Source organism: Macrotis lagotis, chromosome X (genome assembly GCF_037893015.1).
Source record: "Macrotis lagotis isolate mMagLag1 chromosome X, bilby.v1.9.chrom.fasta, whole genome shotgun sequence".
Lineage (NCBI taxonomy): Eukaryota > Metazoa > Chordata > Mammalia > Peramelemorphia > Peramelidae > Macrotis > Macrotis lagotis.
This window is the reverse complement of record NC_133666.1, coordinates 637,129,358-637,254,968: the sequence shown is the minus strand read 5'-3', so window position 1 is coordinate 637,254,968 and position 125,611 is coordinate 637,129,358. Positions and strand designations below refer to the sequence as shown.

Genomic DNA, 125,611 nt, shown 5'->3' with positions numbered 1-125,611 from the left:
AAACCACCAATATCAGAGAACATTGAGTCAATCACCTTTCACTTCATCTTCTCTCTGGGGGTTTGTGTATGGAGTGACTTGGAAGAACTGACCTTTCTCCTCTAGAGATTCTGGGAGCTAGGGGACAGCCCTTTTCTAATTCTCTCCCCTCTCAAGCCCTCCTGCCTAAGGTTGAGGGTCTGGATTCCCAAAACAACCATAGACTCTGAGAAACAGTATCTGAAGTCCCACGATAACAAGCTAAAGTTAACAGTGCTAACTTTTATATTATTAGTTGGGAATTCTAGACTTCTCCTGGGTGAGAAAATATTTTCGAGGGTGAAGGTGGGAAGAAACCTATAAATAGAGCTGAACTAAGGTTTGGGTTGACCTTGACAGACCTTTACAGGAAAGTGGTATCCATGATGGCAGCTGGTAAGGGACTAGATTGTGACTTGGATAAACAGAGAATGTAAAACTGAAAAAGCCTTTCAATGTTATCTGTGTCCAACCTCTTATATAACAAATAGGGAAATGGAGGTCCAGGGAGGAGAATGAACTTGCCCAAGGTGTCACAGAGAGAAATTGGCAAATTTTGAAACCCAGATCTTATGACTCTTGGCCCAGTGCTTTTTTTTCTGGAGGAGACTTGGGGGCCCATTGATCTTTCTGGAGATGAATCAAATATTTGGGCAAAAGAGAAGGAAGACAATGATCAAGAGAAGGGAATATGAGGAGCCAGAAGAGAGTAGGTGGGCTCAGCATGTATCCAGATTCAGCTGCAGGCTAGCAGGGCCTCCCTGGGCCAAAAGTGGACTGGACAAAAGGTGGGGTAGATGGAGTTTTCCAGACCAGGAGAAGCAGAGGAACAGTTTCTAAAGTAGGATTCCTCTTTCCTTTGCCTGAGTTTACATTATCTGTAATGTCTTCATGCCATTGTCACCCTTGTAGTAAATTGACTTTTACTGAACAAAGACATTTGACCTGTGTTTTGGGATCATCTCTTAGAAGGGGAGTAAGGCATGTCCCTGGGGAAATTCATACCCTCAAGAATTGAGAGCCAAGGTCAAAAACAACTACAGTTATCTCTTCCATATTGAGAATTTCCCCGTCATGAATTTGATATATCTCAGGTTGTCAAAGGAAATTAAATGGAAATTTTTGGGGAGTTTTACAGAAGTTATAGATAACACATAAAGGCCAGTAGATGACAAAAAACGATTAGAAATTCAGAAATGCATAACATATATATAGAACATTGTATAATGTCAACATATTTTATCTTTTAATACCATTTACCTTCTAATACCTTCCAATAGTTCATACTTCTTCTCTGGTATGGTGGGAAGGTCAAAAAATTTTATGAGAATTTTCTAGATCACAGGGGTACCAGTATGTTAGATGGTAGGAAGTCATGAGAAAGTTTTTTTTCTTCAGCATTATTCATTTCCTATATCTCAGAGCACCTTGAATTACTCCTTAGAACCTTAGGGCCATATAGAATTACTGGGATTTATTTTGAGGAATTTGGGACAGATAGGTGGGTACAGTGAATAAAGTTGCAAATCTGGAGTTAGGAAGACCTATATGAGTAGAAATCCAGTCTCTTACATTTACATTTAGTTATGTGAGTGATCCAGTTAAGTCACTTCACCTCTATTTGTCTCAGTTTCCTCAACTATAAAATGGAGATAATTCTCAGGGTGATTATGAAGATCAAATGTGTCACAGTGACATTGTGAAACATAGAAGGTGCTATATAAAAAATGTTAACTATTATTATTTGAGATTGCATCAAGGGAAAGGAGACAGTTGATTGGTACAGCGTGGCTAGAATATTTCAGACCACTGTCTCTGTGTGTTGGGGCATGGACCCTCAATCTCCAACACTGATCAGATTATGTGACTTCAGATGTGACTTCCCTTCTCTTAGACTCAGTTTCCCTTCTTTAATGTGGGAGAGATGGACTAGATGATATCAGAGATTTCTTCCAAGTCAATAACTATAGGTTTCAGAGGGTCTGGGAGGACCAATATCCCACCAACCCAGCTTGGGTATCAGAGGTAGGGGTCATTGGCTCTGGTTCCTTCATGCCTCCATTCCTGGTATCGGCACTGGAATTTCCAGTGCTGAGCAGGGCTTCTCCCTCACCAAAAGAGTCATTGGATGTATCTCTCAGCTTCATCTGCCCAAGGGCCAGTCTTTAATAGATGGTCCAGTACTACCCATTTGGGTTCACCACTAGCCTGTCCTGAGCATTCTCTGATGAGTCCAGAGGCTGCCTCCTGTTCTTTAACACTCTCCCTTCCATCCTTGGAGTAGGGCCAGTGGGTGCTAAGCCTATCCTTAACCTTGGACAGGCAGCAGCAGAGAGCCTAACACCTTGCCTCTTTTTAAAAATCCCTCCCTGTCCAGACCTCCTCCCGGCATCCACCTACTTTTCCCTATGCGGAGTTGTACCCGGCCAGTCCCAGTTCTTCTCCATTCCACCCTACCTCTATACACCCCTCCCTCTACAAACACGCCTGTGCCAAGGACTGTGGGGCCCGGCCTCCACCAGACACGTGCCAACTCAGCTCTAGGACCAAGTAGAGGAGCCTGGCAACTTTGTCAGATGGAGGCTTAAAGGTTTCAGCTGTCCTCTTGGCTCTTGGAAAGATGGTAAGTGACCCCCCACTTCCCCACAGTTTCTTGTTACATTCTCTCTTTTTTCTCTGTCTCTCTTCTGTCTCTCTATCTCTAGCCCCCCCTTTCTCTTTTCTCTCTCTCTGATCTTGATCTCTCTTTCTCTCTGCTCTACCTCTCCCCTCCTCCTCTTTTCTCTCTTCTCCCCACTCCCCCCCCCTTCTTCTTACCCTTCTCTGCTTTCTCTCTCTGTCCATTTTCTTTTGTTTCTCTCATTCTCCCTTGGACTTTTCCTAGTCTTTCCTGGTTTCTGTCTCTTCATTTGACACTGTCACTATTTCTGTCTTTCCCTCTTTGTTTTTTTCCCCTTTCTCTATTTCTTTGACTAGCCTGGTCTTTGTCTCTCTGTCTCTTTTGGTATTTATCTCTCTCTGTCTCTGTCTTTCTAAATCTGTCCTACCTGTCTTGGTGCAGTCTCCCAGCCCCTGACAGAATAACCTTGAAATTGGAAATGCGGCATGCTCCTTGCTGGCTCTCTCTCCCTTTCCCTGCAGAGCCTCTGCATCACTGCAGTTTGAGTTTAGCCTTTAGTCTGTCCTGTCCTGGCAGGCCTACCATTTGCCCCTGCTGCCCCACTGGCCCTGTGGTCCCACTGGCTGCCCCCTTCCTGCTGCCTGCCCCTGCTCCCCATTGAATACCCCTGCTCCACTGCTGCCTGTCCCTGAGGCCTTCAGGGCTGGGAACTAGGGATTCTAGGCCAGGAGCAAACATGAGGGGGTCTCTGGGAGAGATATGGAACTAGATTGCTGGCTGGCTAGCTGGTGCACTTTGCTTGGTCTGCAAGAGCCTCTGTGTCTGTCCCTTCCCCCACTGACACCACCACCACCCCCTTCTCCAGCTACATTTAAGCAGCCTTGAGGCTCCTGGAATTTGGGGCAGGGAGCCAAAGACCCTGGAGTCTATATCTGGATCTGATTCCTAAAGGCCTTTGTATCTTCTCCTCTCCACATACCTACAAAGAGGGTCATATTCCACCTCCCACAAAAAGAAGGAGGAGTATTTCTTTTTAAGGAACCTGCATTTTTCTGAAGGACCAGATGAGTCAATGGGAAGAGGAGAGAGAGAGAGAGAGAGAGAGAGAGAGAGAGAGAGAGAGAGAGAGATTTGAGTGAAATCTGCCCCCATAGCAGTGTGCCTGCATGTATGTGAGTTTGTGGGAGAGTAAGTTTGTTGGAGGGGAGTAAGTGTGTGTTATATATGTGTGTGTGTGTGTGTGTGTGTGTGTGAGAGAGAGAGAGAGAGAGAGAGAGAGAGAGAGAGAGAGAGAGAGACAGCATATTCATGAAAGAGAATGGGATTGTGGGGAGATAGTGTGTGTGCTACATATGTCCATGAGATACTCACCTGAGTTCAGAGGAATGCTACTGGGCTCCACATGGAATATGAGGGGAAGAGATCCCAGACTCTAAGGCAGCTGTTGCTACCCCTTCTCCCCACCTCAACTACTACTACTACTACTACTACTACTACTACTACTACTACTACTACTACTACTACCAAGAAGAAGAAATAATTTACATTTTAAGTCTGCACTGAGAGTCAGGGGCTTGAGTTTGATCCCCATCTCTGCTCCTATCTCATGTGTGTCCTTGTCAAGTTATTTCCACTTAGAATATCAACTTTCCAGTTCAGAATATGAAGCTCCTCATGTTCTGACATTGTTTTCTAAGGACACTCCCAGCTCTGATGTTCTACATTCTAAGGACCTTCCCAGCTCTGACATTCTGTATTCTAAGGACTCTCCCAGGCCTGATATTCTGTGTTTTCAGGTCCCTTCCAAATTTGCTGCTCCCCAGCATTAGTAGTCTGGGTTCTCTGGTCTCCCTCATCTCTGTCATTCTATTGTGTTTTATAGTGCCATTTTCATATCATTTATCTCATTTAAGTCTCACATCAGCTATTAAGTGACAGAATGGGGAGGAGAAAGGTGGAGGGATCAAAGCCATGTTCTTTGGCTCCCAGGTCCATTGTTCTTTTCATTTTAGAAAGCTGTACTTTCCTGGCTGTGACTTCTATGACAAGTAAGACCTAAGATATCAAGACTTAGTCCATCATGACTAATAGTCCCTAGATGGACACCATTAGCTCATCTTCCATCTTGGAATGTTATTGGATGGCTAGAGGAGGGAAGAAAAAAGAAATAGAGACACAGGAAAAGAATATCATTATGGGCAGGATGACAAAAATGCCTCTGTTCACAGATATAATCAGGGCTCAGACTTATATGCAAATTACTTAGCCTGGCCTTCAAGGCTTTTCCTAATCCAATCCTAGTCTATCATTCCAGTTTTAGAATTGTGTATTTCTTGGGACTGGAAGGGTTATTTAGTTCCCTTCTTCCTGTTTTATCACTGAGGAAATTGCTGTCTGGAGAAGGGGAAATGACTTGCTCAAGGTCACACAACTAGTTGGTGGCAGAACACAGGTCTCCTCACTTTTGGGCCAAAACTTTTCCCATTACACTACACTGACTAGCCTCTACATGATGCCTCTACACGTCCCCAGTCCTCCAGCTAACCAGCTTCCTTACTGTATCCTGAACCCATTTTATGCCTCTCTACCCCCACTCATCCTCAGGCTTCTCCTTCCCCTAAGAATGTACTTGCTTCTCTTCCTCTCCTTGTCTCCTCCATTTCCCAGTATGTCCCTCGAAATCCTAGTCAAAATCTACTCTCCCTCGGAATCTATACTGGAAATGATTAGAGAAGGGGCATACAGGTATGGAGGATTCTTGGCTAATCTGAGAACTGTGGGTAGAGAGGCCGTAGATGCTTACATAAATCTCTCCCCATTCCCCAGTTCCTATTCCTTAGGGGTTCAGTTCCTACTTGTTAGTTACTCTAGGCACCTCCATTCCCTTAGGGGCCCTCCTGCCAGGCAGTGGGTATCAACATCTGGATCCTCCTGATATTTGCAGCCTCCGCCCTCGGGGGCAGTGACAGGGGCCGGAAGAAGATTGTTCATGTGCTAGGTGAGTTGGGGGCAGGACAGGGTTCTCCTCTAGCATTTCACTTTGACAGGAATAATTTCTATTTTGCGGAATAATCCTCCACGGATAACCCCCCCCACAGATTTAAAGGGACTCATCCATTTCGATGGTCCCTTGTTCACTCCTTGTGACCTCCTATTCCCTTACCGAGTACCTATTTCCCTTACTGACCCTTTCATTCCTATTAAGTTTCAACCTCATAGTGAGGTTTCATCCCCCCCCACTGATCTTTCATTCTTTTTATTGAATCCCATTCCCCTCATTATGCCTATATTCCTTTATTGAAACATCTTTGCCCTCAATGTCCTCCTCAATGAGCTTCCATCCCCTCACTGAACCCTTATATTCCTCATTAAGCTCTCCTCTCCTCACTGAGTCCTCACCTCTTCCCCTCACTGAGCTTTCATTGAGTCCAATTCCCTTCATTAAGCTTTTATCTCCTTCGCTAAACTTCACCCTACCCTTATCTCCTTTTGTCCACTCAATGAGCATTCACCTTCCCTTAGTGAGCCTTTCATTTCCACTGAGCCATCAACATTTCTCTGAACTCCAGAACTGACAGCTGATCTCCTGTGTCCCCCAGGACCCTCCCCAAGCTCTCATTGCCTTCAATGAGCCTCATTCTCCTTCACTGGATCTCTCATCTCATTTCTCTCTACCCTTTTCCTTAGACTCTCATTCTCTCTCACACAGTCCCCATATTTTTCATTCAACCTTCAATCCAGTAGGTTCCTATCCTAATCTATGGGCCCCTGTCACTTCACTGAACCCTCTTTAACAATAGAAAGACATCACATGGGGAGGGAAGGCTAAGGGTACAGAGTGGGAACAAGCTAGAGTCAATCATCAAATACCCCCCCATCTGCATTCCATCCAACATTACCTCTTACCTCTATTCAGATCTTGGCCTAGGAATGAAGAGATTAATATGCCTTTTGTAGTTGACCCTTGACTTCCCATACTCTTCCCCAAGTCCATAATGTCTAAAGAGAAGGGTGACTTGGGGTAGGTGGACAGAGTGACTAGAATGCCTCTGGGTGGTTGCTTCTTCCCTCTGACACTCCCTGCTCTCCAGAGGATGAGTCAGGGGCTGTAGTGGTCCAGACAGCACCAGGAAAGGTGGTGACGCATCGAGGGGGAACCATCGTCCTGCCCTGCCGCTATCACTATGACATCTCAGCCCATGATGAAGATGAAATTCGCCTTAAGTGGACCAAAGTGACTGACCCATTGGCTTTCCGTGATGTCTTCGTGGCTATGGGCAAAGAGAGGCGGGCATTTGGTAGTTACCGGGGTCGGACATCCCTGCAGGAAGATGGCCCTGGAGATGCTTCCTTGATTATCCGAAATGTCACGCTACAGGACTATGGCCGTTATGAATGTGAGGTCACCAATGAACTCGAGGATGATGCTGGCATGGTCAGCTTGGACTTAGAAGGTACCTGAACCAGGGTCAATTCAGGAGACAAGGGAAAGAGCAATGGGATGACCTATGAAGGAATTTTAAGTAAAAGAATAAGGAAGTGGGATGGCGGGGGGGGAGGGGAGAAATCAGGGGGGAGGGGGAAGGAGCATTTCCATTGGACAAATTGGGAAGTATAACAGACATTTTGATTTAGAAATAAGAAAATGAGATATGGTTTTGATTAGGAAAATCAAGAAGTGGAATAGAGTTGTGCTATTGGAAGAAAATAGCACTGATTGTTAAGGCATGTATTTTAATTTAACAAAGCAAAATGTATGGTCTTTTCATTTTAAATTTTTTACTGTGAATTAGAAAATCATGAATATGAGTATTTCACCAAAGAACAGAAAATGATTGTGAAATGACAAAACCCTTACAACTTATTCCTTTTAATATACATTAAATTTAATGTGGTAGTACCATCATTACCTTGTCTGTGTGCTCCTCTCCTGGTGGATCTTTCTATGGAAACTATTATAAACATGGGGTGGCTAGGTGGCGTAGTGGCTAGAGCACCAGCCCTGGAGTCAGGAGTACCTGAATTCAAATCCAGCTTCAGACACTTAATAATTACCTAGCTGTGTGGCCTTGGGCAAGCCACTTAACCCCATTGCCTTGCAAAAAAAAACTATTATAAACACAATAATAACTAGTATTTATACCTCATAATTTTTGCAAAGTGCTTTATTTTATTATCTCATTTTTTATCTTAACAACCCTGGGAGGTAGCTGCTATTATCTTTTTTTTTTGCAACTGTGGCAGATAGAGGTTAAGTGACTTGCTCAGGTTCATATAACTAGTAAATTATCTGAGGTGGGATTTGAACTCTGGTCTATCCTGACTACAAGCCCAATGCTCTATCTACTGAGTCATCCAGCAAAGTGTATATTACGTGTTTGAGAACAAGATAGGATAACATCTTATCAGGTGTGTTGATAATATCATTCTTGTTAGGGACTAAATGTTCTCTGAAGACCTGTCTAGATTTGAGATTCTGTGATTTTCATTGGAAAAAACAAGGACATTAGAGGATGACAGTATCTAGCTGGGAAGTCATAGTGTGAACGCTTTCTCATAACACTGCTTCTACTTCTCTGAAGAGGACTCCCAAAGACAATTCTGGGGGCCATTCCTCACTTTCCCCTGGAGGAGGGGCATGACTTACCAAGGCTGAAAGGGTTCTAGACATTGTCCCTTCTTGGATTCTTTTCTCCTATCCTAACATGAGATCATCTCAAATTACATGCTCACTCTTCAAGCCAGGAGGGATAGCCCTGAATTCTCTCATCCAGCAACCCCTCACCTTGGGGAAGGATAGGACAGCGTTCCAATGAATAATGGCCTTGTTGTGTCAAATCCCTTGAAGGACCAGACTGAGGGGTGCTCCAGGCCTTAGAAAGTCTAAGCCTAAGCATTCTTACTCAACAGTGTTTCTTGGTTCAGTAAAAGTGAATTGAGAAAGTACTATGGTTTTCTGTATTGTCCTGGGATGCCTGTCCTAAAGTCAACTTCAGTGGCCTCACTTTCATCTGGACTTTAGTTAATCTGGAATTGGTGCCTCCTTCTTAGACTCACATTTGTGAGAAAGCCTCTTTTGAGGCTTTGTTTGCTTTGTTTTCACATAAAGGTGATAATAATACAAAAGGGATAATAATTCCTGCCCCAACTCCCCAACAGTTACTTTGTAGATTGTGAAGAGCTTTACAAGTTGAAGTTAAGAGAATGATGCCAATTACTTTGATTGCTGGCCCCTATTCTCTATTGTAGTTTTAGAGGGATGGTTTGTGAACATCAAGAAAAGTAAGTTGTGCTCAACAAAGAATTGGTATGATTTCTTTGAGAATAACTCATGAGGGCGGCTAGGTGGTGTAGTGGATAAAGCACTGGCCTTGGAATCAGGAGTACCTGGGTTCAAATCCGGTCTCAGACACTTAATAATTACCTAGCTGTGTGGCCTTGGGCAAGCCACTTAACCCCATTTGCCTTGCAAAAATCCTAAAAAAAAGAAAAGAGAATGACTCATGGCAGATAATCCAATATCCTTTTTTGGTAGGGTAAATGATTTCTGCCTGGAAGATCAGAGGATGCTATGGATACAGTCTACCTAGATAGCAGCAAGTTATTTGACAAGGTCTCTGCAATTTCCATGGAAGAGATGATAGCTTCCATGGAAAAAATAGTTCAGTTGGGTGGGCTCATAAGTGATTAACTAATTGGACTCAAAAAATTTGAACTTTCTTTTTTTTTTTTGGTAAGGCAATAGGGTTAAGTTACTTGTCCATAGTCACACAGCTAGATAATTATTAAGTGTCTGAGGCTGAATTTGAACTCAGGTTATCCTGACTGGTGTGATGTCATCTTGGAAGGAGTTCTCCAGTAAAGCAGCCCAGAGATTGGTGTTTCTTCCTCTACTATTTAACATTTTTATCAATGACTTAGAGGAAGAAATAAAAGGCATACTTATCAAACATGTAAATGACCAAATCTAGGAGGGATATTTGATACCCCCAATCTGAGGATATGCCCTAAGGTTCTGGCCTGGGCTTATCTTCATGCATTATACCATTTTGCTTGATGATCTCAGCACTCTCATGGGTTCAATTATCATCTTTATGCACATGATTACTAGATCTAAAAATCCAGACTGAACCTCACACATCAACTACTTCTTGGACATCTCAAACTGTATGTTCTACAGACATCCCAAATTGAAGATATCTGTAAACTGAACTAATTATCTTTTATCTCAAACTATTCCCTCTTCCTAATTTTCTTATCACATCAAGGGTACCAGTCATAAAGGCTTAAAACCTTGGTGTCATCTTCAATACTTCTCTTGTACTCATCCCACATATCCAATCAATTGCCAGATCTGTCCCTACAACATTTCTCACATCCATCCCCTTTTTTCTATGCACACAACTATCATCCTATTTCAGACCCTCCTTACCTCACACATTGATGATTGTAATAACCATGTAGTTAATCTCCATGATGCCTTAAGCCTGTCCCTCTAATCCATCTTACAAACAACTGTCAAAATGATTTTCCTAAAGCCCAGGTCTGACCATGTTATTTCCTTCCCTGTGAACACCAATGACTCCCTATTTCCTTCCAGATCAAATAAAAATGACTTTTAAAACCTTTCTTAATCTTTCACAAGCTCCCTTTCCAATTTCGTTCTTCCATCAGTCCTTTTGCATACTCTGAGCTCCAACCAGACTATCTTTTTTGCCATTCTTTACACACTGTACCTCATCATTCATCTCCATCTCAAACCTGTCTTTGTGCTGACTCTTCCCTAGACCTGGAATGCTCTCTCTCATCACCCTTGCCTGATTTCTTTCAAAATTTGTCCAAATGCCACCTCCTATATGAAGCTTTTGCTGATTCTCCCATCCCCACCCCACCCCCAACTGCAAGTGCCCTTCCTACCAAGTTAGTTTGTATCTATTTTATAAATAACAGTAGCTAGTGTTTATATAGTGCTTACTATGTCCTAAGCACTTTAAAAATATCACACTTGATCTTCATAGCCATTAAACATGGGTAGTGTCATATTAGGGTGGGTAGGTGGATAGAGGGCAGGACCAGTCTTAAAGACCTGAGTTCAAATGTGAACCTCAGAAGCTTATTAGCTATGACCCTTGACAAGTCACTTACCTTGCTTGCCTCAGTTTCCTCATCTGTAAAATGAGCTGGAGAAGGAAATGACAAACCACTCCAGTTTCTTTGCCAAGAAAACCCCAAATGAGATCAGGAAGAGACTGAAATGCCTGAACAATAACAGTTATAGTCCCATTTTACAAATGAGGAAACCGAGACAAATACAGGTTAAATGACTTGCCCAAGGCCACATAACTCATAAGTATCTGAGGCTGAATTTGAACTCAGGTCTTCTAGATTTGAGACCCAGCACTCTTATCCACTGCACCACCTAATTGTCTATAGAATAGACATATTTGTCTAGTACTTATTATGTTTCAGACACTGCTAAGTGCTTTACAATAATCTCATTTATCTTCTCAACAATCAACCATAAAAGGTAGCTGCTATAATTATCCCCGTTTTATAGTTGAGGAAACTGAAGCAAAAGGGTTTAAGGGACTTATCCAGGGTCATACAGTTAATGTGTGAGGCCAGGTTTGAAGCCAAGAAGATGAGCCTACCTGACTATAGGTTCAGGGTGCTACTGACAGTGCCACCTAGCTGCCCAAATAGTAAACAGAGAATATTGCCCAAATACTGAATTGTAGTTATGCAAGTTCTATTCCTTGATAGAATATAAGCTCTATATATTTACTTGTCCCTCCACATAGTTTATTCCTTCAGGAGAATGTCAGTTTATGGAGAGAATTGACTGTTCCATTTACATTTTTGTATTCAAAGAACTTACTTAGGACAGCCTCCCACATTTTAGGTGCTTCAGAAATTCTTGTTTTGATGATAGAATCAGGAGTCACAAAAATCTTTAAAAAGAATATTGACCTAAATCTAATAATAAGTCTTTTTTTTTTTTGGGGGGGGTTTTTGCTAGGCAGTGGGGTTAAGTGGCTTGCCCAAGGCCACACAGCTAAGTAATTAAGTGTCTGAGACCGGATTTGAACCCAGGTACTCCTGACTCCAGGGCCAGTGCCAGTGCTTTTATCCACTGCGCCACCTAGCCACCCCTAATAAAAAGAAATCTACTAGGGACAAACGCAGTCTTAAACTTGGTGTTAAATATTGCCCCATCTATTCTAGGGGTTTTAGTGACTAGGATTCAACAGTATAATATGGCAGTCAAGATAGTTCATACCTTCTGAGGCTGCATGAAGTCATGAGGAGGGAAAAGATAGGACTACTGTACACTCCTCTGGATAGGCCAGCTCCAAATGATTATGTTTTGTTCTGGATACCACATTTTTAAAAGACACTAATACGTTGGTGAGTTTCCAGAGGAGTGCAACCAAAATATTGAAGGGCTTTCAAATTATGGTACTTGAGGATTGATTGAAGGAGCTTAGAATTGTAGATTGGAGAATGAAAAACTAGGGGAGATAAGATAGCTGTCTTCAAGTAAAGGACTGTCATGGACAAAAGAGATTTTGTTGTTTGTCCTCCTAGACCTCAAGATACCAAATTGTCTTCCTAGATCTCAAGGTCCCAAATTGGAAACAATGGGCTGAAATCTCAAAGAGAACTAGTTTTGATTTCAGGGAAAAGTTTCCTAATAATTAGAGCTTTCACAAAGTGAGATGGGCTGTGTCCCGAGGAAGTGAGTTCTTATTCCCTTAATGAATGAGTAAATGAGTGAAAAAATATTAACCCCTTCTCTATGTGAAGAACTATACTGGTGAAATAAAACCCAAAGACAACAGTTCTTGCTCTTAAGGAGCTCATGTTCAAAAGAGTTTCTATTGAAGGTCTGGCTCACCCCTTGTCAGGTAGATTGCAGGAGATTTGTTTCCAAGGATAGGTTGGATTAGACAGCTTTCTCACTCAGTTTCAGTGAAAGCCTGGATTTTTATTAGTATTGATTTCAGGATCCAAGAATCACAGCATCTTAGACTCAAAAGATCCTTGAACAACTCAGTTCAATAAAAATGTGTTCAGTACCTATTTCTTGTCTTCAGAGTTGGACAATGGGGGCGAGAGTAGTTTACATGATTGGTCTAAATGACTAAAACATATAACACCACTTGATATTATTAAGATGCAAAAAAAAATGCTATAGTCTGGGGCAGTAGAAGATTTCTGAACTGTAAGAGACCAGGAGAGAACATTTGATGGGGAGACTTGATTTAGGATAAGATGATCTGAATCAGTGGGACTTAGTCAGGTGGGTAGGAATAAGCTGGAGATACCTTTCCCTCTAGCAATCCAGGTTAGGGGGTCTACTTTGGGTTTAAAAGACTCTTAGGACTTGTATCCAAAGAACTTAGGACAGCCTCCCACATTGTAGGTGCTTCAGAAATTCTAGTTTTGATGATAGAATCAAGATTCACAAAAATCTTTAAAAAGATTATTGACCTAAATCTAATAATAAGGCCCTATCCATAGGCAAAAGTAGCTTCCAAGAATAATTTATAATAGTTGTTCCCAAACTTTGAAGTCTTAGGACCTTTTGCAGTCTTAAATTATTGAGGACCCCAAAGGACTTTTGTTGAAGTGGATTAAATTAGAATATTTACTTTTTTAGAAATTAAAATGACTTATTATGAAAGTAATTTTTTTTATCATAAAGAGCCCCTGATCAGGTCTAGGAGACTTCTAGGGTCCCCAGATCACATTCTTTAATAGTAATAATTCACATTCCAATTGTACTTAAATGTTCACATCAATTTCTTCAAAACAATACAGATGAAACATGTTGGGTTGGGTGATTTCCCCAGTGTTCTCACTCAGATCTTCTGGTTTTGAGGCCCATGGATAGAGTGTGGTATTTGAAATAGAAAGATTTAGGTTCAAATCTAACTTCAGACGCTTACTAGCTGTGTGATACTGGGAAAGTCACTTAACTTCTATAATTGGAGATAATAGCAACTATCTCACAGGATGTTAACATATACAAAGCACTTTGTTTTACCTTAAATATTACATGAATACTAGTTATAATCATAATTATTTCCATGGAGCTATACTGCTAGGTTTTTCTAGTTTTAGTAGCATTAAGGAGGGTTGGATTAAGAAGGTTATCCATTAATTCCCAAATGGTTTCAAATTCCTTTCTCTACCTCCCACCAGAATCACTAATAGGTGATCCATGAACACATGTAAGAATGTATTCATGAAATACAGGGCAAGATTATGTAATTCAGGTACTTAGGTTTTCAAAGACAAAACCAAAATAGTCCCTTCCCTCAGAGAGTTTACATTTTCATATATATATATATATATATATATATATATATATATATATATATGTATATATATATATATATAAGATATATACAAAGGAGAAAGTAATTTAAAAATTAAGAGAATCGAGGATATTTTAGGGTATCAGGGAAGACTCTGGGAGGAAGGTGGAAGCTCAGATGACTTGTTAAGGCAGATAAGGATTATAGGAAGCAAAGGTGAGAAGAGAGTGCAGTCCAAGAATAATTAATTCCAGAATGGTTAATAGGGCTGCAGGGAGGGATGAGGGATGTCCCAGTTTGATAAGTCATTAAGTAATCCATTTGGTTAAAATGTAGAAGGCAATCTAGAATAATCTGAAATATTGGAAAGGTAGTTGAAAAGAGATAGTAGGGAGTCAACAGAGTTTTCAGCAGGGGGTTGAAATACTTTGATCTCTGCTTTAGGAAGATTATTTTGACCCTTATATGGAAGAAAAATTGAAGAAAAAGGAGGTTGAGGCATGTGGAGATATAGTGATAGAGTGCTGGACTGGAATCAGGAATATCTGAATTTAAGACTGACCTCAGATTCTTTTTTTTCTCAGATTCTTTTTAGCTTTTTGACTTGGGGCAAGTCATTTTTATTTCAGTCTCAGTTTCCCCAACTGCAAAATGAGGAGTATAATCACCATGGTATTTGCAAAACACTTTGCAAACCTTATAGTACCACATAAATAATCTAGCTACTTGTCAGCAGAGACCAATTAGAAGTCTCTTAAATAATCAAAAGGAGAGGAGATAAAGTCCTGAATTATGGTGATGACTATATGAGCAGAGAAGAGGATTGGATATAATTTTTATGAGTAAAATACACAAGATTTATAGATGTGAAGACAAAACAGTAAACAGTGAAAGATAATTTCAAAGTCATGAATGTGGATATATTGGTAATACCCTCATCAGAAAGGCAAAAGTATGAAGGAGAGGAAGATGATGAGTTCCTTTTTAGACATGTTGAGTTTGTATTATTGATGGGAAGTTGTGGTGGAGATGTTCTGCATAAAGTAGATGATATAGGTTTTAATTTCAATTGGAATAGGATAAGATTAGGGCTAGACATATTTAAGATCCATTTGCATGGAGATAATTAACTGAACCAAAAGGATAACATATAGAAAGATGACCAGGTCAGAGCCTGAAGATAATCAACATGTAAGCAGTAGGTGGTAGGCCTCAATTTCCTCATCAGGAAAATATGTTGGACTGGGTCATCTTGAAGGTGTTTTCATCTCTAATGGGCTAATTTTTTTTGATACTATTTACAGAATGCCTGATCTGAGTTTGAGAAAATAGAAAAATGAATATGGGATGGTTCTTCTGCTTAGGTGGCTTAACCTAATAGATAAAAATGAGTATGCTTCCTACACAAGGCAGGGGCATCCTTAGGCAGAGGTATAGTAGGGAATGGAGAAGGGGAAAGGTTCAGAGAAAGGAAAAAATCACTTCTGCTTTGGTGGAACAGAGAAGGTTGGACCTCAAATAGTAAGACCTGTAGGATTTCGAAGAACAAAAGAATGTTAGAGCTGGAAGAGCCCTTTGGAACAGAGGATCTTGTATAGAAGGTAGAACACAAAGATGGAATTGGAGATGCTGTAGAAATTATCAAATCCATCTCATTTTATAGATGGGGAAACACTAAGGATTTTTTTTTGCAAATACTATTGTGATTACACTCCCCATTTTTCACTTGGGGAAACTGAGGCTGAGAGAAAAATGATTTAACCAAGCCAGAGTCAAGAAGCTAAACCTTAGAGTCTCACAGCAAATTTAGGAGGGGGAAAGGCATTCCAGGCATGAAGAACTGAGTGAGCAAAGGGAAAGAGGTGGATTTTCCAGTTTGGTTAGCCTGGGATGATGGGGAGATAAGACCGTTAAGGTAGGTTGAAGTTTGACAACTCTCAGCCTGAGGGGTGTAGTCATCTCCTGTGGACAAGGAGAGAGAGGCAGAGTTGGGTTTTGGGTGATGAAGCTGGAAAAAAGGGTAGGATGTCTCACTGTAGGCTTTGGGGAGGTGATTGAGCAGGAGGGATGACGGGTGGGCCAGTGGGTCGGATCGAGGTGCCTCTGTGTCTGGGCCTTAAGTCGGGGTTTTCCACTCCTCTCCTCAACCAGGTGTGATCTTTCCCTACCATCCGCGCCTGGGTCGCTACACGCTGACTTTCCCTGAGGCTCAGCGGGCGTGCGCCGAGCAGGATGGCATCCTGGCATCCTATGAGCAGCTGCACGCGGCCTGGCGCGAGGGCCTGGACTGGTGCAACGCGGGCTGGCTGCAGGACGGCTCGGTGCAGTACCCCGTGGGCCAGCCGCGCGAGGAGTGCGGCCGCCGGGAGGCTCCCGTGGGCGTGCGCAACTACGGCTACCGTCACAAGGAGGACGAGCGCTACGATGCCTTCTGTTTCACATCCAACCTCCAGGGTGAGCGTGGGCCCTCCCCGGGCTGCTGGCCCCTTCCTCCTCCCCTCCTCTCCCCTGACCCTCCTTTCGGGTCTCCATTCATCGCAGTCACTACCCTGCCACCTCCTGCCCACCTCATCTTCACCCAACCAACTCTTCACCCTCTCACTGGAGATACTCACTTAGGTCTACAAGTCCTCTCTTAGTTGTGTCCCTTCGCCCCCTACCCTTTCTCCCAGCAGCCACTGCAGGACCCCATCTCCAGGGTAGCCCTTCTAGCCTTCCTAATCCCCAATCCCAATCTCAATTTGGCTCTTCCCTTGCAGTTGGTTCTCTAGTCAACTCCTCTGTACTTCGGATTACCCTCTCCTCACCTCAGTTTTAGAAGACCCCCTTTCTTCCTCCTCTGTTCACTTCTCTGTCCTCCACAGGATTTAGAGATTGTGGTTGCACTAGCCACATCTTCAGCAGGGCCTGGCTCCCTGCAGATAAGATACCCTTTCATTCATACTTCAAAGAGGCTGGTGGGTGTTTTTTCTTTGCTAGTCCACTGGAGGCTACACTTTTGCAGCAGGTGTAGTGGGACCTCATTCATCTCCAGTCCCCCAGAATTGAAACATATTTCTGGGCATTCCTTTACTTGGGTATTAAGGGTGCTTCGAGGGAGACTCCCTTGGTGACTAGAGTTAACTAGAAAGGGGTGGCTAGGTGGTGTAGTGGATAAAGCACCGGCCCTGGAGTCAGGAGTACCTGGGTTCAAATCCGGCTTCAGACACTTAATAACGACCTAGCTGTGTGGCCTTGGGCAAGCCACTTAACCCCATTTGCCTTGCTTAAAAACCTTAAAAAAAAAAGAATAGTAGAGTTAACTAGAGTCAACAACTGTAGCTATGTTCAGACCTTTGGGAAGTGAAGGGCATCTTTCTGAAGGACCAGTAATGGACCCTACTTTGGGGAACACAGTGCCGTGTTCAGTTTGCAACTCTGTGTGGTTTGTGTGACTGTTGGTGTGGGGGGAGAGAACGAGAAAGAGGAGAGAGTTTTGAGATTTTGTATGTGAGGGTGCTAAATGTTTATTTTTTAAATAATTTTTTTTTGTTTTTGCAATGCAATGGGTTTAAATGACTTGCCCAAGGTCACACAGCTAGGTAATTAGGCCAAATTATTGAGGCTGAATTTGAACTCAGGTCCTCCTGACTCCAGGGCCAGTGCTCTATCCACTGAGCAACCTAGCTTCCCCGATGTGTTTTTTTTTTAATTTTGGGAATCCCTATGCAACTTCATGAGATGATACTAGATAACTTTAAATTCATCCTCTCCCAAACCCAGCACCATCTTCTTGGAAATCTGTTCTTTCTGATTTCCCTGATCTAGTCAGTGGTACCCCCATTTTCCCCCTCCCTTACAACCCATCACCAAACTCATACCAAATTTCTAGACTTGAAATCTCAGATTCATTTTGGACTTGACCCTCTCCAAAATCATAGAGTTTGGACTTACTCATTAAATCCAATTTGTACTTCAGCAAGAACAACTCTTCTCCAACACATTGGATAACCGGGCATCCAGCATCCTCTGGGGAAACCTATAAGGAGGAATATCCACCATCTCCTGGGGCAACTAGGTCTACTTTTGGATTGATCTCTCTTCAGAAGTTGGTAGGAAATTGCAAAGTGAGGCCGAGGTGAATGAAATATGCCCAAAGTCTTACAGTTAGTGTCAGAGCTGGAATTTGAACTGATAGAATATTTGACTCCAAATACAGTGATCTAAACCTCCATTGTTCATATACCATCAATGACTTGGTGGCCCTTGAGACAATGTCCAAACAGCCTGGCATTTGGAGACCCCCCCCCATGATTTTTTCAGTCTTCTCTTCAAGGACCAGCTCAGAGGCCATCTCCTCCTGCTCTTCCTCCTCTTCCAAGAAGTCTTAGCTATTTGTCCTCACTTCTTTCCATCCCTTGAGCCCCTTCAGCATTCTTTTTCTCTCTGACCATGGTGTAGTTTGTGTTGTAGATCTGTGGATCTGTGAATGAACCTCCTAACTAGACTTTGACCTTTGGAGGGATGACCCAGAGTAGGCCATTCTCAACATCACAAGGAGAACTCAAGGGTCCCAGCATCAAACAAGTTTCAGTGATAGTTGAATGAATGACTGAATGTTATTGATAACTCATCCATGTGTTCCCGAGGCTATGCTTTTAACTGTGAGTGAGAGAGGTAGCTGTATATAATTGTGTTTTTGACTCAGTATAGCTGAGCTCTTTATTTATTATGTTTTACTAAAGTTGTTTTCTTGAGGAGTAGGAGGTGGTGTGTGTGTAAATGGGATTTTTTGACTTGTAAATTGTATCCCCGAGGAAATGAGTAATGGAGCTCTTTGGGTTGGGTGGGTAGGTGGGTCCTAAAGAGGATGTTGAGGAAGGAGAGAAGTCTCTGAAGATATGAGTTGTTTTTTGTTTTATTTTTTAGTGATGGTGGCGGCAGAGGAGCTCCTATATTCCAGGTGTCCGAGGGCTCCCCAAGGTGTCTCAGGACTCAGTGAAGGCCAAAGGCAGGGCTGAGGGAAAAAGTTTGAGGTTGGGTCTGGATCGGGGTGTCCTCAGCCGTGTCTTTGTCCGCAGGTCAGGTATTCTTCCTGAAACCCTACCGCAAGGTGAGCTTTCCGGAGGCGGTGCGGGCGTGCGCGGGCAGCGGCGCCGCGGTGGCCAAAGTGGGCCAGCTATACGCGGCGTGGAAGCTGCAGCTGCTGGACCGCTGCGAGGCCGGCTGGCTGGGCGACGGCAGCGTGCGCTACCCCATCGTCAACCCCCGGGCTCGCTGCGGAGGCCAGAGGCCGGGTGTGCGCAACCTCGGTTTCCCGGACAAGAAGCATCGCCTCTTCGGCGTCTACTGCTACCGAGCGCCCGGCTCCCGGGACCCAGGGGCCGCGCGCTGGGGCTGGGGCTGGAGGGACCCGAGCGCCTGGAGGCCCCTGCACGTCTAGCTGGGGCCCGGTCCAGGGAGGGGCTCCCCCGGCGGCCACCGAGGGGTTTGGCCTTTGCCACACCCCCGGAGAGGGACTTCTAAATGTTGCTATGGGGACCAGCATCCGTATCTTCCCCTTGAGGGAAGGGGTTTTCTAAGATGTTGCCATGGGGACCAGCATCTGATCGTCCCTCCCCAACCCCGGCCAGAAGGATGTCTGGGTGTCTCCATGGAGACCAACATCCATTCCAATCTCCCCAACGAGGGCTTTTTTAAAGTTGCCATGGGGACCAGCATTTGCCCCGCCCTTAGAGAAGGAATTTCGGCCTCCACCTTTTTTCCCCTGGGAGGGGGGTGTGGCGTGATGTCTCAAGACTTCAACCGGAAGACCAAACTGCCCCTCCCCTTTGTGGAAGGATCCTAGCCAGTCCTGTTCCAATCTCTGGGAAAGGAAGGGGTCCTCTAGCAGTCGCTATGGTGATCAGGAGCCTTTTTGAGGCTCCTTAGAGCTGTTGCTGTGATTGACTTTTGCCCCACCCCCCCGAAGGAATATTTCTGCTGTAGCCATAGAGACTGGCTCCTCCCTACACACTTTGCCACGGTGACTGACCTCTTCCTAGCAGCCCAATCATCCCTGGGGGGCTGCTACCCCAAACTCCAGGTGGCATCTACTGCGCCCGACTCCGCAGGCGGCCTCGGGACGTTTATAATTGGAAAGCAGAAAGCCTGGGTCCCCAGGATCAGAGTTGCTTCCCTCTCCCCTTCTCCTTTTCCCTTGAACCTTCCTACAGGGACAGGACATTGGAATTGCAACAGGAGCACTGAATCTGGAGCAAAGGACTGTGCTCTGCCACTTACTACCTGTGTGACTTTGGGCAAGTCACATGACTTCTCTGGTAACCTCTCAGTTTCTTCATTTGTAAAATGAGGGGTTTGGACTAGATGACCTCTAAGGTCCCTTCCAGGTCCAAATGTATGATCCTATGACTAGGAAGCAAGAGGCTTGCATGCACCAGTCCCTTGTCCCCACCACCCAGGGGTCAGTTGGGGAGGAGAATCTCTACCCCTTCCAGGACCTAAGCCTCTTCCTGCTTGTCTCATCCTCTTGCCCCAAATAAAGTGCAGGTCCAACCCATCTCAGCCTGTGCCTGCTTTATCTGCATGTCCCTTTCAAGGTCTCTTACCTGTCTGGGTTCCCTCTTACCCACAATGAAAAAGAGAGTTGGAGACTAAGTAGGGCTTTAGCACACCTGGGATACCCTCAGGCTAGGTTATCAGGATGCTTCTGCTTGTCAAAATCCCACATATAGAAAGGGGAGCAGCTAGGTAGCAGAGTGGATAGAGCACTGGCCTTGGAGTCAGGAGGATGGGAGTTCAAAACCAACCTCAGATACTTGACACTTACTGTGTGACCTTGGGCAAGTCACTTAACCTTGATTGCCTCACATCCAGGGCCATCTCCAGTCATCCTGATTCATAACTGGTCACTGGATCTGGATGACTCTGGAGGAGAAAGCGAAACTGGTGACTTAGTACAGCACTCCTTCACTCAAATCCAATTCACATGCTTGTCATGGCATCACCTCCTCGATGTCATGATCTTCTTTGAGAACAAAGGGTAGACATCATAGAAAGGGGGCACTGGAGAATATTAGGGGTTCCAACTGTGGTCCCAAAAATATAAAAATGCCCCACTCATATTAATGTTAAATGATGGAATTCCCAACTTGTGGCAGTGTACAAGACTGGGAAGGAATGGAAGAACCTTCTCTGTGATTATTGCCTCCATGTGTTCAACATTGGTGGCCACATGGAGCTGTTGGATTTAGGAGCAAGAGTTCTAATTGATCTTTTAAAACAAAGCCAGGGAATATCACTTATTATCTAGAGTCCAAAGAGGGATAAGATAATTTTTCCCTGAAAGTATCCCTTTCCTGATGACCCCCAGCTGTTATTGTTCTGTCCTCAATTTTTTATGCATATAGTTATCTATACATGTATAACCCTCCAGTAGAATATAAGCTTCTTGAGGACTGGGACTATGTTTCATTTTGTCCTTGTGTCCCCAAGGTCAAACACAGTGCCTTGCAAATAGTAAGTGTCTGTTAAATGCTTGTTGTATAGCATTGGATTTGAGATGGAGGGGTACTTTAGGTGAAGCTAGGGAAGGATGCTTTGACTTTGGACATTCACTGATGTGGGTGGGTAGATCTTTGTTGTGGATGCTGCTAACAGCTGGGCTTCTCTTTTTGGCTCTAAGAGAGCCAGCTTGCACTAATGACTTCCTTTCCTCCCTCCCCATGCTCCAAACACAGCAGATTTTTAATTCAGAGTTGACTTTCTCCTGCCCTTGGTCAGCATGTGTGCAGAGGGCAAGCAGCCCAGCAGCTGTGATCTTTATCTTAATCAGGAAGGCAAAGCCTGTGTCCTGGTGGCAGTCAGGTGGCCTGGTTTTGAGTTCCAGCTCCTGCTCTGATCCATGTGATCTTAGTTTCAAAAGTCACTTCTCTCTGGGACCCAGTTTCTTTCTCTAAAAAATGAGGATAATAATACCTAGTGGGGTTCCCTACTAGATATGTGAGAAAAGCACTCTGTACCAGTCCATATTGCATTTGGTTCAATTCATGGGAGGGAATTCTCATTATTAAGCATCATTTCCAGACTTTTTTCCCTCACTATTCCCCATGGTGCACTCTATATTCCAGCCAAATTGGACTAGTTGCTAATCTCCAGACTTCCTATGCCATCTCTTACTTGTATGTATTCATACAAGCCATCACCAATGCTTAGAACACATTTTCTACTAATTTTGCCCTACTTTTCCTTTATGGTTCACCTTAGCAGTCTCCACTAGGAAGCCTTCATCATTTCTCCAGTTTATTTATGTTTTCTCTTTTTCTGTCTGTCTATTTCTCTCTCTCTCTCTCTCTCTCTCTCTCTTCTCTCTCTTCCCCTTCCTCCTTCCTCTTCTTTCTCCCTCTTTCCTCCCTCCCTTTCCTCTCTTTATCTCTTCCTCACTTCTTTCTCCTCTCTCCCTCTCCTCTCTCTCTCTCTCTCTCTCTCTCTCTCTCTCTCCCCCTCTCTCTTTTTTTCTCCCTCCTTCCCTTCCCTCCTCTTTTTTTTTTAAAGTTTTTGCAAGGCAATGGGGTTAAGTGACTTGCCCAAGGTCAGCCAGCTGGGCAATTATTAAGTATCTAAGGTTGGATTTGAACTCAGGTCTTCCTGACTCTAGGGCTGGTGGTGCTCTATTCACTGTGCCACCTAGCTGCCCCACTCCTCTTTTTCTCTCTTTCCTTTCTTCTTTCTTCTCTCTCTGTCTCTCTCCCCATCCCTCTCCTTTTCTCTCCCTCCTCCCTCTCTCCTTTTCCTTCCCCCATCTTTCTCTCCATACCTTCTTACTTCTGATTCCCTCCTTCCCCTTCTCTCTTTTTCCTTCCTCTCTTTCCCCTTTTCCTCCCTCCCTCCTCTCTCTTTATTGCTCTCTCCTTTCCTTCTTCCCTCCCTCTCTCTGTCTCTTATCTTGTATTTACTTATCTGGGTACTTATCATATCTCTCCAAGAAGAATGTAAGGTTCTTGAGGACCGGGACTATTTTATTTTTGTCTTCTTATTACCAACACAAGTACACAGCTAATGAAAGGTGGCTGAATTGAATTGAAACTTGTGGGCAAAGCAAACAAGATAACTTTTGGTCAGAAATTAGGAGTCTCTTGATAATAGAACCCATCTTTAAAGTGAGATTCCTTTGAATTTAATGCAATTTGAGTGCAATTTACTAAATATACAAATTTACTCAAATATTTAAAGGAACTGAAAGTGAATTCACAGAATTCCCTCTCTAAGAGCTGGAAGGAACTTCAGAGGTTATCTAATACAACTTGGATCTGACCAAGAAGAAAAAGGATTAAGGAAAAGGATTTCCTTAACATGCCCAAGTCTAGTGGCAGCTAGGTGGCGCAGTGGATGGAGTGTCAGCCCTGGAGTCAGAAGAACCTGGGTTCAAATCTGACCTCAGACACTAAATAATTGCCTAGCTGTGTGACCTTGGGCAAGTCATTTAATCCCATCACCTTAAATAAATGATTTTTTTAAAAAAAGGTTAATCTTAAAAAAAATGCCCAAGTCTAGCTTCTGCTTGAAGATACAAAATAAAGGATAATTTACTATCTTTGGAGGCAGCTCATTCTACTGTTTGGATCTAATTGCTAGAAAGTTGGGTTTTTTTTTCTTACTTTGAACACAAATAGAACCAATGAAGTGAATCCAGCAACGGAAAGAAACCTGGGTCTGAAACCCACATCAGACCTACACTAATTGCTCATGTGTATGTCATTTAATCTCTGTCTCAGTTTTTTTATCTGTTAAATGGGGATAAGGATTATTTGTAGTAATACTTTTAACCCACTTCATGGAGTTGATGTGAGGAAAATTATAAGAAACTCTGAAGCAACATATAAAGTAAGTTACTGAGGGGGCAGCTAAGTGGCACAGTGGACAGAGCACTAACCCTGGAGTCATGAGGCCCTCAGTTCAAATCCAGACTCAGACACTTAATATTTGCCTACCTGTGTGACCTTGGGCAAGTCACTTAATCCCATGGCTAGTCTTAAGTAAATTTTTTTTAAACATTAAGTTATGGTATCCAGTCTCAGACACTTCATAATTACCTGGCCGTGTGGCCTTGGGCAAGCCACTTAACCCCATTGCCTTGCAAAAAAAAAAAAACCTAAAAAAAAATTAAGTTATTGTTGTGTTACTAACAATGACAACAATAACAAATAGCTTGTCTCTATCCAGCTTTCATCTGTTATTCCTGGTTCTTCCCTCTGGAACCAAGGAGAACAAATACAGCTTTTTCACCTTCCTCCCCTTGAGTCTCGATAGTTTCTTGCTAAACATGCCTAATTCCTTTGGCAGATATTAATAGTTATAATTTCTATAGCTCTTAAAGATTTTCAAAGAGTTTTACACATGTTATATCATTTGTTTCTCACAAAAACCCTAGGAGGCAGGGGCTATTATTATCTTCTTACAAATGAGGAAACTGAGGCAGGCAGGTTAAGTGGCTTGCCCAGGATCACCCAGCTAGTAACTGACTGAAGCTGAATTTGGGCTCAGGTCTTCCTAACTCCATGCGTAGGTCTCTATTCACCTGGCCACCTTCACATCTGGCATGTTCTCAAATCCTTCTGTTCTAGCCACTTTCTTCTGGACATGATCTATTTTGTCAACATCTTTTCTAAGTATGATGTCCAGACTTGAGCACTATGAGACTTGGCAAGGGTAGAGAAGTGGGGATTCTGACTTCCCTGACCCTGGACATTCTGCCTGTGAAAGCATACCAAAATAATATCTGTTTTTTTTTTTTTGTTTTTTTTTTTGGCTACCATAGCACACAGTTGACCCAGATTGAGCTTGTGGTCCACTGACATTTTCCCATAGAAATTGATGTTAAAGTGTATTCTCTGTTGTTATGGGTTTTTACCGGTCCTGACAACCCTAATTGGACTATGATAGTCTTTGATAGTCATCCTTAGTGACTTGTCTCTATTTCTGTCTTTTAGATGTAAGATCTCTCTTGTCCATTGCAAAGTGGGTGCGGCAGGGCTTTGGTGCCGGTGAGCAGTCAGGGAAAGGTGTACAAACAGAAGTGATGAAATGTGGTGATCAAGGGAGAGGTTCTAGGAACAAGATACAGGACCTAGAGGGAGAGAGGGATGTGAAGAAAAATAACAAGAGTAAGTGGCTAAATAGCACTTTCAAGTTTGCAGAGATTTTATATTCTGTTACCTCATTGCAACTTTGCAACAATCCTGTGAAGTGGGTGCTATTTTCTTTTCTTTTTTTTTTATAGATGAGGAAACTGAGGATAAGAGAGAGAGGTGAAATGACTGACTTAGAGGCTAACATCTAATAGGTGTCTGAGACAGGATTTGAATTCAGGTCTTTAGTACTCTCTCAACAAGTTCCAAGATTAGCCCTCAGTCAACTAAATTCCATACATCTTGACCACTAGAGACTTAAGCCAAAGCCACCAGGATAAGGGAACTACCAGAATTAAATGATAAAAACTCTTCTGTGGTGGGGGCTGCCATGGAACCTCTTCTCTTTATTTCAGAATGGATGAACTGTTGGGGTGAGAAGTGGTCGAAGGGGCACACCAGAGATAGAACACCAAAGGGCAAAGGTGCAGACTTCTGAGCTTCAGTCTACCCCAAGTTCTATACTGGAGCCCTGTACCTTGTCCAGGAATTTGAGACCCAGGTTCTTGTTTTATCTGATGAGCATTCATCCTGAATAGTGGAACTTAAACATCATTTGGGAATATATTGTATTGACTATACTCCTTTGCTTACTCATGGAAGGAGAGGCTGTGGAGAGGCTGAACAAGCTGAAATATACCTTTTCTAGAATTCAGCCTGTGCACTGTCTGGGGTCTGTCTGGGGTTGAGAGAAGTTGTGAAACCAGATCTGCCAGGTAGGCGTTTTATTATATATTATTTATTTCATTGCTGTCATCATTTTAATGCAAATCATAAAGCAAACAGTTAAGAATGTTCTGTCAGTTACTGTGAGGAATGACCTCATTCTACCAAGGTCATTTGACTAGGGCTCAGTGAATTATAGCAGATCCAAGGAGGAGGCAGGGAAGATAATAGCTAATCACTGCACTAATCACTTTAGGAGTCCTTACTTCCATGTCTCCTGGATTCCTTTAGTAGTCTCTCAGGTGAAGCCTTCCAGAATAATGTTTTTAAATGGCAACTAAATGGTGCAGTGGATAGAATGCTGGTCCTGGAATCAGAAAGATATGAGTTCAAATACAGTTTCAGGATTACTTATTAGACAAATTACGTAATCATTGTCTGCCTCAGTTTCCCGAATCGAAAAATGAGGATTATAATAGTACCTACCTTCCAAGGTTATGGTGAAGATTCAATGAGAAAATATTTATAATGTGCTTATTGACATACTACTTATCCAAAATTCATAAAAAAATACACAGGATGACAAAAGAAACCAATTATATTGAAATGGAAGTTATCCAAATGTAAAAAAAAAAAAATCAAAGACCCTCCAAGTCAAGAACTCGTGCTAAAGTGATAAGGGGGCAACACGATTCCAAGAAAGGCAGAGCTGAGAGACAGAAAATTACCCTGACCCTTCCCCAATACATCCACTCATAAGATCATAGGACCCTTTCTCCTAGGGCTTAGAAATCAGAAAATCCAAACCCTTCACTTTTTCAAAGAAGGAAATATAGGCCCAAGGTGAGGAGAGATTTGAAACCTTGATTCCTGAGACTTACCTTACTGTTGAATAGGATTAGGTTAATAGACAGTAGTAGGCAGCTGCTACAGGTGTTACAATACAAGATCCAAATCTTTTTTCATTGTATTCTTTCTGGCTATGTGACTTTAGGCAAGTCACTTAACCTCTTTACTTACCTCACTTCCTTCATCTGTAAAATGGGGATAATACTAATATCTATCTAGCAGGATTGTTAAGAGAATCAAATGAGCTAATGTATGTAAAGCAATTTGCAAACCTTAAAACATTATATGAATGCTAGTTAGAATATGCCACCTGGGAGTTTAACCTCTCTTTAAATTCCCATTTGTTAAGGAGTTCTTTGTGTTTCCAAATTAGACTCTTTAGGCAATATCTTGGTTTTCTACTCACTGAAAATATTTCTGATTCACAATTTCATTCTTGAGAGTGACCCATTCACTCTCAAGTTGAATTTTTCAGCATATTAGACCATTGGATATAACCTATCCTTTCCCTGAACTCTTTGAAATCTGCTCTTTCAAAATCTTGGGAGCATATTAGGCTGAACATATTTAGATTCTCTCTATATTATGAATTCTATGATGGCACTAAATAAACTCAAGTTAGTTGGACTGATTCAATCATGGAATGGTCATTTGCTCCTTAGGTTCTTGTCTTTTTCACTTTGTGAAAACCATTTTCTCTTTGTTGGTCAGAATCCAGTTCATGCTAGAAATTTTCCTTTTCACTTTCTTCAAATACTGAAAAATCACATTTTTTCTAAGGCAAATTACAAATTTATTAACCCTTCTGAAATTGGTAGTGAGAGTGCCAATAGATGCTATTATACCTGGTCAGTACCAGGTTTGTGATATTTTTTTTTTTGAAGGCAGTGGGATTAAGTGACTTGCCCATGGTCACATAGCTAGGTAATAAGTATTTGATAGCACATTTGAACTCAGGTCCTCCTGACTTCAGGGTCGGTGGTTCATCCACTGTGCCACCTAGCTGCCCCTGTGATATCTTTCCTTAAGCTCTTTATCTAATTCCCCACTCTGTTCAGATGGTCTGTAGAATACTTAAAAATCAGCATCACCTCACTTTCCCCTTCTGTTGATCTTTTTTTCCAGATGCTCTCTACTGTTTCTCTTCTAAAGTTCTTAGATCATCTCACATGAATATGTCTTATTAGAAGTTATGAGTTGTAGAATCACATAATTTTAGAGTTGACTATAGTTCAATTCCTACTTGGAAAAGAATCTATTCTATTGTATACTTAGTAAACAATCTTCCATTTGAGCAGAATGCCTCACTACTGTGTGCTGTGAGAAAAACAGAAATGATAAGACATAGTCTCTTCAAGAGTTTTAGAATTTTGGTCAGGAGATTGCATTTTATAATATTTTTATTATTTTATATGTATATTATATATAAACATGCATGTATTTATATAAATATAAACATTTATATTTTTATAATATAATATATACTTATGTGGACTATTTGTGACAACAAATTTTATAATTATGATAATAGTACATGGTTATATTAAATGAAATAAGTGCTAGAGTAGGTTTCAAAAATGAGAATTCACTTTTGCTGGGATTATTGAGGAAAGTTTAAAGTGGAGGTCAGATTTGAGCTGGACCTTAACAGATGGCTAGAATTTAGACAGTCATAGAGGAGGGTAGAAGACATTCTAGGTAAAGAGAACAATTTAATCCAAGATCAGAAGTTCAAAATTTCACAAGGGAGAACATAGACTAGTGTAGACCAGGTTGATTGACGTAGAGTGCTATTACTTCTGCCAATAATAATAATAGTGTTTACTATGTTCTGGACACTATAGTAAGCACTATCTAATTATTATCTCTTTTAATTTTCACAGCATCTCTGCAAGGTAGGTACTATTGTCATTTCTATTATTCAGATGAGAAAATTGAGGCAAACAGAGGTTAAGTGATTTGCTCAGAATTTGAGACTGAATTTGAACTCATGTCTTCCTGCCTTCAGGCCTGGTGCTCTATCTGTTGGACTACCTAGTTGTCTCTTACGATATTGTAGAACTTTGCCCAGCAGAATTCCATAGGAACTTCAGTTTTTCTTTTGTATGGTGGAATTAAGAGCACTGAAATCTCTTGAGACTGCAACTGAGTTCTGGGGTTCCAAACACTGTTCTTTTAATGACAGAACAAATATTGAGTCCTAGGATCCCAACTAAAACTTTAGATGAAGCACTTAAGTCAGTAAAAGACCCTTGGTTGACCTTCCCAGACTCAGTATATCATCAAAGTGCTAATTACATGCCATGAGTTGTCCAAAACCTCCACTGGCAGTCTTGGGCTCCGGCTTGAACAAGAATAGCATTTGAATAGACTTCCGATCTGAGGCAGGGTTGGCTTTAGGTTCTAGGTTTCCTTGGATATAGCCCGTTTCCCAAACTAATGACCTCTTTGAGGTATGGACTAGCTCCAGGAAAAAGGAGGTGCTGAGAAATATTAAAGTAAAGGAAAATTAAACCTGCTTTCATATCTCCCCAATACTATTATAAGTCTTCTTGATAACACATAATTCATTTTTAATATTTTGGAAATGGAAATACTACTAGCTTTAGGCATTTTCTATGAATCTTCCATTTATATTGCTCATAACTCCTGTTCATATTCTTAATATACTGCCCACATGTACCCCTTGGATCTATTCTGACCCAAATTCTTGTCACAAGTCCTATCCCATCTTGTGTCCATGAGGTTAAATTGAATTTCTGTCTTTAGAATCTCTAGTCCATCCTTTTCACTACCCACACTTTGGACATTTACATGTAAATGGAAATTTCATTGCTGCTTCTTTGCTAGGCTATTGTCTCCAATGAATTGCTTATCTTTTTTTTTGCTAGTCTTCCTGCCATGATGTGCATGCTATTCTCTGTCATGCCAGACTTCTTAGATCCATGTTAACAGTTTTCTTCCTCCCTGGTCCCTTTTCAGTTTAAAACCCTTTTGATTAAATTCACAGGACTTTTTTTTACTAGACTTTGTTAGGGACATTTCATCCCTGACTGAGAACTCATTGTTCTTATGTTTTAATTTTTGGCCCAGAAATCCAAAATCCTTCCCTCAGTCAAGATATGCTTAGCCAGTTACTTACTTCCCAAATCTGCCTTACTGTGCTGAATTCTACCTTCCATTGGTTGGTTAGTTTTCAAAGAGGACCAAAATGATATGATTATGTTGGAATCAAGGTACAGTGTATCTGACCATGGCTGATTAAAACAATATGAGCTTAGAAGGTTCTACCACAGGTAGGCATAAATAGTCCACATAAGCATTTGGAGTAAAGGTGTCTCTAAATTTGTATATCTCACATTTCTTTTGAGCTCCTGCAATTCAACTTTGCTGGTAGAACCTGGTGTCTTCTTTGATGTGGGTATGCCATTCTGTGCCAGTATCTCCCATGCTTCACAATCAATTCCAAGGTTCTTCAGAGAGACCTTGAGAGTGTCCTTGTAATGCTTCTCCTACCTCTTTGTGAGTGCTTGTCTTCTGTCAGTTCTCCATAAAATAGTCTTTTTGGCAGTCGTGTGCTTGGCGTTTGAACAATGTAGCCAGCCCAATAGAGTTGAGCTCTCTGCAACAGAATTCAAATGCTTGACAGTTTAACTTGAGAAAAAAATCTCAGTGTCTGATATGTTATATTGCCTAGGTGTGATCTTCAGAATTTTCCTAAGACAATTCAAATAGAAACATAGTGCTGGTATAATGTCTCGGTTACACAGACAAGAGAATTTCTATTCTTTGTCCAGGACTTCATAAGCCTTAGCAAAACTTTCAAGGTCTCTTCTAATGGTATCATTAGTGCCCTTAAGAATCATCCAGGGGTGGCTAGGTGGTACAGTGGATAGAGCACCGTCTCTGGCATCAGGAGTACCTGAGTTCAAATGTGACCTCAGTCACGTAATAATTACCTAGCTGTGTGGCCTCGGGCAAGTCACTTAGCCCCATTTGCAAAAACCTAAAAAAAAATCATCTTAAGCGAAGTGGCTAGTGGTTATTAGGTTAAATAATTAGGGGAAGATCTCTGTTGCATTCTGGAAACATACCACAGAAAGGCAGCAGATCCTTCTATGGTTTATGATTTCAAGGAGATGCTTGGTAATCCCTTATAAGAGATATCAAAAAGGGGATTCCTGATGAAATCTGATATTCTGAAATGGGTCAGCCCTTGGTGCCTAACCTTTGGGTGATGAGTGTCTCCTTCTACTCTTAACTTAGTGTTTGGGCAGGAGACACTGACACTGCCCTTATTTAAGCCCTTTTCAGCTTTGTAGCATCTCTCTGAGACTTTAAGAGGTTAGGATCCCCTCTGCATAAACAATAGCTAGCATTTCTTTAGTTCTTTAAAAGTTTGCTAATGATTGTCTTTAGATCCTTGAGACTGTCTTTTGCCTCTTTTTGTATCTCCAACACTTAACCCTTAATAGGCACTTAATAAATACCGATGGATTGATTGATCATCTCATATGGTACGCAGTAGGTACCAAGTCCATAGCAAGAGTTCTTGATAAAGGACACCCTCTGCTAAGGAAGAACTGTGTCATCTCTGCATGTTATATCTTCTTCTTCTTTTTAATCTTCTTAAAGTTCCCTGGGGCACTGACAGTCACATGGCAGACAGAAGTGGGATTTGAACTTAGGACAGCAGGACTTGAGACTGGCTCTCTGTCTACTATACCAGATGTATAAAACAGTCAGCAGTCTCCTGAGTATGGCCTGAACCCAATGAAAATGTAGATTGGAAAATGTTTAACAAGATAAAAATGCAATCAAATGGTAAATAATAATATTACATTTAAAACTAAGTCATTATGTTGATTCACAAGTATCCTCATGCATGGTTTAGTGACCCCCTTTCTATCTGAGTTAGGCAATAGGGCTAAGCGACTTGCCCGAGGTCACACAGCTAGGTAATTATTAAGTGTCTGGGACCGGATTTGAACCGTGGTATTCCTGACTCCAGGGCCGGTGCTCTATCTACTGCTCACCTAGCCCTGCGCCACTGAGCTGCCCCTCCTCCTATTTTATTAATGAAGAAATTGAAGCTCAGAAATATAATAGATTTGTCCATAATTACAGAGACTAGATATAAATACCAAAATCTTATGCCATAAAACCAGTCTCCAAAAATATATATTAGGGATATTTTAAAAGATTTTTTTCAACCAAAGTTATGCACATATTTAAATGAATAAATCTGGTGTTGATTCTCTAAGGCTTCATTGTTTCACTTGCTTATTATAAATGATTTATTCACTTGCTTAGAGTAGTTTTTATCACAAATCCCTATTTCCTTGAGTGTTCAGCAAATTAATCAATAATAGCTATATTTATAGAGCACTTTAAGATTTGCAAATATTCTCTCAATAACCCTGGAAGGTAAGTGTTATTATTATTTCCTTTCACAGATAAGAAAATTGAGAGAGGGGCAGCTAGGTGGCGTAGTGGATAAAGCACCGGCCTTGGAGTCAGGAGTACCTGGGTTCAAATCCGGTCTCAGACACTTAATAATTACCTAGCTGTGTGGCCTTGGGCAAGTCACTTAACCCCGTTTGCCTTGCAAAAACCTAAAAACAAAAAAAGAAAAGAAAAAAAAGAAAATTGATAGAGACTAGAGAGACTAAGGTTGGGTGACTTGTTTAGAGTCACCCAGTTAGGGGCTGCTAGGTGGCACAGTGGATAAAGCACCGGCCCTGGAGTCAGGAGTACCTGGGTTCAAATCTGGTCTCAGGCACTTAATAATTATCTAGCTGTGTGGCCTTGGGCAAGCCACTTAACCCTGTTTGACTTGCAAAAAAAAAAAGTGAGTAAGAACATGAATCTAGTTGCAATATGGTTTTACATGAGGCGTATTTGGGAAGTAAATCTGGCCTATTCAGACTAATAACATGAAAGTGACTGCTCAGTTTTCTACATAAGGACTGCTTTTATATAGTCTATTTACTATATCTATTTATCCATCACTATATAGTCTATTATATCTATATACTACTATATAATTTATTTAAAGACTATAAAGCCTTTTCCTTACAAACCCCTCTGTCATATAGATATTATCCTATTTTGCAGATTGAATCTCAGAGAAGCAAAATGGTTTTCAAGATCAGTGCAGACTCAGATCTCCCAAGTCCAAATTCAGAACTCTTTCCAGTATGCTATGACTAATTAATACATTGAGTGTTGAAGCAAGCACCTGAGGGATGCCAACCAAGCTAAACTTGAACTACCAGCCCCCAGAAACCTGTAATAGCATGATTGCCACTTCTGATTGCTGAGCCAAGGAGGTGATGACAAGAGGGTTGAACTGTTAAAAAAATTTATTAAAATGTCCAAGAGAGCACACCAATGCACAGTGTCAGATACCACAGGCCTACGGAACACTGTAGTCACAGCAAAACCAGCTGAGTCCAAAGCTTTTCAAACACACACACACACACGGGCACACCCACGCATCCACATACAAAGATAATAAACAACCCCATTGAGGAAAAAAAATGAGAGAAAGAGAAATACTTCCCCCCCCCCAACCTTGCCAGGGAGGGGACCATGAGATGGCAGCAGAAAAACCAGAGGCTGTGGCTAAGAAGAGACCAAAGTTACAGTAAATCTAAAGAGAAAGAGAAGAAGGGAAGGTGGGTAGGTGAACAATCATCAACATCCTTTCCTGGTCTCATTTAAATGTAGAAAAGGCTTTGAATGGAAACTTATAGACTCTCCTGGAAGAAAAGGACAGAACCAGCACCAGACTGTGGCTTGATATGACCACTTTTAAAAACTGAATGACAGCTAATGTCCACAGCAGGAAAAATAAAGAGAAAAGTCCCAAATCAGGGTCCTGTTTGTACATCTATTGTCAAGTAAGTTTCAGAAGGTGGGATACCATGTCTTATTTATTTTTGTTTCCCCTTCAGTGCTAGGTATCATGACCCCTACACCTACCACACACATCCCAGTGTTTTATGATTGCCTCATCTTTCAGGGAGCCTTCTGTGATAAAGGCGATTTTGTTCAAATTTCCACAGTAGGCACCCAGGCTCAGATGACACTTTCCTCCTATTAAAACTTAGGATCAAAGTCTAATCTTAAATTTACAGTTAAAAAAATGATTCTTCTTAGCCAGGAAATATAAACAGAATCCAGAATACTGGATTTGTTCATTGTTCTTACTGGCATAGGGCCATGATCCTACATTTGGTCCTTCAGCCACAATATACCTATATTGACTTGGACAGAGACCCAAGCCGAGGGCTATGCACAGTCTTGTTCTGGACTCAATGAAGACAGTGGCCCAGGCTTTGATACTTGGGTTTGTCATTGCCCTCAATTCCCTTCATATTGGGTATAATTCACTGCTCTGTTCATTATGGTTCTGAGCTAAAAACTGGAATGAAGTTTGGGGGTAAAGAGGGGACTTCTCTGGACAGGGAGAAACGTTCATTCTTTCTCACATCTTTGTTTTAAAAAAACAAACAAAAATTGTTTTTAAAAAAAGCGTGTGTGGGTTTTTTGATTTTTGTTTTCAATACTGCAAACCTTTCTACAATATATGATCACAGGTGGGTGTTGCTACTTTGAGTTTTATGCATTTCTATTCAACCAGCCAGTCGCTGGAAATGGGCGCAAGGTGTGTGTGGGGGATTTGGGGGTGGTGGGGTGGGAAATGGCAGGATGGCTAGAGAGAGAATAAGGAAGGGTCTGGGAGGGGGTGAAGATTCGATCTGGGAGACTATCAATGCCAATTCCATAGGAGGAATGGGGGTAGAGGTGTAGACAAACTTGTCCCCTCCTCAGACTGGCAAGGAGTATCCATGCCTGGCTAGCTGTCCAGATCTTGGACATCTTGAAGATGAAGGAATCAGGGCCCTGCCTATCCAAGCCATCCTGTTGACCTGCCAGGCACAGGGTTTTAAAAGCATAGAATCTTAAAAACTCAGAATCACAGAATCTTAGAATCATATATTCGTAAGACAATATGAATAATAGATCACAGAATCTGGGAATCAAATAAACTCAGAATCATAGCATCGATCCAGGGATTCTCAGAATCATGGAATCTTAATATGTCTTAGAGTTTTAGCCTCTGAGTCTTAAAATAATAGAATCTCAGGGTTGGAAGGGATCTTCTAGAGTTTGTGTATGTACTCCAACCTCCTCCCATCATTTGTCATATTGCTCTGAATATATAGGTCAACCCTGACTATAAATCAATCTCACCCCTATGACATTCTAAAAGTAATGTCCCATTCTAGTTGAAGGTTAGGAGTATTTTGAGTAACCAAGTGAGTATGGATATGTGGATGTGATATACTACAAGAATTGGGAGGTTATGATTAAAAAAATTGTTGAATCTTATATTCAGACCAAAATAGGATGTACAGATGCACAGGTGTGCAGTGCAGATGTGTATCTGTCATGTCATAAAGATATAACATTAGCTAATGTCCATAATGAGGGAGAACAATCAACAAAATTATGTATATATTTCTATTCCTTCTTTTCCCAAGAACAATCATTTTAGGTAAAATTTCAGCTCTGACTAGGGCCATTGGCACATCTGTGTGTTAGCTGTTCTTGGTTTTCCAGTGGGGAAAAGGAATTCATGAAAGTAAATTCAAACATATTTTTGTGTGCCATATTCCCTTACCACAAATAAACAATTAGCCTTGTAAACAGCAGACCAAACCAAAGCATAATACACCCTTCCTGATTGTTCTTCCTTTGATTAAGACATTATACCAGAAGTCTGTTGGGGGCCAGACCATGTTTCAGTTGGATGGGAGAACCTTGTGGGGGTGAAAAACAGGGATGTAGGGCTTTTTACAAAGGAAGTTAGGAAAGAGAAAGGGATCTGTCAGAGTGGGGACCGGGGTTGTGCTTCTTATGCCTTAGCCCATCAGCAGAAATTATCTTCCTCCTCCTTCTCCCAGTCTATCTTGGAGTGTTTCTTGTGTTTTCTCCGCTCCTTGTGGGATTTGTGGTGACGATGCTGGTGGTGATGCTGCTGGTGGTGGTGGTGATGACGTCGTAGGCGGTGTGACCTGCGAGCTATAAGGACAGAGAAACAAATATGGGCAAAACTCTTTACTTCAAACCCTGTGAATTTAGACTTTGATCATTCACATGGGTGCTTAACCTGAAGTTAACTTTTGCTCTGTGGATAAAGAGTTGTTTAGTGTATAAGATAAGCTAAACTCATCTACCTTCCCTTCTGCTCCCTTCTCCCCAATATGATTGAAAAACTATTTAATTAAAGGGGGGGATGATTAGCCTTTGTTGTTTTTATTTAACCATTTTGAGTTGTGTCCAACTCTTTAATACCTGATTTGGGATTTTCTTGGTGAAAGTACTGGAGTGGTTTGCCAGTTCCTTCCCCAGTTCATTTTATAGATGAGGAAACTGAGACAAACAGCATTAAGTGACTGGCCCAGGGTCACACAGCTAATACGTGTCTGAGGCCAGATTTGAACGCAGGAAGATATATTAATGAGAGTCACCCAAATTATTAATCAAGGGAGTGGTTAGATATTGGTGCTTTGGGAATATTATTTTGGCATCTGGTTCATCATGATAACCTCTGTTCTGGGGTGACCTTGATTAGGGATGGAGAAATGAATAAAGTATGAAATGAAGGCTGTGGTAGCAGGAATTAAAAACTGGAATGATTAGATTCTGTATCTCATTCCCATTGTTCCAACACATGAAACTTTTTCCTGCTTCTAGATAATAAAAACAAAAGTCAGAGTTTAGAACAAAGACTGCAAATATCTTTCAAGATCACCCAAGAATGAAAACAGTAATTCACATTTCTAACATGCTTTAAAGTTTGCTAAACACTTCTCGAAACAACTCTGTGAGATAAACAGGGCAAATATTATCATCACTTGACAAATTAGGGAAATGAGACTTATGAATGAAATGATTTGCCCAGTCACACAGTTAGCTAGTAACTGGGATTTGAATCTGACTCTTCTTTTCAGTAAAATAACCTGCCTCACTCTAGTTCAACCACTTTGTTTTTTGACTGGGGAAAATGAGGTTGGAGAAGTCACACAAAATTATTATCAATACTTTGACATTTTGAAGTACTACTGATTTTACAGATCTCTTATCACCATAGATGCTCTCTCTCTCAAGGGATGTAGATTGTACCCGATTCCTGCCTTCTGACCCTGCTCCACTTCTGTTCATGTTGTTGTACAGTCACGTCCAGTTCTTTGAGATCTCATTTGGGATTTTCTTGGCAGAGATACTGGAGTGGTTGGCCATTTTCTTCTTCTGTTTATTTAACAAATAAGGAAACTGAGGCAAACAAAGTGACTTGCTCAAGGCACATAGCTAATAAGCATCTGAGGTCAGATTTGAATTCTGAAAGATGAGTCTTCCTGATTCAGGCCTGGTACACTATCCACTGTGCCATCTAGCTTCCTACTTCCATCTGTATCCACCATTAAATTCTTTATAGAGATCCACCCAACATTCTAGGGGGTGAAGAAGCATTCCTTTGATTCAGTTGAGATCGAGTAGAGCCATTGCTTGCCACCTGATTGTCCCATCTCATTTTCTGGTCATACAATTCTTTTATTTTACTTCTACAATTTTTCATGAGTATTATGTTATAGCTTGCTCTAACCAATCAACTATCTTTTAATTCATTGCCCTTTGAGTGACCTACAATTTTGATTCTTCAGATCCTGTGGTATGGTATTAAATTGGTACAATGAGGGACATGATAGATTTGGAGTCAAAAGACCTGAGTTCAAATTCCCGACTCTGCTATTTCTTGCCTGTGTTGCCTATGGGAGGTCACTGAATCTCTCAGGGTCTTAGTCCATCCCTTTTGCTTTACAGATGAGGAACATGTGGCTTCTAAGTTCTTTTCCAGTTTTAAGTCAATAATCCTATGTGGAATGGGTGTTGAGTCATTAAAAGTGGCTTACAATATCCTCAAAGCAATCCAACTACTTTCCTCTTCTTATTCAATTCTTTTATTTTTAAATTTTATTTATTTAAGGCAATAGGGTTAAGTGACATGCCCAAGATCACACAGCTAGGCAATTATTAAGTGTCTGAGTTCGGATTTGGACTCAAGTTCTCCTGACTCCAGGACTAGTGCTCTACCCACTGTGCCACCTAGCTACCCCTTCCTATTCAATTCTGGGCTCAGTTCACTGCCCATCCTAAAGATATGTCCTGAGGGACCAGCTCAATGGACAAAATTATAGGACAATAATCATTATCCATTCACATTCCCAAGCTTTATATAGTAAATCCAACATCATCTACAAATAGAGACATCTGGAGGACCTTGCCTCTTCCACTTGTACTATGCTGGACATCCTCTATGGCAAAGTTGGCAAATACTCATCAGAAAACATACTTCTTGTTTTAAGTTCTGCTTGAAAGTAATAATCTGAGTGGTCTGTTTTTGCATCTTTCAAGAAATCATGTATGATTTTGCCTTGTTGGGAGAGAATCTTTGAGATTCTATTTCACTCCATTGGGTTAACAAACAACAAATTAATACAGTGAGATATACACCATTCAGTCAACCCTGACTATTCCCTTCTCATAACTTTGCCAAGGATACCTTTGGTATGTATCTAGATTATTCTCAACAGTATTTAGAAATGAGAAAGCAGGCATAAATACGAGTCAATAGTTAGTGGTATCCTCTTGATTATCTTCTGAGGAATTATAATGTCTTTGATTTCTTCCCTCAAGTTCTTAGTATCTTCCTTTCCTTCAGATAGAATAATAACAAAGCTAACATTTATATGGCTCTTAAAGATTTGTAAAGCCATTTACAAATATTAACTCTCTTTGATTTTCATAACAATTTACTGCTAGCTTCTTTTTATAGATGGGAAACAGAGGCTGAGAAGTTTAGTGACTTTCCGAGGTTGGATTTGAACTCAGTTCTTTCTGATGACAGGCCCAGGAAGAGATTAAGTGCTCTATCCACAGAGCTACCTAGCTGCCTTTATGCTTTCTGACAATATTCTCCACATTGCGATGCTTCCAGAATGGACCTTCTCTGTGTATATATAAGATTTAAATTAATTCAACTGCCCTTATTGTTTTTGGAGCAGTTTCTAGTCCTGGAGTAAGAAAGACTTGAGTTCAAATTAGGCCTCAGATACTGATTGTGTGACCCTGGACAAGTCACTGGTTTGCCTCAGTTTCCTCATCTGTAAAATGAGCTGGAACAAGAAATGGCAAACCACTTCAGTATCTCTGCCAAGAAAACTCCAGATAGGGTCATGAAGAATGGGATACAACTAATCAATAACAACAAAAATCTATTTGGGGTTTGTTTTTTCTATGCTACAATGTCTAATTCCACATATAATATGACAGTGACTGTGATATTAGAACCCAAAATGAAGGGGAGATAGATTGTAATGTTATCACTGCTGCTGCTGCTGCTGCTGCTACTATACGATCACCACCACCACTGCCGCTACTATGATGATTATGATGATGATGTCATCTAAAAGATCCCTCAGTGTAGTTTGGATTGACCCTAGGTTCTTGAAGGTTGTCGTCCTCAACAGCGATGATAATAACTGTAATGGTTACGGTGATGAGGACACCAGCAATAGCTATCATCTATACAGAACTTTAAGGCTGATGAAGTTGGCGTGTCCAACCAAACCAGAAAAATGTTGAGTTTGGGTTTAGCGGCAGATGACACATCCATTGTCCAAGGACCAGTCTGGGAAATTGTTGAGAAATTCTTTACCAGGTTGACCAAGCAATGATAAATGTTTTTGGATGTAAGATGTATAAAGCCAGAGAGGGTGTAGAATCTATATTGGTGGAAGGAGCATGCATATGAATGAAATTGGGATCCCTGAAGTACAGAAGCTCTCCTACCCTGTAAACTCTCCCTCCCCTATTCTACCTTTTAGAATCCTGATTTTCTTCCAAGTCTTAGTTCAAAATGCCAGTTTCAAAAGCAGGCTTTTCCTGGGTCCTTCAGCTTCCTTTTTAAGGTTGCCTTCCATCTACTGTAACTTGCATGTGCCTAGATATATGCGTATTGTCTTTCCCCATCAGAATGAAAGCTCCTTGAGGGCAGGGACTATTTTTGCTTTTCCTTATGTTCCCAGAGCTTACTAGAATACTTGTCACATAGTAAGCACTTAAAAAAAGTAAATGTAATTTAAATAATTTAATAATTACATTTGATAATTTGAATTAATTTAATTTAAATGTATTATTTACATTTAATAATTTAAATAATTACAACTTTCATCAAAAAGTGACAAGATAATTCATATCAATGAATATTGACACATATGCTTACTTTCCTATTTCTGCAAATTTTTTAATGGTTAAATTCTAGACATGCTGTGAGAAAGCAGGTATAGAAAGTTTGAGATGAAAGTCTGAGAAGGGAACCTGGTAGGCTTTTGTAAAGGATATTCTACACCCACATCTTTATCATGTCACATTTGATTGAAAGGTGCTGTTCTCCCTGGCCCCATTGTAGACTAGAAAGAAATAGCAGTTGATCCAAGAAGGCAAGTACTCCTCTGAAGGTTTTCTTCCAACAAAGTGTTTCCTGTGCATTTGTCAAAACGATTCGATATTTCTTAAAAGATGTGACAGAGATAACTTTGTTTTATGACTGTTTGATCATCACTTTCATCTGGGATATCACACAGGAAACTGTAGGCTTGTAAAAGGTATTTGTCACCATCCTGGAGAGGGTCCAGGACATGGACCAAATAGGAGAGAAATTTTCTATAGAGGGTGAGATTGACCAAAGACTCCTGTTTCTGGATGATATGATGACAGTACTGGAGAACCTCCACCTGAGATCCAAAATCACTTAAAAGAGGTCAGCTTAATTATCAACACAGAAAAAAAGCAAGTGGATAAAGAATGATTATTGTATGGACACTGGTATAAACTTGGACGCATGATATCCCATTCAGTTGGCACATATAGGATTACAGACCAGAGACCCAGAGGTAGACAGGATTTCACTTTTTAGATATAGACTAGGGAAGTTAAGTAACTTGCTCAAGGTCATATAGGTAGGAGTAAATCAGTCAATAAACATTATTAAATGCCGACTCTATGCTAGGCACTGGACTAAGCCCTGGAAATACGAAGAAAGACAAAAGACAGTCCCTTCAAGACCTATGTAACCTCATTCAAAGCAAAGTGAGCAGAATCAGAAGAACATTGTTCATCATAGCAGCAATATTTTAAGGATGATCAACTGTAAAAGACTTAGCTACTCTGATCAATACAATGATCCAAGATAATTCCAAAGGACCCACAATGAAAAATGCTATTCAACTCAGAGAGAACTGATGAACTTGGAATGTAGATTGAAACATACTTTTAAAAACTTTCTCTTTTTTCTTCTTCCTTCCTTCCTCCCTCTCCTGCCTTCTTTTTTCCTTCCTCTTTCCCTTTCCCTCCCTCCCTTCCCTTCCTTCTTTCCTTCCTTCTTTCCTTCCTTCCTTCTTTCCTTCCTTCCTTCCTTCCTTCCTTCCTTCCTTCCTTCCTTCCTTCCTTCCTTCCTTCCTTCCTTCCTTCCTTCCTTCCTCCCTCTCTCCCTTTCCCTTTTTCTTCTTTTTCAACATGGCTAATATGGAAATATGTTTTGCATGACTTCACATGTATAATTTATATCAAATTGCCTGCCTTCTTAAGCAGGGAAAGGGGCCAGAGGGAGATAATTTGAAACTTAAAATTAAAATAAAAATGAATATTAATATTTTTACATGATCATTGGGAAATATTTAATGAAATAAATTTGAAAAATATATTAAAAAAAGACAATTCCCTACTCTCAAGGGGAGAAAACATGCAAACAGTTATTTATAAGTAAGATATAGATAGGATAAATTGAAAATAATCAGCAAAGGGAAGGTATTAGAATTAAGGAGATCGGGAAAGTCTTCTCGGAGGTAGAATTTTAGCTGGGACATGAAAGAAGCAAGGAGAGGAGACTATCAAGAGGAGGGAGAGCATTCTAAGATGCAGAGGTAAGATTTGAATCCTGATATTATGATTCTAGAGCGGTGCTCTTATTTCTGAAATATGCTGCTTCCTTAATTTGGATGGAAATGGGCAATTCCAGGCCTGGAATTGAGAGGAAGAAGAAAAGGAGGAGGAGGAGAAGGAAGAAGGAGGAAGGAGGAAAAGAAAGGGGAAGAGAGATACTTTTAGAAAAGAATCTTTCTCACTGTGAGGTAAGAAATATTATAGTTTTCCCAAGTATTAAAGCTTTGGTTACCCCAAGGTCAATGGAGGGGTATGTGGGGGGTTTAAGAGGTTGTAAATACTACATAGAACAGTAAAAGAGAAGTGGCTTAAATCAGAGGTGCCACATGTGACCCAGGACATTCCTTAGCATTTCCTGAAGAAGATTAAAATGTAATTGGAAAATATTTAATAAAATAAATAAAAACACAAAAATTATAGAAAACATATTAAAAACTGTCAAGAACCTGCAGGGATCCTTATGTAGGGATTAACAGTTTCTGTTCTATTTGAATTTGAAATCTTTGCTTTAAACTATGTTAAAAGACTAGGATCATAGTTTTAGAGTAAGAGAGGACCTTAGAAACCACCAAGCCCAAGTCCATCATTTTAGATATGAGGAAAATGAGGCAGAGAAAAATTGTAACTTGTGTAGGGTCACATGACTAACTAGTACGCCTGAAAGGCAGGATTTGAATTTGGGTCTTCCTGACTCCAAGTGTAGTACTCTCTCCATTAGCTACCTTGGTATTACTACAATAGCTAAAATATGAATGGAGAGAAAGACAGAGACAGAGATACAGACAGAGACAGAGATAGAGAATAGAGACAGGAACAGAAAGAGGAGAGACAGACAGAAAGACAAAGACAGAGTTTACAAAGAGCTTTAATATATTATCTCATTTGGAGCTCAGTCAATATTCAATTCAGGTGGAAGATTTTGGAAGGACATGTGCAAGAGTCACACTGGAGGAGGGGGTGTGGGTGGGGTGGGATTTTCAGGGGTGATGGGAGTGCCCATTTGGAGACTCCAGTTGCACTTCAGCTTTAAGATCAACACTCTTACTGGTTTCTCCTGTTTGCAGAGAGAAAATATTGCAGCTTCATAGATGATCAAGGCCACACCTCTCACATACACCTTCATCCCTCTCCCTGCCTCCCCATGGATGTTGATTTTTTCCATTTCCTTTCCCAAGAGGTGAAGTCAACAGACAGTTACAGAAAAGCATACCTGCATCTCCATGCCTTACTCTATCCTTTGGAGGTGGCTCTATTTGCCAGGCTAGTTATACAGATTAGGGTAGGGTTGGGGCAGAGGATGGGGGCAATCACCTACGTTTTGTGCAGACAATTTTGGGCCGGTCCCATTTTCCATTGCTGTGACACTTGATGGTGGCCACGTGGTGCTGCGTGAAGCCCTTGTCACACTGGTAGCGCACACTCGAGTGGATACTGTACTTGGCCTTCCGAGGGCCGACTGGCGAGGCGTTCTCCACCGCTGGAGGGGGGCCACATAGCACTGAGGACACAGGGGCCAGCACCCAGTCAGAATGGGTCAGAGGACAAGCCCGGGGTCAGGCTGGTCCAGAAATGAAAATGCCATGTGTCAAAGAGAATATGGGTGTAGGGGCAAGGGGAGAGGACCCACCGTTGAAGAGGAAATCTTCCAAGTAGAGTAACAAGACCTAGGAAAGTCTTTCCTTAGCAAGCACCTGTTTCCTTCTCTAGGCTTGCAATTTTCTGATGGAAATACAGGGAACGTCAGAGTTGGAAGGGATTTTAGAACTTAGTATTTTATAATGGGGAAGGTATAAATTAGTGGCCCCTAAATAGAGCTAAGATCTTTACTTAAGACCATTAACCTCAGGAACCTTAGATGAATAGAATGATTGATCTTTGGTTCATGGACAGGGGCTAAACTCTGATCTGTATTACCTGATAGATACATACATATGGAGTGTTTGTATCCATACCCATACATCCCCATGACATGTGTCTCTATGTGCATTTGTTCTCTACTGGTCCGAATATAAGAGCTAGCATTTTTATGACAACCTCCCATTCACTTGTCTACAGTCAATACCCACTGGCATATGCAAATGTTTCTTAGCCTTCAGCTTGAATGTACCTCAGCAGGTCTTCAGAATACTATGGGAATGGGCTTAGTGGGGCAACATTTAGAATGATAAGTAATACAGTAGATGATGAGGATGGTTGAACTGCATGGTTTTGAAAGTCTTTGATTTAGTGGACATCCAATATAATCACTCCATTTCACAGGGAAGTCAAGTGACACAGACTGAAAGGAAAACACTTGTCCATGGAAACCAGAAAATGATGGAGGTAGGATCAGAACCTGAGTTCCATGACTCCCTGTATTCATCATGAGTCTTTAGATAGTCTCTCTCTCTCTCTCTCTCTCTCTCTCTCTCTCTCTCTCTCTCTCTCTCTCTCTCTCTCTCTCTCTCTCTCTTCTCTCCCTCTCCCCCCAATACAGCCTTTTTACCACTCCTTTGCCCTACCCCCACAACCTTAACTTCCCAAGGTCTCCTTGCCTGGAGAGGCTGCTGTTACCTGTGCCTTTCTTACAGACGTAGGGAAGGTTGTAGTTACAGGGTACATCATTCCAGCGACCACTCTCATGAGCCACCATCACTACGCAATCTTCCCCTCCTGCAAAGAAGTTATCTGGCTGCTTCTCCCGCCAGTTTTCATATTGCTGTTGGAGGAAAGGGAGAGTGTTAGTCTTATCTCTGTCTTGGTGAAGGGGTATAAAGAATATTTTTTTCTGTTCTTTACAGCCATCGACTCGGGACTACCCTCTGGACGCTGCTGAACTTAGAGTCTACCTTGTCCTGGAATGGGGAGAGAAAGACCATGACCCCTATTCCCTCTGTCCCTAGCACTGGCATCAGGATCAGCTCAGGGGAACAGTCTTCCCTTAGAAATTATAACTCCTGATGTGAACTTGGACAGCATCTAATTCAATACAAACTGGTAGGTAAGTGATTTGTCCAAGGTCACACAGCAAGTTTGTTGTAGTTAAGACCAAATCCTGGTCTTTTGGTCTCCCCATCCAGGGTTCTTCCCCTTACAACCACCCTACCCCCAGGCCATTCCCCTTCCCTCATTCTTTCTACCATACCTATGCCAGTTATACCCCTCAAGGGAGCCTCATACTTAACTCCCCTACCTAGGGCCAAGTCAGGGACCCAGGCCTCATTGTATCTTTGCCAATGACTTCCCGTTCCTTTAGCTCACCAGGCCTGTGTTGTCTGTCCATTGGAAATCCCGCTCCACAATCCGGTCATTCAGTCCAATCCAGGTGTTCTCATGGCCAAAGCCTGAGGAGGGAGGTGCCCCAACCCAGGGGTTGGGGGAAGAAGGTCATCACTGGGGATCTAGGGCCAGTGGGATACCCCCCCCCACTATCTCAAAGGTGGATAGACTAGAGGCTGCTGTGAATCCTATCACCCAAGGAAAGTCTGCCCTGAGACCACTGATGAGTGGGTCATACCCCCACATCTGGCAACCACTGACCCAGGGCTGGGGTCCTTGGATTCAACCTTAGTAATAATAACATAGTGCTTTTGCAAAGCACTTTTCTCATAGTCTCATGAGTTAGGAAGAATAAGTATCTTCCTCATTTTCTAACTAAGGAAGCTGAAGAGGCAGTGACTGATCCAGAGTCACACAGCTGTTGTCTCAGATGTGAACGGGGCCCTCCCCCAGGTCCCTCCTCCCCACTCCCAAACCTAATATCCCAGGCTCATACTATTGATAAAGGAATGTTCTTCCAGGGAGTGGACGCTGGTGAGGTGGCCAGCCCGACGGCGGCAGTCTCTCTCTGCATCTTCCCAGGCTCGGCGGTGGGCAAAGTATCGATAGCAATGTCCTTGGAATTTGTGCCAACTGTGGTCGCAGCCTTCTGTGTCTGAGGCCAGAGGCAGAGGGTGATCCTTAGAGCCCCTGAATTGGGGGCTCCTATTCTTTCACCTTTATGAACTCATACAACCCACCCACTTACCCACCTACACAAAACTTGAGTTCCGAGGATCCAAGGCACCATTCCAAATTAGCAGCAGCCATTGCTTTTGAAAGGCCCATGCCCCACCATCTTCCAGCACCTGAGAGCTCAGCTTCTTTTACTCATTCTATCACCTCTCAGTGACCCAGAGAAGTCTGGGAGTACTGAATTCTGTTTCCTGGGTTATTTCTAATATCTGGGATTCTGAATGGGGGGAGGCTGTCATAGATCAAAAGATTTGGAGGTCATCACTAGAAGAGACAAACATACAGTAACAGCTGTCTTTTACTGAGAGGAAATCCAAAGCTCAGAGAAATAAGGGACTTTTTTTTTGTTTGTTTTTGCAAGGCAATGGGGTTAAGTGACTTGCCCAAGGCCACACAGTTAGGTAATTATTAAGTGTCTGAGGCCGTATTTGAACTCAGTTCCTCCTGACTCCAAAGCTGGTGCGCTATCCACTGCGTCACCCAGCTGCCCCAAGGTCACATGCAACTAAGGGAAGATCTGGAACTAGAAACTAGGTTCCCTGATTTTTATGCTAGCGTTCTTTCCACTGTGCCATATTGCCTCTTTTGGGGACTAGGACATGGAATTACAGCTATCTTTTTCTTAAAAGAGATCCCATATTCTCTTTATGCAGGAGTTAGAAATGTGGACTCATCTGATTGCCTTCTGAGAGCCCCATATGCTCAGTAATCTTTCATCACACCTTTCATCCCATCTCCTTGAGAATTTATCTTCTCTGAACACCTTAGCCCTTTCACTAAACTCTCATCCCTACTTTCCTTCACTGATCCCTGTTTCACCTGGAGAGCCCCAATCTCTCTTATGGTATATGCTATTCCCATCACTGAGCTCCAAACTCCCTCACAGAAACTCAGTTTCTCTCACTGAACTCCTTCCTCATCAGTGAACTTTTGTCCCTCCCTTTAGTGAGCCTACTTCCCTCCCAAGGACACACCATCACTTCATCATGTCACAGAGAAATGGAGATGCTTAATGGGAAACCAGTGTTCAGACCTCTCCCATTTTTAGTCCATTTCCCTTTCCTTCCTCCCTGACCTTCCCTGGGTTTACTTTCTTTCCCCCTTCATATTAAGTCAGAGGTAATGGCCGTACTAAGATATCCTCTTGTTGGCTCCAAGGGGATAGAATCAACTTCAGTTTGCTTTTAGTAAGGTCTGGGTGGGGGTAATAGATGGGGTAAGGGACATGGAATTTTATTCCCTTTGGAGGGGACCTGAAAAACTGGGGAGAGGGAGAGGTGTACCTAGGCTGGAATGGGCGGAGAGTCCAGGCCCTTGTCTGGAATGGTGAGGCTCCTCTCCTCTCCCCTCCTGGGGTGGGGAGGAAGAAATGATCTTACCTTTGTCACAGAGGCTCCCTCCATAGCTGGGTAGACACAGGCAAATGAAGGAGTTGACTTCATCAATGCAAGTGCCCCCGTTTAGGCAAGGGCTTGACAGGCAGTCATCAATATCTGGGGAGGAGATGATGTTGGGTTCAGAAGGCAGCCTCCTTTCCTCCCTCAAGCCTCCTCCCCCACTCCTCTTCAGCCCCTGTTTTCTGATCCATGCCAAGAGCAGAGACCATGACCCTGCCATCTATCTCCTCCCCCTGGGTGGCTTTCCAGCAGATGGAGAAGGCAGCCCCATCAGCAATTAGCATTAATTAGGGCCCCACAAGAGCTGCTGTGAATAAGCAGACTCTGAGCATGGGGAGGGAGGGGATACGAGGCAGGATAGAGGTGAAGGAGGGGCCGATGCAGGCTTCAAGCAGGAGTGGTATGAGCTTGCTTAACATCCTCCTCCCCCAGACTCTCCCGACTTGAGGCAGGAGCCAGGTTATATAAAGAATCACAAAACCACAGAACACTAATACCAGAAGGAATCTTGAAGACAATCTCCTCTAATCCCACGGTTGTACAGAGGGGAACCGAGACCCAGTGAGGATCTCGCCCCATCCCAGTAAGATAGTGATGGAGCTGGGACTAAGCCCTGAGGGAGGTCCAGCACAGGTTTCTTTGCTCCAATGGGGGAGAAAGACAGACTCCCTCCCAGTTCTGCCAGGCCCAGGCTCAAGAATTCAGAGAATAAGACCAATAAGTCTTCACCCCTCTGACTGTCCTCTGTGGTCCCTGATGGTGGTCTTTAGAGACATGGCAGGACTGGAGTGGAGCTACTTCGGAGAGCCTTGCTCCTAAATGGGAACAGTTTATCTAGGTCTCATGATAACTGGTCTAGGAATCAGAGGATCCGAGTTCAAATCAGAGGACCCTCAGCAAGCCCTTCCCTTCTCTAGACCTCAATGAGGGATTTGGACTCAATGGCAACTAAGGTCTCTTCCATTGACAGAACTAAGAGGCAATGATTATACTGAAGCCCCTTCCAGTCACCCTGGGGACAGCCACAGCTCTTATCTTCTCTTGTTTCCTGAGCCCCAACTACATGAAGTAGTGGAAAGGGTGATAGGAAAATAGTTCTTGAGCTGAAATGAACCTTAGGAGTGATTGAGTACAATTTCCTCACTTTATAGATGAAGAAACTGAGGGGAAATGACTTACTCAAGGTCACTCAGAAAGGAAAGGGTCAAATTGAAATTTGAACCCAGGTTCTTTTTGACTCCAAATATAATGCTCCTTTTTAAGGGGACCATTCTCCCTCTCAGAAGACTTATTTTGACTAAACCCTGGCTCGGACTTTTTGTTTGTTTTTTACTCCCTAAAGGACTTTCAGGGACTTGCCCTCTTGGTTTCCTCATCTATAAAATGAGGTGTAACTAGATTAGATCTCTAAGGTTTCTCCCAATGCCAGATTTTACAATCCCTAAAAACCCATGTTATTTGCAGCCAGTGTTGAGCTTCTGGAAGTGGCTCATATTGGCTTTTGAGAGCCACTTGTTAAATTTTCAGTGTGAGCATCAACACCTCAAGAAATCAGTAAATCTACAAATAAGTACTTGATGTATTGTTTTGTTGATTGCCTAGACTTAAAGAAAGTGATGGGAAAATTTAATAATGCAGAAAAAAACTTAAAAATGTTGCCATACATTCTCCCCCGCCCAGGTTGGTTGTTAAATTTTTACCAACACACTTCTATCTGCAGTCGAACTCTTTCTTATCTTCATGATCTTTATACCTGCTGATGGGTAATGTGCAGAGACAGCTGGGAGGCAGCAGACAACCCTGACCTTGATGGTCTATGTCCTGGACTGTCCTTTAGTAGGAAGGCCTGCTTTCTCTGGGTCTTAGCCTTTTCTAAAGGTCTTTTCTGACTCTAGGAGTCTGCGGTCCCTGATTCACCTGGCTGGCCTCGGCTCCAACTACATGGAGACTCCAGGGTATAGGCCTGAGGCTCCTTCCTCAAGATGGCAGGAGTTATGTGCATAGGCCAAGGGGAAGGAGTTTCAAGGGGAGACTCACCAATCTCACAGTTCTCCCCCGTGAAGCCCTGGTCACAGCTGCAGCCATAGGTGCTATGATTGACTTGGCATGTGCCTCCATGAAGACAGGGGTTGTTTTCACAGGGATTAGCTGAAGATGTAAGACAGAAACTTGAGGGCAAGCTACCTGCTCACGTCAGCCCACCCACAATTCCAGCTGCTCCTCTAGAGTTAATTCTCATAACTGATGGAGTTAAGGAGAGATGACCTGAGATCTGTCTGCAAACTCTGTCTGCAAGTCTACTTCTCTCCCCCACAATCCATGACTGCCTTTTCCTCTTCCCAGCAGCTCAACAAGCTTTTTTAAAGCACTTCATTTTTGCCAGGCACCGTTAGATGTTGGGGATAAAATAAGGCAACCCAATCTATCCCATTGAGGAATGTACATTCTGTGAGACAAGAGTTTGGTTCAGGAAGAAGAAAGATGCTGGTGTGGTTGTTCTTCTTTTACATTTTCAGTTAATAAGCATTTATTCTCATTCTCTCTCTCTCTCTCTCTCTCTCTCTCTCTCTCTCTCTCTCTCCCCCGCCTTTTCTCATTTCTCTCACATTGAAAAGAAAAAGAAAATGCTAATGACCCTTGTAAAGATTACAAACGCTTGTAACTCATATAATTAAGCAAAACAAATTTTCTTGGGTCTGAGCAGACCCTGCTCTGAAATGCATTCCCCTTTACAGAAGAGCACTCCATCCCAATTCCCAAAGTCCCCATCTCCCCCTTTTTGATTGGTACTTCTCTTTTCCCCTAGGGATAAGCTTTCCAACTCTGTTTTGCTTGGATTCCAAGAAGCAAAATTATCCTCATCAACACTGCCATCATAAATGACAACACAACTGTTATTTAAATGACATTTAAAGGTTTGCAAAGTCCTCTGAAGAAAGGACTTCATTACAGCGTCCTTATTATCCTATGAGGAATGGCACTGCAATGATTATTATGCTCATTTTACAGAGGGAAAATGGAGGCAGACTTCAAAGTCAGATCTACTGTAGGATGCTTCTTGGGAATGTTGATGGGGGTCATCTTTCTTTGCTTGTCTCATCCCTCTCCCTTTCCAGCTGATCCTCAGGCAATTGGGCATCAGTTCCCTGTTCCCCTAGTAGCATTTTGAGAAAAAATAGTAAAAAATTATCATCACTCTGAAGTTGATCTTGCAGGAAGAGATGTTCCTTCCTATGGGATGGCTGCTGGGACTGCATGAATGTAGCTACAACTGTGTGTCTAGACTGTCTACATAATCATAGGCCTTTAGTTAAGGGATCATAACTATAAATCATTCTAAAGGGGACCAGGCCTCTCTCTGGGGGTTAGGAGAAGGCAGATTCCACTGGGATGGTGATAGTCCATCCTGGGTGAAGTGGGTTTAGGTAGAGATGTCACAGGTAGTCTTATAATCATACACACACACACAATCTCACTGTCAACTGGGCATTTATACAATAAAATCTAGCCTAGGAGCTAGATGGGGAAGTGGAGAGAGTAAGTATGGGTCCTAGAGTCAGGAGGATCTGAGTGCAAATGTGACCTTAGACCTTAATAATTACCTAGCTGTGTGACCTTGGGCAAATCACTTAACCCATTGCTTGCAAAAACCAAAACCAAAAAGAAAACCCCAAAACAAAACCCCAAACCAAAAATCTAGCCCAATAGGTCAGAGGTTCTTAGAATTCAGAGAAACATTACAATGCACAATGTCAGAGCTGTAAAGGACCTGAGCAAAAAGGACGTTGGAATTGGGATTCTTTTCTCTTCCAGTTCTGCCTAAGACAAATGACTAAATCCAAAAAAGTCTGGATTATAGAGTATTACAGAATCCCTAATCCAGCCCTTTACTAGATAATTTTATTTTTTATTTTAATTTTTAAAGATTTTATTTATTTTGAATTTTACAATTTTCCCCCAATCTTACTTCCCTTCCCCTACCCCCCCCCCCCCCACCACAGAAAGCAATTTGCCAGTCTTTATATTGTTTCCGTGGTATACATTGATCCAAATTGAATGTGATGAGAGGGAAATCATATCACTAGATAATTTTGCCTTCTTCCTTGACTTCTCTCTTTTGTTCCTTGCCTCCTCTTTCCCACACACTGGATTCATCCCTCTCCCCTCCCCCCTGCCCACACTGTGCTCTCCCCCAAACCTATCCAGTGGCCAGTTCTCCTACTCCCTCCCCCCTCCAGTCCAGTCTCCCAATGCTGCCTCTCCTTCTGCAAGAGGAGTAGACCCCACAGATGCCTCAGCAGATGGCATGAGCCTGGGCATCAATTACTACTTCTCTAATTAGTTGACTGACTTTAAGCCATCTCTCCCCCGAGGGAGATCAGCATCCTGGCCTGGCCTGAAGCACAGTTAGGCAGAAAGGAGGGAGGAGGGATCCCAGTCCCCGGTAGCTTAGTTCCTTCACATTAGGAAGACGTATTTGTCTAGAGCCTTTGGACTGAAGTGTGGAAAAAATTGAACTGAGTACTCCCTAAAAGAGGGTCTGAGATGGTTGGGGACCCCCCAGAATCCTCTCGAGACAGGTTGCACTGAGCTTGTCCCCCTCCTCAGGGTAGGGCCATGCTTTTCTGCTCACAAGAGCTTAACCAAGAACACTCAAGCCCTGTTTCTCTCCCCTTTCAGTTGGTTATTATGATAAAAGGATGACGACTGCTAAGGAAAAAGATTCCAGAGTAAGGCCTGGCTCACCCTGGTCCCTCCTATCCAGGGATTCAGAAGGGCCAAAAGATAGCTAGGAAGAGGCGGCAGGTGACCAATAACAGTGTCCCCATCTGCAGAGATATAGGGATGACTCTGGAGGTTCTTCAGGCTTTCCCTGATCATTTGATTTGGGGTACAGCTAGATGATGATGCTAACTAGCATTTACATACAGGTAGGTGTATGGGTCTAAACGACAGGGTGACCATTTAGGGCTGTGATTATGAAAAGGTAAAGCTGTGAATGTGGCAACATTTGGCTGCATGTTTGTGAGACTGAAAGTGTGTATGACTGACCTTTCAGGGTGATGGTGTGTCCATCTGTATCTATGGCTCAAAGAGCCCCCAAAGTGAATTTCATGAGGTCGCATGATAATCTAGTCCAACTTCTTTTCTCAAATGAAGCTCAGGAGAAGAGACTTATTCAAGGTCACACTGGGCAACAGAATTCAAACCCAACTCCCCAGCCTCTGGATTCAGTGATTTTTCTAAGATACCATATTATCATCCATCTCTGCTCAAAGATAACTGGGGCAAAATTTCTTAACTCGGATTACTTCCCTTCAATTTGGAATGGAAAACAAGGACATTTTTATTTTGATATAATTGGTTTCCTTTGTAAACCTAAAGATTTTGATTTACACGTTTAAAAACATGATTCTCAAACTGCTTACCATCTCAGGAAGGGAAGAGGTGAGAGAGGGAAGAAAAAAATTGGAACTCAAAATTTACCAAAAAAATGTTAAAAATTATCTTTACAAGTATTTGGGGGGGGGATAAAATATTATATAAAAAATCTCTGATTCTGAGAAGAGGGCCATAGGCTTCTCTAGACTGACTGCCCTTGGATTTCAGGATGCAGGAAAAGTTCAAGAGTCTCTTCTCTAGGGACACAGACTACTTGGAGCAGCAATCTGGAGAGAATCATGCGCATCAGGCCGCACTCACACACATGTTTGCCCAAATGTGTATGGCCACGTCTGGTCTACGTCTGGCAAACATGGGTCCCTGTGGGTGGCTCCAGGAGCCGCCCTCTCTCACCTGCCCACAGAACTGCCGTGACTCAGGAGCTCTTGCAAACACTGATTACTATTTTCAAATTCATTTGCATTTCTGCCAAGAGAGACTGTCTGCAGCTCCCGAAGTTGTTTCACACCCCTCCTCCATATTAAGTTTCCTTCCATCCCACCAGCAATGAGGCCAAGAGACTGCTTCTTGCCTGCTTAAGATGGCTTAGCAGGGAGACCAGGACCACTAGAGCAGTGGATCTGAGATCCTCCTTCAGTCTTGGCATCCCATGTTCTAGGTTCTAGCCCTTCTAGCTCTGAGAGTCTCTCTTCTAAATTCTACAGCCTCTTCTAATGTTAATGTTCTGTGTCCTTAGGTACCTTCCTGCTATCACATTTTATGTTCTAAAGTTTCTTCTAGCTCTAACTTTCTATGTTTTAAATTCCCTCCCAGCGTTGACATTCTATGGTTCTAAGGTGCTCCCACTTCTGACATTCTGTGTTCTAAGCTCCCTCCCCATCCTGACATTCTATGTTCTAAGGTTCCTCTAATATTCTGTGTTCTAAGCTCCTTCCAAACTCTGACACTCTGTGTTCTAAGCTCTCTCCCAGTTCTGACATTTAATGTTCTAAGGTCCCTCCCATCTGTCACATTTTGTTTTAAAGTTTCTACTAGCTCTAACATTCTATGGTTCTAAATTCCCTCTCAATTCTGACATTCTGTGTTCTAAGGTTGCTCCCAGTTCTGACATTGTGATCTAAGCCCTCTCCCTATTCTGACATTCTATGTTCTAAAGCCCCTCCCAACTATCATCCATAGAATTTATTAGGAGGGGCAGCTAGGTGGCACAGTGGAAAGAGCACTGACCCTGGAGTCAGGAGGATCTGAGTTCAAATCAGACCTCAGACACTTAATAATTGCCTAGCTGTGTGACCTTGGGCTAGCCACTTAACCTCACTGCCTTAAATTTTAAAAAAAATTTAAAAGAATTTATTATTAGCCTATGATGGGACAGCTGGTGAGGCAGTGGGTAGAGCACAGGGTCTGAGGTCAGGAGGATGTGACCTAAGCTTACTAGCTGTCTGACCCTGGGCAAGTCACTTAACCTCATTGCCTCCAAAAAAAAATAACATCAACAAAGATCTTAAGGTGTACAGAACTCTATGATTTTAGCTAAGATACAATATCTATCCTCATGGAGAGTTTAGGCTAGTAGAGAGTAAGACAGATAATATTATATTATAGGACTGATTAGAAGTTATAAAACAAAGTGCTATGTGAAGTTTGAAGAAGGGTGTTACCAACCATGGAAAGCAAGGAAGACTTCTTGGAATGGGTAGATTTTTGTGTTGATTTAAAAAAAAAAGTTGAGCAAAGTTGGGCAAGGTTGAAGCCTGAGCAATAATAGACTGAGCAGAAACCTGGAAGTCTGGGAGTGTGTGGCATGTTTTTTGGGGGGGTTTATTTTGGGAAGGGGGAGTGTCATAAACTTGTACAGTTTGGTTGTAGCAAGAGTGTTTAGAGGGGAATAATGAATGATAAGGCTGTTAAGATAACCCATTTTAGAGGTTCTTGATTGAAAAAAGTTTGACTTTTACAATAGGGAGTCACAGAAATTTTTTCAGTAGAAGGATAATATAACCTGAATTACATATTAAAGCAAAATTCCTTACAGCAGGATAAAGGATTATCTAGCGAGGGAAAAGAGTTGAGTTGTGAAAAGTTATTAGGAGGCAATGGGGATGCACTGAGATGGTGATTGTGGGAATATTAGAGAGAGAAACGTTGCAAGTGATACTAGAGAGATGGAATTGATAGGACCTGGTAACAGAGGAGTTGTGAGACGTGAGATAAAGGAAAGTGTCAATGATAACCTCAAGATTAGGGACACACAAGACCAAATGAATGGTAGTTTCACTGATGGAAATAGTTAAGTTGGAGCAAGAGTAGGTTCAAGAGGAAACATAAATAGCTTTTTTTTGGACATGTTGAATTTGAGGTCCTGGTGAGACATATCCTACACTGTGGAGGTATCCTACACTGCAGAAGGAAATATGGGTCTGATGTTCAGAAGAGAGGCTATGACTAGAAATATATTGAAGATTATGTCCATCAGCAGAAAAGTGAAATATAAGGATGAATGTGATTGTCGCAGGAGGAAAAAAGAGGCTCAAGGACAGACCTTTGGGGAACAAACATTTGAATGGATCTGGAAAAAGCAAAAACAAAGTGGTAGAGGACAGAGAGGTGGGAGGAGGACCAGAAGAATGTGCTGCTTTTAATGGTGATTTTTCTTGCAAATTGTTTCTTTTTTCATTTCATGACTAACATGGAAATATGTTTTACAAGATCACACATATATAACCTATATCAAATTGCTTACCATCTTAGGGATGGAAGAGGCTTGAAGGAAGGAAAGGAGAAAATTTGGAACTCAAAATCTTATAAAAATGGATGTTTAAAATTGTCTTTTCAAGTAATTGGAAAAAATAAAACATTATGTAAAAAAAGAAGCTGCTTTTGAAGGCAAAGATGGAGTAAATATTCAGTCAGAAGGGTTACTTAAAAGATGTGAAAAATTGCAGAATGATGAGGCTTGGGAAAAAAGTCCACTGGATTTGATGATTTTAGAGTTCTTCAGTGTCCTAGCAAGATCTTATAATTTGTCTAGTACCTATCACAGGGCTCTGAACAGCGAAGCTGCCCAACAAATGTTTGTTGAATTAACTAAATTAATGATTTAAGGTCTCTTCTAGCTCTGATATTCAATGTCCTACGTTTTAAGACAATACAGTTCTAACATTTGATGTTCTTTGTTTCACAGTCCCTTACAACTCTGCTATTTTTAGTGCTATGATTTTTGGTCAGATTCTGGCCTCCTCCCCAAACAATTCATCACCACTGAGACCATCTCCATCCTAATTTTCCTGCCTATGATGTGCGTGGAACATTTGACCCAGCTGATTGGCAAGAGTCTTGGGCTGAGATTCCAGAGACCTGGGTCATATAATCCATTCACTCCAGGAGACTCAAGGAGGAGTGAGAAAGGAGGAGGCAGAAAAAGGAACTGATCCCTAGGGAGAGAAGCATTTAGGTATTATCAATGTTCTGACCCACCACTGAATGATTTATGCTCAGAGCTATTCTTTAGAGGAAAATGTGACTGTCATCTCTCTGCACAAGCCTGAAGCCTGAGAGATAAGGATGTGTGCTTCTTTGTGTGTGTATATGTATGTGTGTGTGTGTGTGTGTGTGTGTGTGTGTGTGTGTGTGTGTGTGCTGGAGGAAAAGAAGGAAGAAACTTATTTCTGTTCATGATAGAGAACATGCCTAAGAAAATGTGGCTGTCTCTAGCCTCCATCCCTAGTAAGCTCCTTGTCTGAGAGGTGGCATATAGCCCACATCCTGAGGGAGTCCCCAGCATAATCGGCAGTGCCAGGTTCTGCCCTCATGGAGTTGGTTAGTTGGACTATTTAAGAGATATGACCTCTGCTTCCAGGGAATCTCCCTCTTTAGAGGGAGAAGGAGACATAGGTCCTTGGGGTCTTGCTAGATATCATTCCTGGAAGAATACCTATTTGGAAAGATCCAAGGTCAGCCATTGGTAAGCTTAAGGACTGTCCCCCTTACCCTCCCCCCAAAAAGGGGGGGGACTTGAAAGGTTGATATAAGATCATATTGAAGGCTTTAATGATGATTAGCTGAGCCTTCATTCCAGGTTGAGGGAGGGAGGTAGGAAGGGAACTTTACCAAGCCAAGCCTGTTCAAGCTTAGCACCAAGATTCCTCTACGGTTGCCATGACAATAGCAAGAGGCTGCCTGCTGGCTTTGGGAGAGTGGAGGGGTGGGCTGAGCTGTGGTCTGGAGCAGTCAATTCACTTTTGCCAACAGGTCCTTGTCGCAAAATGTACCTGTATGATGAACAGTGGTCAAAAGTGCCAGACACTTACTATGAGGCCCATCATCTGGGAATGGACTGGGAGTTCAGGGGCTTAGGGTACTGATGATCTTAGTTCTAAGAGATGACCATCACCCCATCAGAGACAGGGAGAGGAGGAATAGGTGGCACTATTCTTGCCATTTGGAAGTGTACTTTCTCAGGCAAAGACAACAATTCTCAATTTAGAGGAGGGGGATAGATGGGTGTATGTGGTTCTTGTGGGCAGAATAAGAACCAGTGGGAAATGGGGCAGTGGAGGGTAACAGAAACAGATTTACTTCATGTGGACAAAAACTTTCTAACAAATAGAGTTGCTCAAGAATAGAATGTTCAGATCATCTGACTAAGATGAATTATTTTCCAGAGCTCTGAAAGAACTGGCAGATGTGACTGCTGAGTTGATGTCGGTGACCTTTAAAGGTAGTAGAGGGATGCTATAGGACTAAAGATGAACAAATATTTTGATCTTTCAAATACAATCTTCAAACTATAGGCATGTCAACAGGCATTTAATAAAGTCAGAAAATGTTTTCAAATAACATCAATTGTACCCAAGAAAATTTCATTTGTGGTGATACTACCAATGTGTTGGGGATGAAATGGATAGATGTAGATTAGTTGATTATGCAGTTAGGGGGTTTTGAGAATAGCTCCAAAGAGAGTTATTAATGGGTCAAAATTAACTTGGAGGCAGGTCTCAAATGAAGTGACAAGGGATCTTCCTTACATTGCATACTGGCTGCATTGTAACCAATGACTTATATGAAGGTATATCACACTGAATGATAGATTTTAAATTAGAAGAGGCCTTCAAGGTCCTCTAGTCCATGCTTTTTTATAGATGAGGGTCAGAGAAGTTTAAGTGTTCAAGGTCACAAAGCTATCATAAATGGCACATTATGAAATTTGTAGATGATAAATCTAGAAAGGAGAGCAGAGTCAAAAAAGATCTTAAAAATTTAGAGGCATAAGCATTGTTGTCATAGTTCTCTAGGGAGTATTTACCACAAGAGTCACCAGAGAGAATGACAAAGGATGAGCTCTTACTTCTAGCAAATATAGAGAGCAAGGAAAATTTCAAAATTAGCTTCAGAGAGTGAATAATATTTGTCTTTTTGCCAGAGTCAAATCGCAAGTCAATAAGTATTTATTAAATACCTACTGTAAACCAGATACCATACTAAGCACTAGGGATATAGGGATACAGAGAAAGGCAAAAAATATAGTGCCTGATCTCAAAGAGCTTGCAATCTAATAGGATAAACAACATGCAAACAATCAGATATAGAAAGAATAAATTATATATATATATATATATATATATATATATATATATATATATATATAAACTCAGAGGAAAGGCATTAAAATTAAGGACTGGGAAAGACTTCTTATAGAAGATGAAATTTTAGGTAGTCAGGAGAGGAAGATGAGGAGGGAAAACCCTGGGTATATAAAAAAGCCAGTGGAGATACCTGAAGTGAGAAGATAGAATGCATTATTTGAACAGCAACATGGAGGCCATTGTCACTGTAGAGCAGAGTAGATAGAAGAGGAACTAAGGGTGTAAGAAGACTGGAAAGGAGGGAGGAGGCAGATTTTGACAGCATCCGAAGACTCGATAATGTTATATTTGACCCAGAGTCAATAAGGAACCACTGGAATTTATCAAACAGTGAGCTGACAAAGGTCAGACCTGCCTTTTTGGAAGATCAACCTGGTATCTGAATCGGGGATGAACTGAAGTCTCAAGGAGAGACCTGAGACAGGAAGATGATCAACAGGTTATTGCATAGTTCAGGGGTGAGGTGAGGAGGAGATGTACCAGGTTGGTGGAAGTGTCAGAGGAGAGATATTATGAAGGTAGAAATGAAAGAATTTGACCATTTATTAGTTCTGGTGGGGGGGGCGGTGAGGCATTAAGGATGAAGCTGAGGTTGTAAATCTAGATGACTAGGAAGATGGTGAAACCCTGGACAACAAAAGGGAAGCTAAGAAGTGGGAAGAGTGGAGGAAAACAAGGACGATATTCAATTCAATATGTCTATTAGGTAACAGGAACTTGGAGAATGACAGTCAGGACAGAAGATAGATAAAATTGGACAAATCTGAAAATCATTTGCATAGAAATGACAACTGGAATGATGGGAGCTGATGTGATCACCTAGTGAAACAGCATAAAGAAAGAAAAGAACAGGGCCCAGGACAGGGTCTTGGAGAATATAACTATATTTGGCAGGCATGAAATCGACAAAGGGGACTGATAAGGAGTGGTCCAAGAGGTAAATGGAGAACTAGGAAAAAGAGTAACACAAAAACCTAGAGAGAAGAAAATCTCAAGAGGGAGGTATTGACAGTATCAAAGATTGCAGAAAAGTCAAGGAGAATTGAGAATAGGTCATTGGATTTGGTAATTAAAAAAATCACCAATAACTTTGGGAAAAAAAGAGTTTCAGTTGAATGATGAGATCAGAATCCAGACTAAAGAAAGTTAAGAGGAGACTGGGAAGAAAGGAAGTGGAGACACCTATTGTAGACAGCCTTCCCAAGATGTTTAGCCACAAAGAGGGAAGAGATATAGGAAAATGGCTAGTAGGGAATGGATCAAAATGGGGGTTCTTGAAAATGGGGGAGACTAGAGCATGTTTGTAGAGAAGTAAACACAAGACAAGGAGAGGCTGAAGATAAATAAAAGAGTGGGAATGATATGAGGGACAATCAGTTGGAGTAGACAGGATGGTTCATTTGTTCATGTAGAAAGGTTTGTCATGGTAAGGAGGACCACTTCATTACATGTAATAGGTGAATGAGGAGATAACAGCAGAAGACATTTGAATGGTTTGAGATGAGGAAGGCAGAAGAGGTAGCTCTCCTAGAATAAACTCAATGTTTTCAGTGAAATATGAAGGGTAGGTGAAGAAGATGGGAAATTTGAAGAGGGATTAAAAGATTTGGAAAACTGGTGTGATGGGTGGGATAGTGAGTCAATTGATATATAAGGATTGCCTGGCCTTAGTAGAGGCCCAGCTAAGATTATGTATCACATGATCACAGTTTTGTGATTTACTTCCCCTTTGTTCAGCAACACATAAGTGAGAGTGATGGTGGGAGCAGTACTGGGCTTGAGGCTTGGCAGAGTAAGGTCAACAGTAAGATAAGAGGTCATAGGACTCAAAAGAAAACAGTGAAGAGTTGAACTGGTTCACTGATGGGTCAAGAGTGGGAATGGAGGAGAGATAGTTGTTGCTTGTCTTTCATTCTTTTTTTCTTTTAGTTTTTGCAAGGCAATGCGGCTATGTGACTTGCCCAAACTCACACAGCTAGGCAATTATTAAGTGTCTGAAGTCAGATTTGAACTCAAGTTCTCCTGACTCCAGGGCCAGTGCTCTATCCACTGCGCCACCTAGCTGCCCCTTGTCCTTTATTCTTGAAGAAGACCATGACATCAGGGAGGTGATGCCATGATAAGCATGTGAATTGGATTTAAGTGAGGGGAGTGTTGTAAAGTCACTAGCCTCACTTTCTTCTTCAGGGCCAACTGAGTTAAGTGAATTAGGAAGACTGGAGATGGCCCTGGCTGTAAGATAATCAGGGTTAAGTGATTTGCCCAAGGTCTCATAGTAAATGTCTGGAGCCACTTTTGAACTCAGGTTCTTCTGACTCCTGATCTGGTGCTCTCCATTGTGCCACATAGGACAGAGAGCTGGTCTGAAAAAGAGCTGAGGGCTGAAGGGTTAGAGGTCTGGATAAAGAACAAAGTTTAGGATGCTAAGACAAAGGAAAAGGGGCAGTAACAATGGATTGTGATAATATAAGAGTTATTTTAGATTTCATTACCATGGAAGACAAATCATTGTTATCTGTGGTCAAAGTGCAGTTTGGTCTTGGTCCTGAAAGAGAATGTAAGGGGGTTTGAGGAATGCTTCTCTATTTTCAGGTTATCAAGAAGAATGAAGGGTTTCTATAAAAACACAAAGAAGGAGTTCAACATAAAAGCAAAGAACAAGAAGAGGGAAATACTGATTGGTGTCAAGGGGTTGAGAGGATAGAAGACACAGAAAAGAAAAGGAAAAAGGACTATAAAACAATTGTAACAAAGTAATTGATAGGAAACTCTTCCCTTCAAAAAAGGGAAGTAGACCTATGAGATATTCACCCTCCAAGGAATCATTACATGGAGCCCCCAAGTGAGAGATCTGTCAGTAAGGTCAGTAGATAAACATAATAGTAGCTGGAGCTGGTGATTCCCAGCTGAAGGACATAGGATCATAGATTTGAGGCCAGAAAGGACCTCAGAGACCGTTTTGGTCTATGCTTTCATTTTGTAAATGAGGGAATGGAAGCCAAGGGGGGTTAAGTGACTTACTTATAGGCATAATGTAGTACGTGGCTGAATAAGGATTTGAACCCAGATCTTCTGACTCTAAATATGACATCCTTTGGCATATGGTAAATGTTAGTAAATAATAAAGGCATTCTTAAGACCTATCAAATCTCATGACTACTATCTGATTCTGAAGGCACAAGCACAGTGATTCTACTGAAATGACCCTAGAAAGCATTGCTAGGGATCATGGGATATGAATGATGTTTATCTTACTGGTCCTAATCAAAGGTTGAGGAACTCAGAAGAGAAGGGCAGATTTGGAAAGGAAACAGTCAGTTAAGAAGATGGCATCTAAAAACAAGATTTGGATTTCTGGACCACAGCTTAAAAATTAGAAATAGAAACCTGTTAATCAGAAACAATTGCTTTAACAAGGGCTAGTAAGAATGCAGGTATGTGAAGTCTTGTAGATCTGATTAAAAGGACTTTAAGCTGAAAAGAAGGGGAGGGGCATAATAACCATAAAGGGGAAGGAAAGCATAGTTGCCCAGTCATTTGTAGGACGTAACATATAAGAAAAGAACTAACAATAAAAACCATAGTCTCAGATGTCCATACTCAAAATACAAAACATTTTTTCAAAAAGTAAGCTAAATTGGAGATCTGAATATAAGGGAAAATTTTGACCTATAGTTATCACTGAGACTTGATAGTATGAGAACCAAGCCTAAAATACAATTCTGGAAGGGATATAGTTCCCCCTCCCCGCTTTAGTTTTTGTAAGGCAGTGGGGTTAAGTGACTTGCCCAAGGTCACCCAGATAGGTAAATATAATGTGTCTGAAATAGGATTTGAACTCAGGTCCTCCTGACCCCAGGGTTAGTGCTCTATCTAGGTGTTGCAGTGGCACCACCTAGCTGCCCTGGAAGGGATATGTTAATGAAAAGGAACATATGGAATAAAAGGAATGGTGCAATAAAATTGTACATTAAAAAGATTTCCCTACTGTAAATTCATGTAGGGAAATCTAGGAACAAGCAAGTATGGGGCTGAGCATTTGAGTGAACAACAATAGAAGAGACTGTCGCATTGACAGAAAAATAGAGATGAAACATTAGAAAACAGATCACAAATCTGGGACAGTGGCACAAAACTTGGCCATCAATTATCCAAACATCTGCTTGAGTTCTCTCTTTGCCTAGAGCAGAGTAGCTATTAAATTTTTGGCTTTCCATAAGGCTAATTTCATCCTTCAAAAGATATAGGAACTAAAAATTTTATTCTAGACTTAAGCTTCTATAATCAGGAGGAACCAAGTAACAAAGTAACAAAGAAGGGAGCTTTAGAGGAGAGGTGCCAATGAATCTTAGAATTTGATGAAAAAAAAGGAAAGTTGGGTCTGATTTGATAGGAATACCATCAAAGTTTTCACAGAGAGTTAGGACTCTGTGGACTAAAATCCTACAGGAAAAGTCATTGCAGGGGGGATGAGAAACTCAAGAATGAAATTCTGAAGATACAAAGAGGAGAAAGAAAAAAAGAAGAACAGTGTGGGTACAAAGGAAACTCATTGACCTATTTCGATTGTTAAAATACACAGCAAGAAGATGAGGACAAGAACAGGTAATAGGAGATGAATACAAAATTGTGTGGTGGTTCTGTAAGGCCACTGACAGGGGTGCTGAAGTTAAGAATGAGCTGAAGCTGGTGGGGAAACTAAAGACATTTAAAAGGGTGGGAGGAAAAAAAGAGGGTCAGAGGATTTTTTTTTCTATATGGGGAATAAAGGAGATCAAAGAAAAGATGTCACCATTGTTCAGAGGGGAAAGGATGATAATAATAGGTTACAGTGAGAAGGCAGAGCTGCCTAGTTTTTATTTGGCTTCTGTTTGCTCTGCCGAAGAAATTGCTCTTTGGATTAGAAAGGGCAGAACAAAAATGACTAATACAGAGTTAATCCTCAAGATAACCAAAGATATAGTAGTATCATAGATTCAGAATTAAAAGGGATCTTTAGAACTAGAATTAAAAGGAATCTTTAGAACTCTAAGGTCATATAGTCTACCACCTCATTTTACAGAAAAAGAAAGTGAGGCCCAGTGAGGTTGCCACTGACCGAAGGACACACAGATAGTAAATATTCAAATTGGACCTCAGGTTCTCTGACTTTCAAATTCAGGTCTTTTTCCACTCCACTAGGCTCCTAAGTCGGGCTAGCTGCCCTTGAAAAGTCCAACCCCTCAGGCCTTGATGAATGAAGTAGAGCCCAAAGTACTAGAGAGTGTGATTGCTGAGTCACTGTCAGTAATTTATGAAAAATCTTGGACAGCAGAAGAGGACTGGACAAGGACAAAAGTTGTCCTAATTTACAAAAGTAGGGAGAACAGAATCTAAAAACTGCTGGCAGGTTGAGCTTGACTTCTCTATCTTATAAGTTCTAGAGCATTTTATTAAAGATTTAAAGAATGATTAGTTTGACTCATCCAACCTTTCTGGAGAGCAATTTGGAATTATGCCCACAGGGCAATAAAAATGTGCCTACCCTTTGATCCAGAAATGCCACTACTGGGTCTATACCTTGAAGAGATGATGAAAAAGGGTAAAAACATCACTTGTACAAAAATATTCATAGTAGCCCTGTTTGTGGTGGCAAAGAATTGGAAATTGAGTAAATGTCCATCAATTGGGGAATGGCTGAACAAATTGTGGTATATGCAAGTAATGGAACACTATTGTTCTGTTAGAAACCAGGAGGGATGGGAATTCAGAGAAGCCTGGAAGGAATTCCATGAACTTATGTTGAGCCAGATGAGCAGAACCAGAAGAACATTGTACACTATAACAGCAACATGGGGGTGATGATCAATCTTAATGGACTTGCTCATTTCATCAGTGCAATAGTCAGGGACAATTTGGGGCTATCTGTGATGGAGAATACCATCTGTGTCCAGAGAAAGAATTGTGGAGTTTGAACGAAGAACAAAGACTATTACCTTTAATTAAAACAAAACAAACCAAAACATTATCTTATTATGTAATTTTGTTCTTATACTTTTTTTTCCTTAAAGATATGATTTTTCTCTCAACACATTCAATTTTGATCAGTGTATAGCATGGAAACAATGTAAAGACTATCAGACTGCTTTCTATGGGGGTGGGGGGAGGGAAGTGAGATTAGGGGGAAAATTGTAAAATTCAAAAATAAATAAATTTTAAAAAAGAATTTAAATTTTAAATTTTAATTAGTTTGAAAAGGACATGGGGATCACTCAGTCACCAGAATTTTATTCAGAACATGTTCTGTCAAGTTAACCCCATTCCCTTTAAAATTTTTTTTTCCTAATTACTATATCAATACCCCCCTACTCAATAATCTCCAGTTATTTCCAGTGATTTCACCTCCAGGTTCATATATAAAAATCTCCTGTTCATTCTTTAAAGCCCTTCATAACCTGGTCCCCTAGTTATCTCTCTAATTTTCTTCAGGCTAATGACATTGGTCTTCTGGCTTTTCCTTATTTAAAACACTCCATCTCCAGACTCTGGACAGTTTTCACGACAGTCCCTCATGCCCAGAATCCTCTCCTTCTTCAGATTCTCTAGCTTCTTTCAAGTCCTAGCTTAAATTCCCCCATTCTACAAGAAGCCTTTCCTGATTCTCCTTAATACTAATTCTCCTCTGTTGATTATTTCCAGCTTATCCTGCACATAGCTTTTTTGTAAATTTTTTTTTTTCATTTTGTTTCCTCTGTTAGACTGTGAGTTCCTTTACAACAGGGATTGGGTTTTTTTTTTAACCTTTCTTGATATCTCCAACACTGGCAAAATACCTAAGTATTTAGTAGCTGTCTAATAAACATCTCTTGATAAATCAGGGAAATATAGATACCTGCATTTTGGTAAAGCATTTGATGAGGTCTCTCATGTGGACAAGGTGGAGAGATGTGGGATGGATAATAGTATAGTCACAAGGACATGCTGCTGAATGAAGGTGAAGAACATCATACTAGAACCTGATTTTTCATATTCTAAACTGGATCCTCACTGTTTCAAGGCAATCCTTTTACATCACCCTAATCAATTTACTATCCCATTTACACAAGGCTCTTCCAAAAAAAGTTTAATCCCTCTTCAAAATTGCCTTGACTCTTCTCTTAATTGAAAATTTTGCCTTGTATTGAAGCCATTTGCTTAGAGCTCCCTCTTCTTCCCTTCTCCTCATCTCACATTATCCAGATGGCCTATCCATTGTTTCCCAGTCACCCCTGTGTCTCCCCTGCATATGATTTTCATATCTATTTATCCTATCCTAATCTCTCTCTTAACCTTCAGTATCACATCTCCAACTATCTATTGTACATTGTACATCTCAAACTGAATGTCCTGTAGACACCTTTCACTCAACATGTTCAAAACTGAATTCATCATCTTTTCCCCTGTATCCTCTCCCTAACACTGTTGAGAGCACCACCATACTCCTAATTAACCCAGGTCATATTCTGATCTTCAAAATAGAGAAACTTTCCATTTGGCTGTATGTATTTTCCCTTGGTTTTACTGCAGAGATTTCTGTACAAATCTAGGTACCTCTTTTTAGGATGAAACTGAAAAAGTGGAGACCATCCTTGGAAAAATCACCAGCATTGTAAGAGAACTGGAGATCATTCCAAACACTGATAATCTCTGAGTACCCTTCCAGCCTTGGGATTCTGGAATTCCAAATGAACTACCTTTGTAAGATGCTGAAGCCTTGTAACTGAAGCTTTATTGTCAGAGATACTATGAAGGGAATCCCTGTGTTCCACTCCCTTTTAGTTCTAAGATTTAATATCCTATAAAAATGGACCTTTTAATGTGGAGACAGAGTCCTTCATCTGCTTCCATTCAATAATCAGTGTGATGGCAAAGGTCCTCAAGAACTCTAAGCTTTAGAGATCTCTGATTTTTCTCCCCAAAATTAAACATCTGAAATATAAAACAAGTGAGACTCAGGCAGCGGAAATGACACATGAAAGGTCACACAGTGAGGACAGGACTAGAAGTAGGCTGCAGAGGCAGAGTCAAGATGGCAGATCAGCAGGAATAAGTACATTGAGGAACTCCTCCCAACAAAATTCTGCCAAACAGATCTAGAAAACACACCAGACTGAATTCTGAATGGCAAATGCAAGAAAAAAATCACATTGAGTCATTTTTCTAATCCAGGTTGACAGGGGTGGGTGGGGGGAAGAAGAGAAGTGGGGGAGGGGAGGGAGGAGAGGGAGAGGGAGAGGGAGAGGGAGAGGGAGAGGGAGAGGGAGAGGGAGAGGGAGAGGGAGAGGGAGAGGGAGAGAACTGTGAACGATAGGATAGGGTTTGGCCAAACATGCAAGCCTACCTGAAATATTCCAATGCTTAAGGGTTGAAGGAGACAAAGGGTCATGCACTCAAGCAGACAAAGTTCCAAACCTTGTGCCTTAACAGCATACAAGGTACAGGGTAGGTGTCAATTGGCAGCTTTGCTACCCAAGGCATATGAGGAGGAGCTATGTGCACAGGGATGATACTCCAGGTTGATCAGCTGTTGTGAGTCCCTAGGCTGTCTACTAAGTGAGAAATGAGTTCATAAGCAAACAGCAGCTGTGTGACTTGGACCCCAGTAACAGATCTGGGTCTCAGATCCAACCTTTAGCCCAATTTGAAGCCTGTGGAAGAATAACCAAGGAAGGAATCCAAAACTAAAGGGAAGACTAATTCTGTCACTATGAAACAGTAGAGCTTTCCAGCTGGCTGATTGATAGTGGCTGAAGTGAACAGCAGTCTACTGAAACTCCAGAGGAGGCAAGCCCAAAGCTTGTTGCTCAGACCCAAGTCCGGATTGTCGACCTGAGGAGTTCAACTCAAGGGGACAGTGATCAAACTTGCTCTGGATCAGACAAATGGGAGAACTGAAAGTTTTCAAGTCTCAGGTCTCCAATCTGAGCTGTTCCTGAAATCCTGGAATGACACAAAACTCAATACTCCAAGAAAACAGCAGTGGGATCAACCCCTCCAAAAGTGAGCAGGCCTTGCAAAAGTCAGGAAGTAGTCTGGATGACAGAGCAAACAAAAAAAGAATTCCATCATGAAAAAGCTATTATGGTGGCAGGAATGCTCAAGATATAAACCCAAAAGAGAATGACTCAAAAATATCTACAAGCAAAGCCTCAAAAGAAAGTCATAGCTTGGGCACAAATTCAACTAGAATTCCTGGAAGAGATTAAATAAGAGTTTTTTAAAAGAGTTTAAATTTTTTTATAAATGAGAGTGTTAGAGGAAAAAAATTAGAAAAGAAATCAGAAATGGAAAAAGAATTGGAAAAGAAATAGTAATTTGGCACAAGAGGTTTAAAACCTTGCCCAAGTAACAAACTCCCTGAAAATTAAAATGGACAAATAGAAAGAAGGCAGATTTTTGATGATTATAAGAAATCATATAAGAAATTACAAATTTCCTGATAACCCAGCCCTTGAGCTGGTGCTCTTCCCAATAGGGATGACTGCAGCAAGGCAATATATTAGGCCCTAATACTACCTTTAGGTTGGTTTCATGCCCCTTGGTAGGTAGGCTAATAGATTAGTTCATCATGGAGTCTAACCTCAACACCTTTAACCCATTTGTGATAATGCCAACATGTGGGAATCCAGTTCTATTCATGACCTCAACCTCTAGATCAGGTTGTCTTGGTCTTTGATGGTCCAGGATTAGAGAGTATCTGAGAAAGGGTGGCCTATAGGCCTTTAGTGGGAAGACTAAAAGAGGCTGGGATCCTGGGACTGAGAGTGTGGGATCACTGGACAGAACTCTAGGGACTACTCTGAATCCAGTTCAATTCTTGATTCTCAAAGCTCATACATCTATATCAATATTTTAAGAACCTATGGTAATATCAATGTAGATAGTCTATAGGGCTTGGTCCAAACTTCTCCATACCTTAGATGATTTCATGATTTCATAAAATGCCATCATCTGGGTTCCACCTTTCTGGTGGTGAACCTCTCTGAACTTAGCTAGGAGCTTCTTGGACATAACTTATATCCTCCAAATACTCAAAACTTTGAGGATCTATCAGAATTTATAGTGTGACAAAATGGATAGAGAGTGAGTCACGAAGACAGGAAGCCATAGGAGGGATAATGGTGAGTACCATTCATATAGCACTTTATGTTTATAAAGTGCTTCTGTGATAGCATGAGCGAATCAGAAGCACCATTAACCTAGAAAGTGTATTCTGCAAGAGTTGGGCAAAAGAGATCCAGAGTATAATGGATTATGACTAAACAATGGCCACTCGTCTCCTTACTTCCCCAGGTGCCATTACACAGAGCTAGCTGCCTGCCTCTGGCAGGGTCACTTGCCCTGTTCTGTAGTTTGTTTCTGTTCTGTTGTTTCTCTACTGGTTCGGTACTTACCTTCCTCACTGCTCCGGTTGCTCTCCCCAGCCCATGATCCACTTTCTACTTCTCCCATTATCGATGACTCCTCTCCACTCCCAGCCTCACTGAGAACCTGATCCCCTGCATCTAAAGCAGAACTTGGCCCAACCTCCTGGGGATCAGAAACATCTAGGACTTGAAGGCCATGCCTTTGTACGTGAAGGGCAGTATCTCTGGTTGGCTCTCTTTCTTCCAGGAGGCCAGGCAGTAAGGGAACCTGGGTCTGGGAAGCCTCCCACAAAGCCCCTTTCTGGCCCTCTCCAGAGGTGTCATCTCCTTCTGGTTCTGGGGTGGCAGGGGTGGTCCAGTCATTTCTGGCCAGGGTTGAGGCTCTTGGTGTCCAGGGCAAAAAGGCTACCTCTTCCAAGGGGCTGCCTTCCTGGGAGAAGGCCGGGCTGGCTGGATCCATGGTAGTAGAGGACAGCTCAATGAATTGCCCGGCTTCAGAAGCTGGTTGTGGTGAGGAGGCTGCTAGCTTAGACTTCTCTTGAGATTTCGACTTACTGGTCCTGACCCATTCTTCAGGGTTAAGCCTGGGCTGCAAGCTCTGACTTTCTAGGACTAGAAGAGGAGAAGGAATGGGTGTATAGAAATCCAATTTCTCCATTCCTTTAGACTCCTCCCAAGTCTCAAGTTGGACAGTTGGGTCCTGATGTAACAACAGGTCAGATCCTGCACTTGAGGTTGGGATGTCTTTTCCATTTGGTGAGGTGGTCCCTAGCCCCAGGGTTTCAAGGGGTTCAACATAGTCAGTTGGGATAACCTCTTGGCCTTGCTCAGGTTTCTTGCTGTTCCACTCTGTAGTCAGGGACCAGGAATCATCTTCTAGATCTCTTTTATTCTGGGGAGTGGGGCCAAGGAATGTGGATGGTGCAGGAATGTGGATGGTGATCTCAGTCTCATTTATCTCTGGTTTAATCTCAGTCCTCTCTGGGATATCTGTCCCTTCAACTGGCCAGTCAGTATAGGTGGAAAATGGGCTGTGGGCTATTTCTGGGGAAGCTGTTGTTCCACCATAGGGAGACAGCCCCTTGTCATCTCTGACACTGACAGGGAGATAAGTGTCCAGGGTTGGTGTGGGCAGAGATATTGAGGGTGGTTTGGGGGCCCGGAGCATGGCCAGGACAGGCAGATCCCTACCACCATGGACCTCTCCTGAAGAGTCTTCAGGGTCTCCTGGCTCCATGCCCAAGTGGGGATCTTTGCTGGGGCCTGAGGTTCTCTCTTCAGGGTCCCGGGTGCTATCCTGACTCCCAGGATAGGCATCTTCTTTTTTCTTGGGGGCTGGAGATGGTACAGAATTGGGACTTAGTGGGCTTCCCTCACTCTGGATTCCTGAAGAGCCTATAATAAAAATACCATTTAGCAGATTAGAGGCAGAGATGCTCAATTGGTCAAAGCTTGGGGTTGTCTGTCAAGGGGCCCCTACCACAAGGAGCTATTTTCTTCTTGGTCACTCCTTTCTTAAGCTTTCTCAGCCATATCCCTGGGAGCCCCCTTTCTTTTCAATTCAACTAAGATCTAGGGACAAGGTGATCTCATAATTCATTCAACAGGGTCTAGTGGAAGAAATCCTGATACTTATTCTTTATGTAACTTTGGATAAATCTTTTTCTCCCTTTGAGCCTCAGGTTCCTCATTTGCAATATGGAAATAGTACTTGCACTACCTAAGTCAGGTTCGGGGCTTTTTTTGTTTGTTTAAAGAATGTTTTTTGCAAACCTGAAAGGTATTCTTAACTTAGATAGATTTCAGGGAACCTGTGAACTTGGATGGGAAAAAATTACATCTTCCTTTTCTCTATTTTTTTTGTTTCTTTTGTAATCCTATGTATTGTAATTTAAGCCTTTAAAAGCAGCTACAGAAAAGGTTAAGAACTCCCTGCTATAGCAACGAGAGTTATTTATATTATTTTTAATAATAGGATTAAACAGTTTCCTTTCCAGAACCATGGCCTTCGGTCTCTATGGCTCCTCAAGCCAAGGGAAATGCTTCCACCTCAGAAACTGGGATATGAGAAGTCAAGGCTGCTTTGGGTATTAGAAGACCTAGAGAGCATCAACCAATCCCAGCCTCTGCAGGTTGCCATGGAAGCAGTATGCTGTGGTTGAAGGAGCGGGGTGAGGAGTGTGGATGAGCTGCCCTGGGGTCTCACCATTAACTGTGAGGAGGGGAAGAGAAGGGGAGTGCTGAATCCAAATTCTAAAGTAAGTTCTTAAGGTGGAAGACATTTCTTGGCTTCCCTTTTCTCAGGGCTTAGCTGTGGGAATGGGGCTTCATTTTCTGCCATAAGCAACTTAGCTTCTGGCCCCCCACCACTTTCCCCACCTCCAACCCAAGATCAAAGAAGCATTTCCCTTCTCATGCCCATTGCCATGGAAGGAAGGTCTCATTGTCGAGATATGGGGTCTACCCTTCCCTGACATTCCCTAGATTCTCAGCTCTCCAGGAACCTGGACCTAAATCCTTCCATGGCTTCCTCTTCTCCCAAGCCCCTCCCAACTTCACCCAAATGGTAAGAGGGAAGACCAAATTCTTCTCTGAAAAATTATGGGCAGTGTTGATAGAAAAATTGAAGCCTGTGGAGACACAGATGCTTTTGAAGATGGGAAAGCTCATTGATTATGAGGACCCTAGCTTTAGAGTAGAAGATGCTGCAGATCACCAAGTTCACCCCGCCCCCACTTAACAGATGAAGAAAATTATGAGGGTCAGAGAGTGTCCAACATCATACAGTGGTAAGTGGCAGAGTTGAGCTCTAAGCCCTAGCCTCCAATTCTAAAACCATAGATTCCCAACTCTAAAACCAGTGCTCTTTTCATTGCACCAGATTGCTTTGGAGCATAGGATGTCAGAGCTGAGAGGGAATTTGGAGATTATATATCCCAATCCTTTCATTTATGGATGGGGAAATGAAGATTCAGAGAGAATGGAATGCTCAGAATTCTGACTGATAGTAAGTAGAAGAATTGGGGTATCCTGACAGATGGTCTAAGCCTCAAGGCTTCCTGACTCAGGAGTACTTCACTGGGTCCTAAGGAAAAGTGGTTGGGAGAGCCATTGAAACAATGAGTGGGGGAATGAGAAGAGAGGCTGGAAGCTCGGACTACGGTTCAGATGGGAAGTGACTGGCTGAGGAGAGGACAAGTGGATTAGGTGAGCCTATATCCCTGCAGGTGCCTGCTCCCTTGAGTATCCTCTTGATGGCTTCCCCTATAAAACTTAATGACTTGCTACAATCTGCACTTCTAGTTTTAATGAACTACTTCCACAAAACATTTATTTTTAGTTCGAAAAATAAAGCATCAACTGGTCCTGGGCTGCTGCTCCTTCCCTGGGAAGTCAAATCCTCTGACACTGGATGGCAGGCTGGGAGATATATCTTCTCCATCAATCTGGATGACATTGGCATGGTAAGGGTACCACCCTACCAACCACTGCCCACCGGCAAGTGCCCTCTTCATAAATATGCTCAGAAAAGTGACTTCTCTGTCTCCACTTACCTTAATCTGGGCACAGAAAGGCTTGATAGAATACAAAATATCAGAACTGGAAGAGATCTTAGAGACAAATGGGAAACTTGCCCAAGGTCATGCTAGAAGTTAGTAATAGAACCAGGAGAGAATCAAGGTTTTCCAGCCCTCAGACCTAGCTGGATGGAGACACCAATGCTAGCTTAGAGGATAGCTATTTTCTATCTAAACCTTTCTTTCTTCCTTCCATGGCTTTTCAATAGCCAAAATGACTATAGACCACTGATTTCCTCCCTCTGGGTCTCAGTCTCCTCTGCAGGCTGAAAAGTTTGGACTGGATGATCTCCAGTCTTGATATTTTTTAGACTATGTTCTAAGATTCCTCCTAGCTCTAACACTATTCTCAGAGACTCTAGAAAGAGGCCTTCACTTCATATGGGGTTGTGTTTCTCCTGGGCTTCATTCTAACCTATAGAAAATACTGGGGAACATCAAGCTGCTGGGGAACATCAAGAGAGGGTTGGGACCCTTACAAGGGGCCCTCACTAGCATTCTGAGTACTCAGGGGCTTTTGGGAAGTTCACTCTACCAGGCCATGGATAAGGAAGGTCTTCTGCTGAGATCCACCTTAAGGGTCGTGGCAGAGTAGGATGCTCTAAAGAAAGTGGGGTGTTGGCCTACAGATTAGAAACCTTGGAGGAGGAAGAGGAAAGAGGAAGGGCTGTCTGGGTCCCTGTAGAGCTGAAGACCTGTCATTTAGAAGAGGAATTAGATTTTTTTCTGCTTCCCCAGCAGACAGAACAATTAGTAGAATTTACAAAAAGGTAAACTTAGGCTTGCTTCCTAACAATTAGAGCTTTCCCTGAGGGAATGGGACAACTTGGGAAATAGCAGATTTCCTCTCCTGGGTGTCTATAGGCAATGGCTGGATGACCCTTTGTTGGGGAAGCTAGAGAAGAAACTTTTTTGAGGAATGAAGAGTTTGGATTAAATGTGTTCTGAATTCCCTGGTGAGTCCCCCTTTAGACCTAGGGTTCTCCAAGGAGCTACATAGAGGAGTTTCTCAGGATGGTGTTGACCTCAAGGGGTTCTGGAGAATTTCCAGCTTCAGAGTCCCCTCCAAAGGCTCTGGTTGGGGTGAGATACTCACTAGATTGGGGTCTGTCCACCTCATTGGACAGAGTGCTCTGGGGACCCAGCGTGGGCCCAGTGGCTGTCATTAGGGTCAACTCCACATGGTTTCCAATCTCCTTGGTGCTTGAAGGAGTGGGGCTTGCATCTGTCCTGATGCCCCACCCCATCATGGAGGTTGCTTGCTCCAGCTGCTGCTGGAAATACCGTCCATTCAGACCCCTCCTCCTGGCTGTGGTGCCCACTGGAGTCATCCCAGTGCTGCTCCCTGGTTGGGCATCTGATTCCATGCCCATTTCAGTGACAGATGCCACAGTCCCCTTGGTTTTAAGGTCATCTGTGAGTCTTGGATTTGGGGTGGCATCTTCTGTCTCTCCCATGGATGAGTTTTGAATTTCTGTGCCCTCTGGGAAGACCGTCTCTATTTGGAAACCTTCGGGCATGTGTGCTCTGTCTACCATATTCAGCTGTGGATCCTCTTTTCTGGTCAGCTCTGGCCCCTGGGGCCTGGTTCTGACCAAGGGAGGTGTACCAAGGAATGGAACTGGGGTCCCCCCTGCCTTTCCAGACCCAGCTTCATTGGGAAGCAGGGAGGAGGGGTCCTGGAACTGTTCATCAGGGACCCCACTGAACACCAGAGTTTCCTGGGAGTCCAGGGGCAAGACATTCTCTTGGCCTGTGATGGGCAGATCCTCTGCAGACAGAGCCTCTAGGTTTTCCCCAGCAGCAGCAGGGTTATCTCGGTACCTGGGTGGAGATGTGGGATGATGGGCTGTAAGAGAATCAAGAACACCAAGACTTCAGCAGCAATAACTGTTAGCATTTACATACCACTTTATAATTATGATTTCATATCATCCTCATAACAACTCTTTAAAGTAGGTTATATTATTATTTTCATTTTACAGATGCAGAAACTGAGGCAGATAGAGGTGAAGTGACTTGCTCAGGGTCACCCAGCTAGAAAATGCCTAAGCACTTTTAGATTTAACTCGTCTTTTTGATTCCAAGAATAGTGTTCTAACCACTTTGTCACTTTGGGTCGCACTAGCTACTGTGAAGAAAGCATTGACAGATGCAGCTCTGATTTTTCTTAGCTGTGGACAAGACCAGAAACTCCTTAATGGCAGAAAGTGAAAAGAAAGGAATGGTGAAAATGATATCACTGAAGGAGAATTGACAGATTTGAGGAAGGATTGGATTTGGGACATGATGTAAAGGAAGTAGTCTCAGGGAAAACTAGCATTTGCAACCAGGGGGACTGGGACAATTTTGGGGTCTTTTTCAGAAACCAGGAATGCAAAACTGAAAGCTTGGACTGGATTGGGAGTGGGAGAGGAGAAGATAGGAGAGACAGGCTGGGACAGGACAGTATTTCCTTTTTCATCCCAAATAATCCTCCCCTAACAATTCAGTCGGGAACAGAACCTGTGGATCCCCCAAGGCAGCCAGAGATGGGGATAAATATATCCTGTCCCAATATGTTCTGTTCCAGCCAAAAATAGGGAATGTGAGCTGTGCAGACGGAACTTGCTGGCGGCTGAGAGGTGAAAGTAGGGGGAGGGAGAAGAAGGGGAGCAGCAAGGAGACTGGGGCCTGGATTCCATGAAAGGGAATGTTAGAGAAGGTCAGTGAGAAGAACTCTAAAATGTACAAGGTCAGAGCTGGAAAGGGCCTTAGAACAGAAAATGTCAGATCTGGGAGGGTCCTTAGAACTCAGGATATCAGAGCTGGGAAAGGTCTTAGAACTCAGAAGGTCAGAGGTGGGAGAGTCCTTAGAACACTGAAAGTCAGAGTGGAGAGGACCCTTAGAACACAGAATGACAAAGCTGAGAGGGTCCTTAGAACAGAAAATGTGAGAAACAGGATGTCAGAGCTGGGAGGAACCGTCAGAGCTTCAAGGGTTTTAAAGCTAAACTTAGACTGTCAGGGCTGGGAAGAACCTGAGAGATCATTTGGTCCCCATCCTCTCCTCTCTCCCTAGGGCCTGTGGTCTCATCATATCCCACACTCCTTAAATGGGGATTCTTTGCTCTGGCTCTCTTTCAGTAGCAACTGGGAGACAAGCACAGGGGATGGAAGAGGAAGAGGGTCTCTCAGTAGGAATAAGGTCTTATGTCAGGGGTCAGGACAATAAGATTATAGAGCTTAATCACACTTTAATCAAACCTGGTAGTATAGGCTTGGGGGGAAGGGAAAAGAGTGATTAGTCCCCAAAAGCCAACCGTACCTTCTAGGCACACTGACCCTGAAGGGTGATCACCTTTCCCTGGTCGTCTCTGACCCTTACTACCTGTGTGATCTTGGCAAGTCATTTAACCTCCATGGGTCTCAGTTTCCATAATGATAAAATGGGGGGAATTGTACTAGAAGGCCTCCATTCAGTCAGTAAATTTTTGTTAGATGCTTTCTCTGTACCAGGCAGTATATTAAGCCCTGGGGATATAAAAGAAGGCAAAACAAGTCCCTGCTCTCAAGATGCTCCCATTCTAATTGGGAAGACAGCATATAACTTTTTGCATGCAAGATCTATGTAGGTTAAATTGGAGGTTCAATTTCCCTTCCAACTCTAACTTATGAATCTAGGATCCTCCCAACTATTCTTTTGTTTCAGGAAATTGCAGACATGTCTTCCATAGTATAGAGATTGGGGCACCTCTAGTTAGCCATGTGACTCTGTCACTTAACCACCATCTGCCTCAGTTTCCTTATCTGTGAAATAAGGATAATATTGCCTCACAGTGTTGCTGTAGGAACTGAATAAGATAGCACATATAAAATACTTTGCAAACTTCTATATATCTATCCATCCATCATTCATCTATCTATATCTATCTATCTATCTATCTATCTATCTACCCAATTACCTACTTAACTATCTATGTATCTAATTTTACATAAATGTTATTACTATGGAGGCTTGGACTAGTAATCAGGATATGAAGATTCTTTGTCCTGGTTTATCACTCCCTTGCTGTGTGACTTTGTGCAAATCACTTCTCTCTGGTCCTCAGTTTCCTCCTCTGTAAAATCAGTTCTGACATTCTATAGTCTAAGGTCTAATTTCTCCACCTGAGATTCTGTGACTCTGGCATAACAGACTTCCCAGAAGTGACTGGGACAAAGAATCTGGGAAGCTTAGAAACTTGTGCATTTCCAAGTTTTCGCTGATTCTTGCTTATTCTTTGTTCCAATCAGAGCTGGAAAAATGTGGGTCAAGTAGGAAGTGAAGAACTACAACCTTTTCCTCTTACCCTGAGGTGGACAAGACCTAATCTTGCACATCTCAAACTGGATAGTGAGTAGTTATCTTAAACTCAATATATCTATAACTGAACTTATTATCTTTCCCTCCAAAACCCTCCTTTCTTCCTGACCTCTTTATTTCTACTGAAGATATCATCATTTACCCCCAGGTTCTCCACCTAGGTGTTATCCCCAATTGCTCACTATCTCTCACTTCCCTTATCTGATCTCTTGCTAAAATCTGTAGATTTTACCTCTAGAAGATCTCTCATATGACCCCATTCTCTCCTCTGACACTGCACCCTAGTGTAGGCTCTCATCATCTCACCTCTGAACTACTACAATAGCCTGCTGGTGGGTTTTACCTGCCTCAAGTCTCTCCTCATTGCAGTACAACCTCAAAAAAGCTGCTAATTTATCTTCCAGGACTAATCATATTACTCCCCTACTCAATAAATCCGGTAGTTCTCTATTACCTTCAAGATAAAATATTACACAGAAGGTGCATTATAAATGTTTGCCGAGTGACTGAGTAGTTATCTCTGAAGCCTCAGTAGGCCAACTTGGATACAAAGCTGATGGATGCTAGGGTATGGAGTTCCTAGAGTGGAGATACAGTACTCTTCAATCAAGTCCTAAATTACGATCAACATCACATATTTCAGAGCTAACTGATAGGGTTGAGGCTCAGTTTTGAGCTAGGGTCCAGACTTAAATTAGGGGATCAGATTGAAAATCATTAGCCCACCTAGAAAAGAAAAGAAATTCATAACTCTTGGCCAAATATAATAGACTATAACCCCAATAATTTATCAACTTGTAGGAAGTGAGATCAGATATTTGGAAATTGCCTCTCCAGGAGAAATAGGTGAGAGGAAAGGGGAAATAAAACCAAAACTCTGCCCTGGGGTTAGAGTAATCCCTACTTCCATATCTCCCTTTCTAATCCCTCTTCCAGTGTCCTTAGAGTAGATTTGATTTCATTTTTGTCTTTAGAGCCCAAGCATTTAGCATGTTTGTTGAAGGAATGCCTACCACGATAACAGTAGGCATCAAACTTGACTGAAGGCTCAGGAAAACCAGTGCGGTTGGAGAAATTGTAGAGGGTCCGGACCCCAGGAGCTTCACCACCACAGCGTCGCCTGGGTGTCTGAATGGGATAACGAACACTACCATCTGCCAGCCAACCTGGGTCACATTGGTCTAGGCCCTCCTGCCAGGCCAAGTAGAGGTGACCCACAGTGGCCAGAACAGCTCCTTGGCTCTGGCACTGAGCCCGGGCTCCCCACAAGGTGAGTCGGCTGGGTGGTGACACATAGAAGACTTCTCCTACCAGGAGGAACAGAAGGATGAAGGTCATTCTGGGTCTCAGACATCCCAAACTGAACAAGATGGAGGGGATAGTATGGGAAGTGGTGGAGAGGGAAGTTTTCAGTTTAAAGGACCCCAGCTGGGGTGGGCATGTGAGTTAGAATAATACATGTGTGTTTGTTACTTAAGCTTCCTCGGTTGCAAGGGTTGGAAAAGACATGGGGTGGCAGACATGGCATGAGTTCAGGGTGGGCAATAGAAAGTCCTGGACTGGAATTGACAGGCCTTTTACTTGCCTCTCAGTTCTCGGGCAAAACAATACACATCATAGAGCTCGTGAGGATCTCGTCGACCATAGCTACGGACGCCTGGTAGGCTGTTCCGGTCTCCATAACAACCAGGCCTAGATAATGTAATGGGATACCTAAGAGAAGACCAATTCTAGTTAGCAAGTTAATGGGTATATCGTGTTCCATCCCCCTGGGATATTGGAATAAGAGAGACAGACATGAGTTCTCAGGGATTAAAGGTTAGTTGTACCCTTTGGAGCTCAGATCACCTTCTCACCTTCCTGAAGTAGGTGGACAGAGATAAAGGGATGACCATTGAAAGAGCAAACAAATGAACCTTGAGGCCCCTTTCTTCTCTTGGATCTCTAGGATCCAACATCCATTTCCCTAAAGTCAACAGGTCTCCCTTACCACCACCTTCAAGCAGTACCCACAGCTTTGAGGGGCTGGCACAATTTGCTGCTATCCTGATGTTGGTGGCTCCAACCCATCCCATTTTCCAAGGCCCACTCACCGGACGCTGCGGTCAGACAGCCAGCCAGCATCACAGTTGTCATAGCCATCCTCAAAGGCAGCCTGCAGATGGCGGGGGGCTGCAATGACAGCAGAGTTGCGGCGGCAAGCTTCTCGAGCTGCCTGGAAGTTCAAGGTATAGCGACCCAAGGAAGCCCGATAGTGGAAAACAACACCTGGGAGAATGCAGGAATGGATGGAAGAGGGACATTATGGGCAGGGGACTCAGGGAAGTGGAGAGGGATATTAAGAACACTTCAAACCTTCAGTCCCATAGGGAGACTCCCATAGTATCTCCCATAATATCTCCCACTAAGAGGTCATAGTGATAATGTATATAATATACTTTTCAAATCTTAAAACTCTATCTCTATGGTAGTTGCTATGTTATTGTCATCATCATTCTCACCATCAGGGCAAACCTCTCTACTTGGGACTGTCTTCACTTCCAAGAAGCCTTCCCTGATTAACCTTTCCCAAGCTAGGATTACTCCTGTCAGACTGATATGTATATCCAAGTTGCTTATCTGTAGTTTTTGTATCCCTTCTTCCACACTGTAAAACTGTGAATTCACATAAAGTCTAATCTTCAGCTTTCTCCATACTTCCCAAATTCCTCTGAGCCTGTCCTTTCCAACCTTTTTCAAGTCTCTTCATCTCTAGAACAATAGCTCTCAAAGCTATGATATATAATCCTAGAGGCAGCTGAGACTAGTTCTGGAAGTCATCTGCATTGTGAGTTAGATTGTTCAAAATATATTAATCCTATGTATTCCATAATTTCATATTTGTTCCATTCATTTACATAAATTCTGATTCTATTTCATGTTTAGGGTTTATGAAAATCACAAGAGTTGGGAAGATGCTGGTTCAAGTTCTTCCCCAGACACAGATTCATTGGGAGACTTTGGGAAAGTCACCTCATTTCTCAGGGGTCCAAACAATTCTCTAAAATGTTCATTTGCAAAGGAGTTACCTCTATCTATGTTAGAGAGAAGCCCTCAAAGGGGAACTCCCTGTGCTAATAAAATCACTAATAAAATAACAATAATAATTCTACAATTATTGACTCTACCTCCCTCCTAGTCCCTTCTCTTGCCAGCAATTTATTATCTCTGTGAAGGTGATAAACATCTGTATAATACTCTCATCTCCTATTTCTTGCCTCCCCTTCCTCTTTTTATTTTCCCTCTTCCTGCTTTGTAGTAAAGGGAGATGGGGAATAAAATGGGGAGACACTTTGACTGCAGGTCCCCTTCCTGTCTTACTGAGCACCTGAGGGAGAAGGGAAGGAGAGAAGAATAAATAATTCACTGGGTTTTGCTTTTCATAATCCACAAGAGTCTCACTTTTCAGAGCTTCCTCTAGCTTTCGGCCAAAGACCAGTAAGGCTACCCAGCCCCCCAGACAAGTACTGACCAGTCACTTCCAGGGGTAGCAGGTCCTGTTCATCCTCAATGCCAGTCACTACCTCACAGCGGTAGAGGCCAGCATCACTGGACCGCAGGGGCCCCAGCACCAGGGTGGCATTGGAACGGTCCTTCGAGTAACCAGGCAGTGACACCCGACCCTGCCAGCCACGTGCCACCTTTACCACATTGTCCTTAGCTACCAGGACTGGTACTTCCACCCTCTGACCTGAGGCAGCCCGAACCTTGGTCCACTTGACCCGAGCTGGGTCGTGCAGAGGGCCAGGCTCCCGTGGGTGTTGGAGCACAAAGAGGCATGGTAGAGCCACCAGCTCTGCTAGCCCTGCCCGCACAGTACCATGGGTCACCTTCTGAATTCGGATCACTTCTTCACTATCCTGGGTTCCTGAGCCAGAGGAAACAAGAGTGATTTTAGTCTTGCTAAAATAGAATCCAGAGGTCATGTACTTCAGTCCAACCACCACTTTCCCTCTAGCCTTACATAACTGGTCCCCTTCCTCATTTGATGTAAAAAGAATCACAGATGGATTCTTAGAACACAAAAAGCCAGAAGTGGAAGCCTCTGTGCAATCATTTATAGACAAAGAAACCAAGTCCTTGAATGGTCCAAATGATCCAAAGCAGAATATTGGAGCTGGGGTTGGAACCCATGTATCATGAGGGAGGCAGCTAGGTGAAACAGTGGGTAGCACTCTGGATAGAACACTCAGGAAGACCAGAGTACAAAGCTGACCTCATTTACTTAGTAGCTGTGAGACCCTGGGCAAGTCACTTAACCTCTGTTTACCCTGACCCACAGGAGAGGGAAATGGCTAAACATTGAAGTATCTTTGCCAAGAAAACCCCATGGATAGTGTTGGTGTGATATTATCCATGAAGTCATAAAGAATCAGACATGACAACAATCATGAGGAAGGGTATTCTTTTTACTCTTTTCCTATCCTTTAATTTAATAAATATTTACCACTACACCCTGATTAGGTAGAATAGCAAATTCTCTGAAGTGGTCAAATTATTCAAATTAGCATTGCATATTTCTATTGAGCTGGAACCAATAACCATATTTTACATAATTATAATTCTGAATAATGCATATTCAAATATATGCTATCACTTCAGAGAATCCATTATTCACTCTAATCAGGGCCTAGCTGTTTTTGAATACCTACTGTGTGCAAGTCAGTATGCTGGGTGCTTATTATTTATATAGTTTATATTATTTATATATTTTATATTATTTAATATATTTTTTATAGTTTGTTTTATATCTTTATAACATGACCAGCAGTGGGTAGATGATGCAGAGGATAAAGCACTGATCTTGGAGTTGTGAAGACCTGAATTCAAATGTGACCTCAGAAATGAACTAGCTGTGTAAGTCTGGGCAAATCATTTAACCTCTCTGTCTGCCTCATTTTCCTCATCTGTGGAATAGGGAGAATAATAATACCTATCTCCTTAGTGTTGGTGTGAGGATCAAATGAAATAATATTTGAAAAGCACTTAGTAGAGTGTCCAGAATATAATAGGTGCTTAATAAATTTTTGTTTTCTTCCTTGCTTATTTCGGGCCTTTACAAATATAATCTTAAGAAAGGGGATGGGGGCGGCTAGGTGGCGCAGTGGATAAAGCACGGACCCTGGAGTCAGGAGTACCTGGGTTCAAATCCGGTCTCAGACACTTAATAATTACCTAGCTGTGTGGCCTTGGGCAAGCCACTTAACCCCATTTGCCTTGCAAAAAACAGAAAAAGAAAAGAAAAGAAAGGGGATCTCTGAGGACTCTCTCTGAGCCTTTCTTCACTGGTTTTATCTGTGTGACTGACCAAGGGGTGGAGGACACTTAGAAAGATGAGGAACCCTGGTTCTTATGGACCTGAGGATGGGTAGGCTCTTTACTCATATAAAACACAGTTCTTCCATGCCTGAAGTAGTTATCACTAATTTTACTACTTCTACTTTTCAGACCAGAAATGGAGGTTTAGAGAGGCAAGTGACTTGTCCAAGATCAGATAATTAGTGAGTAGGATTTTTCTTGATTCCAAATCTAGCACTATTTACTGAAAAACAACATAGCCCAATAGAGTGTGTCAGTAAACCAGTATTTAAATAGTGCTTCAAATTATACTAAGAGCTTCACAAATGCAATCCCATTGGATTCTTCTCATAATCCTGGGAGACAGTGGCTCTTATTGATCCCATTTTACAGATAACAAAATTGAGGCAGAAATTAATTGATTTGCCCAGGGTCACAAAGCTAGGCCATTATCTGTGGACAGATATGAACTTCTTAACTCTAATATTAACATTCTATTCATTGCATGAACTGCCTCACAAGCTTTGCCACTACTAGAGCTGGGGCTAGGAACATCCATCTCCTGGATGAAGTCACACAATGACTATGGATGATTCATATAATCTCTCTGGGTTTCAGTTGTCTCATCTTTAAAATGAAGGGGGATGGATTAGATAAGCTCTGAGGACCCTTCCGGCTTTAAACCCATCATGGTCCATCACACACATATGTAGCTAGTAATTGTAGGGCCCAGGGTAAGTAGCATGAAGGTGCTCTTGAATCAACTGTTAAAGACCAAGTCATTTAAATGGGAGGAAAGCCATCACTCTGTGGTGAAGAACTAGAGAACCTCAGATATAGGGGCGGAAACCCCAAGGTGTTATTTCTGAGTCTTTTGCTGGGGCAGGGATGAGGGAGAAGCAGAGAAAATAACTGGTGAATGGGGAGAGAATAGTACAGGACTGAGCTTGTGACACACTCACTTGGGATGAAGGGGATGGGGAAAAGATAGTCCCATAAAGGTAACCTCCTATTGTCAACTATTCTAGATAACTAGGGGCTAAGTTAGTGATTTCTACCCACACAAGTTCTTTGAGTGCCATTTTAGTGTCCTTGGAACAAGCTCCAATAGTCTCATCCTTACTGGGGTTCACCTCACTTTTATAGAGTGTTACTCCCAAAGAGCTTATTTCCAAAATGTTTTCACATTTAATTATCTGATTTTTAAATCAAAGAATGTCAGATCTGGAAGGGATCTCAAACAAATATTTTCATCTTACAAATGAGCAAATTGAGGGGAGACAGACATTACTTGGTCAAGGTCAGTGGCAGTCAGGAGCAGAATCTGAGCTTCCTAGGTCATTGGAGCATCTCTTCCTCTCCTCTCAGAGCTCAGATAAGTCAAAAAGTTGTTGGGAGCAGACTGGGCCTTATCCCCAAGGATACTAGGGTTGAGGGGGCTATTAAAGTGAAGAACACTAGGTTGGGTGGGGGGACTCTATCTCATGATCAAAGAGTTCCCTGGTAAAATATAATGAAGTGATATAGTGGATAGTGTTATTCCTAGAGTCAGGAAGATTAGGGATCAAATTTTATCTGTTTGAATACATCTCTCATCCCTAGTGTTTTTCATATATATAAGGAAAAGATTGAATTTAATGATCTCTAAGGTATCTAACTCTAAAATGGTTTCACAGGTTCATTGAAATATCATTGAGGACAGGCTGACTCTCTTTCTGAGCCTTTCTTTACTTACTTATCTCTTCAAAATTGGCCTGGGAGCCAATCCTGCCTTAATCCTCTGTTCCTTGGGTTCATGAGACTGGTCTAGGAATGTCTAGGGCTTCTCCTTTTCACAAAGAAGTTATCATCTTAGGTTCCACTCCCTTTTGCAGACTATCTCATAACAGAGTTGTACTCGGGGATGAGAGCCAGTTCTTGGCTTCTGTAAAGTGGAGTGAAATTCATTTCCAGCTCAGAAGAAACTCCAGATGAGTTGTCTCCATGGCAGTAATGTCCTGCTCTGAATAGAAAGGTTATCCTAGATCAGTCCAAGATAAGGGGCAGGAAGTGATGCTCAGGAGGTGATGCTTCAAACTCCAGAAGTGATGTTCAGATCAATGCCAGAGACAGAGAAGAGAAGATGATGAGGATAAGTGAGTGGAATCAGGGGTTGACAAACAGGCAATGCCTCTCCAAACTCTTGGCAGAGTAGGTTGGAAGTCACATTTGTCTTCTCACTGGCTTACGCAGTAATGAGCAGCCAGACAGTTGCCACTGGCAGAAGAATCTGCCAAGGAACATGGCCATCAACACTGGGTGGAGAGGAGCCATATGAAGGTTCCAAGTCAAGACTATCCTGACTCTATAACCTCATGAGAAGTAAGAATGGAAACAGCTATCTTTTGGATGACAGGTCCCTGGGGCCCATGGATGAGACTACATGGTGGAGGAGAGATCACAGGATTATAGCTTTAAAGCAGAAAGGGTTCTACGAAATCATCTCATTTTACAGATGATCAAACTAAGACCCTTAGAGGTTAAGTGACTTGTTAGCCGGCTAGGTCACACAGTGGGTAGAGTGCTGGGTCTAAAATACTTAGTTCAAATCTGTTTTCAAATACATACTAGTGGTATGCCTACACAAGTCACTTTATTACTGTTTGTCTCAGTTTCCTCATCTGTAAAATGAGAAAAATAATTCTGGCATCGACCTCCCAAAATTGTTGTGAGGATAAAATGAGATATTTGTAAAGCATTTAGCATAGTGTCTGACATTTAATAAATGCTGTATAAATGTAAGCTAATATCATCATCATCATCATCATCATCAAGTAGTAAAATCCTCTGAATCTAAACACAGTGTTTTATCATTGACCTAGCAATCAGATTAACCTGGTTTTGAGTCTGATCCCTTTCCTTCTCTGGGACTTTATTTTCATATCTATGAAAGGAAAGGACAAGATTAGAAAATCTCTTAATTTCTTTCTAGTTTGACATATTTTGAAGTATTCTGAGCTACTCTTCTCAAAAGTACACTGTGATCTATTACTCTTGTGTCTTTCTCCACACTATTTCTCATCCTCCATCACCTTTAGGTGTTTAATTACTATCTATCCTTTAAAACTAAATTCAAATGCCACTTCCTCCACAAAGCCTTCCCTGATGTCTCTGGTCAGTAATGACCTTATCACTTAGATCTTAAGTATTTTGAATCTCTCTCTGGCTAATTTATCATTTAATATATGTTATTCTTTTAAAAATTATCATTTGCATTATAGTTATTTGTGTGGGTTTCACCATCTCATTTGACTATAAGCTCCATGAAGACAGGGACCAGCACTTAGCCATACTATATATCTCTACCAGCATTCAAAGGTCTCTGTGTTGGAGATACACTAAATAAGTTGTGAATTAATAAGACCATCCTTTGCTAGCTACCCTTTTCTTATGCATATCCTATCCTGGTGGTAACCAATGACAGCAGGCTTGCTGCACCCTGAAAGGCTTATTGTGTCTTCCCCACCCCCATTCCTATCCCTTTTCTCTCCTCCAAGTCCTAAGAGGCTTTCACTGGAAGGGTCTATCAGGTGCATGACAGTGTTAATGAGGACATGTGCAAGTTTGCATAGATTTGCATAAGTATATTCTCTGGCAGCTTCAGAGGCCTCATAGGGTCATTTCCTTCCCTCCCTGAAGCTGGGCAGATCTGAGCATTTCTGTCTTCCACCCTTCCAGGAGAGGGAGGGTAAGATTCTGATTAGAAGGGAAAACAGGCAGGAGAGTAGAGAATATTGAGGGACAGTTTTCCATATTTCCTTTTAAATTAGGGGCATTATTATATGAACTAGTCCTTGTCCCCTAAGTTGATCTGTATAAAACTTGAATGGGGCTAGAATCAAGCTGAGTTTTAACCATTTCTATCATCAAAAAAACCCTACCTTTGTATGAACAGACTACAACAACACAGCACATACAACACAGCACATGAAACTTTCAAAGTAAATTCAGTTTGGGATATGGTCATTTTGGAGTAATTATTTGTCAGTATATGCCTATATATTTTTCCTGTTAGGGACTCAGCCTATATTTTATTATTGTCAATATCATATTTCTAGCATTTTAATTCTTTCTTTGTAAATCAATATCTATGTCTAAACTCTATGATGAAGCAAAGAGATGGAATGGTGGTAGCTACAGGCAGTATTTACAGGCAGTATTTAGATATGGGAGTTTAGTTTCTAGAATGAAATGCTTGAGGATAGGCCTGGAAAGTTACTGGGAAGGTGATTCCCACCATAGATTAGTTAAAGTTTAGACTGCTGTGGCACAAGGGGGAACCTTTGTGGGCTGGAACAGGGAAATCAAGTCAAAAAGCATTTATTAAGCACCTAATTATATGTGATAAGGACAATGCTAAGCACTGGAACAAAAAAAGGGGGAAAAACTAGTCCCTTTTCTCAAGGAGATCACAGATTAATGAGACAAACAACAGTCAAACACCTATTTGCAAATGAGGCATATAAATAGGATCAAATAGGGCTGGGGCAAAATCTGAAATCATATCATGGAATTGAGGAGGATGATGATATTTGTCCTTCTTCTTGAAGAGAACCATGACATCAGGGAGATGATGCCAGCAAGTACGTGAATTGGATCTGAGTGAGGGGATGCTGTGCTAAGTCACTAGTCTCACTTTCTCCTCCAGTCATCTGGGTCCAGTGATCAGATATGAATCAGGAAGACTGGAGATAGCCCTGGATGTGAGGCAGTCGGAGTTAAGTGATTAGCCCAAGGTCACACAGCTAGTGAGTATCAAGTGTCTGAGGCGAGATTCAAACTTTAGTCTTCTTGACTCCAAGGCCAGTGTTCTATCCACTGTGACACCTAGCTGCGCCTATTGGGGAGTGTACATAGACAGCAACAGAAGTCTTTAACTCAGGCAGCCAAAAGACTCAAACTCCTCTATAGTGGAGTTGGGGATTCAGACAAGATCTAGTTCTCCAAAAACCCCTGGACCTTCTGCAGCCCAGAGCTGGATCCCTGTCTTGGGATCCAAGGAAGAAAAGAATGCCACAGAAAAGGAGAGAGCAGACTGAGAGTATCAGAGCATGGGCAGAGATTCCCCACCCCTTCCTGCCCTTGATTCTTCCCAGTTACCCCAGGTACCACTTACCCTGCCCCCAGGCCCAGAACAATAACAGCTGGAGCAACAGGCCACGGGCAGCCCAGAAATATGGGCTCCCCATCCTGAACCTGTAAAAAAAAGGGGGTAGGAGAGAGGAAGGAAGATGAGCTTTCTCTCAATCTCAGTTCCTGGTTAATAACCTTTCAGCAATAAGTTGGCTTTGAGGTAGCTGTATTCAAGTCTTCTAGCAAAATGAGGCCAGAAGGGCTATTGAAAAGGCCAAGTGGATTCACAGCTCTAGGGATTTAGTGTCCTTTTTATAACATCCCAAAGTGACCTTCCTCTCCCTAAGTAGCTCCAGAGCAGTTGGACAACCTTTGTCCTATTCCTCTCTATAGAGGGGCTTCATATTACAATGCATCCAGGCCCATCTCCTCCCCTTTCTCAATACAATACTATACAAAAATGATTCCTGCATCCCTAGAAGTCCCACCTCCAAACTGAACACCAAACATGTGTGATTCCCAAAGGTTTAGACCACTTTCTCCACATAGAGGAACCACTGAGTATATATATCAATGTTTTTCCAACCAGGGCAAAGTACTACCCTCTTATCCCCACACAAGAACCTTCTGTCCCAGACTATACACAATGATTCCCAAGGTTCAAGGATATGTCCATCTATTTTGTAAGAAGAAAATGGTAATTCCCTCTATCTCACCTACCCTCATCATCTCAATAAGCTGTATGCCAAGGATACTGATTCTGGAAGGTACTGCCAAGGTCAGTGCAGTGTATGTACATCTTCAAAATAATGAGTGGACGATCCATCCCCAGGGCAATAAGAAGCACCATTCTCACTCTCCCACAACCATTATCTGCCTCACAATGTCTCTCTTTTCATTTCTAATCTGGTCAAATACCTTGTCTATGCTTCTAGGTCTCTTTCTTTCTGGTTCATTCTCTCTCTCTCTCTCTCTCTCTCTCTCTTTCTCTCTCCAGGTCTTATCTTTCTTGGCCTCTCTATCTCAGTCTTCTGTATCTTTTATAATCTCATTACCTTTTCTTTCTTATTCCTTTTTTCTTCTTCCTTGTGTTTCTCTGGGCCTAATCTTTTTAGCTTCCTGAATTTGCAGTACCATCTTCCACTCCAACTTCTTGATGGCACAACCTAGATTCTCTGGAATTGAGGAGATGTCAACCATTGCTGACTTAAACCAGAAATCCTACATGAAATTATCATCTCACCCCAGATCCCACTTGCCCAGAATAATAGACAGACAGGACCTATGATCTGCCCTGAAGCTAAAGCTCACCCTAGAGTTTTTGCTAATCCTTTTGAGATGGTGAATCAGATCAGTTCTAAAAATGAATGTGTCCCTATTGTTCTATTAGAAACCAGGAGGGATGGGATTTCAGGGAAGCCTGGAGGGATTTGCATGAACTGATGCTGAGTGAGATGAGCAAAACTAGAAAAACACTGTACACCCTAACAGCAACATGGGAGTGATGATCAACCTAGAAGGACTCACTCATTCCATCAGTGCAACAATTGGGAGCAATTTTGGGCTGTCTGCAAAGGAGAGTGCCATCTGTATCCAGATAAGGAGCTGTGGAGTTTGAACAAAGTTCAAGGACTATTCCCTTTAATTTAGAAAAAACAGATATCTTATTGTCTGATCTTGTTACTTCTTAGACTTCTTGTCTCTTCTTTAAGGATATGATTTCTCTCTCATCACACCCAATTTGGATCAAGGTACAACATGGAAACAAAGTAAAGACTGACAGATTGCTTTCCGTGGTGGGGAGTGAGGGAGGGAAGTAAGATCGGGGGGAAAATTGTAAAACTCATATAATATCTTTAATAAAAATAAATTTTAAAAAATGAATGTGTCCTCCTCTGACTCCTTTGAAGAGATGAGGGAGGGAAGAGGTCCATAGGTGTAAGACTGTTGAATATATTTTCAGCTTTTTTTAATGTATTGATAGGTTTTGCTGATTTTTTCTCTTTTTTGATTTTTTCTTTTAAAAATTATTTGCTATGTAGAATGGATTGCTAGAAGGAAGAGGGATTCAGGAAAAAATTTTAGGCAATATAAAAAAAACAAAAGAAGTTCACAAAAATGAGTGGTTGTCCTCTATATAGATACTCTTTATATATATGTATGTATATATATAAACAAATATATATACAAAAAATGATTCCTGTATATATATATATATATATATATATATATATATATATATATACATATACAGTTATTCTCTAGTTAAATACTAGAAACTTCATTGAAGAGGTGGCTCTGAGGAAAGTCATTACATCTTTCTTACAGTCTGAAGGTCATTTCTCTATCCTCCCTTGACCACTTCTTTGACTCTTGAAGACTTCCCACGTACAGGGTCCCAGTTTTGGAGGCAAGGGCCTCTGATTATTTTGTCTGATTTTTTTTGTGATCTTATTTGGGGTTTTGTCAAAGATACAGGGGTGGTTTTTACCATTTTAAAACTCCAGTTCATTTTACTGATGAGGCAAACAAGATTAAGTGACTTGCACAGGGGTCAAACACTCAGGTCTTCCTGATTCCAAGCCTGGTGCTCTATCTACTGTGCTACCTAGCTGATCTGAAAATTCTCCCTACCAGCCCCCCAAAAGGCTATAGCTTGTCCCAGATAATCCACACAGGAAATGTATGTATCAGTTCCAGCCTCTATCCTAGCCCTAGCTGGCTGCAGAACTCAATGCTTCTGCTTCATCTGAGCTCTACAGAAAATGAGAGCCAACAAAGACACTGGTTGGGAAGGGGGAGACTGGCTTGGTGAAGGCTAAGCAAGGACTATAGAGATGTAAAAAGCACATTAAGGAAATCAATTCTGCTCCAGACTCAGAAATGCCTAATCCCAGAAAGGTATTAGAAAAGATTTTAGAGGGGTGGTTAGGTGGTGTAGTGGATAAAGCACCAGCCCTGGAGTTAGGAGTACCTGGGTTCAAATCCCATCTCAAACGCTTAATAATTATCTAGCTGTGTGGCCTTGGGCAAACCACTTAACCCTGTTTGCCTTGCAAAAAAAAAACCCTAAAAAAAACAAAGAAAAGATTTTAGAGTAGAAAAAATTATAGGGGTGGGATCAGGAGGCCTGGGTTCTTGTTCATTCTCTCCCACTAACTCCCTATGTGATCTTGGGTCAGTGCCTCAATGTACTCCTAGATCTCAATTGCTTCATCTCTAAAATGAAGTGGTTACATTAAGAGATTTTGAATTTAGAATCAAAGCACTTAAAAACATCTGGTAATTGGATTTCAATATAATTGTTTCCTTTGTAATTCTATGTATTTTATTTTATGCATTAAAACATGTTATCCTGAGAATAGGTCTATAGATTTCACCAGACCAACTGCCAATGGGTTGTATGACACTAAAGAGTTTGAAAATCCCTATTCAAATTTTGGTCTCCAAGGTCCCTTCAAGGACAGATGTTCCATGTTCCAAAGGTCCTTTCCAGTTCTAGAATTTCAGAGCTGGAAGAAACCTTGAACTCAGTTCAATTCATATTGGAACCCTTTATACACAATGATCAGTCTTAGCTGTAGACCTCCAGTGATGAGGAACAGATTGCCTCCTGAGGCAACACATTCCATTTTTTGGATATCTCTAATTATTAGTAAGATTACATAGAGCCCCAAATCTGCCTCTTTTTACTTATCCCCATTGTTCTTAGTTCTACCCTCTAGGAACAAGCAAAATGAATCTAATTTCTCTTCCACAAAGCAAGCTTTCAAATACTTGAAGACATTTACCACCTCCACGCTAAGTCTCTTATTCAGGCTAAAAATTCACAGTTCCTTCAACCAATCCTCATCTAAGCAACATCTCTTACCATCTTATTATCCTAATCATCCTCCTCTGGAGGCATACCTATTTGTCAGGGGACCTTTAAAAGAAGAGCCAAGTTCAAATCCTGTCTCAGATATTTATTATTTGTGAGATATTGGGCTCTCTAAGCCTCAGTTTCCTCATCTATAAAATTGGGGATAATAAAAGCACCTGATTTGCAGAGTTGTTATAAACAATCACATGATGTAACATGCAAGTACTTTGCTACTCTTAAAGTTTCATATAAATGTTAACTATTGTTGTTGTTAGTATTGAATAGAAATCTCCAGGTATGGTTTGATCAAGGCTATCACTCCCTCTCTTTGGACCTTGCCCACTCCATCTCCTCTCCATATACACCAAGTTCCTGGAGGACTGGACAGTGTAGTGGAAAGAGCTCAGTTTGGTGTCAGAGGGTCTGCATCTCAGACACAGGTCTGCTCTTCTCCAGCACTGCAACCTTGGCCAAATTATTTCCTTCATTGGGTCTTAGTTTCATCCTAACACTCAAATTACCTGCCTCATTGGATTATTTTAAGGAAAGCATTTGTAAAGCTGAAACAGTCAGAGAGAAGCTTTATCATTGTTACCCATCTTTATATCTGTTCCAGTGGTGGGCATAGCAAGCTCTATGGAGCAAGGGCTTAGCAAATATCTGTTGATGAACAAATGAATTGTTACATGATTCCATCTTTCTAAGGTTCTATTCCATGAATCCAAAATTCTAGGGTTCTATTCCAGGGTTCTATAAATGACAAAGGAAGAAATGTTTCATAGGATATAGAGAATTTCCCCTGAATCATAACACCAGGCAACATCAGGATGTTGTAATTCTCCCCTTTCTAGCCATATCCTGATCCCCAGGAAACTTGCTTTCTGGCATCTATTTAATTAACATGGAACTAGCCACCCTGGACAGCTGCTTCTGTTGTCTAAACTATCTGCCTCAGCTAGGGAATCACTCTGGATCACATCCTGCCCTCAAATACCCAAGGTGCCATGGTAGTTCAATAAGAAGGGGGAAAAAGTATTAGACTGAGAGTCATTAGATCTGGATTTTTGTCTCTGCTTTGCCATTGAATCTTGGACAAATCATGCCTCCATTTATTCATGTCTCTAGGAAGGGAATAGGGTTAGATTAGATAACCTCTCAGAATTTAGCTCTGACAATCTATGTTCTCACAGAACTAGCTTTTTACATTCTTGTTTCTAAGAACTCTTTCAATTTAAATTCTCATAAAAGTACAAGGATGTGTCAACTTTGGGGCACATGAAGTAGTTAGATCAGAGGGTCATATACATGTAATTGGGGAGTTGAAGCCTTTCTAACCCACCCCTCCCCCACCCACTTGGGAACTCCTGGATTCTCTCTTCTGAGACCTCCCTCTATTTTCAACTTGCAGAATTTTACCTGGATATAGGAGTACATTATAATTATCCTCCTCCCATCCTTTACCTCCTAGAGAGAGGCCTTGAGATTGCCCTGGGTATAGGAGGAGGGAGGATGCTCTGAATATGAGGTAGGAGGGGTAGAAATGAGTGAGAATGAATTAACCCCAAAAAAAAGTCAAAACAGGAAAAAAGTCAGGATTGACCCAGACTCAAATGTAGATAGGGTACTGGACTTAGAATCAGAAAAGTTTAGGTTCAAATCCTACCCAAATATTTGAGACCAAACAAGTAACTTCACTTTTTGTGACTTGTATTTTCATCTATAAAATGAAGTTTTTGGATTCAATAAGCTCCAAGGTCCCTTCTAGGTCAAAATCTATGATTTAAGTTATAGTTTGAGGCAAGGAAATGAATGGTTTGCCACTAAGAAAGAAATCTCCAGGACTCAGCAGACCATTCAGCAATGGGGAAAAATATTCTTCAGGTCTTGTAGCTATGGCTCTAGCATCATTTCATTGCGTGGCTACAGGATAAAGAAGGTAGCTAGAATCCTGCCTAAACAGAATGGTCCTGTCCATGGTGCTGAAGGAGCCCTTAATGCTAAGAAGTCTTCCTTGCCTTCCCTTCGAATGAAGGGAACCAGACCTCAGTATACAAGTCTTTGAAAATAGGGATAAGGAATATGAACTGTAGAAGGCATAGTAGAATTTGCTATTTCAGAGTTGTACTTTAATAGAACTGAATATAATCTCAGCTTTCTCTTCTAAAAAATCACTAGGGTGAACTAGATGATATCAAAAGTCTCTCCCACCTCTGAATTCCCATGTTCTAAGATCTTTTCCAACTCTGACATTCTATGCTCTAAGGTCCCTGCTCTGACATTTTATGTTCTAAGATTTTAGGACATATTTAGTGACTTTTGCTGGATTGTTGAGTTAGGAGAGAGATCAATGAGGACTTACAGTGGCTGTCTATTGCTCCTAGCTGTGATTCCTAACCTGTGATCAGGGGAGATTTTGCAAGAGCTCCCTGAATCCAAATCCAGATCTATAAATATGTAAATCTATCTTCTATTAACTGAAGCATTGTTATTTTTTCAAAAGTATATAGATGCATTTCAAAAACAAAATATAAATTCATTTAAGAGCATTACTGAAATCCAAGCAACTTTGATTCACTTTGTATTTTCTTAATCAACAAATACTAAAATTGAATCTGCTATTGTGTTAGAATCATGCAAAAAAAGAAAAGATAAAGAAAAATACTGACATTAAAAAATGACCCTCATACTCAAAAGGGTTTTTTTTTAGGTTTTTGTAAGGCAAATGGGGTTAAGTGGCTTGCCCAAGGCCACACAGCTAGGTAATTATTAAGTGTCTGAGACCAGATTTGAACCCAGGTACTCCTGACTTCAGGGCTGGTGCTTTACCCACTGCGCCACCTAGGCACCCCTCTCAAAATGTTTTAAACTGATGATAAAGTTCAAGTTCCTTTAGCCTGACAGTCCAAGAATTTGAACAGTCCCTTACCTTCCACCCCCAACATCCATACTTCCACCTGTCTCATGGGGAGCATAGGCTTATAGATCTAAAATTGAAAAGCAGTTTAGGGGACTTACCTCTAGTCTAATCCCTTAATTTTTATAGCTAAGTAAAAAAAAAAGACTTGGAGAGGCTTGTAGTGAGTTGATTATGGTCATACAGGTAGTAAGCTTTAGAAATAAGTTTGAATCTGGGATCTCTAACTCCAAAGCCAAGTCCTTTTTAACTTTTGCATGGGAACTAGACATTCTGTTTTGGTACCAAGTACCAAACCACATTACTATTAACCTATGAATATTCCACTGAAAAGCATGTTCTCTTTGTCTTCTCTGGAGATATTGGCAAGGGACAGGCTCAGCAGTTGACTACTTTTGAACCTAAATCCCACCCCTCACAATCTAAAATGAAGGTGGAATTTGCTTTAGGGAAAAGCAACACTAAGAGGGTTTTACCAGACAAATAGTGTTGATGGTTGTTGGGAAAGGTGTTCACTTTACAGAAAGATTCCCTATGGGTTTCTTTAATCCCCTTTTAAAATGAAAATCAATTTACAAAATCCATCTTGTTCAGGGCCAGGGGCAGGCAGGCAATGAGACAGGCTGTTGATGACTGATGGGGATGTGGGATGGGGTCTCCCTTGGGTGCTAATAAATGCTGGCATTCAGTATACCCATCACACACACATACAAACACATCCAAACTCTCTCAGGGTCGTATCTCACCTCACCCCATCCCTAGTCACAGGCAGTCACACAGTTGACATCATAGACACAGAATCATCCAGTTAGTCATACAGTCACATTCCCACATTTTCTGGCATTCTCCCCACCCTCCTCATACCTGCAATCAGTCACACACACAGTGCACAAGTCACCCAAAGTCACACTCTTAAAATAACCCCTCACTCCAGAGTCCTGGTGAATTTTCACAGCTGTGAAGGGTTTTGTCATCTAATGAATAATTTATAGACTTCATGCATATGCAAGTGGAGGCAAAGAGGGAGCTAGAGACCAGCCTCAGCTGGAACCCAGTCCAATTCTGGGCAAATGACAGTGCTGGGGGGTTGGGTGGGGTAAGAAAGGAGGATTGAAGGAGATATTCATCTCCCTTTCCTAACTGGGTTTCCCAGATCTCCCAATTCTGAAGGTATGTGTATTTGAAGGAATAGAAGGGATTACAGTGTGAATGTGACATAAGGTATCATTGTGAGGAAACACTTGTGAATGTCTCTGTGTGAAAGCATGTTTTTTAATGTGTTTTTTGTGGAGGACTTTGGGAGGGGGCATTTCTGTTGGTATGCATTTGTAGATATAGATACTGCTTTCTTTGCATCTGTATCTATGGGTGCATGAAAGAATGCAAGGAAGGGCTGGAGAGGGGTACAAACTATAGAACACAGGGAAATCTAATCTTCAGGCTGGTGAATAGAGATGAAACATCACCCCTCCCCCACCACAAACACACTCTGTCTCAGGTTACCATAGTCCCTTTGGAATCCCCTGTAACCCAGGTTGGGCAGGTGATGGTATTTGAAAGGTCCCAGGACGAATCTTAAAAGTGGGACTGGTCACCAGCTAAGGGGTGGAAACCCAGGGAGATGATGGGGCCAAATTGATTTCAGAAAATCCCAGGGACTTCCTGAAGACTAAAAGATATGATCTTCAAATTCTGGGTTCTACTTGGACACAACTGAATCACATTGTCACAACCCACATATGATTTTCTACACACACACACACACACACACACACACACACACACAGAGAAACACAATTCTACACAAACACACAGAGATTCCGAGCTGAAAGGGATCTAGAATTGCCTTTCATTTTTACATGGCAAAGACTCAGATGGGGACACTGAGGCTCAAGGAAATCATGTAACTTGCCCAAGGTCAGATAGGCAATAAAGTCAGAATTCAAGTCCAGTTTCTTTGCTGCCAAGTCCAGGGATCTGTCCATTCCAATCTAATATATAGTCACACCCCAGCAGACATATCCCCTCTCACACACAAAGACATGGCTGCAGTGTCGCGTGCACACACAGTCACAACCACATACACTCTTATTAAGGCAGCCCTCTTAACACACACGGATATGCAATCATTCTAGAAATGCACTTAGAACCAAATAGACATTAGAAAGAGGACTGGGTTGGGAGATGGGGATGGGGAGGCGGGAGGGTGGTGTGTCTTTAAAGAAGAGGTGGCTGCTCAGAGCTATGCTATGACCTCTTCTCTGAGACCTAGCTTCTGCCATACTCTAGTCCACATTATTTTTTCTTCTCTTGCCCCCCCCCCCCAATCCCACCCCCCTCGCTTAAAGGCCGTGGCTTGAGAAGCCGAAGCAGCAGCTGCCCAGACTAAGGAAGCCACCCCTCCAATCAAAACCACCAGTAGGAGGCAGGCACACCACTGGGGAAGCCCCATAAACGAACAAAGCCCAGGCTCGGTCCACTCGAGGACTTCTGGCCAAGGGTACCCTGTGGAAGAGCTGGCTGGTCCAGGCAGTGGGGAGGGAAGGAGAAAGAAGGGGGATGGCTGGAAGTATCCTGGTGGAGATGCCTGAAGCCCTCGCTGGCCCTTCCAGATCCTTCCTTCCCCCCTCCCTTTCTAATTGGTATTTTAGGGGCTGTTCCCCCTGCCCTAACATCAACCTCTGTCTTCCCCACTCTAGATCTACCAAGACATAGGGTGAGAAATGAGGGGGTGGGGGGGTGAGAAGGGCAGTTGGCGGAAGGATACATTATATATTGACTTCTCTACTCCCCATTTCCGCCGTAGTTTGGACTGATTCTCCTTTCGGAAATCCTGTCCTTCCAGCTCCCAGTGCCACCGCTGGAAGGGCACCCAGCTAGATGCGGCCTGAAAGGAAGGAGCTTCTAGTGTCATTCCCTTTAGCTTCTCTCACACTCTCTACCTCCAGCCCCAGGCAGGTTTCTCCACGCTTTCTATCTCAGGGATGTTTTCTCCAGGCCCTGGACCATCCAGAACATAATACCGACCCCTTCAAAGTTCCTCCTTTGCCTAGATGTGGGTAGGGCAAGGAACTCCTGCCCCTAAGCCAGGGAGGAGATGGTATGAAGAATCCACATTTGATGGGTTCCCCCACTCGACTTGATCTCCGAATCTCAGTCTCCCCTGGGAGTCTCCCGAGTGAAGTCCCAACCCAAGTCCTCTAGGAACCTTGGTCACCTGGGTGTTGCCTTCTTCCAGGGTACTTCCCTACCCTCTTTCTTCCCAGCTCATCCTGTTGGCTTCTCTGGGAGCAAACAGCCGTGTTCCCCACTCCCCGAGTCGCTGAGCCCAAACCTCTCCCTCAGTTCTCGTTCTAACAATCTCCTTGCCAAACTCTACCCCAATTAAGTGGAGGGTCCCTTCATTTCATGCCCTCCCTCCAAGGCTCTCAAGCGCACTGCCAGGGTAGAGGGGAGGAGGAGAAGATATGACCCAAGCCCCCTTCTCAGGAAGAGGTGCCAACGAGATGGAGATGGGGCGCGCCAGTCACGGGTCCCAAGAGTCAGTCGTCTCCAGGGACGGGTCAGTTGCCAACTCCCCTTGCCCAGGGTCCCAGAAGGAGTCAGGAGAGGCAAGCAGCCCCCCTGGCATCCCCACCTCCCACACCTCCAACGGGGCCGGGCGGCCAGGACGGGGCGGGCGCCTGAAGCTCCAAGCAAGAGGACTCGGGTCCTCTCACCGGCTCCCCTCCCCCAGACCCCCCGTCTCAGGCCCAGCCCCGGGGAGCGCACCCACCTGCGTGCGGGTTCCTCCTGCCGAGCCGTCCGTGGGTCCGGCCGCCCGCGGGCCAAGGGGGCGGCGGCGCCCGCTCCTAGCGCCGGCGCATCCCCGCAGCGCCTGCCAGGCGGAGCGGTGCCCGGGCGGGGAGGCGGCTCCGCATCGGGGGGAGGGCAGAGGGGAGGAAGCGAGCCGAAGGGAGCCCTGCACAAAGCGGCCGAGGCTCGGGCTCGGGCTCCCGCTCCGGCTGAGCTCTAGCCCGGGCACCCGCAACCGCTGCCCCGCTGCCCGCCTGCCTGGTCCGCCCGCCGGGCCCAGCCGCCTCTCAGCCACCTCTGCGCTCCCGGCTCCTAGCAGGTGGCCGCGGCGCCGGGGCCTCGCGTCCCGAGGTCTGTCGCCGCGATTTCCTAGCCTTCTTCCTTTTATAAAGAGAATTCGAGGCTGGAGTGCGCATGCGTTGCCAGTTTTGCACCCCCCCCCGGCCCCCCTCCCCATTCTAGACTCCCCCTCCTTCCTCCCCCCTCCCCATCTCTTCCTTCTTGCGGTCCAGAGACTTCTCTTGGAGATGCCCTGGAAGTGATGAGGAGACTCCCCCTTCACCCCCACCCCAGCTGTCCATATGGAAGGACCGAATATGCTTTCCACCCTTCTCCCCTGATTCAATCTATTCCCCAGTTGGTCTGATGTTGGGGGAGCGAAGGGGCTGAAACCCAAACCTCAGTCTTCTCTAACCCAATTACTGGGGTTTGGAGGGAGGTAAAAGGGGCAAAGGAGGGGATGAGTGGTTGGGTAGGTGTATCTACCTTAAGGCCAAGCTTGAGAAAGCTCTGCGGGCAGAGCTTGAGAGTCTAGGGTCCCATTCACTTTTACTGGTCCCAGGTCCCCCCAAAAGAGCTTCCTCTTACCCCTTCTAAATGGATCTACGTTGGTGGTATTGTATCTGTGAAGAATTTTTTGACACAGCCACGTTTATCAGCTATGTGACTGACCTCGGTCTCAGTTTGCTCATTTGTAAAACAAGAGGTCCACATTAAATGGTCCTCCAGTTCTGATAATCTAAGATTTTAGAGTTCTCATCGTGACTCTCTGATAAAGTGAAAGTCAATGGACGTGTGGGATGTTTGTGGGGTTGGTTGTCTACTTTTGTCCATCCAGACCAAGAAGGGATCTTGTGGTTCTCTCAGTATTTGGCTGAGTTTGTGAGAATGAGAGATTTGATACCTCTCCTGATCCCTTACCAGACAGATGGTTGAAATTTCAGTCTAGTAAGAAAGAGATGACAGACTCCTGCCTGGCTACCAACTTCCAGCACTCCCTTATCATCCCATTCAGCCATAACTCTGTTTTTTAAAAAGATTAAATCATAGTCCATTTCCCCTCCTAAGATATTTCTTTTCCATCTGTATCTTCTCCCACTTCCTTCCACCCTCAGCACTTGGCAGGGCCACCTGATCAACAACAAAAAAGGGGGGATAGAAAAGGTGGATGCTAGCCTAGGGGGTAGAGAGGGTGAGACTCCCAACTCTAGCCTATAAATAGCTCATTGAGCAAGATTGGGTTTTTAGCATCCCTCCTCCCCCTTCTGTGGCTAGACACATTCTTGTCCCTGAGCAACAAGCTGGCCCCCAGTGGCTCGGCTGATGTGCTCCCTCTTTCCCTGGGGGAGGGGGTCAATCACCCATTTCTTCCACCACAGAACTCTCTTCTGGGCTGCCTGGGGCTCTCAAACCCTTTCCTAGAAGGGGGGTCCCCTGACAAAAGCTGTGCTAATCTGTCCCTCCTCCAATTCTGCTGAACTGTTAGCCTTGGCCCCCAGCCCGATTCCCAGGCAAAGGCTTGGCGAGGGATGGAAGGCAAAGTCCCAGGGGTTCTTAAACAAGGAATATGGGCATCATGTCTTGGCTCTACATGGGATATTGTCAGCAGGTGTCTTGGGATCAAGTGTCTTAAGCCCCAACCTTAGCCTTGGTCCAACAGGGAGAGATTGTGGATCCCACAGAGAAACAAAATTTGCCTCCCTGCCCCAACACAGAAGGTCAAGATGTTAGGAACATTCAGGTCAATTATCCTTTTGTTCACTCTTCCCCATCCCCCATTCTTAAATGGTTCCCTCCTTTATCTCTCTCTCTCTCTCTCTCTCTCTCTCTCTCTCTCTCTCTCTCTCTCTCTGATGCCCTACTTCTTCCTCTTCCTCCAAATTACCAAATACCTCAGGGGCAAGCAGTTACTTCATTCCCCCCTTAACCATATCTCTAATGCTCCCAAATGAAAATATCCTTTATTGCACCTGTGTCTTGTCAGAGTCTCTAAATTGAAGAATCAAAACTAGAATTTCAAAAGCTCAGATTTGGAAAGGGCCCCAGAAAGCATGTAATCTAGCCTGTCTGAAACAAACTCTTCTCCAACATTCCCTAATGAGTGCTAGATAGTTTTTGCTTGAAGACTTCCATTGAAGAGGAACCTATCACCTCCTGGGGCAGATCATCCAACTTTTGGTTAACTCTAATTATTAGGAAGCCTAAATTCATCTCTTTTCTACTTTTAACATTTGCTTACATTCTGCCTTCTGGAACCAAACAGAAGTGGAAAGGCAGTATGGTGCAGTAAACAGGGCATTGAACAGAGTCAGGAAGACATGCTTTTGAATTCTTCCTCAACCAGTTTCTAACTGTATGACCATGATCAAGTCACTCAAATTCTCTGGACCACATTATCTTCAACTTTAAAGTATGGGGGTTATATTAGTAACCTCTAATGTCCCTTCCATCTCTAAATTGATGATCCTATATAAGTCCAAACTCTCTTCACAATGACAGTTCTTAAAATACTTGAAAAGTCATTTTCCAAGTTTCTTCTCTAGGTTAAAAACCTCAGCATCTTCCACCCATCCTGCTATGGCATGATCTTGAAGCCCGTTTCCTTCTTCTTAATAGGCTCCAATTAAGGACTCCCCCCCCCTAAAAAAATAGCACCAAAAACTGACCATAGGATTCTAGGTTTGGTCCAACCAGAGGGATTATTACCTTCATAGATTTCTTTTAATATGACCCAACATTGCATTTGCTTTTTTATGGGTTGCCAGATCCCATTCTCTTGATTTATACTGAGTTTGCAGTCCACTAAAATCTACAGGTCTTTTTCAAACATGCTATATACTATCTAACCTCACCTCACCCATTTTGTATTTGTGGAGTTTTTTTTTTAACCTTAAATCCTATTAAATTTTTTTCATATCAGATTTGATCCAATGTTCCAGACTTTAAAGCTTTTTTTTTGGATCCTTACTCTATCATCTAATGTGTTAGCTATCTCTTCCAGCTTTTACCATCTGCAAATCTGATAAGCATGATATTTAAGGCTACATCCAAGTCATTGATAAAAATATGAACTAGAACAGGGCAATGCCCAGATACTGGAGGCTCCCAGATTCAACAAACATTTATTAAGCACCTACCTACTATATATCAGGCACTGGGGATGGGTGCAAAGAAAAAAGTGAAACAATCTTTGCCCTCAAGGATCTTACATTCTAATAAAGGGAATGACATGTACCTCTCCAGGTAGGAGTATTCTGGTAAATGTTTAACAACTGGCTTTCTGGGGAGAATCATGTTTGAATGACAAATTAAATTTAATCTGCATTAACATTTCTTCTATCACTTTCTTAAATCCAGAAAGCTAACAAAACAATAAATTAAACCCTAATTTGTAGCATTTGCAGATTTCTGAGGTGCAAATGTTCACACTGAAAATTTAACAATTGGATCTCTCTAACATATCATTGGAAATAGTTATATTTGTTGTTCAATATGGCAGACCCTGCCATTTTCTTTTCCATTTCATTTTACAGATGATGAAACTGAGGCAAAAGGGGTTAATTGCCTTGCCTATTCGAGATTTGAACTCAGGAAGGTGAGTTTTCCTGATTCGCCCAGCACTCTATCCACTGCACCATCTAGCATACATGCACACATATACATATATATATACATGCATATATATACATAGATACATCCCTTATCATTATAAATATGTATATAACATAATATGTAGACTAAGTAACTTTGGAGGGGAAGGCACCAGTAGTTGTTGGAACTTGGAAACACCTCCTGTTGAAGGTTGTACTCCAGAAAAATTTGGAAGGAAACTGGAGATTCTAAAAGCGAAGAGGGTGAAGAGAGAGAACATTCCAGGCATGGGGAACAGCCTTCACAAAGACCTGAAGTGAAGGAGATGGAGCATTATGCTAGGGGAACCATATTACGATCATAGAGTATATGGAGGAAGGAATGGAAAGATAAGAAGGAACCAGATTGTAAAGAATTAACTGCCAGTCAGAGTTGTTTAGATCTGATCTTAAAATCTTAAAGGTAATTAGGAGCTGCTGGGATTTGTTGAGTAGGGATGATATGGTCAGACCAATGCTTTAGGAAAATAGTGGAGAATGGATTTCAATGACGAAAAAAATAGGAGACCATTTTCCAAGTTGACTTTGAACCATTAATGACATCTTTGTAGGTCCCTGTCAGTTCCAGTTCTATTTACTTTACAACTGTTTAGCCCACATGTTTCCATCATTTCCACAAAGATGTCATAACAACATTTATCAAATGTTTTGCTAAAATATAGTTAAATTATGTCTATAGAATTTCCCTGATCTCATAGTCTGGCAACCCTGTCAGAAAGTAAGTACAGTTAGTTTGATTATGACCTTCTCTTATTGAAGTCACACTGCTTTTTTATGAACATTACTTCTTTTTCTATATGTCAATTAGGCATCTCTTTAATAATATACTGTATCTATATATTATATATATATATATTTCAAGAATCTGGAGGCTCTTTTTTATTTCTTTCTACCTCACCCAGTTATTTTTGTTGTCCTTTATTTTCAAAGAAAATCAATGACACCATGATGATGGGTGACAACTTGACTTACGCATGAATTGGGTTTAAATGAGGCAGAGTTGCACAAAGTCCTCGGTCTCACTTTCTTTCCCGGAGTTATCTAAATCCAATGGCAGGACAAAATTCAGATGACTGGTGATGACCCAGGATACAGTGGAAGACTGGCATCTACAATGTTTGATCAAACTTTAAGTGCTCCACAGCACCTGCTTCAGCCATCTTCGTGGCCATTAAAAAAATTGTTCTCATTTGCTCAGTCCACTGGGGGAAAGTCTTCACATGCTTAGGGTAGACATCCCTCTAATCTGGGTTTGAGACTTATAGGTCACCTTCAGGGTTGTTTAGCCTACCTGCCAAGATGGTTTTGCCAGGGTATAACTGCTGTCTATGCTATAATTTCTTAAAGCCACAAGTGAAAATTGAGTAACTGTAAATCCACAAAGGTGGATGAATGATCTTGAAAAAATGAAGCCCCCACACTAGAAGTGCTAGTACTCCATGAATACATCCCTCATCCCAATTAACAGAAGGCCAAAATAGTTGAATTGAATCAATTAGTCAATTAAATGTGCAAACTAGGTATGAACAAGTCTTTAATAAATTTTGGAGGAGTAAAGTGCTTTGATCATTAGATGAAAGCAAATAGAGAAATGTCTTGTGATTGACTGAAAAAAATTGGACACACTGCTGAACTAATGTGTAATACAGCAAGTTAGTTCAAAATTGTGTATTCCAGTGCCAATGTGTTGAATAGTGGTTGAATCCAGTGAAAGGCAATTGCCATTGGAAGGCAAGCATGAGTTTTTCTCCTTCCTCTTTATATCCATCCTCTCCCTCCTCCCTCTTCTTCTCCTTTGCCAACCTTGATTGTCAAAGTGAAATTTGATGAATTTTCAAAAGGTTGGAAGATATGAAGTGTCTCTGCAACAGCAATAGTTTCAGATGACTATGCATCTGAAGCAATCTGGAGAATCACTAAGGACTAACTAGATCGATTGAAGAAAGGTCTCTACAGAGGTACTGACTGGTCTTTGATGCCTAGAAAGTTAAACCTAAGGGCAAGATTTCATTACAAAAAGAAAAGAATTTATAGGAACTGGGAGCTGTGCATTTACCTTTTCTCCACATGTGTTCTCCAAATCAGAGCCAACTCTCCTAGGGGATTTTGTATGGACAAGAGAAGGAGGAGCACCTGACTCTGGAGGGATGCTTCTCTAACAATTATTCTTGCTACACCTGCTTAGTAAATACCTTTTTAAAAAACTAATTGGAGGGGGTGGCTAGGTGGCACAGTGGATAAAGCACCGGCCCTGGAGTCAGGAGTACCTGGGTTCAAATCTGGTCTCAGACACTTACTAATTACCTAGCTGTGTGGCCATGGGCAAGCCACTTAACCCCTTTGCCTTGCAAAAAATCTAAAAAAAAAACTAATTAGAATAATGGTATTGGAAACCTGACCCCCTTAGAATGATCCCTAAAATCCTGAGGGAAGAAGTAGCCAGCCTCTTTGTGGAAACTTGAATTTTTATTGTGAATGGAAATTGGAGAATTTGCCCTGGAAGAAATGCTAAATTTCCATTGTGGAAAACTGAGACATATGCCCTTTTCTAGTCCCATGGTATTTTTCTTATGCTTCACAAATCTTATAAAGACCCCTGACAATAGCTCATATGTTCTCCATTAAATGAGGCTCATGAAATAGATGATTTCTAAGGTCTTTACTAGCTCTGATGTTCTATGATGTTAATGATGATGAGGGTAGAGATGCTAGTGATGATGAAAATGGTAATAGATTTTTTAAACAATCAATATTCATTAACCACTTTATTTGGGGCCCTATACTCAACACTAGAGGGAACAAAAATTAATAATAAAATTACTTCTGGTCTTGGAATGGGAAAGGGTGTTTATACAAGTAAGTGATGTTTGTCCTTTGTTTCTGAAGAGGACCAATGACATCATGATGTTGGTAGGACAAAAATCAAGATGACTAGTGATGGCCCAGGATGAAGTGAGTGACCTTGGTGTCTTTGACCAAGTTCTAAAGGCTCCATATCACCTGCTTCAGTTGCCTTTATGACCATTGGAACAAACTGCTTTCTGTCAGCGAAAGTCTTCACGTGCTTGTGGTAGACATTCCCCTAACTCAAATAATAGAAGTGGAAATAGAAGTAGACAGTGTTTGGGGATGTCAGAGGAGGGAGGTATTATTTTTGGCATGTGAAAAAGATATAAAGATCTTCCTACTGGATGATTTTTATGATAACAGTGAAGATGGTAATATCCTGAGTCAGGGGAAAAAGGAAGGCAAGCAAGGAAAAAACAAACCAAAGACCAATAGTTGAGAAGAGCAAGGCAGTGAAGACAACAGTATGGGAAGGTGAAGGGCAGCTAGGTAGCACAGTGGATAGAGTACTGGCCTTGAAGTCAAGAGGACAGGAGTTCGAATATGACCTCAGACACTTGACTCTTACTAGCTGTATTACCTTGGGCAAGTCACTTAATCCTAATTGCCCTACATCCAAGGTTATCTCCAGTTGTCCTGATTCATATCTGGCCACTGGACCCAGATGGCTCTGGAGGAGAAAGTGAGGCTGCTGACTTAGTACAGCACCTCTTCACTCAAATCCAATTCTCATGCTTGCATGGTCTTTGAAAATGAAATGAAGGACAAACATGGGAAGGCAAAAATTCTCAACTTGACAGTGGCAAGGCTTAGGACTGAGTCCCAAGGGCTAGATTTACAGTCAGTCTGTTGCATGGACATCTAGTCTAAGACTCTCTCATATTTTCCTGGGTCCTATTTCCCTCAGACTGAACCAGGGTCAAAAGAATGAGTTGGTCTTCTGAGCTCTTAATGTAGGAAACTAGTCAATTGATCAGTTTTTTTACTGGCCAGAGTCAAACAGAAATCTTGGAATGTGTAATCTGCATGTTCCCATTCTCTACTAAAGCAGAGGAGAGACCCAGTGATTAGAGCCCTGGTTCTCAAGTCAAGAAACCTGAGTTGAAATCTTAGCCATCAACTTGCTATGTAACTGTGGGCAAATCATTTCCGCTTTTAGAAACTCTCTTTCCTCATCTGTAAAAATGGGGGTAATAATCTTTGTATATGGTTGACCCCACAGAATTGTTGTGAGAAACTTACTTTGTAAATTGTAAACTATAGAAAAACAAGCTAACTGTTGGTGGAATGTGAACTGATCCAGTTGTTCTGGAGAGCAATATGGAACTGTATCCAAAAAACAATAAAATTGATCATATACCCTTTGATTCAACAATATTAAAACTAGTTCTATATCCAAAATAAATCATAAAAAATGTGAAGTCTCACACGTTCAAAACTATAGCAACTCTTTTTAGAGTGGCAAAGAATTAGAAATTGAAGGGATCGATTGGGGTATAACTGAACAAGCTATGGTATATGGTATATGAATGATATAGAGTATTATTGTTCTATAAGAAATCATGAGTGATCAAACTTTAGAGAAGCATGGAAAGAATTACATGGACTAATACTGAGTGAAGTGAGCAGAACCAAGAGAACATTGCACACATTAACAGCAACATTGTGAGATGACCAACTATGATGAAAACAGCTCCTCTCAATAGTCCCCATAGATCAGACTGAGAGACCCGCTGGACAATGCCATCCACATCCAGAGTTTAAAAAAAACCCAACTATGGAGTCTGAATACATGCTATATTCACTTTTTTAGAACATCTTGCATATTTTCCCTTCCTTTCTCTTGGTTTTCTCTTTCCCCCTAGTTCTAATTATTCTTCCACAACATGACTAATATGTAAATATGTTAAACATGAATGCACATGTACAACTTTTACCAAGCTGTTCACAGCCATGGGAAGGGGGGGAGGAGACAGAAAAGGAAGGGGGGTAGAAAAATGTGGAACTCATAAATTTGCAAATGAATGTTGAAATGCTACCATTGCATGTAATTAGAAAAATAAAATAAAATTTCAATTAAAAAAGAAATACAAGCTATTTTTATTATGATCTATCTATAATAACAGAGTAGTTTCCTTTTCTCCAGTACCTTGAACAATTATTAGATATCTACAATGTTCAGACCCCTGTGATAGGGGCTCGGGGAGAAACAAAGTTTAGATAAAATGTGATCCTGACTTCATAGAACCATCTTTTCCCTTTGCCTTTCCAGATGCACAGAAAACTCTTTTGGGGGTAGAGGGTGTGGACCTGTGACTTCACTGAAGGAGAGAAACTCCTGCCTCTGAAGAAGATTGCTAACTCCTCTGTTACTATCAATAATATGTACAAAGCACCTATTATGAACTAGGTTTTATGGTAGGCTCTGGGGATAGAAATAAGAAGACTAAAACAATCCTTGCTTGCAAGGAGTTTTCTTACTGATGGGAGAGACAAGTACATATAAAAATACACACAGCATACATATGGAGTGAATAAACAATAAATGTAAAACACTTAAGTGTAAGACATTTTTGGATGGAAGTCACCAGCACTTGGGAGAATCAGGAAAGGCTTCATTTTCATTTTTTATATTTGAGCTGCATTTTAAAGGAACAGGTGACAGTCAGGGCAAAGACTCATAGGTAGGAGTGGAGCTGTGTGTGTGTGTGTGTGTGTGTGTGTGTGTGTGTGAGAGAGAGAGAGAGAGAGAGAGAGAGAGAGAGACAGAGAGAGACAGAGACAGAGACAGAGACAGAGAGACAGAGAGAGGGGGGGTGGGGAGAGAGAGAATGAGAGAGAATGTGTATGTAACAGAAAGAAGTTCAGTTTGGTCAGATCATGGCGTGTAGTGCTATATAAAATAGTCTATTAGGTATTGTGACTATTTTTTAAAGCTTTTTAAAGGGATATTTATTTCAAAGATATTATAATCCCAGAAAAACAAACATTTCTCCCCAGCTTACATCCAACTTTAGGGAGTTGCTTGGAGGCACTGAAAAGCTAAGTGACTCAGAAAAGTGCAATAAAAATTATGTCATGTAGCACGGTGCTACATGAGGGCTAAGGGAGGCAAATCATTACTTACTGAAGGAATCAGGGAAGACTTCTTGGAGGAGTTGGTTTTAGACTTGGACTTGAATTTTAAAGATGGGAAAATTGAAACTTTAAAAGATGGGTGGGTACTTATGGAGAGGGAGGTATACCCAGTGAGTAACCAGTCCAGTGTTCTTCTTTGGAATCTTTAAGATGTTAAGAGAACTCAAGGGAGGAAGTCAGCACATTGTGCCAAACTTAGGAGAAGACGTGTTTGAGAGAGAGAGGGGGGAATGCTGTCAGGGAGACCTTAGTGCTGTTGGAGTCTGGGTGTATTGAAGGTATGCAAGAAGCGGGAGGAAAGATTGTGATATATTACAGGCACAAAGGCAGGAAAGTGGGAGAATGAAGAGGGTATGTATGGTATGGGAGGGCAACACATCATCTAGGAAAAAAGGAAAAGGAAGGGAATCAATATTTATTGAACCTATCCTTTGTGTTCAGCATTTAACAAACATCTCATTTGATGCTGATAACAATCCTGGAAGGCAGACACTATTATTTCCCCCATTCTACAGTTGAAAAAACTGAGGCTTACTGTCTATGTACAAGGTGACACAACTAGGTTGGATTTGAACTCAGGTTTTTCTGATTCCAGGCAAAAGTTCAGTGCCAGTGAACTTGACTCAATAGGCAATAGGGAGCCATTGAAAGGTTTGAAGAGAGGCAAGATGGGACCATTTCTGTGCATAAAGAAGAAACTAAACCTGGCAACATGTAAAAGATGGATGGAAAGCATTCAGTGAAGGAACCTCCCTTAGAGTCTCCCCAGGTCTTTGCTGCCTCTCTCTGTGCTCCCAGTCATACAAATGCACTGCATTGTGTGTAGCCGACTCTGATCCATCTAATTCCCCTGGGAAACAAGAAGCTCATTCATAAACTGAAAGGGAAGCTGTTGGCACTTGCCATAAAGACAGGCATACAGGCCCAGGAAGCTATGAGGGCAGGAGAATGGGGGAAGGGGGCCTGGGGGGTTGTTAGACCTAAGCAGGCTGGAGAGACAGTCTGGCTCCAGTTTGTCCACTTGGGCTAGGCATCTGGATTGGGGGTGCTGAGAGACAGAACATTGCCCATCTGGCAGAGGTTCAAGAGAAGGGAGTTTTATCACCTCTGTCCCACTGTCCAGGCTCCCTTAGAGTTCTCAAGGAAAGGTTCCAGTCTACATTACATTCAACTTGAAGGGCCCATCTAGTTTCCCCCATCTGAGGCCTGACCTCTGCTTCTGTCCCTGGGCAGTGAACCAGGTTTTGAGATGGAGACCATGTGGGAAGAAATATTGGGGTTCAGGGACTGGCACTGTGAACACAGTACTAGGGGTCGATAGACCCTGAGGTAGTTGGGAAATATAGGGGAGAGAGCACAGGAAAAATGACTTTTCACTGAGATCTGGATCTGAGCTTCTTAAGCATTGCTCATGATAACTTTCTATATTGGTCTTATTCTGTCTTGCCTTTCCATCCTTCCAAATCACTGGAGCCCACAGCTGCCCACAGCTGGAGTGAGCAGGAGCAGACAGCTAGAGCATCAGGCAGCCAGAGGCCAGAGGCATTGATCCATAGACATAAGTGGTTGTCAGTTAATAAAAACAGCTATTGGGTCAGATTAGAAATCTGAACTCCAGAATAAAGTGGTATCCAGAACCTCAAGAGCATCATTAGAGCCATGCAAGTAGTTACAGAGGAAGGGTATCTCTCCAGGGTCAAAGGAACAAATAGACTGAGAATAAAGGGATCTTGAATGTCCTAAGATGATCTTCCTATTTGGACAAGAAGGATACTGAGATGGGCAGTTTGGAACTTCCTCTGAGAAACAAGTGAATCCAAAGGTCCATTGTTATCCCTTCCTAGTCAATGTGTGTTGGGAAGTAGCCAAGGCTTGGGACTTTTTTAACAAGGGGAAGGAGATCAAAGAATATTAATGTGGAAGGCAAAAAAATACTGAGTATCCAGGAACACACCATTTCTTGACTCCCCGTTAGGCTTCAGAAAGTCCCGAGAACACAAGACCAGGAACTACTCTCTGGTCTCCATTTGGGTTACATCAGCTCCCACCTCCCTACTAGGTCTCCAGATGCCCATTTCATTTCCAGGCTTGGCCCAATGGCCCCAGGGCAGAGCAGCCTCCTGGCCAGGAATGTATACCTCCTGCCTACCCTTGGCACAAAGTAGGCTTCTAGACACTCCCTGGGGACACAGTAACATTTCAAATTGTGTAGCTGAGGACTGTGCCAAGACATGGAGGACTGACTTTGAACTTTCTGATGCCCTGCCTTAACTACAGACTTCAATGTTACCTTTCCTGAACTTATTCCTCAGTGGTTAGCATACTCACACACCCTCTTTCTCTCACCCTCAACCCTGTGATAATAAACCTCCCAATACCAAATAATAAATCCCCCTTCCCAACCTTGGTTGCACTCCCTCATTCCTGTCCATCTCAACTCTTCGGTTCCCCTTTCTCCAACAAATCTACCTCATTGTGCCCTCAAGAACAAGAACTTTATGATATTACTTGGTTAGTCATGAACTCTTCTCTAAATATAGATCCAAAAGGATATTTCTCCTCTAATTTTTTATGATGTGACCTTTAAATCTAGGTCTTGTATATATATTTGGAGTTTATATTGATATATAGTGTGAGGTATTGATCTAAACCTAACTTCTGCCAGATTGCTACCCAGGTTTTCCAATAATTTTTGTCAATAATGAACCTTTTCCCCAGGAACTGTAGTCTCTGAGTTTATCAAAGACTTTGCTATTGTGGATGCTTCTGGATATTGTGTACCTAATTGACTACAGGGGTGTGGGTAAGTGGCAGGCCTCAAACCTGTCAGTGAGTTAGTGGGATAGTCACCTTAAGTTTATGAAGAGCTCCTCCGGTGCAACAGACCAGATAGGAACAATTTGTTTCAATGGTCATGAAGGTGACTAAAGCAGGTGCTGTGGAGCAATTAGAGCTTAGTCAACATTGAAGACACCAAGGTTGTCGTCCACTGTATCTTGGGCCATTGCTAGTCATCTAGACTATGGTCCTGCCACTGGCCTTTGATGTTAACTCAGGAAGAGAATTCGACTGAGGACTTGTTGCAACTCCACCTCACTTAAATGTCATTGGTCCTTTTTGAAAATTAAAGGTACTGAATGATACTTTTGATAGTTTATTGTACAATTTGAGACCTGGTACTGATAGAGCCTCTTCCTTCACATGCCATCCTTTTTTTCCATTATTAACCTTGAGATTCTTGATCTTTTGTTCCATCATATGAAATTCATTAACATTTTTTTCAAATTGTAAAACCATCTTTTGGAGGTTTGATTGCTATAGCACTGAATACATAAATTAACTTGAGTAGTAATTATCATTTTTATTATATTGGCCAGACATATATATGAGCAATTAGTGTTTCTATGATTATTTAGGACTGCCTTTATTTCTGCAAAGAGTGTCTTATAGTTGAGTTGATATTTCCTGGGTGAATCTTAGAATATAGACTCCCAAATATTTTATAGTTTCTATAGTTATTTTGAATAGAATTTCTCTTCCTAGTTCTTGCTGGTTTTAGATTGCTGGAAGCCTTCTCTGGTCCCCATTCCACAAAATGCTACTGCCTTCCCCTCTTAACTTTCTTTCCATCTCTCTCTCTCTCTCTCTCTCTCTCTCTCACACACACACACACACACACACACACACACACACACACACACAACTTGAAGGCAGGGAATGGTTTTTGGTCTATATTTATATTTCTAATACTTACCTGGCACCTAGAGAGCATTTCATAAATGCCTTTTGACTGACAACAATCATGTATGATAGATGTTTTCACTACTCTCATTATATAGATAAGAAAACTGAGCCTTAGAGGTTAAATGATTTCCCAAGTCAGGACTCCTAATTCCAAACCCTTACCCACTCTCACCAAGCTAGAACAATTCTAAAGGAGCTCAGTCAGGGGTTGGAGAACATTATTCCAGTAGGATCTGTTGAAATTGGGTTATTTCTACTGGGGGAGAGAAGAATTGGTTAGAGTTGGAGTGAAGTGATAAAGCTTGGAGCAATGGGGAGATCTAAGGAGTAATTTTCCAAAATGAAAGGTATCAAAAAATGTAATGAGCTTTTCCTGGAGGTCATAAGTTCCCCATTACTGGAGGTCTTCAGATGATGGTAAGATGACCATTTGTCTGGAAGGTTGTAAAGGATATTCTTTAGGTATAAGTTGGACCAGATGGCTTTTGGGCTCCAGAGATTTTATGACATGCAGGGAGACCTCTGGCTTTGAGACTGTAATGCCATCTCTGACTTCATCTTCCTTGTGCCTGCCTGTTGGGCTCAGAATCACAGAATTTCAGATTTGGAAGGGATTTCAACTGCTATCTAATTTAATCTCTTCCCCCATTATAATCCTTCTACAATTGCTCACCTGACTTTTTTTTTTTAAAAAAGACCTTCAGTGAGAGAAATCTAATAATTCCTTTCATTTTTTGGATCGCTCTCATTGTTAGAAAATTTTTTCTTTCATTAACTTTAAATTCACTTCTTTGCAGTTTTTCCCCCATTTCTCTCAGTTTTGCCTTCTGGGGCCAAATAAAACAAGTTTAATACCTCTTCCACATTCCAATCTTTCAAAAATTTGAAAATAGTAATCAGGTTTTCCCTGAAATGGCTCTTCTCTAAGTTAAAACTTCTCTGAGTTCAATTCTTATATAGATATACCCAAATCCCTTCATTATCCTGATTTCCCTTCTCTGGATGCTCAAATCAATCATGTGACAATCTTTTTTTAATGACATGATTGATAATATAAATTTATATATATATATATATATATATATATATATATATATATTAGTCATCTGATATGTACTAGGCATTGTAGTTGATACTGAAGATACAAATTCATAAATGAAACAGTCCCTTCCCTCAAGGAGTTTACATTCAATTAAGGGATTACTGACTTTTTAATCTTCTTCCTAAAAGTTGGCACCTAAAATTAATTTGTTGCTATAGCTAGTATTTCTAACAAATAGTAGTGATGGTCATAAACATTTTTGCTATACCTTTATTATTACTGGAAAGGTCTCTAGTTTATTCCCATTATATAAAAGCTACCTAAGTTTTAAATAGATATTACTGAGGCAGCTAGGTGGCTAGGTGGCACTGTGGATAGAGCACCGACCCTGGAGCCAGGAGTACCTTAGTTCAAATCTGGCCTCAGACACTTCATAATTACCTAGCTGTGTGGCCTTGGGCAAGCCACTTAACCTCATTGCCTTGAAAAAAACCTTAAAAAAATAGATATTACCACACTAATGAAAAATTCAACTATTCCTATTTTTTTTATTTAACAGAAATGGGTATTGTATTTTGTCCAAAAGTCTTTCCTAAATGTAAATTTCCTAAATGCAAATATAATTACGTGGTTTTGTTGTTCTTATTATTAATATGGCTAAATATATTTATAATTTTCCTAATAATGAACCAACTGTGCATTTCTGGTATAAATCCAAGTTCGTCATAGTATATCTTTTTATATATTGTCTTAGATTCTTGACTAAAATTTTTATTTAAAATTTTGCTTCAATATTGATTAGAGTTATTAATCTATGTCTTTCTATCTCTATTTTGATTTTTATACATAACTGTATTATACATATCTATGTATTATATAATATTGTAATTAATTATCCTTTGAATAACTGATAGAATTCATTTGTAAATCCATCTAGTCCTAGTTTTTTCCTTTCTGAATTTACTTATGAGTTATTCAGTTTCTCAGTTTCTTTTTCTGATATTGGATTACTTAAATTCTCTATTCATTGTTCTGTTAATTTATTTTGCAAATATAAATAATATTCATTTCATTTAAATTGTGAGTTTTATTGGTATACAGTTAGACAAAATAGTTTGTTATAATTTTCTTCTTTGTTGTGAATTCTTTTTGATACTGGTAATTGAATTTTCATTTAAAAAAATCAGATTAGCTATTATCTATTTTTTTATTTAAAAAAATCCAGCACCTAGTTTTATTTTTTTATTTAGTAGGATTTTTTCCCTTTTGATTTTGTTAATCTCCTCAGTAATTTTCAGAATTTCTTTTTTTTGTTTAATTAGGTTTAAAAGTTGCATTGGATTTTCTAGCTTTTTTAAGTTGTGCAACCATTTTAACAATCTGTTCTTTATTTCTTTTGTTAGTATATTTATTTATTTAGAGATATGAATTTTCCTTTTTGGATTGCTTTGACTACATTTTCAAAGGTGTTATTGATTCATTATTTTTAATGAGATTATCTATCATTTCTTTGGTTTGCTTTTTGAATCACCAGCTTTTAGGATTAAGTTTTTCAAATCTCAAATTCATTTTTAAACCTTTCTTCAGTGACCCTTTATTGAAGGTAATTTTCACTAAATTGTGGTCAGTAAATGATGTATTTATTTATGCTTTCTTGCTTTTCTTTGTGAACTTGTTCTGCCCTAATATGTGGTCAGTTTTTGTAAAGATATGCAGCTGAGAAATATGTACATTTTTCTATTCCCATTCAATAATCACTAAAGACTGATCATATTTAACTTTTCTGCATTTCTTTTCAAAACTTTAACATATTTCTTGCCTATTTTTTTAAAATTAAATTTGTCTAGGTGGTACCCATAATTGAACATAATACTCTAGATATGGTCTGACCAGGGGCTACCACCTCCTTATTCTAAGACATTCTACCTAGCATGTGACCTTGAGCAAGTCACTTAATCCTACTGTTTTGCCAAAAAAAAAACCTTAAAAAAAAGACATTCTGTCTACCTATGAAGTCTAACTTTTCATTAGCAAGAACTTCTCTAAGAATCTGACTTAAGAGAGGGTGCTGGGGCAGTTAGGTGGCTCAGTGGATGAAGCATCAGCCCTGGAGTCAGGAGGACCTGAGTTCAAATCCAACCTCAGACACTTAATGATTATTTAGCTGTGTGACCTTGGGCAAATCACTTAATCCCATTGCCTTTGCAAAAAAAAAAAAAGAGGGTGTTACTTCATAGATAGCATGGGACACCGAGAAGCTGCAAGGGACTCCTGGACCTAGGAGGGCTGATCTTGGTGTGATGGGGGAAGATTAGACTAGGCAGTGGTAGCCAGAACCTAAGGCTTGTGGGAGAAAGGCAAGGGAGAAAGGAAAGTCAGTCCTGATCCAAGGGATGTCTCCTAGGGATTAAAGGTAGGAGCCCCAGGTCAATGACAGGCTTCTAATGGAGTTAATTAGTTGAGATTCAAACATTAACACAGATCTGGGGATTGAGACAATATGGGTGGCTATTACCAAACTTCTCTTTTTTTCCCCTTTTTCTTTTCCCCTTCCCACTCCTCCATGCCATTCTCCTGCTCCTTTCCCCCTTTTCCTTTCCCCATTCAGACATCCCCAATCTCTCATCTTCATTATCTCCTCCATCTTTCTTTCCTACACCCTTCCCCCTTTGATAGGCTTGGCTAGTTCCCCTCCTCCACTCCCAGGAGCAATTCGATTCAGTGACAGACCCCAGATGGTAAGGAAGTCACTGAAGCTGGGGAGTGAGTTAGCCAAAAGGTCATTGATTCCCTGGAGGTCTTTTCTCAGCTTCTTTTTGCTCCTGTGAGCAGTTATCTTGCTCAGTACTTTCATTTCCATTTGTATAGTTCATCATTAGGAGGGCCTTTCTTATATCTAATAATCATTTTTCTGCTTGGTGCAATGGAAAGAGCAATGAATTGGAGTCAAATGATCTGAGTTTAAATTACACCACTATGATGTGATTTTGGACAAATTACTTTAATTCTTTGGGCTTCAGCTTCCTTATTTGGATTTTGCTGATAAAATCCATGATTTTATCATTTACTTTAGTTTCTTCATCTGTAAAGGGGGAAAGGAGTTTGACTCGATAAATCCTAAGGTCCCTTCTAGATCTAAACTATGGTCCCATAGAACTCAGAGCAATGGGCAGAAATGGCATTTAGGGAGAGATGTCAGGAAAAGATGGTGAATAATGAGAGCTTTTCAAAAGTGGAATGTACTGCCCTGAGCTGGTGGGATCTTTCCCCAGTGGAGGATGAATAACTATGTGCTGAGGGTGTATTAAAGGGAATTTTTCTAGACCAGGGGAAGCTGAGGACTCTTCCAGTTTTGAGTTTCTCTGATGCCAAGAGCCCTTCACATAATAGCTAGCATTTATTTATACAGAGCTTTGAGGCTTGCAAAATGATTTAAAAATCTTCTCATTTTATCCTCAACAACCATGCCATTTTAAAGATGAGGAAACTGAGGTAGACAGAGGTAAAGTGACTTTCCTAGAGTCATACAACTAAGAAGTGTCTGATTGAAGCAAACTATTTTTCATGGGTTTTTTGGGGTATATGCATTTGTGGGGTTTTTTGAGGGATCGTCTGTTTTCTTTCATAAGATAATATAGAAATATTTTTGCCTGATTACACTTGTATAACCTATATAAAATTGCTTGTCTTATCAGTGTGGGAGGAGAGGAGTGGGAGAAGGATGGAGGGAGGGAAAGAATTAAGAACGCAAAATATAAAAAACACAAATATTAAAGTTTGTTTTAGATGTAATTAAAAATAATAAAATATTATTTAAAATGTTCATTTTCGAAAAAAAGTGTCTGAGGACAGATTTTTAACTAGGTCTTTCTGATTCCAGGGAAGACCCAGTATTCTATGCATTGCAACATCTAGCTGCTCTCAAATACTTTTTTACTTTTTTTTTTTTAGGCTTTTGCAAGGCAAATGGAGTTAAGTGGCTTGCCCAAGGCCACACAGCTAGGCAATCACTCAAATACTTTTTGATACTGATCATATCTTTCCTAAATCTTCTCTTCTCCAGGCTAAATACTCCCAGATTCTTCCATAGATCCTCGAATGACCTGGTACTCAACTCCCTTCCTTTCCTGATTATCTCCCTCTGAACATAGTTCATTAGTCAACATCCTTCCTAAAATGAAGTGCTCAATATGAATTATATGATAGTAGTAAAATCCAAGTTCTGGGATGTTTGATACTAAGATGGGCAAAATTTGAAGATAGAACAAGCTATACACTTCAACTGATTTTTGGGGACCACTTTGCCTAAGTGTGAAAAGGCCCAAAACCACCAGGACAGTGGCCACCAATTCACTGGCCTTGTAACATGTGAAAGAAAAAATACAAAATGGCACTTGGTACAGTATGGATTCCTCTGCTTCTATAGGAATGATGGCAGTGTGGGAAAAGGAGGGCAGGAGGAAAAGGAACTTAACACCCTGGACAGAGGGCTAGATTAGTAGTCAAGAGGACCTGGGCTCAAGGTTTAACTCCATCATAAACTCCCTGTTATGTTGGTCCAGAAACTTCACCTCTCCAGCAACCACACAACTCTCAAAGACCATGTGGTGCAAAGATGGTTCTTATCTGAACTGGGAAAGGAAGTTCTGTTCTTCACCAAGTTTTTCCAACATGGATGAAATCAAAGGAATGAGAGAGAGGGTCCCCAAGGTTTCTAATCTACAGTTTCTAAATTATATATGAACATTAATTTAGCTGTTTGTATCATAAATAGGAACTCCTTATCCAATGGACAAACAAACTCATATTCATCTTGACATTCTCTCTATAAATGAAACCTGGAGACAAAAGGGAGCTGTAGATAAGTGGAAGGACTGATAAAATTTAGCCAAGATCTCTAAGGCAAACAGTGTACTGGGATACAAAGATAGAAACCAATCGATCCTTTCCCACAAAGAGCTTACATTCTGCTTTGAGGTCCAAAATAGATAAGTAAATTACGAGTTACATACAAAGTAATAAGAAAAGAATTGGAGGTGGTCCATGTAGTGAGTGACAAATGCTATGAAAAACCAAAATTGATTACATTTGAACAGGCAGAAAGTGACTGGTAACTGATGTGGGAATCATTTCTAAATCTGCTGACTCTGTACAGCCTTACCATTGACTTGTTATCTCATAGATTGAAATCAATAACCAATTAGAAAAAAGAATAAAAGCAGGACAAAGAAACAAAAGCCAGCACTTTTCTTAAACATCATTATTCTTCTGGTCATTCCGTAAGTTATGGAATATCATGGTTTCTGAAGAATTAGAATTGCAGGCTTGGAAAAGAATAACAGATATACATATATGTGTATACATATACATATATCCACATATATGTATATATTGTGGGCAGTGAGATAGCACAATGGACAGAAGGCCAGGCCTGAAGTCAGGAAGATTCATATTCCTGAGTTCAAATCTGGCCTCAGAAACTTACTGTGTGACCCTTTTTTACCTCAGTTTCCTCACCTATAAAATTGAGTTGAAGAGGGGGGCAGCTAGATGGTGCAGTGGATAGAGCACTGGCCCTGGAGTGAGGAAGACCTGAGTTCAAATCCAGCCTCAGACACTTAATAATTACCTAGCAGTGTGGTCTTGGGCAAGCCATTTAATCCTGTTTGCCTTGCAAAAACCTAAAAAAAAAATGAGTTGAAGATAAATTCTAGTATCTCAGCCAAGAAAAACCCAGATGGGTTGACAAAGAGTCAGAAATGACTGAAACAGTTGGACAACAAAAAAAAATTATAGATGTGGGTTTGTACTTCTGTCAAAAAATGAAACCTAGATTCTTAGTCATCCTTAATCTGTGAGTGACAGATCCTAGGACTATAGATGCATAAAACATAATTATATATTATGTTACATACAATTCTATATAATATTCAAGCTAATATATTTTCTAATTTATAATTGTCATAAATTATATGCATTATATATAATATATAAACTCAAGTCTCACAAATAACAATTAAAGGTAGAATTTGAACCCAGGTCCTATGATTCTGGAACCAGTGTTCTTTTCCACTTTACCATGAGAAAGGATAACAGGAGATGTTAGGTCTTTTGTCTTCTCTTCTTCCTCTACAAAAGAGTGTTGACTCCTCCGTTTCCATAAGCTGTCTAAGCTGTGTAGCTTCACACATGTCCCAAGGGAATCTGGGATGCTCATTGGGAAGAAGGTGCCTGGGGGATGGGGGAAATGATATTATCAGACTGTTAAACTGTTATTCTCGTTGATGCAGCAGGACAGGCTGCTGTCTGTGCTGTTCATTATACCAAAGCAGCCCCTAGGGGAATCTCCATGATTAGAAATAGAATTTTATTCCTCTTTGTCATCTGACTGTGCCAGTCCCAGGATTTCCCTTCTTTGTTCTTTGGCCCCAGTCTTCTTCTAACATTGCCCCCAACCCACCCAGGTGTCATATATTCAGCCTGGCTTTGGGATTTTTAAGTTTCATCAACATTATTAACATTTTCTCCATCACTTTCTTAAGCCTAGACAACCCCAAAACAATAAATCAAGCCCTGATTTGTCATGTGACTGATTTTTGAGGCATAAATGCTTACCCTGAATATTTAACCATCATGCTTGAGAGCTAGCACAGAGGGCTCCAACACAAACCTGCTTATGTTCTAGCTTGTTATTACTTATACCATTAAAAAGTCTAGGTAATTGGGGATACCAATATGAAAAAATTGCATATGCTCTGTCCTCAAGGAATTTCAATTAAAGAGATGAGAATCATACATTTATATGGATGTTTCATCCAAGGATGATATCCTCATCTGGTCAATTGGCTATAGTAGCAAGGGGAGAGCATTGCAGTATTGAGGGGATACTTCTGTGACTATTTCCTGGATGACTTGAGAGCATGGGTTTTTAACCTAGGGTTCATGAACTTAGTTTTCCCTTTAATATTGTAATAACTGTTTTTCAGTATAATTGGATTTCTTTGTAGTCACATATATTTTGTTTTGTTAACTTAAAAAGAGTCTTCTGAGAAGGGGTCCAAAAGTTTCACCAGAGGAAGTCCATGACACACAAAAAGGTTAGCAACCCCTGCTTTAGAACAAAACAGGTAGGACCTGGAAGGGGCCTTAGAACACAAATCAAAGAATGTTAGAGCAAGGAAAGGATGAAAGAATATATTTTGAAGAATTCTTTTTATTAGTGTGAATGCTTAATTGCTTCATATTGTCTTGTCCATGTCTTTCCATATATCTTCCATAAAAGAGCAACCCTGTTCTCATGAGATTTCTGATTCTTTTAATATTTCACTTATGCCAATGCAGTGCTTACAATGCTCTATTATCCCTTACTCTTCTTTTATTTCTGATCCACTTTTTTCCCAGTTTTTGATGATGTTTTTATGACACTTTATCTGCAAGTTACTATTGATGGAATGCTATAGCCTATTTGCATGTGCCATCATTCTATACAATGCAGTTTGGAATGTTAAACATTTTGGCTTTTCTTAGAATATGGTTTTTCAAGATTTGCAGTCATCCCTCTCATCAAAACCAGGAAATATTAGGGTTTTTTTTTAAGAAAATAGATTTTGGTGAATGTGCAATTTGGGGTTATTGAACGTCCTTTGTAATTTTCCAAATATGGTCCAGTTTGTTCTCATACACGCATATCTATTTATATTAGTTAATCAGTCAATAAACATTTATTATACTTACTATGTACACTCTTATCACTGTGCTAAGCATTGGGAATACAAAGAAAAGCAAAAAATAAAATTAGTTCCTTCTCTCAAGGTGCTTACAGTTTAATGGGGATGACTAATCATTAATCTGTAATTCCCATGATATATAATATGAATCTGACTACAACACAAAATCTGGGGAATAGATATCATTTGTCAACTTAGTCTTTCCTATGTGAATTTCTGGGTTAATCTCTCATAAGTGATTATGGATTTTGGTGGGGATCTCTAAAGGGACTCAATGCATTCAGCCCAATGTCATCTGTCCATATTATTGTCTGGAAGGTGACTTCACCAACTATAGGGAATTTTTCTTCCATATGTCCTTTGAGTAGAATATACTTCAGGATAGTGACAAAACCTTGGGCAAATATATATCTCCTTATTTTATATTTCACTCACTGTCTATAACCAACAGCATGAAGGGTAGAACAAAATTAATTCTTTTTTCTGACATGGAATTTTATCTGATCTTCATGTACTCTTTGGTTCAGCCAAACTGGTCTTCACACACTTTTTTCCCATCCCCCATCTTTATGCTTTGCACTGGCTGTCTCCTGAATGTACTTTCTTCCTCATCTTCCTCATCCCCAATCTTTTAAAATCTTTAGCTCTGAATTCTGTCAAAGCTCAACTCAAGCACCATCTCCCTCATGAAGGTTTTCTCAGTCCTCCCCGATATTAGTGCCTCCCATTAAAACTACTTTATATCAATTTGGTTTACATACATACACATGTGTATGTGTGTGTTTATGTCTTAGCTTGCTATTACTTATACCATTAAAGGATCTAGGTAACTGGGTATGCAAATATGAAAAAATTATACACATTCTATTCTTAAGGAAATTATTGTAGAAAGTTTCATCCAAAGATCCTCTTCTGGTCTGCCCTATTGGTATACACACACATATGTATATAGAAAATCCTATATACATATTTATATATTATATTTAGCTATATCTATGCCTGCACAGTGTCTAGAATATAGTAGGTATCAAATGTTTGTTATTTGCCACTGCAAAAATATGGAGGTGGGAGATGGAATAGCAAAGACAGAATATCCTGTAGATATAAGGAGAGCAGCAACTTTGTTATGACAAAAAAATAAAGACAAAGATCATCAGCTCTACACAACTTCCTTTTCTGTTGGGTGAGATTTTCAAGGCCTACAATTTCTATCATTGGAGAAGAAAGGAACTGAAGGGAACTTTCCTACCCCAAGTTAGTCAATCAGTTAATAAACAATTATTAAATGTCTTTATATGTTATAAATTGTACTAAACACTGGGGCATACAAAGAAAGTCAAAGACTGACCCTGCCCTCAAGGAACTTAGTTTCGAATAGAGAGAGATAATATCAATACACAAAAAGAAGCTGAAATGGTGAGGCAAGATGGAAAAGTCCAGAGGAGTGCAGCAAGGTGGGAAATAATGAGAGAATTAGATATAGGGCATCCTTCTTAAATTAAGGTCCTAGGAGGAGCTCTCCACTCTCCAATCAGAGGAATTCCTTCTTTCTGCCTTACCCCAACCTCAGGATACTGATGTGATGTGAATTCTGGACCTGAAATGAGATAGAATAATTAATTGGCCCAGGGAGTGAAAGGTTATGTATACGTAGAGGAAGTGCAAAAGATAGACCTTAATGCATAAGGGCTTCTATAGTTAGCTGGCTAGGTGCAGCTGGTTAGTTCTACATAGCAAAAGAGCTGAAATAGCCCCCTTGGGCCATTAGCAAAAAATTAAAAATGAATGCTAATATGATTAAGAGGTCAAATGGCACTTGAAACTCAGCAGATGGCAGCATAGAGCAGTCATTCAGAGGAGACCATATTAATACAGATGAAAGATATTACCAAAGAATATCAGTCATTCAATAAGTATTTATTAAGCACTTCCTATGGTTTTAGGACTGTGCCACACATGGGTTACAAAAAAGAAGCAAAAGACAATCCCTGCCCAAGGAGCTATAAGGAAGGTAGGAAGAAAGGAAGAAGTCTATCATGAGTTGTCCTTGAAGGTTTCTGGTTACCCACATCACTCCTTTTTGCAGATTTTCACAAACTATCCCTTTCTTGAATATAGTCTAAATTTTCCTCAGGAATCAAAACTCACCAATCTTTACTCTGCAGATGATTCCTTTTAAAAAAAAATTAGGGTGACATTTGACTTACTCCAGTTCTATTGTTCTAGCAATGGTTCAGGAATCCCACCTATCATTTCTTTCAGGACTCTAGGATGCTATTAGCAGTTTATCTGGAATGGGTGATTTGAATTTATTAAGGATATTGAGGTATGCTCTTATCTCCTTATTTATTCTTTCTAACCCACAGAGTAGTTTCCTTAGCAGAGAAAGCAAAATCAAAATAAGAGTCAAATAATGCTGCCTTCTTGCCATCATATATTTTCATTGTGACATCCAGTGGTCCTAGTTTTTATATAATCCTCTTCTCTAGCAAAGTCAAAAAGCCATATTTGAGAAAAGATAGCAGTTGAGTTTCAATGAAAAGGTAAGGGGTGATAAGGTTCTGAATTAAATAAGTAATACTGGGAGCAGTAATAATGGACAGAATGAGGAAGAGGTAAGAGTCAAAAATTATTTTAAGATTTTAACCTTGAACAACTGGAAAAAATATCCAGAAACTGGATTATTGGGAAAAGGGACAGGTTTAGAAGAGAAATGATAAAGTCAATTTTAGACATGTTCAGTTTGAGATATAAGTGGATATTTAGGTAGAGGTATCCAGCAGGCAGTTGGTGATGTACTAGGGAAATCCTGGGAGAGATTGGGGCTAGGAAAGAAAATAACCAGGAGGTTAAATTGAACCAATGAATAAAGGCTTTACTTTTAAATGTCTCAGTCTTCCCCACATCTATCATTAAAGTTAGAAGGGACAAAGCTATGGCTGTGTACGTCAAAAGAATTATTAGTATGTTGAACTCAAAGCTTAGTGAACTCAAAGCTAGAAACCAAGCCATAACTAGCTTTACAATACTAGTCACAGTGAAAGTTTTTGGAATAGCAAAATGGATAATAATATAGTTGTCAAATATCCTAACAAAATATGTGCAGTATTAACCAAACACAGGATCATTCTAAAGGAGAAATGGAAATGAACTCATTTAACTTCAAACAAGTTAAAAAACTTAAGGAGGGTATGCAGCCTTCTAGTTCTTCTGGGCTACATCACCCAGAATATATTGCCCTTAACAAGTTTTTATTGGGTGATGTGGTCCAGAAGCTAAAAGGTTGGACAGCCCTGACTTCAAGAAATACCTTAGGGGATGGCCATCACTTTATCAAACAATAGTATAGACTGGCAATAGGTATAGGTCACTGGATTTGTTGAAGTTAAAAGAAAGTAGTTTACATCTGAATAGAGTCTATGAAATAATTAAAAACAAGCTTATACCCCATAAAATCAATGACAAAAAAGGCTCCATAATCAAGCAAACTTTAGAGATGCTACAGGTTTAGTTGTAGTCTACTACAATAAAGCAAATATTACAATAAAGTGAATCACCAGAACTTTTTGGTTTCCCACTCCATATATGTTATGCTTATACACTATATTGTAACCTATTAAATGTGCAATAGTATTATGACTAAACAATGTACCTACCTCAATTTAAAAATACTTTATTGTTAAAAATGCTAACCGTTATCTGAACCTTCAATGACTCTCAATCTTTTTGCTGGTGGAAGGTCCTGACTCCATAGTGATGGCTGCTGATTGATCAGGGTAGTGGTTGCTGAAGGTTGGGGCAATGGTGGCAATTTCTTAAAATAAGATAACAATGATTGACTCTTCCTTTCACTTGAATACTTAGAAGCCATTGTAGGGTTATTAATTTGGTCTAATTTCAATATTGGTATGACTTAAAGACTAGGGAGTCCTGAGGAGATGGGAAAGTGCTGGTTGGTAGAGCACTCAGAATTCGTATAACATTCATCAGTTAAGTTTATCATCTTATATGGGTGTGGTTTTTTGGTACCCTGAAACAATTATAATAGTAAGATCAAAGATCAATGATCATAGGTCATTTCAATAGATATAATAATAATAAACAAATATGAAATATTGAAAAGTATTGACTTTTTTTTATCAAAATGTGACACAGAAATACAATGTGAGCACATGCTATTGGGAAAAATGACACAGATAGACTTGCTTAATGCAGTTGCCACAAATCTTCAATTTGTAAAATATGCAATATGTGTTAAGTGCATTAAATGAGGTATACTTTAATAATGAATAATTTATAGCAGCAATTTTATGAAGTAGCAAAGAACTGGAAACAAAGTATTTGCCCATCACATGGGAAACAGTAATACAGAATGTGGTATATGAACCTAATGGAATAATATATTGTATTGTAAGAAACAATGAAAAGAATGAATCCAGAGAAACATGGAAAAGTTTACATGAATCAATACAAATTGAAATGAAAAGATCTAAGAAAGCAATATGCACAAAGGCTACAATGTAAAGAATAGCAACCACAAAATGACCAAAACTGATGCTTGCAAAATTATAAAGAGCTTAAATGTAGCCCCAAAGATGCAATATAATAAAATACTTCCCCTGACTCCTTTGCAGAGGTCAGAGTCCTGGGGAACATTCTCTCTCTCTCTCTCTCTCTCTCTCTCTCTCTCTCTCTCTCTCTCTATATATATATATATATATATATATATATATATGTATGTATGTGTATATGTATATATATGCATATATATTCAGATATTTTTCAATGCATTGATTGGCTTTGCAAATATTTTTCTCTTCATATTAGTTGATCATATCAAAAATATGGGTATGAGGTCGTACTCATAGAAATGATAATATTAGAATTCTTTTCTTAAAAAAAATTCTTGGGCGGCTAGGTGGCACAGTGGATAAAGCACGGGCCCTGGAGTCAGGAGTACCTGGGTTCAAATCCAGTCTCAGACACTTAATAATTACCTAGCCATGTGGCCTTGGGCAAGCCACTTAACCCCATTTGCCTTGCAAAAACCTACAAAAAAAATTCTTTGTTTTAGAAATAGTCTTTGGACCAGTAGGGATGGGAATTCAGAGAAGCCTGGAAGAATTTGTATGAACTGATGCTGAGCAAGATGAACAGAACAAGAAAAACACTGCACACCCTAATAGCAACATGGGGTTGATCTTAATGGATTTGCTCATTTCATCAGTGCAACAATCAGGGACAATTTTAGGGTATCTGCAATGGAGATTGCCATCTGTATCCAAAGAAAGAATTGTGGAATTTTAAAAAAGACCAAAGACTATTACCTTTAATTTTTTTTTTTAAAAAAAGGTATCTTATGTAATTTTGCTATCTCATATTTTATTTTTTCCTTAAGGATTTGATTTTGCTCTCAACACATTCAATTTTGATAAATGTATATATAGCATGGAAACAATATAAAGATTATCAGACTGCCTTCTGTGGGGGGTGAGGGGAAGGAAGCCAGATTGGGGGAAAAATTGTAAAATTCAAAAAAGAATAAAAAAAGAAATACAAAAAGGAAATAGATCTTTTGGAAGGAAAAGAGAAAGGATAAAGGAGAAAAATCTAGGAAAATAAAAATAAGAGATATCAATAAAATCCCTGGAAAGACATGAAGTGAAGGAGCAGAATGAGGAAAACATTGTACATAGTACAA

At 41.4% G+C, this 125,611-nt stretch overlaps 2 protein-coding genes across 2 annotated transcripts; one reads left to right on the top strand and one right to left on the bottom strand.

The window, feature by feature from the left end:
• Positions 1–5,306: 5,306 nt before the first annotated feature.
• HAPLN4 (hyaluronan and proteoglycan link protein 4) lies at positions 5,307–20,397 on the top strand. Its single transcript, XM_074202197.1, has 5 exons — positions 5,307–5,414; positions 5,528–5,636; positions 6,730–7,092; positions 16,114–16,416; positions 19,023–20,397. The coding sequence occupies exons 1-5, from the start codon at positions 5,307–5,309 to the stop codon at positions 19,382–19,384; spliced, it is 1,245 nt and encodes a 414-aa protein (XP_074058298.1). The 3' UTR covers positions 19,385–20,397.
• A 14,460-nt stretch (positions 20,398–34,857) lies between these two features.
• NCAN (neurocan) lies at positions 34,858–87,028 on the bottom strand. The gene is made up of 15 exons (XM_074200028.1): positions 86,956–87,028; positions 79,975–80,370; positions 78,557–78,731; positions 78,049–78,176; positions 77,477–77,770; positions 73,215–73,967; positions 68,568–69,935; positions 50,455–50,463; positions 49,145–49,255; positions 47,090–47,203; positions 45,472–45,630; positions 44,958–45,040; positions 44,271–44,415; positions 43,033–43,215; positions 34,858–35,735 (listed from the first exon to the last, which is right to left on the bottom strand). The coding sequence occupies exons 1-15, from the start codon at positions 87,026–87,028 to the stop codon at positions 35,584–35,586; spliced, it is 4,143 nt and encodes a 1,380-aa protein (XP_074056129.1). The 3' UTR covers positions 34,858–35,583.
• Positions 87,029–125,611: the final 38,583 nt, after the last annotated feature.

Bases quoted from the DNA above. Each gene is read 5' to 3' on its own strand.
- NCAN (XM_074200028.1), bottom strand. From the start codon at position 87,028: ATGGGGAGCCCATATTTCTGGGCTGCCCGTGGCCTGTTGCTCCAGCTG. The intron at 47,204-49,144 runs GTGAGTCTCCCC...TCTCCTCCCCAG, and splicing joins GGGGGAGAACTGTGAGATTG to ATATTGATGACTGCCTGTCA. The intron at 45,631-47,089 runs GTAAGATCATTT...CTCTGGCCTCAG, and splicing joins AGGGAGCCTCTGTGACAAAG to ACACAGAAGGCTGCGACCAC.
- HAPLN4 (XM_074202197.1), top strand. From the start codon at position 5,307: ATGTCCCTCGAAATCCTAGTCAAAATCTACTCTCCCTCGGAATCTATA. The intron at 5,415-5,527 runs GTGGGTAGAGAG...CCATTCCCTTAG, and splicing joins TCTTGGCTAATCTGAGAACT to GGGCCCTCCTGCCAGGCAGT. The intron at 5,637-6,729 runs GTGAGTTGGGGG...CCTGCTCTCCAG, and splicing joins GAAGATTGTTCATGTGCTAG to AGGATGAGTCAGGGGCTGTA.